The sequence below is a fragment of the Lutra lutra genome, chromosome X (genome assembly GCF_902655055.1).
Source record: "Lutra lutra chromosome X, mLutLut1.2, whole genome shotgun sequence".
NCBI lineage: Eukaryota > Metazoa > Chordata > Mammalia > Carnivora > Mustelidae > Lutra > Lutra lutra.
The window spans coordinates 8251702-8395880 of NC_062296.1; the positions used below are offsets into that span (position 1 = coordinate 8251702).

General features: G+C 38.8%; 1 protein-coding gene, 1 long non-coding RNA gene and 1 pseudogene across 4 annotated transcripts; 2 read left to right on the forward strand and 1 right to left on the reverse strand.

Moving 5' to 3' along the window:
- Window positions 1-8302: 8302 nt before the first annotated feature.
- On the reverse strand, window positions 8303-8880 carry LOC125091774 (transcription factor BTF3-like). Its single transcript, XM_047715744.1, has one exon. It carries the CDS (start codon window positions 8846-8848, stop codon window positions 8360-8362), a length of 489 nt encoding a protein of 162 aa, XP_047571700.1. The 5' UTR covers window positions 8849-8880; the 3' UTR covers window positions 8303-8359.
- A 15185-nt stretch (window positions 8881-24065) lies between these two features.
- On the forward strand, window positions 24066-25562 carry LOC125092210 (40S ribosomal protein S6-like; annotated as a pseudogene).
- A 22565-nt stretch (window positions 25563-48127) lies between these two features.
- Window positions 48128-98661, forward strand: LOC125092279 (uncharacterized). Of its 3 annotated transcripts, none has more exons than XR_007124856.1 (3): window positions 48128-48321; window positions 52350-52472; window positions 98579-98661. It is a non-coding gene; the product is annotated as an uncharacterized LOC125092279 (long non-coding RNA). The 3 variants fall into 3 exon arrangements; XR_007124857.1 differs by lacking the exon at window positions 98579-98661 and adding an exon at window positions 69364-69602; XR_007124858.1 differs by lacking the exon at window positions 98579-98661 and adding an exon at window positions 53849-55543.
- The last annotated feature ends 45518 nt before the right edge of the window (window positions 98662-144179 follow it).

Below are 144179 nucleotides of genomic sequence, written 5' to 3' on the forward strand. Positions count from 1 at the left end.
CAAATTAATTTTGGACTTCCTGGTAATCAAGTAGAAAAGGTAAATTGGCTGAGAATATTCCTAACCCACAATGCTTGATAGTGGCTCTCTGCTCTGCTAGTTCTTCTAAGTTATGGATATCGCCCAAGGTTTGGTCTTTATCTAGAGACTCTTCTCTCCCCTTGCTCGGTTCCATCACTCTCATGCTTCCAAATGCAACCACCTAGAGTACATTTCAAGTCTTACTGTCTCATGAGTTCTTTCTACTTCCAATTATTTTTTAAAATATTTTATTTACTTATTTGACAGAGAGAGAAAAGAGAGAGGAGAGAGAAAAGAGAGAAAACAGGGCAAACAGGGGAGGAAGAAGCAGGCTCCCTGCTGAGCAGAGAGCCTGACACAGGGCTTGATCCCAGGACCCCAGGATCATGACCTGAGCTGAAGACAGAGGCTTTAACCCATTGAGCCACCCAGGCATCCCAGAGAGAGAATCTTAAGCAGACTCCACATCCAGCATGGAGCCCCACACAGGGCTTGATCTTACAACCCTGAGATAATGACCTGAGCCAAAATCAAGAGGTGGGTGCTTAACTGACTGTGTCACCCAGGCACCCTGCCATATAGTTCTTATAAGAGTCAATTCTGGGTTCCCCATGGGCTAGAAATATTTATCTTGTTGCTGACACAGTAAGTCAATATTTGTTACTTACTTAAATTTCTGTAAATCTTTAGATCTCTTATCTCTTTCCAACCAGATCATTAGCTCCCTAAGGGATGCCTCATACGTCTATGCATTCTCAACAGCACACAGTATAGTAGATGTTTTGTAAATATTTGTTGATTTGATTTAGAGCTGTTTATACAATTACTTCCCTACTCAATGATACCTATATGAAACTGTGCACACATTAAGGGAACAAAAGAAATGAAAAAAAGTTATTCTATTGCTAAATAAAAAGTCACATTGCTTCCTAACCTTTGTATCAGGACAGACCTTACAAGTATGCTGTTTTAATATCCACAGCAGCATATGCTCCAACCAGCAACTAGAATTTATCAAGAAGACAGGAACTGCCACAACTCACCATTCCATAAGTAGAAAATGCCATCATTGCCATTGTAATAACACCAGGGAAGGTCAAATTACAGAGTTAAAGTGGGCCTCCCTTTCCAAGTTGAGGCTCTATGTGAACAATCATGGGCCAGAAGAACATTGAGGGCCATGAAGACTCCTATAATCTGAGTAATTATTTGCTTATGGTGAGATATTTCCTGGAGGAAATAATACTAGTAATGACGGCCATTTATTGCATTCATACTGTGTGCCAGGCACTGTACTAAATGCTTACATGAATTAGGTAATTTAATCCCCACTACCATGCTATAAGGTAGAGACCATTATTTTCCTGTTTTACAAATGAGGAAATTGAGACAAAGTAACTTGCACAATGTTACATAGCTAAGAAATGAGTAGAATGGGATTCCAATGGAGATAGACTGGCACCCAAGTTTATATGATTTTCTAACCTGAATTAGTCCTTCTGTGGCTACTTCCTTTATATTAATAGCATGACTCACTTAATAATCTAGATAGAGATTTATCTTAATCACAGACTTGCATACACAACCATACTGCTTCAGGAAAGGGGATTGGACAATATATTTTATTTCAAATTACCGGCCACCTTTAGAAAAAGGGTTTGGGAATTTCGATAAATTCAACTTGGTCTCAAGTTCCAAAAAAGGCTTTTATGTGTTGGTGCAAGCAAAAAAATACACTAGTTGTAACAATCCTCTAATGGATTTAGAAAATCTCAGGAACATGGACTGAATCCATTCTGTGTGTCTCAGTATGGATGGCTGATGATATCTGTGCTATTCTAGTGGCTTTTCAGTGAGTGCCTCTTTTTGTTCATCTGGTTACCAGTCCAACCTCTTTTCTCATGCTAAAGATAATTCACATGCCAATCATGAAATATCAGATTCCATCCCTTAGAAAGCTAATGGAGATATTTTTAAACACTTGCAAACTAGCAATTCTATCTTGTAGATAACATAAAGTCTATATACCAATGCACTCCCATGTCCTTTGGATTTAAACAGAATTTCAGAAAATGATTTCATACACTGCAGTAAATATATATAAAGATGTTCATTCAATGCCGTGGAGACTGGGTAAAATATAATTAATAGAATGAATGTATGATATAAAAATAACTCTGGGGATTGATATCAGATAACATTATGTCATAGTTTGATTCATAAGCTCCATGGATACTGGGGCTATGTCTGATTCATCTTTGTATTTCACATGGGACTTGATACTAAATAGTTGTTGAGTTAATATGGTTGCCCCTAGGAGGTTTTTTTTTTTTTTAAAAGATTTTATTTATTTATTTAACAGAGAGAGAGAGAGAGGTTGCAAGTAGGGATAGAGGCAGGCGGTGGGGGGGAAGCAGGCTCCCTGCCCTGCAGAGAGCCCGACGCGGGACTCGATCCCAGAACCCTGAGATCATGACCTGAGCCGAAGGCAGAGGCTTAACCCCCTGAGCCACCCAGGCACCTGCCCTAGGAGTTTTTCTATATCCTTTATGTGGATGTACAGCTTATAATCAGGCAAGAGGTATATCTTGGATGAATGTGGGCCATTCAAAATTTTCACTTCCTAAAACAGTTTCCTCCATGTATGTCTCTCCAATCTTTATCTGCATTTGATTAAATACTTCCTCAAAAGGTCACCCATTGAATTGCTAGGCAGTATTAATGTCTAAAACATTTTTCCTGGTACTGAAATAAATTTTGACTTATCAGGAGTCTATTCATACAAGTAATTTTAAAAATAATGAAATTATCGTCATGCTTAATTTTCCCTGTTTCACAGCTGTATCTGCTCCTGCATCCCAGGAGTCATAGGTGTCCTCTTGCTATAAAAAATTTACATTAATGGAACCTCTTCCATGTTGACCCAATTCATGGGATTGTGCTCCTCCCTCACCGTCCCTATCTAGCACTTCATTCCTCTACTGAAGCCAAGACATATCATAAAATTCATCCTATCTTTTTGGACCCAAAGCCTAAAAGTAACAATAATAATAATAATAAAAATATTTTTTGAGGGGCACCTGGGTGACTCAGTGGGTTAAAGCCTTTGCCTTTGGCTCATGATCTCAGGGTCCTGGGATCGAGCCCCGCATCGGGCTCTCTGCTCGGCAGGGAGCCTGCTTCTCCCTCTCTCTCTGCCTGCCTCTCTGCCTACTTGTGATCTCTCTCTCTGTGTCAAATCTTTAAAAAAAAAAAGCATTTTTTGAGTACTTTCAGGTGGCACATTCCATATTTTACAAAGACATCTTAAGAAATCTCTTTAAAATCTTTCTTCCTGGAAATCTCATCCTTAATTCATTTTTTCCCCTACAATGTCAATCTACCTTATTTCCATCTGATGTAGTTTTCATCTCTGACATTATAATTTTTCTTTATATTTCTTGTATTTACTTAACTTTTAGAACAGACAGAATACACTTATACCTTTTTTTGAAATTGAGGTATAATTAATGTAATATTATATTAGTTTTAGGTATGCATGTAATGATTCATTATTTGTATATATTGTGAAATGATCACCACAACAAGTTCAGTTAACATCCATCACCATACATAGTTACAGTTTTTTTCTCATGCTGAGAAATTTCAAGATCCACTCTCCTAGCTATTTTCAAATATGTAAGACAATATTATTAACTATAGCCACTATGTTGTACACTACATCTGCCTGACTTACTTATTTTATAACTGGAAATTTATACCTTTTTCATCTCTATTAATTTCTACCTTTCGTCTCTGACATTTTAGTTTTTCTTTATATTTCATGTATTTGCTTAGCTTCAACATATAGAACATATAGAATGCAGTTATAACTATTTTAATGTCCTCGTCTGCTATTTCTAACATCAGGGTCAGTTATATGTTGGTTTTGAATGATTGGTTGTTCTCCTTAGTCATGTTTTCCTGCCTCTTTTCATGTCTAGAAATCTGTAATCAGATGCCAGACATTGTGAACTTCACCTTTTGCATGCTGATTATTTTTGTGCCCCTGAACTATTTGTTTCTTGGAAACAGTTTGATCTATCAGGGTCTTCCTTTTATTATTTATAAGCAGGATCTGAGCAGCATTTAGTACAGGGCTAATTTTTCCTCACTCCAGAAGCAAGTCCTTTCTGAGCACTTACCAAATGCCCTGTGAATTAGGACTCTCCCAGGCTGGTGTGTGGAACCTAGTTATTCCTGATCCTGAGCAGTGAGCACTACTACTGTTAATCCTTTCAAGATGCCCTTGGGTAGGGCCTTCACATGCACCTGCTGATGAGTATTCTGCAGAATACTTGGCAGTTCCCTAGCTTTCCTCCTTCCATGTTGCTCTGGACTCTCTAGTACTCTGTCCTTTGGACTGTAGGTGTCTTGCTCTACTTGCAGTCTCAGTTTCAGCTCCTCAACCTAGAGGTTCTTCTAGATTCCCCCTGTGCTATGGCCTGGAAATTTTCTCAAGGCAATAAGTTGGGCAATCATAGGACTCACTCCATTTGTCTCCTGTCCTTCAGAGATCACTGTCTGTCATTGATTATCATCTTGAAAACCTTTGTTTCATACAATATTTTTGGCTTTTATTTCTCATTTCAAATGGCAAGGTAAAGCCACTCTCTGTTATTCCATCTTGGCCAGAGAAGTACCATCAGATTTTTAAAAACAGCTATAGTGTTATGTATATTTTTATTTCTTCCCTATCAGGTTTTGGTAAGTTGTATTCCCAAAGGAATGTTGTCCATTTTAAGTTATTTAATTTAGTGGCATGAAATTGTTTATAGTGTTTCCTTATTTTCATTTTAACATCTGTATGATCAATAATAACTTTCTCTCTTTCATTCCTAATATTGGTTTCTGTTTTCCCTCTTTTATTCTGGATCAGTCTGGCCAGGTGCTTATCAATTTTTAATCAGTCTTTTCAGAATTTTTAAATCAGCCTTTTCAAAGATCAAAGTTTTGCGTTTTTGACTTCCTTTATTTTTTTTTTGTCTATTTTCTATTTTATTGACTTTTCACTGTAATTTCCTTCCTTCAGCTTACTTTAGGATCAATTGTTCCTTTTCTAGCTCTTCACGGTGAAAACTCAGATCACTAAAGATGAAACTTTTCTTCCTCTTTAATATGTGCATTTATAGTCATATTTTTTCCTTTAATCATTGCTTTAGCTCCTTCCTAAATTCTGATGTGTTATGAATTTATTATTGTTCAATCCAAGTAGTTTATAATTTTCTTTGTGATATCTTCTTTGACCTATTGGTTATTCAGAAGTATGCTGTTGAATTTCCAAATGTTTAGGCATTTAAAAAATTTTAATTCCTGTGTAGTTAACATACAATGTTATATTAGTTTCAGGTGTACAATACAGTGATTCAGTACTTCCATACATCACCTGGTGCTCATCAGGGCAATCCGTAATTCCAATCAACTATTTCACCCATGCCCTCATTCACCTCTTCTCTGGTAGCCATCAGTTTGCTCTCTATAGTTAAGAGTCTGTTTTTGTTTTGTCTTTTTTCTTTGTTCATTTGTTTTGTTTCTTAAATTCCACATATGAGATCATATGGTATTTGTTTCTCTCTGATTGACCTATTTCACTTAACATTATATCCTTTAGATCCACCCACGTTGTTGCAAATACAAGATATCATTCTTTTTTATGGCTGAGTATTATTCCACTGTATACATATACCATCTCTTCTTTATCCATTCATCATTCAGTGGACATTTGGGCTCTTTCCATAACTTGGCTATTGCTCACGATGCTTCTATAAACATTGGGATAAATGGATCCCTTTTAATTGGTGTTTTTTTATGTTTGGGGTAAATATCCAGTAGTGTGATTCCTAGATCATAACGTAGTTCTATTTTTAACTCTTTGAAGAAACTCTATACTGTTTTCTACAGTGGCTGCACCCGTTTGCATTCCCACCAACAGGGCAAGAGGGTTTCTTTTTCTCCACATCCTCATCAACACTTGCTGTTTCTTGAGTTTTGATTTTAGCCATCCTGACTGGTGTGAGGTTATATCTCATTGTGGTTTTGATGTGTGCTTCCCTGAAGATGAGTGATGTTGAGTGTCTTTTCATATGTCTGTTGGACATCAGGATGTCTTCTCTGGGAAGTGTCTGTTATTGTCCTCTGCCATTTTTATTTGGATTATTTGTGGTTTTTTTTTGGTGTTGAGTTGTATAAGGTCCTTATGTATTTTGGATACTAACCCTTTATCAGATAGGTCATTTGTAAATATATTTGTCCATTCTGTAGGTTGCCTTTTAGTTTTGTTGGTTGTTTCTTTCACTGTGCAGAAACTTTTTATCATGTAGAAGTCTCAATACCTTATTTTTGCTTTTGTTTCCCTTGCCTCAAGAGACATATCTAGAAAGATATGTCAGAGAAATACTATCTGTGCTGCCTTGTATTTTTATGGTTTCAGGTCTCATGTTTAGATCCGTAATCCATTTTGAATTTATTTTTGTATATGGTGTGAGAAAGTGGTCCAGTTTCCTTTGCATGCTGCTGTCCAGTTTTCCCAACACCTTTTGTTGAAGAGACTTTTTCCCATTGCATATTCTTGCCTCCTTTGTTGAAGATTAATTGACCATATAATTGTGGGTTTATTTCTGGGCTTTCTATTCTCTTCCATTGATCTTTGTGTCTGTTTTTGTGTTAGGCATTTCTTAAATATCTTATTATTAATGATTTCTAATTCAATTCCACGGTGGCCAGAGAATATATTTTGGATGATATAAATACTTCTAAATATACTGTAATTTATTTTATAGTCCACAGTGTATATTGCAGTTTGGGGATATACTGTTCAATAGATATCAATTATGTCATATTGGCTGTTCAATTCTTCTATATGATGTTTTTTCCTTTTTGTCTATGTGTTTTAGTAGTTGCTAACAAAGGAGTTTTTAAATATCCAACTGTTTATGAGTTCATTTATTTTTCCCTTCATCATATCTTTTTTACATACTGTGCATTGGACTCCCATTATGCTAATCCTCAACTCACTCCCTCTGAGTCTGGCCCCACAGCAGTGTGTTTCTCCCATGAGTAGGCATTAATGAGACTAAGATTCTGGTTTTTCTTCACTGACACAGCATGTTCCATACTGTCTCCTACTCAAGATACAACTTAAGGAATTTAATGGATGCCAAAATAAAAAAATTTCCCTTTAGTACAAATAGTTTCATGTTACTATAAAAATGTCACAACTGAGAACCTCTTATTAGGGTGTGTGCAGTAGGTGGGGATGTGTTAAACCTATTTGGTTGTAGTTCTGACCAAGATGCTATGTTATTGACAGTTGTTTGCCTGGGCTGATGGTTTCCGGTTGTGGCCAAAGAACTGACTGAACTAAATGGCCCCATCTGCGTTATACTCATATCTGTCAACTCACAGACCTAGAATGTGTTAGAATTCCATTTTTAATTATATGTAAATCTTTTGGGGTCACAGATATTACTAGGAAGCTCTGCTCCCAGAAGATAACTTTGTATGTAGAGGTAAAAGGCTGACACTGTGACCGTATAGATTTAAAAAAAACCCCTTGGGGCGCCTGGGTGGCTCAGTGGGTTAAAGCCGCTGCCTTCGGCTCAGGTCATGATCTCAGGGTCCTGGGATCGAGTCCCGCATCGGGCTCTCTTTTCAGCAGGGAGCCTGCTTCCCTCTCACTCTCTCTGCCTGCCTCTCTGCCTACTTGTGATCTCAATCTCTCTCTGTCAAATAAATAAATAAAATCTTTAAAAAAAATAAAAATAAAAAAACCCCAAAACCAGAACACAGCCTCCATTTAGCATATGCAACCTTTCATAGTGCAGGTCCAAATGAGAAACTATCCCAAACAGGTAACTTTTCTCCAGAGAGTGTCTTAGTAGGGGGAGGCCTTAGCAAATGTCCATGTATATTGGATAGCATTTATAGATCACATTAGAAGGCTCATCTTAATAGTTGCCTTTTCATTTCCTTCCATAAAATTGAAGGGCAAGCATTTTTTTTGTCACATGGAAGAATAATGGCTTTTAACAATGGCTTTTTTTTTCCTAGGCAAAGAACTTTATTAATCTTGTTTCAAACTTTATTCCCAGGCTTCTTCAGCTTAATTAGCTGCAAAGAATGAATTGTGTATAAGCAAAAACTGAAAAGAGCTGCAGTGTCCAAGGGGTTTGGGCTTAAAAATATTAGAGATCTAGATTTTATCAGATCCATGAACAAAATTTTAAAAAGCAGTCATAATATAAAATAGCAGCTCCCAGTAACTTCCTCAAGTTTTATCTTCTCCAGAAGTTGACTCAATTCAGTTTGCTTCATTCTTGGAAGCTTCATCAAAATTCTCCACAAGATCTGGAACTTCATCATCATCATCCTCTCCGGTAGCAAGTGGTGCTTTTCCATCCACAGATTGTTTGGGCAGAGCTTCAGCCAGTCTTCTTAAACTAGTCAGACTGTCTGCACCAAGTTGGTTTAAGATACTGGGTAGCATTTCTGTCAGCTGCTTTGTCTCAGCATGGCCTGTAATGGTGAAAGTGTTCGCTGCCAGCGATGCCTGAACTTTGGGGTTGTTAAAGTGGATCACTGTTCCTTGGTTTGTGAACATATTCACTTCTTCAATACCAGAGATACTGTTTACCCCTAACTTCTTTAAGGAGAACTGAAGTTTTTTATCATCTGCTGTAGCTGTTCTATGAACCACCTTCTTCTTTCGGCGAGCAGTTCCTTTCCCACCAATGCGCACTTGTGCTTGCAGTTTGGCGAGTTTCTCCTGGTTCATGATAGTTTCTTTCATCTTGTTGGAGTGGAAATGGGACCGCGCGGGGGACTAGGGTTGGCGCTCAGGGGGTCTCGGGCGGAGCAGCTGAGATTAGGTGCACACACGCGGGGACGCAAGATGGCAGCTAGCCTAACAATGGCTTTTTGATTTGCACTAAGCCTAATCTTTTTCTGAGGAGTGCAATTATCAAGGACATCGTCACTGTTGTATTGTCCTTGAGTACTAAGTGGTGAATTTGAAGATGCTAGAAAGCTTTCTTTGCATGAAATCAAGTCTCTTGAAACGATAACAGGCAACTGTTAGTGAAATGGAGACTAAGGTCTTCTGCAAATGTTATATTCTTCCTTCATTACTACTTTATAATGGAATGCAAGAACACTGTTTTATAGTCTATGCTGAGAACAGCATGTATTGACCTCTCGTCAGAGGTCAAGACTAGACTCGACTTCAGTCTAGTGTTCTCAGTTTACTGTTGAGGTATAGTATAGCTATTGACAAGCAAAAGGAACTGCCAGAGATAGAGCATATATTATTAAAGCCGTTCATTTTCTCATCAACAGTTTATGTCTTGCTTTGGGTAATTAGTGAGGTCTTGGAAGGAATTAGTGTGGTATTTGGGAATGTGTGTGCCAAGAGAGTATACATATACTGAATTAGAAAAGAAATATACTCATTTATGAGGGGACTGAGCAATGTGAATGGTATGCACAGAGAAACTGAACTCTGAGAACATTCACATGGTTTTCCAATTATATGCATACAATTGTCCCATTTATTGCTTTTTGTCTATAAGACTGACCCAGGGTCATTATGTTTCTAATGTTATACCATTGCATATATCCAAAACTACTTCTTCATTCACCCACCATTACCCTGCATAAACTGAAGAAAAAGACTTTATTCCCACTCAGCAGCCTGGGGATATGTCAACCAGAGGATATAATTGACTAAATGGACTCAATCCATTTACATAGCCAAAATGTGTGCTGGAACAAGTAGAACTCAGGGACTAACCCAGATATGCTATTTCTAGATGATCTCAAGCATCTAGATATTCATATGATACTTAGGCATCCCAGTATTCTATCACTGGTATGTATTGTTCAAGGCTATGTTTCAACCTAATTCCATCTTCAAGCATACGTATTCACTTCAAGGTGGCTGATGATAACACACTGTCACATTTTATATGGATGTGTTGCACTCTATGGTTATGGTCTATTTCATCCCTCAGTATATTTAGGTTTCTGTCTTTTGGAAATGATTATTTCCATCGTATTTTGTGTAATCATGGTTCCAGGAGGGAATAACCTTCCCCTTAGGTGGCTCAAGTGAAACCACTTTATTTTTTTTAAAGATTTATTTATGAAAGAGAGAGAGAGAAAGAAAGGAAGAGAGAGAGAGAGAGAGAAACAATCCCAAGCAAACTCCATGCTGGGTGCAGACCCCTATGTAGGGCTAGATCCTATGACCAGGAGATCATTACCTGAGCTGAAATCAAGAGTCAAATGCCTCGCCAACTGTGCTACCTACCCAGGCACTGCAAGTGAAACCACTTTAATGAATAAACTTCCTAGAGGTGTGAGGCCAGGTTAAGAGGACTGACAATGGATGTTGAGGCCCCAGAGACTAGCAACAGAAGGAAGCCATTACCATCACTAGGGCTAGAAGAGAGGTAAGATGCTTCTATTTTTTTTTTTAATGTTCAGTTAGCCACCGTATATTACACCATTAGTTTTGGATGTAGTGTTCCATGATTCATTAGTTACATATAACACCCAGTACTCATCACAACACATGCCCTTCTTAATATCCATCACCCAGGGGCACCTGGGTGGCTCAGTGGGTTAAGCCTCTGCCTTCGGCTCAGTTCATGATCCCAGGGTGTTCGGATCGAGCCCCGCATCGGGCTCTCTGCTCCGCGGGGAACCTCCTTTCCCCTCTCTCTCTGCCTGCCTCTCTGCCTACTTGTGATCTTTGTCTGTCAAATAAATAAAATCTTTTAAAAAAATACCCATCACCCCGTTACCCCCTCTACCCACCCCCATCCCCTCTGAAACCCTCAGTTTGTTTCTCAGGGTCCACAGTCTCGCATGGTTGGTCTTCCTCTCTGATTTCTCCCCCTTTAGATTTCCCTCCCTTCCCCTAAGGTCTTCTTTGCTATTCCTTATGTTCCACATATGGGTGAAGCCATATGATAATTGTCTTTCTCTGCTTGACTTAGTTCACTTAACATAATCCCCTCCAGTTCCATCCATGTTCATGCAAATGGTGGGTGTTCATCCTTTCTGATGGCAGAGTAATACTCCATTGCATATATGGGCCACATCTTTATCCATTCATCTGTTGAAGGGCATTTTGGCTCCTTCCATATTTTGACTACTGTGGACGTTGCTGCTATGAACATTGGGGTGCATGTGTCTCTTCTTTTCACTACATCTCTCTCTTTAAGGTAAATACCTAGTAGTGCAATTTCTGGGACATAGGGTAGCTCTATCTTTAACTTTTTGAAGAACCTCCATGCTGTTTTCTGGAGTGGCTATGCCAGCTTCTGTTCCCACCAATGGTGTAAGAGGGTTCCCCTTTCTCCACATTGTTGCCAACATTTGTTGTTTCCTGTTTTCTTAATTTTTGCCATTCTAACTGGTGTAAGGTGGTATGTCATTGTGGTTTTGATTTGTATTTCCCTGATGGCTAGTGATGTTGAGCATTTTTTCATGTGTCTGATAGCCATTTGTTTGTCTTCTTTGGAGAAGTGTCTGTTCCTGTCTTCTGCCCATTTTCTGACTGGGTTATTTGTTTTTTGAGTGTTGAGTTTGAGAACTTATTTATAGATCTTGGATATTAGCCCTTTATCTGTAATGTCATTTGCAAGTATCTTCTCCTATTCCATGGGTTGCCTCTTTGTTTTGTTGACTGTTTCCTTTGCTGTACAGAAGCTTTTGATCTTGATGAAGTCCTAAAAGTTCGTTTTTATTTTTGTTTCCTTTGCCTTTGGAGACGAGTCTTGAAAGAAGTTGTTGTGGCCAATGTCAAAGAGGATACTGCCTATGTTTTCCTCTAGGATTTTGATAGATTCCTGTCTCACATTGAGCTCTCTCATCCATTTTGAGTTTATCTTTGTGTATGGTGTAAGAGAATGGTCCAGTTTCAGTCTTCTGTATGTAGCTGTTCAGTTTTCCCAGCACCACTTATTGAAGAGACTGTCTTTTTTCCATTGGATATTTTTTCCTGATTTGTCAAAGATTAGTTGACCATAGAATTGAGGGTCCATTTCTGGAGTCTCTATTTTGTTCCATTGGTCTATGTGTCTGTTTTTGTGCCAGTACCATGCTGTCTTGGTGATCACAGCTTTGCAATATAGCTTGAAATCAGGCAACATGATGACCCCAGCTTTGGTTTTCTTCTACAACATTCCCTTGGTGATTCAGGGTCCTTTCTTGTTCCATACAAATTTTAGGATTGTTTGTTCCAGCTCCCAACAAACAAGGACCCAGAGCCAGATGGCTTCCCAGAGGAATTCTACCAAACACTTGAAGAAGAAATCATACCTATTCTACTATAGCTGTTCAAAAAAATAGAAATGGATGGAAAACTTCTAAACGCGTCCTATGAGACTAGCATTACCCTAATCCCCAAACAGACAAAGACCCCATCAAAAAGGAGAATTGAAATGGAATATTACTCAGCCATCAGAAAGGATGAATACCCACCATTTGCATCAACATGGATGGAACTGGAGGGGATTATGCTAAATGATATAAGTCAAGCAGAGAAAGGCAATTATCCTATGGTTTCACTTATTTGTGGAACCTAAGGAATAGCATGGAGACATTAGGAGAAGGAAGGGAAAAACAAAGCGGGGGGAGGGGATCAGAGGGGGAGATGAACCAGGAGATACTTTGGACAACAAAGTGAGGGTTTTAGAGGGGAGGGGAGTCGGGACATGGGTGACCCTGGTGGTGGTTACTAAGGAGGGCACATATTGCATGGAGCACTGGGTGTTATATGCAAACAATGAATCATGGAACGCTATATCCAAAACTAATGATCTACTGTATGGTGACTAACATAATAAAAAAATATTTTAAAAAAGGAGAATTACAGACCAATATCACTGATGAACATGGATGCCAAAATATTCAACAAGATTCTAATCAATAGAACCCATTAAAAGGATTATTCACCACTAGGAAGTGGTATTTATTCTGGGGAAGTAAGGGTGGTTCAACATTTGCAAATCAATCAATGTGATAGAACATACCAATAAAAGAAAAGACAAAAGCCATATGACTCTCTCAATTGATGCAGAAAAAACATTTGACAAAATACAACATCCATTCCTATTGAAACTCTTCAGAGTATAGGGATCCTCAATATCATAAAAACCATCCATGAAAAACTCACAGCGGATATCATTCTCAATTTTCTCTTAAGGCCAGGAACACCACAGGGATGCCCACTCTCACCACTATTGTTCAACATAGTACTAGAAGTCCTAGCCTCAGCAACCAGACAACAAAAAGAAATAAAAGGCATCCAAATTGGCAAAGAAGTCAAATTCTCTCACTTCATAGATGACAAGATACTTTATGTGGAAAACCCAAAAGAGTCCACCCCCAAATTACTATAACTCATACAGCAATTCAGCAATGTGGGAGGATACAAAAATCAGCTGCTTTTCTATACACTAACAATATAACTGTAGAAAGAAAAATTAAGGAATAGATTCCATTTACAATAGCAACAAAAACCACAAGATACCTAGGAATAACCAAAGAGGTAAAGGATCTGTACTCTAGAAACTACAGAACACATGTGAAAAAAATTGAGGAAGACACAAAAAGATGGAAAAACATTCCATGCTTATGGATTGGAAGAATAAAGATTGTTAAAATGTCTATCCTTCACAGAGCAATCTATACTTTAAATGCCATCCTTATTAAAGTACCATTGGCTTTTTAAAGGTAAGGGTGCTTCTAGACAAAGTAACTTGCACAATGTCACACAGCAAAGAAATGACTAAGCTGGGATTTCATTGGAGGTAGATTGGCACTCAAGTTTACACGATTTACTAACCTGAACTAGTTCTTTTGCTACTTTCTTATTTTATATTAGTAGCATGATTCACTTAATAATCTAGGTAGAGATTTATTTTAATCACATACTTGCATATATAATCATACTGCTTCAGGAGATGGACAAAGTATTTTATTTTTAAAAAATTACTGATATTTCTAAAGGCTTGGTTGCTGAGAAGGACCTACGAAGGAGAGGTCACCTAGCAGGAGCTGTCATTGTAAAGAAATGCAACTACTGCCAGAGGAGTGGTGCGGAGGAAGATGTTGGGAAGAAATACTAACCTTACCTTTCTCTTCTCCTGCCCTTCAGTGTCCTGTTGGTGCCTCCGGTGGGCTAAAACCTGTCCAGCAGCCAGCCAGCAAGGGAGCAGGGCTCCATGTCCAATACACAGAACAGGCAGAAAAAGGTGTAACGCAGACCTGCAGAGGGTGAAGTGGAGGAATGGAGAACAAATCAGCATACATTTTGAGTTTACTGCCTTTGCAATTTTATCCTAACCAGTCTCCCTCCATCCACATGTGTGTCTCCATCCAATCAGAACACCATGGAGTCCAGAAAAATCAGTTCATAACAAAACAAATGAAGAAGCAAACACACAACAGCGGAAACGGACCTAAAAATACAGAGAACAGACTGATGGTAGCCAGGGATGGGGGGATGGGAGATGAGCAAAATGGGTGAAGGGGAGGGGAAGATACAGGCTTCCAGTTATAGAAGGAATAAGTCACAGGAAGAAAAGGGGCAGAGTAGGGAATATAGCCAACGGTATTGTAATAGCGTTTCATGGTGACCGATAGTAGATGGCTTGCTGTGAACACGCCATTATGCATAGACGTGTCCAATCACTATGTCGTATCCCTGAAACTCATGTAACATGATGTGTGTCAACTATACTTCAATTTAAAAAAGAAAAAAAGTGGCATCAATAAAGGTGACTGCATGGGGTAAAAAACATCTGCCTTCCTTTGCCCTCTGCTGCTCCCTCCCCTCTGCACTGAAGCTTTCTGTAGATTTGTTGCTTTTGGGACAGAGACTGCAGTCCTTACTAGGGCCTGCGGTGTTCTACTAGGTCTAGTCCCAGACTCTTCCTTCAGTCTTTCTTGCATTCAGCTCCCTCTAGCATGACTGATTTTCTTTGCTTCCTGCCTAATTCTGAATCTTTGAAATGTTGCTCCTTCCTCCTGGAATATTATTCCTGCTTTTCCCTGTCTCCTAGTCAATGTTTCTTCATCCCTCATATTTCATCCTAAAAGGCACTTCCACATGGAAGCCTTCACATAATTCCTAGATCCAGTTAGCTACCCAATTTTATACATTTTGCTTATCTCGTGTATATTTTCTTCATTGAATAGTCTCAGTTTAAAATTCTACTCTTATCCATTTGATGATTCGCTTGATTTCCATCTCTTCTACTACATAATAAGCACCATGAAGCAAGGAATCTATCTGGTTTTGTTCACCATTGGATCGCAGGCCCTAACTCAGCACTTGCGAGTGATAGGCTTTCAAGAAATAGTCATAGTGTTGAAAGACATATGGGTACACGTGAAACTAATATAACACTGTATATTAACTCTACCGGAATTAACAATCTTTTAAAGGACACACTGTGTGGGGGCACCTGGGTGATTCAGTCTGCTAAATGCCTGACTCTTTGATCTCAGCTCAGGTCTATGATCTCAGGGTCATGAGTTCAAGTCCCATGTTGGGCTCCAGGCTGGGTGTGGAGACTACTTAAAAAAAAAGGAAGAAAGAAAGAAAGAAAACCTACAAAAGACACACTGTGCACCTCAACCGCAGTTCCGGATGTTAATACCAGATAAGATGCATGCATTAGAATGTGTGGGTTCTTGATCCATTGTGAATTTATTACTCAGTTCTCTGTGCAGGAAAACACACAACAAGATAGTCACAGTTTATATTGGCTCTTCATGTGTCTTGCAATTAAAGCAATCTTTTTTATTTGTATTTTCAGGTTATGTCCTTGAAATGTCTGAGCTAAAAATCATTGCTGGCATTATTATGCATCATAGAAATTGTGTTTCTGTCTAAGAAATAAAAAATAAATGTCTCTGAAAACTATGTTTAAAAACCACCTTTTTACTATCTTGCATTTTTCTTCCCATAAAAGTCACATTATCCTGGTCATGAAAAAGAATGCAGTTGCCAGGAAAAAGGTGTGAGTGTGAATGCATAATATTTAAAATTATTCAAAGTAAATGTTCTTTCAGAGAGGAAAATTGTTATATCAGGAGGAATGCTGTCTGCTTCCTAAGAGACCATTCTAAACAAATAATTATAAACCACATTTTTGATGTGGCCTATGAAGTTCTGGATGGCAGAATATTTTTGTAATTGGCTTAGCTGTGTTCAGGGACACATGACTTCGGCCCTGTTGCCACATCCCTTATTAAGGCCGTTGTTACACAGGCAACAGGGAATATATGTGAGGGAAATACCTTATAATTTTGTTGAATTAATTTAGTCAGTGCCAGTTATTTTTAACATTCCAAGGAGCAAAGAGAAAGGCGTAACTCCTTCAGTGTGCCTATTGGAATGGGGAGTGAGGTGGCGCATGCAAATGAGAGAATGTGCAGGAAGTGCCTAGCTTGATGAGAATAAATACGATGTAATATCACACAGTAGACACTTTGTAAATATGAGTTCCCTTTCTCTCTATTTATTGAGGTACTCAAGTTGTCAGGGAAACACTGATTACAAAAGCTTCTGTATTTCTACAAATAACACCGTAGGCACACAGCCAGAGTGTAACCACAGGACCATGGCCAGAGGGAACTTATGGCCAAGTGTCTAAAGAAAACTCAGAGATTAGATAGTTTCCAAGTGAAGTTTAGGAGAAGGTACTTCTTGGACCTGGGAATGCCTGGCTTTAAAATTGTATCTTTCATTCATCACTGGTATCAAAGACTGAATTCCTAAATCGGCAGTAATGGCTCCTTAGGCAATGTCATTGCTTTTTGTTAAATATTTTAATTTATAGGGAAAAATGGAGATCATTTGTTAAATTATTAATTTTGTTGGAAAAAAAAGAACAGATCCTGAAATTGCTGACTTGAGATAACTAGAAAAGGCTATATAGATCTAAACCTTGGCTTTGAGATTGATGGGTTTATACTACTTTTGCCAAAGGGCAAAGTTTGCTTTAAAAATATGGGAAGAAATTAAGGAAATAATGTGTTGTGCTAACTGTTTATGTAACTTCTATTTGGATTGACAAAGGTTGTAATTTCAATTTAACTATCACCTGAATCACTGAATGGGACCCCCCCCCCATATAGCATTATCAACAAAGCCCATCCCCAAAAAGATAAAAACAGAAATAAAACCAAAGCAAGCTCACCTTTTCCAATCCCAAGGGGATGAACGCTTTGCCAGTGCAGGCTAAGTTGAGGACTGACAGTAAATATAAGCCTATAGTTAAAAAGCAAAGATGGGAATAAAAGCTATCAGCCAAGAAATACTTTGTTTTACCGCCACCAAATCTACCATGCTTTTCTATGTGTACCTATATATTTTGCCTCCTACTTCCCACTAAAATGGAAGGCACAACTCTGCAATGAATTAGTGCTACATGTTGAGTTTTGGCCATCAGCATGTGACCAATGGGATATGGACCAAGGCAGTTAGGAGTCTGTACATTCTCCACATGCCTTCTCTCTCCAACCTCAATGGCTGTAAGTGATAGATTTGTAGATGGCATTGTTACAACTTGCAAGGAGCATAGATCCTGACTCACTGACTGGAGAGTAGTCTGACCCTGTCATGTTACTATACATATTACTACGACATGAGTGACAAGCCTTTGTTGAGTAAGGCCAGTGAGTATTCATTACCACAGCATAGGATTTACCATTCTAGCCTGTTCTAATGAATATAGATGGCAATGGGTTTTGTCAGCTTTTCAATGATTTCATAAATTTTCAAGAACTACTATATGATGCATGCTTGGCTTTGCTCTTCTGTATGTCAGCTTTTCCTTAAGTTTAGCTCTGCATTTTTCTCTATATTGATCATATCCCTTAAAAAAAGGTAATGGCATGGTAGGGTTATGGACATTGGGGAAGGTATGTGCTATGGTGAGTGCTATGAAGTGTGTAAACCTGGCGATTCACAGACCTGTACCTCTGGGGCTAATAATACATTATATGTTTATAAAAAAAATTTAAAAAAAGGTAATGGCATTGAAAATAATTTAATTTGGTTTTAATCCAGCATTTTCCAAAGTGTTTTTCAAGAAGCACTACTTTTGGGAGATATTAATATGTATACCCGAACAGAATTTCCAAGCCTTTATAATTTTGGAAAATATTACATTCTATAGATCTATCTTGGAGACACTTGGCATATATTTTCATATTAAAGGCTCTGAGCAGAAGTGCAAGGTTACTTTTTCCCAGGTGTTTCTACATTTGTTGACTGTTAATTTCTTTCCTGCAAACATTTCTTAGAAGTAGTTCCATTTGTGGGATGCCTGGCTGGCTCAGTTAATAGACCATGTGACTCTTGATCTCAGGGTTGTTGAGTTCCAGCCCCAAACTGGGTGTAGAGATTACTTAAAAATAAAAAATCTCCCCTGGGGCTAATAATACATTATATGTTAATAAAAAATAAAAAGTAAAAAAAATAAATCTTTTTAAAAAAGATTTATTTATTTTACTCTAAAGAGGGGGCAAGGGGCAGAGGAAGAGAGAGAATCTTAAGCAGACTCCCTGCTGAGCGCAGAGCCCATTGTGGAGCTCAGTCTCACAACCCTGAGATCATGAGTCCTGAAACCAAGAGTTGGATGCTCAATGGACTGAGCCACCCAGGAGACCCTTGAAAATAAAAAGTCTCAAAAAAAAGTAGTTCCATTTGTTGAAAAGTAGTTATAGAGATAGCCTGAGGGAAAAAAGTCCTGTAATTTCACTTAGAAAGATAAATTTTCACCAAAAGAACATTGCATTGGTCAGAAGTCTACTAAAGAAACATAACCAATAGTTAAATGGGTGTATTAGTTTCCTAGGGTGGTTGTTAAGGTGACCAAAAAATGAATGACTTGAAAAAGCAAAAATAGTCTTTTCACACTTCTGGAAAGGCTAGAACTTTGAATCCAAGGTGTCAGCGAGGTCATGCTCCCTCTAAATGCTATAGGGAAGAATCTTTCCTTAGCTCTTCTGGCTTCTGGGGGTTGCTGACAATCCTTGATATTCCTTGGCTTTCTTCTCTTTGTCTTTTCTGTGTCTTCATACCTCCCTCTCCTCACAGGGGCACTGGTCATTGAATTTAAGGCCCATCCTAATTCAATATGACCTCATCTTCATTTAATTACACCAGTAAAGACCCTAGTTCTGAAAAACTTGACATTCAGAGTATAGGAGATTGGAAACGAGGACCTCAACATATCATTTTGAGGACACAACTCAAACTCCAATAGCAGGAAATATTTTTCATCTAAATATCTATCTATCAATCAAAAAATTGGCTTATGCAATTGTAGCATCTGGCTAGGCAAGTCAGAAATATGTAGGGCAGGCCGGCAGGCTGGAAACTCTTGGGCAGGAGCTGAAACTATCATCCGCAGGCAGAATTTCTTCTTCATGTAAACCCCAGTTTTACTCTGATAGCCTTTTAACTGATTGCATGAGACCCCCACACACTATCAAGGGTAATTCACTTTATTGCAAGTAAATTGACTGTAGATGTTAAACACATCTATAAAATGCCTTCACAGCAACATTGAGCTTAGTGTTTGATTAAATAACTAGGTACTACAGCTTAGCCAAGTCGACACAGAAAACTAACCATCAAACATAAAATTGTCAGATCAGGAAACTCCTGATGTTCTAGCACATTCTAAAGCTCTTAGGCACATAAAAGCTTCCTTTTCTTCTTAATTAACAAATTTTTCTTGGGTTACCTTGATCAGCCATGGATAATCATTATGAGTCCTGTCTCTGAATGAAAGGGAGAATTGACGTGATACAACTTAATTGTTCAGAACTAACTTAATTTTAAGAACTTAAACATAATGCCTATTTGGCTGTCTTGAAATCTTTACTTTGAAGTGATCTTAGAGAGTACCTAAGCTATTATTCTTACTTTCTCAATGGGCAAACTGGCCCAGTTTGGATAAGCACCTTCTCCTCTTTTTGCTGACAGGCTCAGACCCAACCTGAGGTAACAACCCAGTCCAGTTCTTTTTCCACTGTGGGTCTCAGATAAACCCAATGGCTTTCTTCTTCCAGTCATTCTACTGTAGGAACATGTGTGTGCTGAGAAATTCCCTGTGCCCCTCTCCCAGGACAGAGAGCTCAACTGCCAGGTGCCGTCCATGCTGCTGGAGAGGAAGATACATGGGCAGGAGGGCACGTCACCCAGCAGAATTCTTTTCTTGCCTCAGACCTTCCAGGACCCTCCTTAAATATGGGTCGTGTCTTTCATTGGCATTACATTTGGAACTCAATTTTTAGTCACTCCTGGTACACAAGGTTGGCTTGCCTCTGAATTTCGATGACACTGTATGTATTGATATCCTAGGTGACATGTCTGCATAAATACATGAAGATGGGAACAGCAAAGGTCATAACTTTTCCTATTACTGAAGATAAAATTTAATGAGCTAGATCACAGGCTGCTTTAAGAACGGCCGTTCCAGGTTAATGGGGCTCTGCCACTGAAGCCAATTACACTTGGTACAATTACATCCTATTCTAATAGCTGTAAGTCAGGGTTACACAAAGATTCTGTCTCTGGGTAATTACTAGCTAGGAAGCAGGTGAGGGGAAACTAAGCAAATTGTCACTGATCATACAAGAGACACACAGAAAGCACAGAGCTTGTAGCTATTCCGGGTGCGTGTGGGTCATCTGTTGCTAAGAAGGAGCTGGCTTCGCAGTCAGAAAGCCCTCTTCTTCTAGCACTGACCAAAAGGATATGTGATTTCAAAGACGCTTTTAGAAAAGTAGCTGAAAAGTGAATAGTAGGAGAGGGGGAGGAAGAACTCAGAAAGCCCTTCTCTATTGAAACTGTTTCCCTGAGGATTGGAAAAGATGTAGTGGGCTGATATTATTAATTTCTTCCAACCTAAATACAGGGGAGTGTTACCAAAACCCAGAATGATATTGTAAAATTTTAACAAACAGACCTCAAAGATTGACTTAATAAAAGACCTCCTTTAAATTCTCCGCTAGCCTCACCCTGGTGCCTATTTACAAGGCCTTTCTTGCGCATGGCTAAAAGGGGTCCATTGAAGAGTCTTCTGACAATTGAAGATCCATCAGAAATATAGATGAAAACACTTCGAAATTTCAAAGTTACAGAATTTTCCTATGATCTCACGGATCGCTTTGCACACTATTGATTTTTGAAAAGCCTTCGAGGAACCAACACACCTTCTCTGAGTGAAACACATGTGTTCAGGTTATCAGTGAATAAATATTTAAAGATCCAAGGGAGTGGGGGGTAATGTTTCCTTTCTGAAAGCACCGGTGACATTTATCGGAACTGTGGGAAAGTCATTACAGACAAGGGCAGCTGTATTTCTGCGTGCTGCCTTTTGAGTAGAATGATGTTTATAAGGGAATGAGTATTAAGTAAATGACACAAGCAAAGTCAATTTTTCAAAATGTTCTTTGTTTCCAAGAGGTTAAAGATTAAAAAAAGTAATTCCTAATATTGGTTGTTCAGACCACAATTGGAAAGACTTCCAGAATGACTCAAGATTTTTTAAAAAAATCCTTTCAAAGTAATGAGGTAATCTGTGGTAGAGTAGAAACAAAGAGAAGTGAGGGAGTAGGTGGTACAGTGTGGAGGCAGATCCTGTCCTCTTTCTGCTGCTTGCCCTGAGATTAAAGTTTGGTGATATTGCTCTTTTTGTCATTAGAAGAGAAGGAGGAGGTTTTTCAGTAATTGTATATTCATTCTGTCCCTTTTCTCTCTCTAAACAAAACTAATTTCTCTAGATTTTTTTTTACAATCTCCAAAATGTCATTTGTTTTTACTCCTTGTTTAAGATTGCTATCCTTTTCTTGGTTATCTTCCTCAGGGACTCTCCTTAAAGAATTAAATTGTGTAAGTATGCTTAATAACTTGGAAGAGACTTCAGTCATCCCTATCAAAACTGCCTCGTAGAATTGCCCTTTGGTGACAACCCCCACCCCCACCAAGAGCCCTAAATAAACCAAAGGACAGAATACTTTTCCATTTTTCTTCTAGTTCTTTCACTATTCAGTTGTATGTATCATCTCAGTAAGGGAGAAAACCCCACTGAAAGTATATTGCATTTGAGTTACCCCAGAAATGATGCAGCCATCCTTACTTCATAGATCCAATGCCGATCTATGTTGGATAATTGCAGTGTTCTGAATGTGCTGATTCTCTATGAAGGCAAACAGATATTCTTCTTTAATATTTAAATGACTGTGGCTATTTGGAGAACATAATGGTCAGCCCGGTCATTCACATAAGTGCTGGACAGTAGAGGAGAGAAAACAGGAGAAGACCTACTTAAAAAAAAAAAAAAAAAGAAACATATATACTAGTGGTTTGTCCTAATACTAACAGGTTCGCATTAGAGACAAGACCAAACAAAGTCACAAAGGAATGACCTTCTCACTGGCAGAATTAAACTTTCTTAAAGTGGACTTCAAGTATCACCCAGATCCATTCCTTACTCAAGAATGGTCCACAAAGCAGAAGGCAAAAGCACATCAGCTTTGGGGACATCTGGGTGGCTCGGTCAGTTAAGTGTCTGCCTTCGGCTCTGGTCATGATCCCAGGGTCCTGGGATCGAGCCCCATATTGGGCTCAGTGGGGAGTCTGCTTCTCCCTCTGCCTCTGCCCCACTCATGTGCTCTTGCTCTCTCTCTCTCAAATAAATAAAAATATTTAAGAAAAAAGAAAGGCAAAATTTCAAGCTTCACCTCAGACCTACTGAATCAGAATCTGCATTTTATCTAGTGATTTATAAGTACATTAAAGCTTAAAAAGCACTGCCCCAGACACAACAGACCATGAGGTTCTAGGGTCTACTTGCGTTATAATTTCTCTAAAAGAACATTTCAGACTTTCCAGATTCAATTCCAGATTCAGTTTCATGAACCTTCCAATAGGTCCGTTCTCTGTTTTGTCTCTGTATTCTGGGCAGTGAGAGCCATTAGTGGTAAATGACTACTAAGGACAGGATGGCCTTTAGTGGAACAAACACTAAGCTTGGCGTCAAAGAGAATTATGTTCAATTCCTGACTCACCACTAGCTGTGTGAACTTGAACAGGATGCTTTAGCTCTTTAGTTGTCATTTCTCTCACTTACAAAATTGGGTTAATACTACTGGTGTCACAGATTTGTTAAGAGAACGGACTGAGATGACGCAAGCAGAGTGCTTAAATAAATCTCTAAGTTTGATCTCTTGCCTGAGGACCATCTCTACATTTCCGCCCAGAGCCTCGATATGAACTTCCCTTCTTTGATTCATTCTGTAGTTTGTTGCCTCAAAAATATTAGGCAACTTCGCATTAGTTATATTCTTATATTTGAGGCTCACATTTCCTCAAAGCAACAACCTCTTAGGCCTCACCACAGACTCAACATGATAATTTAGGTGAAACAATTTTTCCCAAGCCTCACTGCAATTAGAGAACCCCAGAGTTGTTTCATGACCATCTGTCAAACTGTGACTTGGAAAGCGCTGAATCCCGTATCACAAACTAATTGATCCAAAGGACTCTTCTCATTTAGATTGCTGGACGACTGGTCCGTGTTTGCCCAGCACAAGCCTAGTTTACTCTTGTTTATCCAGGTGTGATCATTAATACCCTCAATTTCACTTTAAAAGAGGTCTCCTAGCTTGTGTGAGACATTACACAGTCAGCTATAAGCAGATGACTTTGGCTTTCCAAAGCTAAGCAGAAAGTGTGGAAGAAACGTTACACGGGTTCCCTTGCTTTGCCTGAGCAGTTCTTCAAAAAGTTGCTTCTGATAGAGAACCCTGTATATTGCATCGGGCTTCCCAATCCTATGCGTGGTCTGCTGACTCTCTGTTGGCATTCAGGACCCTTTTACGTTCTGCCCTGTAGCATCCCCTCGATTGCACAGGATGCAAACTTGGGATCTCCCAGCTGAGTTCCACAGAGTCTTAGATGCCATGCTAACATGCACTGGCATGAGCTTTGGGGCGCAAATGAGAAGCACAGGTACCTTTGCCACTTCTTCTGCAAGTGGCAAGCAGACTCTGGGATCAAATTTGTGATCGCGTTGCGATTTCAAACAGAGGGTGTTTTTTCATTGCACGCTCTGCATCTCCCAGCCACGTAAGCGGCTTTGAGGCTGAAGGTGATCTGTGAGGTTGGTAGTGACTTCCTGCAGATCCCTAACCCCGGGCAGCAGCATCTCTCTAAGCCACTGCTTGCCTGTCCCTGCCTTATTCCTGCCAGGGCTTTGTAGTTTGCTTGCTTATTGATGTTCTAACACATCTATTGAGCTATAATTGATCTAATTAACCCTCTCCCTCCTCTTTGTCCCCCAGCCCCGGGCAGCTAATGATCTGCTTTCTGTCACTATAGATTAGTTTACATTTTTAAGTTTTATATACAAATGGAATCTTACAGCATGTACTCTGTTTTGTGTGGCTTCTTTCACTCACCTTAATGTTTTTTTGAGATTCATCAATGTTGCTGCACATATCAGATTTCATTACTCTGTATTACTGAATGGCATTCCATTCTATGAAAACACCTTATTCACCCACACAACCCATCGATGGACATTTGCACTCATTTTGTTTCCAGTTTCAGTTATTACAAATAAATCTACTAGGAACCTCCCTACAATTCTTTGTAGAGACATGTTTTCATTGCCCTTGAATAAATAATTTAAGATCGCAGTGGCTGGCTCTTTTTCGTGGCACTTCAAAGGCAGCGGGCTGTTGGGACAAAGCTGAACACTCTTTGCCAGCTCCTAGCTGCCAGAAACTAAAGTGGATGATGAACATAAACTTTGTATCTTATTTGAGAAATGTACGGTTACAGAAGTTGCTATTGATGCTCCAGGAAAAATGGAAGGTTCCATGGTCTGAATGGTCTGAATCTGTGGTGGCAATGACAAGCAAGCCTCCTACAGGAATCGGGGTGTCTTGACCCATGGCCATGTCTGGCTGTTGCTGAGTAATGGGCATTCCTACTACAGACCAAGTAGGACTAGAGAAAGAAAGTCTGGGGTTGCTCTACAGATGTTAGTGTTTTCAATTTGGTCATTGTAAAAAAAAGGGGGGGGGGAGAAGGATATTCCTGGACTCATGGATACTACTGTGCCTCATCACCTGGGGCCCAAAAGAGCTAGCAGAATGTGCAAATTTTTCAATCTCTCTAAAGAAGATGATGTCCATGAGTATGTTGTGAGAAATGTCCTAAACAAAGAAGGTAAGAAACCTAGAACTAAAGCACTTAAGATTCAGCACCTTGTTACTCCACATGTCCTCCAACACAAACATCTGTGTACTGCTCTGAAGAAACAATACACTAAGAAAAATAAGGAAGAGGCTACAGACTATACTAAACTTTTGGCCAAGAGAATGAAGGAAGCCCAAGAAAAATACCAGCAACAAATTGCCAAGAGATGGAGGCAGTCCTCTCTGAGAGCTTCTATCTCTAAGTCTGAGTCTAGTCAAAAATGAGATTTTCTAGAGTAACAAATAAATAAGATCAGAAATTTTTTAAAAAAAGAGTGCAATGGCTGGATCACAGGGAGGTTTGTTCAACTTTTGTAGAAACTACCAGTTTTCCAAAGTGATTGCACTATTTTATAGTGATTGTACCATTGTCTATGATTTCTAGTTGCTTTGCGTCTTCACCAATGTCTGTAACTGTCTTTTTAATTGTATCTATTCTAATAGGAGAGAAGTAGGATGATCCACAATGCCATGAAGACTTAAAAATGGCCACATTAACCTGGAGGGGTCTTAGGTAAGAGATACAAAGTACTAGGTAATGGTGAAGGGTGAGAGAGAAGAGAATGAATCATGGAATAGTGGTGGCCATGGGGAATGACTTGGAGAAAATACCCTCTCCTTGCTTTGTGAGCCTCCAGAATTGAATGAGGAGTGATGAGGAAGGTTAATAGGTCAGTGTGAGAATGCTCTCTAGAGGGTTAAAGAAAACCCCTTTCGTCCAACCAGAGAACCTTAGCCTCCCCAGAATCACACCCACAGAGGTGTTAAGAGTGGTACTTGGTGATTTCAAAGCCATATCATGCCTTCCCCTGTATCTGCCATGCTATATTGATGTCCAAAGAGGTGCTCAGTGACGTCTAATGTGCCCAAACCACCACTGGCTGGGTAGTGCTTAGCTGATCAATCAAACTGAAGAGCGTGACTCCTCATTCCTGGGCACGGTACATATAGGCAGGTCAGAGGCTCTGGGTTAGGCTGGTTCTTGCCTTCATCATGGCTAAGGTAACCAGGGAAACACAGGGGTCTGGGATAGTTATAATACAACCAACCCCAAGCACCAAAGGGAGGAAGATGAGAAAGACCCTCTGTCAAGCGAGGTCCAGAGATGGTGTCAAATGTGAGATGGTGTCAAGGTGAGATGACTTCCTCTTTGTCTCCCAAGTCCTTTACCCTATCCCTGCCTGGCACAAAGCCCCTCATTGGTCTCCATCCTTTTTTATGAAGCCCCCCACCCGTTCCCATTTAGTCCTCGTGCTCTTTCTCCAAACTAATGCCCTGGCCTCAATCTCTTGCCATCCAGGCACCAAGAACAACCAGGAAGACCAAAATATCCTTCAAGGGAACCCAAGAAAAGCAGTCTGAGACATCTACCATTCATTCAAAAAAGCTGAAAAGAGCATAAAGCCAATATGCAACTGTCACCATATGCTGAATAGAAATGACATCAAAGTAGGAGAAGAAATCAAAATAAGAGACAAGATCAAAGCTCCCAGAACAAGAGACCCTGGAGAAGGCCACCACTTCACATAACTTGTGTAGCCAGTAACTGAGTAAAAAAGGCCAAAGACCTCAGAAATACCTGTTGAGGGGCACCAGGGTGGCTCAGTCGGTTAAGCTTCAGACTCTGGATTTCAGCTCAGGTCATGATCTCAGGGTCTTGAGATCAGGGCCCTGGGCAGGCTTTGTCCTCAGTGGGGAGTCTGCTTCTCTCACTCACACTCTCCCTCTGTCCCTCCCTCTTTTCTCTCTCTCTCTCTCTCTCTCTCTCTCAAATAAATCAATAAATCTTAAAAAAAAAAAAAAAAAGAAGGAAAGAAATATTTGTTGCATCTCCAGAGGCCTGCTTTCTGGGAAATGGCCAACCACATAGAAGCTGAATCTCATACCAACAGGGCAAACTGATGGCTATGATTAAAATAAAAATCAAGTTGCAAAAAGATGAAATCCTGTGTGTCTCTGTGAATTCTTCATTGGTGGGGAGGGAAGCCGGAGCCAAGGCAGGTGTGTGAGAAGGGAGGGAAGTGGTGTCCTGAATGGTTGGGGACCAGACCCTCAGGTCCACTGTTAGCCAGACATTAGGGATAAGGACTGAGCTTCAGAACTGAGCACTGAAGATAAATTCCCCTCCTGAAGAGAAATTGCCCCCCTCTCACAGGGGCAAGTAATATATGGATGTGCTGTTACTGCATTTGTTTGGGGTAGAGAACAACATTAGGGTCCAGATTGCCACAACCCAGACGGGAAGAGGGTTTGATGTGTGGACGGTGACTGTGACTATGATAGTTTCAAAAAAGAAAAAAGAAAAAGACAAAGCAAAGAAATCATGTCCTGGTCACCTACCAATACTGATTAGGCTCTTTTCTCACTAAGAAACTGGGGGTAGGGAGTGGGAGTAGTCCACACCCAGGGCAGGTGATAAAAAGGATCTTTGTCTGCAAAGTTTTAATACAAATATAAAACCCAATAAAAGCTGATCTTTTAATTATCACCACACCCCAGCATTTCTAAATTAATTACAGTGGTAAAACAGTCTTCCTCAATAGAGCCTTTTGCTAGTTCAAATTCTAAACATTTTTGTGATTTAGGTTTCAGAGGCATAAGTTTATTCTACAACTAAATAAAAAACTAAACTTGATCCAAAATGGCCAAAGGATTTTTGTATATATTTCTCCAAAGAAGTTATACAAATGGCCAATAGGTACATGAAAAGATGCTCAACATCATTAAACATTAGAGAAATGCAAATCAAAATCATGAGATATAACTTCCTAGGAGGGCTACTGTGGAAAAAAATTGAAACTAACAAGTGTTGATAAGGATGTGGAAAACAGTTTGGTGGTTCCTTAAAAAGTAAACATAGAATTACCATACGATCTAGCAATTCCTCTCCTAAGTACCTACCCCCCCCCATTGAAAAGAGGTATGCAAACAAATACTTGTATGCCAGTGTTCATAGCAACAGTATTCACAATAGCTGAAAGGTGAAAAGAGCACAAGTGTCCATCAGCAGATGACTGGCTAAATGTAACATATTATTCAGCCATAGAAGGAATGAAGTCCTGATCCATGCTACAACATGGATAAACCTTGAAAACGTTATGTCAAGTAAGAGAAGCCAGACGCAAAAGGACAAATACTGTATAATTCCCCTTAAAGAGGTAACTGGAGGAGGCAAATTCATAGATGCAGAAAGTAGAATAGAAATTACTGAGGGTTTCGGGGGAGGGTGGAGTGGGGAGTTCTTCGTACTCTGGGTACCAATGGTTACAGAGCTTCTGTTTGAAAAAGTTCTGGAAATGAATACCAGTGATAGCTGCATTGTGAATGAACTTAATGCTACTGAACTACACACTTAGAAATGGCTAAAAGGGGGAATTTTACTTTACATACATTTACTTTATGTACATTTCACTGCAATAAAAATGCAAAAATGTCTCTGTAATATTCAAAATAGCACATTTTTAGTATTTATCCTTTAAAAAAAATCATTGTCCTTTGCCGTAGAGTTCATATGGAGAAGGTCCTGTTGTACTGTTGGCCCCAACACAGGCTGGAAGTTACCACTGATCTATAGAAAGTTCCTAATGGTTTGGAACTGTTTTGCGATGAATTCCAAAGCACTCTCAGTCTATAATCCCAGAGGTCCTGTACATAATACACACATCCCTCATTTCAACGGAAGAGTCTAAGTACATGATGGTTTCACAAAGACTGTAAAGGTAAAGTCACGCTGGATTAATTTGCTTAATGAGCTGCTAGGAAGCCACAATACTTTTGGGTAATGTAAGCTTCGTTAGGTGGGATGAGAGTAATATTTAGTCTAGGGATAGTTTTGTCCCACCTCCGCTGCAAAGCCCTCTTTGTACGCTACCCTGTGTACTACTGAATACTCTGCACACTATCCTCCCTCCTGTTTGAGTCCCGGGGATTGTTCCTCCCAAACCTCTTGGGTAGCTCTTCCCTCGGTCTAGGGAAGTGTCCTCACACACATTTGTAATCGGTAGTAGGCTGAGTACCCCGGGGGTGGGGTGGGGTGGCATCTGTAGATCCTTGAATTCTCTCTCTCTCCTTCTCCCATTCTCCACCCCCTCATCTCATTCCCCTCTGGCGTTCTGCCCCCTGAACTCCAGCCACCCTGATCTACCCGGTTGCCCAGCTCTGTCCCTTCACCTTGGCGTAACCACCAGGCTCTCATCAGGTTTCTTGCTTCTGTACCACAACCTAGAAACTCACTCCAGGCCATAAGCTGGGTGCTCCTAAGCCTCACCTTGTTTGTATCCTGTGTCATGGATATCACCATCCCTAATTAGCTAATGTCCCATGTCTTGAAGCGGTTGGTCAATATACTTTGTTTTTTTTTTTAGTTGTTGCAAGCAGGAAGGTGAAGAAGTTCTTGCTACTTCATTTTTCTCAGAATTTTTTCTCCTATCCCTTGTAATGGTTTTGAAAAGAACTAATTTACTGTAACAAAACAAAACAAAACAAAACACTTTTCCTGTCTGAATAACTTCGAATTGTTCCTATTTACTACTGGGACATTGACTACAGGTATGCCTAGAGTTTGAAATAAATGATGTAATAACACAATTGGAAGCTAACATTTACTCAGTACTTACTGTTTAAGGGCAAATTACACATTTAGTAAAATGACTCAGTGAATATTAGCTGACTCTGAATATTACCAATTTTATTTAATATTTTTAGTACATGTATATGCAATTCAATTACATTTATTTGAAACTATGCTTTATTACTGTATAAGGAGTAGTGATGCTAAACCAGGAGCTAAACAAGTTCTAAATGCTAGCAAATTTAAACAACGGACATTTTGACATTCAGAGCCTAATAATTATGCATGATTTCAGTGACAATTTACATAGATTCAGTACTTACAAGACTTTGCTTGCCTTATATTTCTAACACTTTCTAAAAGTAGGGTATTTGGGGACTACAGAAACTGATCATAAAAGTAGAATTTTAATTTTAAACCTGCATTATAAATTATAAACATAATGAGCTTTTTGTAAAATATTTTTAAATTACAGAAGCTTTTTTTTTAAAGATTTTATTTATTTATTTGACACAGAGAGAGAGAGACAGAGATCACAAGTAGACAGAGAGGCAGGCAGAGAGAGAGGGGGAAGCAGACTCCCTGCTGAGCAGAGAGCCTGATGTGGGACTCGATCCCAGGACCCTGGGATCATGACCTGAGCTGAAGGCAGAGGCTTTAACCCACTGAGCCACCCAGGCGCCTCTAAAATACAGAAGCTTAAAGAAAAATGAAAATAACCAATAATCCCATCGCCTACTGATAAGAATTCTCATGGTCAACTTTATATCTAACCAGTATTTATCTAAATACAACTTGGAATCTTCAGCTGAATGTGTGTATATGTGTACATACTTAAGTTTTTCATAAGCTTATGTTGATATTGTATTTGTAATGTGCTTGTCAAAACCATAAGGTTTTATATTTTATATTTCTTGTACCATTTTATAAAGACTGTTTTTGAGAAAATATAGACTTGTTATTCATGTACTTGCTTTAATTTTCAAAAAGAAATCCTTTTACTATTTCACGCCATAATCATTTTGGTCTATCCTAAGATAATCTCTCTCTTTTGTTTAGAAGTTGCTTATAAGAAACCTCACTTTTAAAAAAAAAATGATGGTACAGCCAGTGGTGTGCTGGAATCCTGTCACACTACTTTGCTTGAATTCAGCTAATTTATAACACAGAAGTCTCTATCACACAGAAAAGGGGAAAATGGTACAAAAAAGGGCCTTTTTATTCCAGAGAACCAGTTATTAGATATACTAGTGTACCTCTGGGTATAGCCATGTCATAGAACACAAGGCTATTAAATGAAGATGGAAATAGATGAGGAAAAAGTCAAGTCACAGAAAATATATGTATTATGTTCCTATTTCTGTTAATAATAAATTTATATGCATATGCAAAGAAAGAGATCTTTAAGAACTATGGTTACCTCTGAGAAATGTGATTAGGAAATGATCTGATTTTTTTTTATTTAAATTTTTTTAAGATTTTATTTGTTTATTTGAGAGAGAAAGAGAGAGAGTGCGTGCAAGCGGGGGAAGGGGCAGAGGGAGAGGGAGGAGGGAGAAGCAGACTTCCTACTGAGCAGGGAGCTGATGCAGGGTGGGGGGTGGGTGCTGGATCCCAGGACCTTGGAATCATGGCTTGAGCAGAAGGCAGACGCTTAACCAACTGAGCCACCCAGGTGTCCTAGGATTTTTTAAAAAATTATATACGTTTGTATTTATTTAGACTTTTATAATAAATATTCTTACATATATTAAAATTAATGCATATTATTTCAGGAAAATAAACTTATTGTGCTGATACTATCTTGAAGGTATTGAGATAATAACAAACATGGGCGCCTGCATGCTAAGTTGGTTAACTGTCTGCATTTGGCTCAGGTCACGATCCCAGGGTTCTGGGATCGAGCTCCCTGTTGGGCTCCCTGCTTGGTGGGGAGTCTGCTTCTCCCCCTCCCTCCGTCCCTACCCCCTGCTCATGTTCTCTCTCTCTCACTCGCTTGCTCTCTTGCTCTGTCTCTTGCTCAAATAAAATCTTTAAAAAGATAATAACAAACATATTATAAACCACTTATTTACTGTTTACAATATGTCAGATGCGATTTGTGCTAGGGTAGTTTTAATTTATGATTACCCATCTAATCCCGCTACATTCTGTGTGACTTGGATTTTATTGTCCTTATTTTGCAGAAAGATCAATTGAGTTGCCTAGATGTTATTTGCCCACCATCAAACAGTCAACGTATGTGTGAATACTTGGTTTTAAAGCCAGTTGTTTTTTTTTTTTTTTACCCCCCTCTCTGCTGAGTGGAGAACTCCACTTGGTTGTTTTGGTACAAGTCATTTGCAAGTTCCATCCTGGAATGGATGGGGAATCTTAAGAATATTAGAAGAATGAGGGGAGCCTGGGTGGCTCAGTGGGTTAAAGCCTCTGCCTTCAGCTCGGGTCATGATCCCAGGGTCCTGGGATCGAGCCCCACGTCGGGCTCTCTGCTCAGCAGGGAGCCTGCTTCCTCCTCTCTCTCTCTGCCTGCCTCTCAGCCTACTTGTGATCTCTGTCTGTCAAATAAATAAATAAATAATCTTTTAAAAAAATATAAGAAGAATGACAATTGCATGAATCCAGAACTTATAGGCTATTAATTACAGAGAGCTGGAGCAGTATTCTGTGTAACGCAATTCCCCAGAGAAAGAAATTCTTTGAAGAGGTCACCCGGACAAAAAGGCTTCATCTTTTTGTGCCTCAGCTTTCCTGTGTGTAAACTAGGGCATCTCAAATACTTCCATAAATTGATGTGAAAATGAAATAACAGTGCACTTATTATTAGACTGGCAAAAACGAGAAAGTTGGATACTACCAAGCCCTGGTTGAGTTGTTGGGACATTGCACTGTTGATAGGAAGGCGTGTTAACAGCAATTATCGAGAATAATCCAACAGTAACTAACCACATGCATGCAAACTTTACAATCCCGTCATTCTGTGCGTGGGGATCTCTACCAGAGACATTTTCACACAGCTCCGTAAATTCTATGCAGTGTCTACATTATGGATGAAAACTATAACAGTGTGGTAAGAACCACACACATTGCTGAAATCTTTCCAGTTTCACATTCTAATTGCTTAACATAGCAAGATACTTCCTGCTCTCATTAAGCCTTAAAGATATTTATATGCTTTTAGACAGACATTTTATAAATTGTTTTAGAATGTGGAATATTTAATTTGATGTTAACTTTCATTTTGAAGAAAATTTTTTGAAAGAGTAAAGGACCTTTCAGTCAAATGAACTGAAAATTCTTTCAGAGTAACCACTTAATACCAGGGCCTCTGCTAAGCTTTGCAAATATGGAGATGCATAAGGTGGAGTCCCTGACCTCAAGAAGCCTGTATGACCTCAGAAAACATTTTAGAGAAAAACTAAAACATAAGAGTTTTTTCACCCATCAGCATCTAAAGAAAAGCTCAGTTCAGATTTTAAGTCAATGATATCGTATCTTTTATCTAGACTACAGCTCTCTAATTAAATCTTTCTGGCACTTTAACTCCAGGGAAACCCCGTTGATGATTCAAAGTCAGTCACCAAATGTGATTTAAAATCAATAAGAGTGAAAGACATCCTGGGTGTGCTGTCTTTCAAAGGAAGTGGGAGCACTTTCATGCCTTGTTTGTAGAAAATCGATTATCTCAAGCAGCTACCAGACTGATACGGACGGAGAGAGCTTATGTCTAGGGATAGGCCAATGTTATTATTCCTGATCTGCATACATTATAACCATTTGACACTATTGCACTTTAATGCTCTGTTGTAGGACGTGCTGAAATGCTTGCTGTTATAGTGGAAGGTAACAGATTTCTATGTCTCAAGAGCTGAGGTTAACCAAAAGCAAATGTTAGAGTGTCTTGTTTCCCAAAGGACTCTAATATATACTATGCATGTATATCTTGTCATATTCCACAAAGAACTGACAATATGTGAAGTTTAAAAAGGATCCAGGGATATGAAGTGTTAAAAAAGAAAAAAAAAAACATAAATAAGAAGCCACAAACAGAGAATATATCCAAATAGAACAACAATAACAAAAAAGATCAGTATCAAATGGGTGTTATTCCCCTTGAAAAGGACAGCATATTCCACATGTCATTTCCTATTGCAAAAGCTGTTATTTGCTCCTTTGCACTTACAAAATATAGTGCAAATTCTTTAGACTTACAGGAAAGATCCCCTATGAACAGGCTTCAAGTTATCTTTCAAGCCACATCCATGACAACCTTGATTCAAGTGACTTATGCTCCAGAAAAGATGACTAATGCAGTGATTTCCCTAAGACCCTCCTGTTTTCCTCTTTACCTGTATCCATGCTATCCTCTGTGAACCCAAACCTAATATTCTTCAAAGCCCAGACTAACAGCTACCTCCCAGAGTCCTTTTCTCAATTAACCCATTAAGTTTTCGTTTTTAAAAAATTCCCTCTACTCATTTATTTTACTATTTACTACATGCTGCCTATGTGATAGCTATTTGAATATGTAGCTTTTCAGAAAAACATGCGAGGGGTAAATTTATTAAATACCAACACTGTGATGTATGTTATTAGCAGTAGAGTTGTCTAGGAGTATAAGGGGGAGAGAATCACTCTATTCTGCAAACTACATTGAAGAATCTGTTTTGAAAATAGAATAAAAAACTGGCATGTGGGTAGGAATTGGAAGTTATTAATTAATTTAATTAATATTGAAATATAGTTGACATTGAAGATGTGGAAGCTATTTTATTCAGAGTTTTCTTTTACCAGAAGTCAAGGAGAACTCCATGTCCTTGTATTAACACCACTCCTTTGCAGAAACCAAGGGCAGAAGCCAACAAAGTGCTCATGGACTCACAATGAGAGTGCCATACTGCTGGCTCTGAGGCGTTTTGCAGCAGAGGTCAAGAGGGAGCTTATGTGCTAAGAGTGATAACACCTCTCCAGGACTCTGTCTATCCATCATCAGCGATCAAGTGGGTGCCCCAGAATTCCACCTGCTCCTGGCAAGGCCCCTTGCCTCAGTGCCTTTCCTACAGACTTGTCACCTCTTTCTGCCTTGTGATTATCATGGTTAAATCTCATCCTGCCTTCTCTTCAATTAAAGGTGTCGGGAAACTGGATATCCGTGTGCAAAAGAATAAAATTAGACCCTTATCTTATACCACACATGAAAATAAACTCAAAATTGATTAAAGATTTAAATAGAAGACATGAAACTATAAAACTCCTGGAAGAAAGCACAGGAGAAAAACTTCATAACATTGGTCTTGGCAAAGATTCTTTTGTATGTGACACCAAAAGCACAGGCATCAGAAGCAAAAATAGAAAAGTAGGACTACATCAAACTAAAAATCTTCTGCACAGCTAAAGAAACAAAAAAATGAAAGGAAACCTGTAGAATGGGAGAAAGTATTTGCAAGTCATATATCTCATGAGGGGTTAATATCCAAAATATATAAGTAATTCATATAACTCAATAATAAACAAAAAGCAAAAATTTAAAAATCCAATTTTAAAATGACCAAATGACCTGAGTAAACATTTTCCAAAGGAGACATACAAATGGCCAACAGGTACATGAAAAGATGCTTAATATGACTAGTCATCTGGAAAATGCAAATCAAAACCACAATGAGATACCACATCACACTTGTTAGAATGGCTAGTATCAAAAGGACAACAGTTAACAAATGCTGGTGAGAATATGGTGAAAAGGTAACCTTCGTGTGCTATTGGTGAGAATGTGAGTTAGTATAGCCATTGTGGGAAACAATATGGAGGTTCCTCAAAAATTAAAGTAGAACTATCATATGATCCAGCAATTCTATTTCTGGGTATATATCTGTAAATTCTGATCTTGAAGAGATATCTGAACTTCCATGTTTATTGCAACATTATTCACAATAGCCAAGATATGGAAATACCGTGGGTTTGTCAATAGATGAATGGATTAAGAAGATGTTTAATATATAAATATTTTATATATGTTACATATATTAATTTTATATGTTATATATGTTTTATATGTGATATATTTATATTTATGTTGTATACTTGTTATATATATGTTGCACTTATAATGGAATATCATTCAGCCATCAGAAAGACAGAAATCCTGCCATTTGCAACAACATGGGTGGAACTTGAGGGCATTATTCTAAGTAAAGTAAGTCAGAGAAAGACAAATACTATATGATATCATTTATATGTACAATCTAAAAATCCAGAACTCATGGAAACAGAGCGGAATGGTGGTTGCTATGGGTTAGAGGTGTGGGAAATGGGGAGTTGTTGGTCAAAGGGTATAAACTTCAGGTATGAGATTAACAAGTTCTCAAAATCTAATGTAGAGTATAGTGATAATAGTATTGCACTATATACTTGAAAGCTACTAAGAGACTAGAATTTACAACATGGGTGAACTTCAAGGGTGAACTTCATGGGTGAACTTCTTATGAAGGGTGAACTTCATAAGAACTTAGCACTTATGCTAAGTGGAATGAGACAGAGAAAGACAATACTGTAAGATCTTTCTTACTTGTAGAATCTAAACAAACAAATAAACCAAGCTCATCAATACAGAGAAGAGATTGGTCCTGTCAGAGACATGGCAGGGGGATAAGAAAAATAGATGAAGGGGGCCAAAAGGTATGTATAAATAAATAAATAAATAAATAAATAAATAATATTAGCAACATAAAAGAAATGGTAATTATGTAACATGATATAGGTGCTAGCTAAGACTTTAGTGGTAATAATTTTGCAATATATACATGTGTCAAGTTAATACTACCGATACCTTAAAGTTACAGAATGCTATATATAAATTCTATCTCAATAAAGCTAGAAAAAAATTTAAAAAGTGACCAAAAGATGTAGGAAAAGATTCTCAACATCACTAATTGTGAGGGAAATGCAAATCAAAACCACAATGAAGTGTCACCTCATACCTGCAAGGATGGCCATCTTAGATAGACAGTTACATAAATATATAAATATACATCATGAACAGAAAATAAAAGGTGTTGGCAAGGATGTGGGAACCCTTGTGTATGGTTGGTGGGAGTATAAGTTGGTGCAGCCACTATGGAAAACAGGAAAACAATATGGAGCTTACCCCCAAAGTTAAAAATAGAACTATCATATGATTTAGCAGTCCAGCTTCTAGGTATTTTTTGAAAATAATTGGAATCAGGATCTCAAAAAGACATTTGAATTCCCATCTTTCTTGTACCATAATTCACAATAGAACAGAGGTGGAAAAAATCTAAATGTCCATGGATGGATGACTGGGTGAAGAAAGTGTGATATATGCATACACTGGAATATGATTCCGTTTTTTAAAAAGAAGGAAGTCCTGTCATATGCTACTCTATGGATGAAACTTGAGGACATTATACTAAGTGAAATAACCCAGTCACAGAAGGGCAAATACTTCATATAAGTGGAATCATGTAGTAATTCAAGTAGTCAAACTTATTGAAGCAGAAAGTAAGAATGGTGGTCACCAGGGACAGAGGGTAGTGCGAAATGGAAAGTTGATGTTCAAGAGGTATAGTTTTGCCATGAGCACTGGGTCTTATGTGCAAACAATGAATCATGGAACACAACATCAAAAACTAATGAAGTACTGTATGTTGACTAATGTAAAATAATAAAAAAATTCCTAAAAACAAATAAATGGGTGAGGGGGGGAAGTATAGAGCTACAGCCATGCAAGATGAAAAAGTTCTTGAAATCTGTTGTACAACAACGGGCAATAGTAAACAAGATTATATATGACACTTAAAAATTTGTTAAGAGGTTAGGTTTCATGTTATATATTTTTACCACAATAAAAAATAGATTTCATCTTGGTTTTTATTTATGTTGATGCTAGTTATCATAAGAAGCCGAGTCCTGAGTCATTCATCCTTTCTCTCCTGGACTCTAAAAGCTATATTGCATCTTTTTTTCTGTTTCTCCTACCTTCTCTCAACTCCTGAAACTCATTTGCTGGATCCTTTGGAAATTATCACCACCAATATATACCCCATCATTTGGAAAAGATCTCATGTTTTCAACACATGGACCCCATTGTCTCTCATTTACAGACTCCTGACTCCCTGTCACTTCCTCCAACTCTACTCCTGCCCTAATTCTGGGCAGTTTCAGTATTAACACAGACAGTTCTACCAGTTGCCTGTCTTCTCTGTTCCTTTTCCTTTCCTCTAGTGAACTTGTTTTTCACTTCCTTATAATCATTCCCATGGCCACATCCTAGACTTTATCATTTCCAATAACCATAACTCCTCCAGGATCCCATTCCTTGGTCATAGCCTTCTAACTTTCCAACTCACTCTCTTTAGTACCACATCTAAAATATTTTTGACCCTCTAACATATCTAATACATTGAATTTACATCCTTTTGATTTCTGTCACCCACTTATACTGTCAGATTCCTCCTTATCCAGATTATATTATATAGTCAACTATCAGAATCATTAATTGCATGCATGCCTCTTTATAGCTGCACTGTTGTACTTATTTGGGTTAATCATAAGCATGAGAGGTTAATATTTCAAAAGTTTGGCCATTAGATCAGTAGTACATGAACTAAAGCATTGCAGATGTACCAGAGGGGGCACCCTTGAGTTACAGGAATGGAATTGACAAAACCTGCTGACAATGGGTGATTAGAGAGGGCAAGGAGCTAAGAATGGCTTCTATGTCTCTCTTGGGAGATGGAGTATAGCTAGTGGAGACATTAACTGGTTTAGGTTAATACAAGGAGAGACATATGTCTGAGAGAAGTTAATTAAGTTGCTTCCAGTCCTACTGGACATGTCTAGGTAGTAGTAGAAAAATATGGTCTCAGAGTTCAGAAGAAAATTCAGAATAGGAGTTATTGAAGAATGGTAAGAAGTTAAGTCCATGTGAGTGAAAGAAATCATTCAAGGGAAACCACATAAAACAAAACAGAATGTAAGAAAAAACTGCATCAAGAACAAAACAATACCTGCTTTGGGAATGTTTGGGTTATTTTTGTTTTTACTATTTTTTGGTGTCTATCACAGTGTGTAATCAACATACTATTATCTAATTCTCCCCCAAAGAAGGAAATTATAGTAAAATAGAGATATATTTATCTCTATAATAACAAGTTATATAATTCTTCTAAAATACATTTTGCATAGTTCCAAAATGATACATTATTAGAAAAAAAATGTTTTGTGATGAGCACCTGAACTGTTATGATAAGAAAATTTATAGCTTTATTTTATTCTCATATATTTTGGTCCTAAGGACATTTTCCCTATGATTTAAGATCCATTATAAACATTGAATTATTTGTGTTAGGATCTCTGTAAACAAAGCCCCTTCCCAAATATTGGGCCAAATGCCTGAACTATTCTGATTCTTATATAAAGCCCAGCATTGGAAGAGATTCCATGTCTCTACTGGAAGAAAGGGAGACTTATCAGAAATCAGCAAATGTTCATTAAATCCTAAAAGATTAAACACACAGGCTGGGGCTTGGTAGCTGTGCTTGGTCATTTTCCCGTTTGCTTTCAGAAACATTCTTCATTCAAATATAGCATCATCATTCCTGTAACAAGAACAATGCCATTTCCTGAAGTTATCCTGAAAGTCAAAGGCAAAATTGGGTTATAAACTTGGCCCAGCTTTTTCTTAGCCATGTGATGTTCACAAGTCACTGACCTCTCTAAGACTCAGTTTCCTTATATAAAATATTTTTAAATACTTAATATAATTATCAAGAGGATATTTATAAATAACATAAAAGACTGTTGAGTAACATGTAAGGTATTAACTCTCTCCGCGTAGTTCCATGAAAACAAAAGTTTTTCTTTCTTGTGCTTGCTGATGTAAGTACCCAGTAGAATACATGGCATAAAGGAGGTATTCAACAAATATTCCTTGGATGAATTGATTAACTTGACTTTATTTTATCTGGCTTTTAAAAATCCTTCAAATTGCATGCTAAATTAAAAGCAAAAAATAAGACATGTGGAAAAATATTTACATCAAGAAAAATGGACCAAAATACTTCATAGAGGCCATGAGATCACAATAAATCTAGTTGTTTGAATGGGAAACATCAAATCGGAACAAGTAGAAAATCTTGAAATACAAAGGAGGTGAAACTCCCCATGCCATAAATTCTAGTCATCTCGATTTTAAAATGAGCTTACAGTAAGAAACAAAAATAAAAACAAAATAATCTTTTACCAGGAGGTAGGTTTTTTGTTTTTTTTTAAGCAATTCTTTTTATGCGTTCTTGGGAGTGTTTTCCAAATTCTGTATTTTCTTCCATTGCTTTCATAAGCTAAGAAACTGCTTTTGCCATTATCAAGTATTTCTAACCTTTTAACTATACCACCTGTGATTACTATGCAGCAGATGGTTTTTAATTTTTTAATGTTGCAAATAGGCCTATTTTTAAATTATCTGTATATCAGACTGGAGATAATCAACACCATTTTATAAAGATCTTTTACTTTTCATAAATTTGTTTTCCCTTGCTTTTGGTTAAATGTTGACGTCCTGTCCTTATTAACAGGTTTATCTGGTTTAGTGGTTCAGATATGTTTCCCTGAGTTCATTTTAATTTTTCCTCTTCCATTGAAGTATACTACATTTTCTCAGTGTTACTTTGTTTTATAGACGAACTGGTGTATTTAGACCATTTATATTTAAATTGATTATTGTTACATTTGATTAATGCCTATGATGTTTGTAACTATTTTCATTAGTTGCACTTGTTTTTGTTGCTTCTCCCCTTTCCCATCTTGTTCTCCCTTCTCTGGTTTTACCTGAACAGTTTATATGATTCCATTCTCTCTCCTCTCTTACCATGCCAATTGTACTTTTAAAAAATTGTTTTAGTTTTTGCCCAAGAGTTTACAGTATAAATTTATGACTGATCCAAGTCAACTTTCAAATACCATTCTATCACATACGGATAGTGAATGTCACATAATAGAATGTTCTCAATTTCTCCCTCCTGGCCCTGATAACATTTGCTGCCTTTCATTTCACTTATCCATATGCTATAATTACCTAATATGTTGATGGATTATTACTTTGGACAGTCATAAAACAGATCAATTAAGAATAAGAAGAATAAAAATTTATTTACCTTCATATATTCTTAAGCTGCTTTAAAATACTTCTAGAAAATTCTATCTTATCAGTTTGAGTAGACATCTGGTATGGTTTTAACAGAGCTCTGGTTCTCATTGTCCATGTCTCTCTTGATTCCATACTCTTTCTAGTGCTTGATTCGTCCTCAGGTTGGCTTTCTTCATACTCATAAGGTAGTTCTGACTTGCAACTTGGGCTATATAATTTTTTTAAGGATTTTATTTATTTATTTGAGAGAGAGAGAGCACACGCGGGGAGGAAAGGGAGAAGCAGGCTCCTCGCAGAGCAGGGAGCCTGATATGGGTCTCCATCCCAGAACCCCGGGACCACGACCTAAGCCCAAGGCAGATGTCCAACCCACTGAGCCACCCAGGCACCTCAGTCTATATAATTTTTTGTTAATTGTCAAGAGAGAAGATGTCCTACTTCTCCTAATACAAAATGTGTCTTGAGTTTATTTCTGATTACTCTTAAACTCCATCACTCTGTTCAGGAAGTATTTCCATCACCTGATCCAGTTAAGTTGTGCCTATCCCTGTGGAATGTAGGGTGTAATTACTCAGTTGTCTTAGTTTAGTATTCCTCCATGGGAGCGCTACTACTGGCTACCTCTGAACTTTTCACTGACTGGCCTAGGCCTGAATTAGGGGCCAGCACCTGAATTAATCACCAACATCAGAAGGTAGAATTATCCTCTACAGTGTAGACCAATCAGAACCTACTCCTGGAGAAGGGGGTTAATCCATTCCAAACCATGTGAATGCTATATAGTTGGGAACAGGTCAAATTTATGCTACAGAAGCAACTACAACATTCAATGCCCAGACAAAATGCCAAAAGCTTTTTATAGGTAAAATGTTATAAATAAGGAAAAGGCAAATACAAAATGAGAAACAGCAACAGATGTAATCAAGACATTCACCAAAGAAGAAATACCAGTGATCAACATCAATAAAATATAAAAAAAATATTTTTCCTCACTAGTAATCAAATATACATATTTTAAGGTGAGATTACTTTTTCACACATCATATTTGCAAACATCAGTACTACTGTTCCTATAAAAGGTTGGCAAGCACGTGAGGAAAATGGCATTCTCTTCTATTTTCAGTCAGACTATGAATTGGCAATAAAAACACTTCTGAAAGGCAGTTGCCAATTGATATAAAAAGCCTTAGAAGGAACATACATTTTTTGCTTAACATTTTAACTTTTAGGCATTTAACCTAAAAACATTACCGCAGCAGCATTGTTTATAATAGTAACGATTGTAAAGACAACTAAAAATTCACAATTAAACATATTATTAAGGTTTTTTAATGTTCTAGATGCTTCTAGATGTTAGGGACGCTACAATGAACAAGAAATGCATGACACTTACCTTCACGAAACTTGCATCCTCTATGGGGTTGTAAATAATCTGAATGCTATGGCAATCATTAGAAAAAATGACAGATATATATTTTTTGAAATGGAAATAGTTTCCCAAAATATTTTATGGAAGAAAGGACTTCAATATAGCATGTAGAGTTTGATTCGACTTCTATGAAATAAAAATGTACATTCATTTATGTATATGGACCCATCTAATTGTAAAAAGTATCTACATTGTAAACATTTAGGGTAGAAAAATAAATACCAAAATATTAACAGTACATACTTCTGAGATGGCATTATCAGCACTTTCTAATTTTATTATTTACAGCTTTTGTTGCATTTCCAGATTATTTTGCACCGAGTACAGATTTATATTTAGAAAACATTAATAAAGCTATTTCCAAGCAGAGTAATACAGCCATTAAATTAACATATTCCTGGTGTCCCTTCAAGTTCTGACCTCCTTATATCTGCAGGGCCATCTTCCCCTCCAATTCCCCCATCCTACCTTAGATTGTAGTCATATTCTACACACGTACTCCCGAAGACCCAGAGTTTTCTTGGGACTCAGTGCCTTTGCGAATTCTCCCCGCCTCCTTTTGTCTGAAAAACACTTTCCCACCCTTTTACTTGTTTACCTGCTTCTGGCGGTTGAGGAGTCACCTCCGCTGTCTTTACTTAAAAGCACCCCTCCCCTATCTCCTTGCCTTCAGACTATGACAAATGCCTCTTCTCTTTACTACCACAGCACAGTACACTTGTGTACTGTGGACCAATTCATCATGTAAATGGAAAAATAAATTTAATATTACTTCCCTCCTTTTCCTGCCTGCTGTCTCTCACCAGCAGCTCATCTCGTTCTACTCTCCTCCTCACTCACCTGGATCCGTTAGCCCCAGCCTCACTGCTTTTTCAGAAGGGCACAGACAGTACCAATTTAGGGCTTTTGTCCCGGCTGTTCCTTCCACCTAGAATTTATTCCCCAAGATACCAGCCTATGCCTTTTGGCTTCTGTTGTGTCCCTTGCAACCACAACAGTGACTGAAACACATTAGGGTTTTAATTAATTTCTGTTAAATAGGAATAAACATTAAACCACAGAATTCCTGTTCATTTTTACTGTCAAGTAAAAACATCTAGATTTATGTTAGAAGGAGCTTTATTCGAAAAGACCACAGTAATAGAGAGAATGCTCTGGTCGCAAGTTCTGCAGGTGTCTCAAAAATTGAACGGAGAAAGGTGTTGTTTTTTTTTTTTACTTTGAATACAAAGTTGTTCCTGTGTGTTATTATTGCTACAGTTTCACTCACATATGCTGATTACGACATTCATCCACAGTAACTTTTATTTTAGACAAAACTGGGAGGAGGATAATTGTGAACTGTCATACACCAGTATTTTGTAGCAAATCACCAGAGCTTATGAATATATACATCTTACAATTTTTACAGTCGTAACTATCTCTTATAGCACAACTCTTCAGTGAGGCAAAAATGAATACATTCATTAATAGACCCAAAGATATAGCTTTAAAAGTATGCTTAGTAATTAACATTTCAACATTTATCTTATTTAAAAATGATCTATTTATTTAATAAATATTTATTAATTAATTTAGCATAAGTCTGAGGTTTTAATTTACCAGAAGATTTTGAAACTGTTTTCAAGTTGACATATTACAAAACATAATTAGTGTTAAAATAAAGTTTGTCAGGATAATGATTTAATTTGGTTAAACACAAATTTCCATTTTTTATAATCTTAAATATTTATGTAGCATTAGTCTATTCAATCAGTAAACCTGAATAAGTTTAGGAAGAATATTCCAAATAGAATTTTAAATGTCTGCTTAGATTTTTACCTAAACTTGATAACTCAGAAAACATACCTGATGTTATTAAACCAATAATATTAAACTAGTCTTGTTTGTCAAGATTTATTTGTGTGAACTTGAGTTTTAAAAATATCTGGGTTGGGATGCCTGGGTGGCTCAGTCAGTTAAGTGTCTGACTCTTGATTTCAGCTCAGGTCATGATCTCAGGGTCGTGGGATTGAGACCTGTGGAAGGCTCCAGGCTGGCTGTGGAGCCTGCCTAGGATTCTCTCTGTATCTCTCTCTGCCTCTCCCTCAACCCCCACCCCATATGTGTGCATGTATGCTTTCTCTCTCTCTCTCTCTCTCTCTCTCAAACAAACAAACAAGCAGATAAAAATAAAAATATTTGGGTTAGCACCTGGTATTGTATGGAAGTGTTGGATTACTATGTTGTACAGTTGAAACGAATATTCTGCATGTTAAATAACTGGAATTTAAATAAAAACTTTTAAAAATATTTGGGTTAGTTTTCATAAGAGTATTTTTTAAAATCCTAGATGTTAAAGTTCTTTAATTTTTGAGAATTTTAGGAATATTTAATTTAGAGATGTGCTTATTTATCTTTAAGCCAATTAAAATAGAGTCCTTTAATGCATTTTATAATCTAATATGTTAGTACTCTCTGGGTGTAGGAAAAGAACATACATAAATACATATACAGGCAGACACAAATAGAGAATTAATAGCTTTAATTTAAAATGTTTAACTCTTTGGTTAAGAAGAGTTGGCTCTTGCCCTTGGACACCTTTACATTTTTATAAAACTCAGGACTGCATTTCTGGTAGATCGGGCAAGTGGAAGTTATCTACTCATAATGAGAGCTGAAGCATTCCTGACAATATTAGTGGAGGAGGCCCTTAAAATTTTCTTTGCCCTGATATGTAATCTCACGGAGGCTGTGGATTAAAATCTTGGGCAAGGGACTGAGGAGATACCAAGTGACCATCTGGGTGTCTAAAGCTCATCCGACTTGATAAAACATCTAGCCTCTTTCCAGTTAGCTTTTTCAGCATTAGGTGTCTGCTGAACCCCTCAAGAGCTCCTAAGAGGGAGCGGGGGGCATAAAGCTTAAGTGACTATAAGATGTTGAAGGGCCCAAGGGGGAGGGAAAAAGTTTGGCAGAAGTGGATAGAGGGATAGAGGTAGGAGTGTTAATGAGGGACAGATCAAAGGATTCAAGGGAGCTGAAGGAAAATTTGAAGGTCATGACAAAGAGGAAAGGGGATGGGGAGAGGATGGCGGGGGTGGCAGGAAGGGATAAGGAATTGGTGAGCCAGTATGGAGAGATTACATGTTTCCCAAAGAGGCCACTGAAGTTCTAAATGGACTATAGGAAAATTTGCCATTTTTGAAGATATTGAACTGAATTAATGCCACAATGGTGGGGAAGATAGTCAGCAGGGAAAATAGAGGGAGAGTTACCCATGGCATTAGTCAATGAAATCAGAGATAAGACCTTAAAGAAGCCAAGAGTCCTGCTTGATTATTCCCCTGGTACAGTTCTGAAGGACCAAGAAAATTCCCTACCCCAGTTCCCAAAGAAAATGAAGGAGTCCTCACACAGAAGAGTAGGGAAGGTTTCTTCTCAAGAGTTAGGGAATGAGGGGTGCCTGGGTGGCTCAGTGGGCTAAGCCTCTGCCTTCGACTCAGGTCATGACCCCAGGGTCCTGGGATCGAGCCCCGCATCGGGCTCCCTGCGCATGAGGGAGCCTACTTCCTCCTTTCTCTCTGTGATCTCTATCTGTCAAATAAACAAGTTTTTAAAAAAAGAGGGAATGAGACCTCAAAATGCTGAAGAAAAAATTCTTTGCCCAAACAGTCAAAGTAACTCCTTATTGAGTATAGACGTGATGCCCAGAGCACTGGCTTGAGAACTGAATTTACCAAAGGATTCCCAAATTCATGAACGAGAGAGGAGTTCAAAGAATTTGCAAGATGCCATTAGATATTGGACAGGTAGACAGGGGGAAAGTGAAGTCCAATCTTGTGTTGAGTCATAGCACTATAAAACTGTCAAATAATAAAACAAATCCAGAGTTAGGTAAAGAAAGAATTTATTTGAAAAGACTGTTGCAAGAGAGAGAATGCTCTGACCACAAGATCCACAGGCACCTCAAAATAGAAGAGGAAAAATGGTTTTACTGTTTTTTGTTTTTGTTTTTAAATAGGGAAGGGTAAGCAGGGCTAGCAGGAACTTTGCCAGCCCTGTGGCTGGAACTGTGGGGGTGAGTGGCCTGCGTGATTTGGTGGGGATGGGAGTGAGGGGTTAACGGAAAATGTTTCTCTTGACAGCCCGGAATGAGCTGCATCTCAGTGCCTGCTTAAGCTTCAGAGTGAGACAAAATTTAGGGATCTGTGGGAGAAGGGAAGTTAATCATGTCTATGGAAACAAAACAAAGGAAAAAAAATCCAGTGGGTTACTTATGAGTAATTGTGTGAGTACTTGGTCTTTATCATTCTGAAATCTCCCTGAGTTTGCACTTTGCCTCTCTCAAGTTGGTATTGCTCAGTGTTCTCAAGAATGATTTAAAATATCATACTTTAGGGGAGCCTGTATGGCCCCTTTGGTTAAGTGACTGGCTCTTGGGTTCGAATCAGGTCGTGATCTCAAAGGTGGTGAGATTGAGCCTCACCTCGGCTTCTGTGCTCAGAACAGAGTCTGGTTGAGTTTCTCTCTCCCTCTGCCCTTCCCCCAACCACAACCCCCACTCTTTCTCACTCAAATAAATAAATAAAATCTTAAAAAATATAACATACTTAAGAAAGTCAAAGCCTCAGAGTAGCCAAGTTTCTGCTGTACCCATGTCTTCAGCTTCTCAGACTTCTGTGTTCCCTGGTCAAACTAAATGAGATCCCAGCCTTTTCATATGTCACAGATATATTCATCTAGAGCTATTTCTGCCACTCTCTTAGCACAATTATTATTAGTAGCTTTAATTAAGTAGATATTTCACAATTTTTTTCTGAGATAACCTCAACTCCCTTGCAGACCCTGTCACTGAGATTTCAGGTGAAATTATAACCACTTCCCAGCAAGAAGATGAAATTATGGTGTCCCAAACTTTGGGACCAGGAATCTAGCAGGAATTGGTGGGGCCAGGATCATAGTCCCCTTCAAAATGGTTCAAAAGAAAGGGAGAATTTATTGGAAGGGAATGGGGAGATACAGCAGAAGCCAAGGGCAGAATGTCCAGGGTTCAGATGGCCCCTTTTCCACACCTGCTGACCGTGACCACAGCAGCCACTATGTTCCCAGGAAATGGCTCTTGGTAAGTTACTTTTTTTCCATGTAGGTCTCATATGTGTAAAATGACTTGGATATATATCACGATATGGAATAAGACATATCTGGATAAAATGGTGTTGCTGGCTAGTTTAGAACACAATTTCTAACTATACAGGCGGGGGAGATTTTTTTTCCTGAGGGAACTAGAGGCTGGAGCCACCCTTGTCTACTTGCTTCAGGGCCCCTTGGCATGCCTCCTCCATCTCGGTAACCATGGTCCTGTCTGAAGTCTTTTCTCTTGGTCCCTGAGAATACTGTATTGAATGAGTTAATGTTTATTAGCTCCCAGACTCTTGGCCTTTGCCTGGCGCTAGGGAACTACATCACCCAGAAGGCTCTCCTCCATGAGCAGCGGCGTCGCTGGCCAATGAAGAAGCCGGAGAGGGACGACACCGTGCACTACGCGCCATGTCGGGGCGGGACTTCTGGCATTGTCCTCGCGGCGGTTATTTTATTCGTTCCTGGCGCCGGAGCACCGCGTCCCGCCCGAGGTGACCGAAGAGAAACTGCTGTCCTCACTGCACAGACCCGGGTCTGAGGTTCGGCAGTGTCGCTTCCCCGTATCACCCGCCGCGGGGGCCGGGCTGGGGACCACGGAGTTCGGGTCCCCGCCCGTGTCTCCCGGCCTCGGTCCGCCAGCAGGCTCTGATGGCGGCGGCTGCGCCGTTGGACCGGGCGCAGGTGGGTGCTGCCGTTCCCAGGTGGTCACCCGCCCGACGCCACCTCCCGATCCTAAAGCTCCGAATGAGGGCGCCTGCTGAGGTCACTGCAGCCCGGGCGGACAGTGGGGTGCCCCGAGTGACGTCCCCGTTTTTGACAGCCAGTGGGAGACGGCGTGGGGGGTGTTACAGGCAGAAGGACGAGCATGTGCCAAGGCTTGGGTGTGCGACTGGGTAGGGAGCGCTTGGGGAACTTCGAGGGAAGCCGAGCATCGTGCGGTGTCGCACGGACTAGAGCGTGAGGGGCGGGTCGCACCTGGAAAGGCACCCGAACAGCGGGACCTTTCTACCTGGGGCGCTACACGCCATGGAGAGTTGTGAATACAACCGGGACATGATCTGTTTTAGGATTTTAAGTTTCCCCACAGGTTGCTCAGGGGAGACTGGGGGGAGCGGGGAGACTAAGGAAGAGACTGCTGCAGTGCAGTCCAGCGGCATCAGGATGGGGTCCAGACCAGTGATGGCAGTAGAGGAGGGCAAAGTACCCTGAGGACAGATAGAGCGTTTAGGGATAGAGCCTTCTTCCTGCTGCATCAGAGGCTGTGAAGGAAAGTAGGGAGTGAAGGCCCACCCCAAGTTTTTTGTTCTTTTTTTCCCCTGAACATCTGGGAGAATGGAGAAGAAGGTGGGTGGAGGGTGCAGGTTGCCGGGGAGGGGGGTGGGGGTCAGAGGTTCCATTTTGGACTTAGTGATTCTGAGATGTTCCAGAAGAGTGTTGGGGAGGGGGTGGAGAAAGAAAGAGAAAGAGATGGACAGAGGGACAAGCAATTCTGAAGTTCCAGGAGGAGTCTACACTGGGGAAGTCCAAGGGAGTTTTAGATCTGGACCAGGATATAGCCCAGGGAGTGCATTTAGGAGAGGGAAGCTTAAGGTTATTTGAAAGTGAGATGGAAGTGCTGGAGGGTAGGCACAGGGTTGGACATCCCCGAGGCTGCCTCCAAAGAGGAGGGAGCCTTTAGTCCCATTGGGTTCGGGCCGTTATCTGAGGGAGAGGAGGCCAGAGTTAAGGAGTAGTGGGTGAAGAGCTGGACAGGGTTAGAGACAGAGCTGTGGGGTGGTGTATGTTCAGTGCCACGTGTGCTCAGCAGGACCTTGTGTTTAATCCCTGGGAGCAAGGGAAGAGTTAGCTAGGCCAGACTAGGGCACGGGTTCATCAGCTTCTCCAGCTCTTTTAGCCCCTCAGCAGGAGGATTGGTGCATTCTTCTTTTTTTTTTTTTTTTAAAGATTTTATTTATTTATTTGACAGACAGAGATTACAAGCAGGCAGAGAGACAGTCAGAGAGAGGAGGAAGCAGGCTCCCCGCTGAGCAGAGAGCCCGATGTGGGGCTCGATCCCAGGACCCTGGGATCATGACCTGAGCTGAAGGCAGAGGCTTTAACCCACTGAGCCACCCAGGCGCCCTTGGTGCATTATTCTAATGGACATTTCTTGAGCAGGTTCTCCTTCAGGGGACCGTGCCATACACACAGGCTGCATTGTCTGCTTAGACCCCTCCCCCCAAGAATTTATTTACTTATTTAGTAAATGACTGCTTCTTTAAATAGTTCTCTAAATAGAAACACACAGTAGAAGTTTAAATTTACAGATTTAACTAGTTAAATTCACATTAATTCCTACTAATTGTTTGAAAAGTAACTATACCTCTAAACATTTGATTAAAATAAATTATTAACTATCACATCCTCTTAAACGCTTAAAAGCAAGAAAACCACCCACATTTTCAAAGGCTCATTGCCTCGTTGCACCAAGGTGTTAATCCTGTAGACAGTAAAAGCTGATATGCCACTAACATGTACTAAAGTGTTTGATATCAACAGAAGCCCTAGGGGATAGGTACCACTGTGCCTGTTTGACAGGTCAGGACATTGAGGCACAGGGAGTTTGAGTCCTTCTGTAAGTTTGTGCAGTTGGTATGAGGCAGTGCTGTAGTTTGAACCCAGTTTTAGTTTATGGTTTGGATGTAAACATACACCAGGCCCATTCATTCCTCTAGCAGACACCCTGTTTACTCTCATCACAGCCCTGATGGCTGTCAGGTCTTGCCTTCTTTTTTCCTTTGCTGTCACATGACTCGATCCAAACCCTCACTTCATTGCAAGCTTGACCCAGTGTCCCCTCCTTCAAGATGACTTCCTTGGTTGCCCCATGGAAAGTTGCCCCTAGTTTCTTGTTTCCTTACTCTTATTTTCTTGTCTTTAGGACTTTCTTGATCTTTTGTTTAGTTCCTTGTGGATGATCTGTCTCCAACCCTGGAATGTAAGCTTCTCCTTGTGCTCTACCCCAGGCCTAGAGCAGTGCTGGTTTGTAACAGGTGCTCAGTAAATGAGTGCACGATGCCACCCTTCACGGACTCCCTACCATGCCTTGGAAAGTTCCATGCTTGGAGACCATCTCCGATTTTGTCCCCTTCTGTGCTTCCCTTGCTCACTGCCATCCAGCCAGGCCAACCTGAATATGCCAAACTCTTTCCCACTTCCTCCCAGCTTTGACCTTTGGAGTTGCCTCTGATGGGGACACTGTTGCTAGATCTTTCCTTGGCTGCCCTTTCACATCCTTCCAGGCTCTGCTCAAATATCACCTCTTTAATGAGGCTTTTCCTGGCAGTTCTAGCTAAAATAGCCCCTGTCCCAGTCTGCTCTCATTTTGGCATTTTTGTGCAGGGGATATGGCACAGTTACAAAAGCAAAGATGCACGTTAGGTTGAGCTTTTCCAGGTTGTGCTGATGGAGTAAATAGGAAAAATAGTAGTAACAAAACAACCGTGAAGTGTTGGCCTTCATCAAGCCCTTGATATGTACTGAGGGACAATTATTATGTACCACCTCATTTAACTCTTACCTCCTTAGAATTTGCTTCTGTTCTTATCCTTACTTCACAGAAGGGAAACTTGAGGCTCAGAGAAGTCAATTTACCAGCCCAAGGTCACCCAGCTCTTAAGTAGCTGAAACTCCAACTCAGCATGCCAACCCCCACAGCCTCCACTCCTAACCATGACAGTACCCATCGCGGGCTGGGGAGGCCTGGAGATGACACCTGAAATCAACTTTGCAGAATGGGTTTAGGCTTCCTAATGAGGGAGGCATAAGGAGCATTTCTGGCAGAGGGAAGCACATGGGCAAAGGTAGGGATATGGATTGGTCGAGAAGACATGAGAGGGTTGGTGTGGTTGCTGAGGGCCCCTTCCAGCTGCTGAGACACATCCCGTTGGGCAAGCCTGTGCTATTGTAATTGTTTGCTGCACGTTCATCTCACTCTCATTGTAGTGATGGAGGGGTACGGGGGTTATACACAGAGACCCTGAGCCAGAGGGACCTGGGTTCAGATCTCCACTTTTTAGATGTGACTCTGCTTGACTTGCTAGATCTCCCTGAGCCTCAGCACACTGGCTGTGACACGGAGATGATGACAGTGTTGACCTGGGCTGTGGGAAGATGAACACAAGTAGTAAAAACATAGCAGGCACAGGTGTGGGCCAGGCATTCCAGTGTCTGCCTTATGAACATTTTCTCTTGCATTCTGACAACAGCCTGCTGACGCGGGGAAGGTTAGTACTACTGAGGCAGAACTCACTGCTCAGAGGAACGAAGTGACTTCCCCAAGGTCACACAGCAGGCAAGCACTCAGCACAGAGCCAGGTGCACAGCGAGGACCAATGAGACTCAGCAGCTACTGCTGTTACCATCATTGGCGTGATGATTGCTGTTATTATTTCCTCCTTTGACATCCTCTAGTGCATACTCTCTGCTCCTCTCAGGCCACTGAGGCGTGTTACTGTCTTGTGTCATTCTCCCCTGGCTGCCCCCATAGCAGACTTCTTACTCTGACAAAACTGCATTCTGGGCCAAGGCAGCATCCACCACAACCCTTGAGCCCAGCACAGAGCGAGGCCCTCAGGAGGTGCCTAGTGATTCAGACCTTGGGTACCCCCTGGATCTTTTCCGGTGATGGAGTGACGGTCTCTAATCCCTGCCTCTCTTTGACTTCCTAGGGATCAGCGACCTTTGAGGATGTGGCCATGACCTTCCCTTGGAGGTCCTAGCTCAAAACATTGAGCCAAAGGCCACTGTACCAGGAGGTGATGTTGCAGACCTGGATGCCCTTCTCTCACTGGGTAGGTTTTCACTTAAGCTGTCTCCTGGGGGGAACCTGCAGCCTCCTTCATTCTGCCCTCGCACTTCAGGCCTGATAGGCCAAACAGTATGGGGACCTTCCCTCTCTCTTCCCCACAGCTCCTGCTGTGTTTGTGTCTCACATCCTGCCTGGTCTCTCTGTGTGTCTAGCAGGGATTGGTGGGACCAGGATCACAGTCCCCTTAAAAATGGTTCAAAAGAAGGGGAGAATTTATTGGAAGGCAATGGGGAGATACAGCAGAAGCCAAGGGCAGAATGTTCAGCTGGGGCCCATGAGAGACTAAAATCAAGAACCGAAAGGAACCTTGATACGCCTTGGCCTCTGTGTCTCTTGTCATGGCTTCTGTGTCTTCTCTATGCAGCTGATTAGCTCTTTCTGGTGCAGATCACTCTCTGAGGACCCTAGATTCCTTGCCTCTACTTTTCTCTGCGAGTTCTACATCCTTGTTCTCAGTTTCTCTCTGTAGTTGGGCTTTCCTGCATGGACATCCTGGAGGCGGGAAAGGGCCACCTGAGCCTCTATTACCCTCAGCTTCTCACCCCAATGCCCTTCATAGGCTGGCCTCAATCTGAGATCCTCATCCCAGACTTCCATAAGAAGGAAGCTGGCTGGCCCAGGGGTCAAGGGGTCCTCAGAGCCCCCACAGCAGGGGCCCTTGGTGATAAGCTATTTTCCAAGAAGAAAGGTGAGTTGACGTTCAGAGGCATTTACCATCACTGTTACCTGGTACCCTTTAGAGGAAAACACAGTCTCAGTTAAAGGTTGAAAGCTCTGTCGTTCCCAGAGGCCTACCTTGAGGGCTGTTCCTCGTTTCCTAGGGTATGGACCAAGATTCTCCAGGTACACAAGATGACTATAGAGAGTGCACAGACCACTCATTAAATGACACTGGCATCTGGAAAAAACGGTTCCTTTTCCCTCCGTCTCTTGTGGGTCAGTGTCAAGAGAAGCAGCTACCATTGTGCGAGTGCAGCCCACGTGTCACACTTGCCCCACTCATTTTATTATCCTAGACTCTCGGGCTTTGGCAAGCAAGGAAAAGTTGGCCAGTATAGTGAGTCTCAATTTAGAGATGGCCCTTGACTTTGAGATGATATCCACTCATTCCCAATTTGCACTTCAAAGAGCAGTTTTCACTCTAGTCCCTCTGTCCCCTGCCTGAGTCTGTCTTCCTGGATTTCCCTTTAAAGATGTCAGAGATCCAAGGATCAGAAAAGAAAGAAATTGCAAACAGAGGTTTCAGAAATGTCAAAACACAGCAGGCACAGGGACACTATTTTCATCTTCATTTCCCCCTGAAGTGGTAATTTTGCTGCTTCTCTGTCTGTCTCCTAATAGCTGGCTTTTATATACAAGATCCCCTTTAGGTGACTGAGCAAAACCTGACACAACAGAGCCTACCACCCAGGAGCCTTGCTCCACGGACAACTGACTCCGGGAGCCTCAGGGGGCATCCAGAGTGGGCTGAGGCAGGGATCAGCAAGGAAGGGCCTTCAGAAATGCAGGAAAGGTGCTTGAGTGCATGGCCAGTCCTCCAGGAGACTCTCCCTGGAGGAAGAGCCTCGAATGCCACAGTCTGCGGACAGGTGATAGCACGCGCTCAAGAGATTTATGGCAAAAGTTCTCTCCGGGAGTTTCGGCCTCCGAACAGGGTTCATCCCCACCAAGGGATGACCCCAGGCTTCATCCAGGGAAGAATTCTTAAAAGTGCAAGGACTTCAGGGAAGGGGATAAGAGGAATTCCATCCTCACGATTGGGAGACTGACTCCAGAAAGACGACCTGACAGCACAACGAGCCCCACAGAGTTTCTCAACAGAGTGCACCGCATTTGACCCTGTCCATAGTAGGGAGAAGCCCAACGAGGGGAGTGAATGTGGAGAGGCCTTCACCTGCCACTCTGCTTTCGTCCAGCGTAAAAGAATGCACGCCAGAGAAGAACCCTTTGGGTAGAGGGAATGCAGAAAAGCCTTTTGTCTCAGCTTTTCCTTAGCTTCTTACCCGAGGAGGACACTGAGAAGCCTCTGAAAGCATTGAGTGGGGCTCAGCCTCTCTCCACGAGTCACACCCCGTGTGGCACGAGCACATTCACACTGGGGAGAAGCCCTATGGCTGCCAGGACAGCTCTCCCAGCCGGCACGACACTGTCCACACTGGGCAAAGCAGCAAGTGTGGAAAGGCCTTCGAGGCACATGGCACCTCACGCAGCACCCGTGAGTCCACTACACCTGCAGATGAACCCTGGGAGCACGAAGAATGTAGCAAGGCCTTCACCCAACGCTTCAGTTTCCTCCTGCGCAACAACTCCAGGACTGAAAACCCTCTGAGGGCAGAGAAGGCAGGAGCGCCACGGGGACCCGCACTGCTGAGAAGCCCGAGGAGCACATGGTATTAGGAAGTGTTTGGCCTCGGCTTAGCCCTCACCGAGCCCCAGAGGGTTCGTGCTCGGGACAGTGAAGGGAAGAGACGCGGGAGGGCCTCGTGCTGGTGAGCCCTCCCTGCCTGACATGACGTGACTCACACTAGGGGAAGGATTTTGGAATGTAACTACCACGGAAAGTCTTTGGGCCTGTGAATCCTCTTGCTTGGCATCGGAAGATGCATGCTGAAGGGCAGTCCCCTTAAACTGTCATTGCCGTGAGACAACTTCTTGTGACAGATCATTGCTTACTTTTAAAGAGTTTTATTAGGAAAGCACCCAGCCTGGAGCCTTTCTCCCTATCTATGAATTCGTCCAGGAGAGAAACTTAGTGGTTGTTGTGAGCTGGGAAAAACCTTCATAGTTTGATCTCTAGGTTGCCCCGGAAAGCTCTCTTTAGAATATTAAACAACAAAGGAGAAAGAGATGTTGATTGACAATAAAGAAGAAGAAATGCATACGTGACTTCTCCCTGACATGGCCGCCGTGCCTTGGATGATTTATCGTTGCTTATTTTTTTGACAGGGCATGCTAGGCAAACAGTGGCCACCGGTGTGTGTGTGTGTGTGTGTGTGTGTCTGTGTGTCTGTCTGTCTGTCTGTCTCTCTGTCTCTCTCTCTCTTAATCCCTGGAACCTGTGACTAGGTTTACCTTACATGGCAAAGGAGGACCAAGGTTGCCGATGGAATTAAGGCTGACCGTCAGCCAGGGAGGTTGTCCTGGATGATGTAGGTAGGCCTGATATAATCATAAGGGGGCCTTAAAAATGGAGCCAGAAGAGCAAATGTCAGAATGACGTCACGTGGGAAAGACTCAACAGGCCACTGCTGGCTGGGAATATGGAGGAAGGAGAACATGAGCCAAGAAATGCAGCTTCCAGAAGCCAGAAATGGCAAGAAAACAAGTTGGTCCTTACAAGCCTTCGGAAAGGAACCTCGTCCTGCTGACAGCTTCAACCCTGTGACACCCGTGTTGGGCTTCTGACCCACGGAACTGTATCATAATAAATTTGGGTTGTTTTCAGCCACTAAAGGTGTGGTAATTTGTTAGAGCAACAATAGGAAACTAGCATTGAGGGTGGGGTCGGGGTGGTTGGGAGGCGAAAAGGGCCGGTTTCCCTCTATCTTTTAGAAATGTGTACTGCCATCCAGTGTCTGGTGTGGTACCTGAAGGCAGCTCTACAAACATTTCCTGAAAGCCTTCTTTCTTCCAAAACGTTGTCTCTACCCTTGAGGAGCATAACTCTTTTTAAGAAATATGAAGTCCTGACTTTTGAAATATTTGAAACTTGTACAAAACCGGAACACTAAGTACGGTGTTTTATGAAGAGAGCTTATTGTAGTTAGGGAGGTAAGGATCCCTGGCACAAATCAGCACATTATACTACAGCACTAAACGCAGTTGACGGCTTTAATTAAAAAAAAATCAACTGTCACTTTCTTTATGTGATTTGGGATGCCCGTCACTCACTCTCTTTTGCTCCTGGTCCACTTGTTTGATCATCTCTTGTGTGGCGTGGGGGTGATTGTGTCGCTGTGTGGGCTTCCCTGTTGATTCCCAAGTCTTTCTGCTGACAGGTGTCACTCAGCTTCCTTAATCCCCTGTAGGGGGGCTTCTCTGTGCCCAACTCAGCAGTTATTTAGGGGTGAAATTAGAACTAAAACAAAATACTACAGCCAAGTTGAACTCGTGATCAACTCAACAAAAACACTGAGAAGAAATCTCATTATTTGATCCGGTAAAGAACTATGAGTGACTATAAAGTGACTAGACATTTTTTAATGGTTTTTTAAAGTCTCTATTTTAATTCCAGTTGGGGAACATACCATATTGTATTCGTTTCAGGCATACGATATAGAAATTCATCACTTCCATGCATCACCCGGTGCTTATCAGGACAAATGCCCTCCTTACTTCCCATCACCTGTTTCATCCATGCCCCCCACCTGCTTTCCTTCTGGTAGCCATGAATTTCTCTGTAGTTAAATGTCTGTTTCTTGGTTTGCCCACCCCCCCTTTTTCCTTCGCTCGTTTTTTTGTTTTGATTTTTTTAATTTTTTTTAAAGATTTTATTTATTTGACAGGCAGAGATCACAAGTAGGCAGAGAGGCAGAGAGAGAGAGAGAGGAGGAAGCAGGCTCCCCACAGAGCAGAGAGCCCGATGTGGGGCTCGATCCCAGGACCCCGGGACCATGACCTGAGCCAAAGGCAGAGGCTTTAACCCACTGAGCCACCCAGGTGCCCCTTGTTTTTTTGTTTGTTTTTTAAAATCTATGTATGAGTGAAGTCCTATGGTATTTACCTTTCTCTGACTGACTGACTTCACTTAGCATTATATGTTCTAGCTCCATCCATGTCACTGCAAATGGCAAGTTTTCATTCTTTTTTATGGCTGAATAATATTCCATTATGTGTATGTGTGTATATATATGTAATATATAATTTATATATAATATATAAAATGTATCTTCATTCATTCATCAACCGAGGGACACTTTCCCTCTGCCCTTCCTGCTCATGTTCTCTCTCTCTCAAATAAATAAATCTTAAAAAAAAAAGATTGCTTTGGCTATTCAGGGTCTTTTGTGGTTCCATACAAATTTTAGGATTATTCTAGTTCTGTGAAAAATGTTGTTCATATTTTGATAGGGATTGCACTGAATGTATAGATTGCTTTGGGTAATGTAGACATTTTAACAGCATTTTTTCTTCCAATCCATGAGCATGGAATGTCATTCCATTTCTTTGTGTTGAAGCGACAAGCATGTTTAAAAATGGACCAGAATGAATACGCGCAGCTATGTGTTGGCTTCACAGTTATCATCATGGGTTTTCTCTGATGCTGCTCTCACTGGTTAGGGTGTTTTGGAATTCCTTTTTGTGATTAACTTGAGCTGGTTCAAGGATCACACAGTAGCTTGATTAAGTGACCAGAGCAGACACATGCTGTTCCTGTGTACTTTACCCACCTATCATTTTGTCTGTACGTGTATAATTTTGTAAAAACTCGGTGCCAAGTTTTCTCTTCATGGACGATCAGTGCTTCTTTGGGCCTCTGGCCCTGCCCATCTTGCCCAGGAGTGCCTCTGTGCTGTGGCTGTGGCTGTGCTTGTAGCAGACCGCCTTGGGCTGGGGGAGAGTTGGAGGCTGTCTCTCTCCTGAAACACTTCATTCTAGCAGAGTATCCCTTCTAAGGAGGAGCTGGTCCAGAGCTTCCTTCCTTCTAGCCTATTCTAAAAGAAGAAGAAAAAAAAAAAAACCATCATGCCAGAGTCTGGACTTCCTACCCCTTCGGAGGGACTGCAGGAGGAACAGTTGCTATGCTGTGCTGGAAGCTTCTGGTGGGAAGGCTGCCCTTCAAGACACTTCACACAGTGAAACCCACAGACATGTCCTCTGAGAGCATGGATGTACCTGAAGCATTTATCGGGCAGTTGCTCTAGGACAGTTGCCGGGTTTGAGTCATCTGAATGCAACCAGCGGGGGCCTGCACGGTCATAAGCTTAGGTCTGAGTGGGATCAGGGAACAGGAAGGCATAGACGGAAGGAAACTATCAGACTTGTCTGCTTCTTCCTGAGACCCCATCAGTAGCTTTTTCATTTCTTCCGGCAGTGCTTTACTGAGCCCAGACTCTGGCCTCAAGATTGTTCAGAGCCACATCCTCAGAGCAGCTGCCCCTGGCGGGGGGCTAGGACATACCTGAGTCCGGGCTTACTTCAGTAGGGTAGTGGCCCCTGGACTCAAATTGCTTTCTGAGCCCTATGTGTCCAGTTCTTTGTGCTTCTGCAGGGAGCGTCCCTGGTTCTGCTACCTCATCTGTTAGGTTCTCGTTTATTGAAAACTATTTAATAGAAGTGTTTGCATTTTGTATTGGTGCATGTGGGTGTGTTTGTGTCCCCAAGTAAAGTCACTGCTTATATAGGAAGCTGTTTCCTGTGAAGATTAGAGATGGTTGTTCACTCTGGTTCCCAGGCCAGCTCCCTTTATGGTTCTCCTTGACACCATGACTAATATTCAGTGGGGAGATTTTACTGTTCATTAGTTATTGGCCTTACTGTGCCAACTGAGAGATGTATCAGCCACTTTACAAACCTTTTCTAGTCTCTGTTTCCATTTTTCCAAGTCAACATTCATCCCTGGAACAACACAACTGTATTTTATTTAATCTTTTTTCACTTTTTTCTACCAGGTGTTTCCTAAGGCCCCAGGGGCTGCTGGCCAAGGTCATGTCTGCCTTGTTACTCTGCACTCAACTATGACAAGTCTTAGGTTGGAAATTTTCCTTTCTAATGTCATCCTTAAACCTTTTCTCTCCTGTTCCTATTTGCTCTCCCATGAACACTAGAAACTACATCTCCTGACATTTTCAGACTCCTTTTAATTCCCACCTCCATTTGATGCCCAGAATCCTTGTAGCTCACATAACCCTTGTAGCCTATGCCACAAGCTACCACTTCCGCAGTAATTATTGACATCTTGCTCAAATTTCCTTCTTCAGTGGAGGCCTGGACTCTTGGCTCATGGCCCCTCCCTTCTCCCCTATTCCTGTTACCACCTGCCATGTCTTAACCATCGTTGGTGGGTGACCCAACCAAAACTCTATAACCTCATTTCCTCACCCTCTTTACTTCTAATGATCTTTTTTCCCATTCCCATTCTGCTGTAGCCAAGACGTCTGTGGTTCTATTCTGGATGTTGCCATTATGACATGTTGTCAGTATGAACCTCCAAAGCATGCCTCCTCCTCTCATTACTTCCACTTAGTTGTTCATGCTTTTAGCTTTGTGCCTCTATACTTTCAGATATTTTATAATCTAAACTTCTAAAAATTGTAAAAAGTTTTATTTAAGTAATCGCTACACTCAATGTGGGGCTCAAACTCACAACCCCAAGATCAAGATTTGCATGCTTTTATAACTGGGTCAGCTAGGTACCCTTATAAATCTAAACTCCTAAGCCATTATATCCTTATTCTCAGTGACTTCCTTTCCTCTATAGAAATCGTAGATTGCGTGTTTTGTTATTATTGCAAATCCCTTAAAAACATGATTGAATCATGCATTGTCCAAAATAGAAGACGCATGTTGCTACTGAGCAATTGAAATGAGGCCGTTATGACTGAAGAAGTTTTTATCTTTTTGACAAATAAAAATTAATATATATATATATATATATTTAAGGCATACAAAGTGATGCTTTGATATATGTACACATTGTAAAATGACTTTCACAATCAAATTAACAAACACATCCATCACAAAACATAGTTGCCTTTTTCTTGGTGTGGTGAGAACACTTAGTATCTACTCTTTTAGCAAGTTTCAAGTATATAATATAATATAAATTAAATATAATTACCCTCTTACATATCATATATCCAGAAATTATTCATTGTATAGCTAAAAGTTTGTTTTATTTGACCAATATCTCACCATTTCTCCCAACCCCAGTCTCTGATAAATACTGTTCTACTCTCTGATTCTATGATCCTGACTTTTCAAATTCTGACATATAATGAGAACATACAGTATTTGTCTTTCTCTGGCTCATTTATTTCACTTATCATGATGTTCTCCAGGTTCACCCATGTTATTGCAAATGGCATGATTTCCTTCAATTTCTTTTTATGGCTGAGAACCATTCTTTGTGTGCCTGTGTGTGTATCACATTGTCTTTATCCATCTGTTGACAGACAAGTTGTTTCCCTATCTTGGCTATTGTGAATAATGCTGCAGTGAACATGGGAGTGCAGACATCTCCTTGAGATCCTGTACCAATGTTCATTTCCACCAATAGTGGTACAAGGGTTTCCCTTTTCTCCACATCTTCACCAACACTTGTTCTCACTTGTCTTTTTCATACTAGCCATTATAATATGTATGAAGAGATTTCTCATTGTGGTTTTGATTTCCATTTCCATGATGATTAATGATGTTGAGCACCTTTTCGTGTATTTGTGGCTATTTGTATGTCTTTGATAAAATGTCTATTCAGGTCTTTTGTCCATTTTTTAATTGGGTTATTTGTTTTTTGATTTGTTTTTTGCTAAGTTGTATGACTTTCTTACGTATTTTGGATATTAAACTGTTTTTGGAGATACGGTTTGCAAATATAATTTCCTATTCTGTATGCTGCCTTTTCGTTTGGTTGAAAGTTTCCTTCGCTGTTCAGAAGCTTTTTAGTTTGTTGTAGTCCCACTTGTTTATTTTTTGCTTTCACCATCTGCACTTTGGTGTCAAATCCTCCCCTTGCCCCCCAAAATTGCCAGGAACAATGTCAAGGAGCTTTTTCTCTGTCCCCCCTCCCACTGCCATGGGAGTTTTAAGTTTTAAGTCTTTAATGCATTTTAGTTTCTGTGGATGGTGTAAGAGAAGGGTCCAATATCATTCTTTTTCATGTGATTATCCAGTTTTCCCAACACTTTTTCTTGAAGAGACTCTTGTTTCTCCATTGTGTATTCTCCATTGTCATAGAGTGGCTGACCACATATGTGTGGGTTTATTTTCAGTCTCTCTCTTATGCTCTATTGGTCTATGTTTTTATGCCAGTACTATACTGTTTTGATTATTATAGTTTTTTAATATGGTTTGAAATCAGAAAGTGTGAGGCCCCACCTATGTCTTCCTTCTCAAGATTGCTTGGCCTACTCGAGTCTTTTGTGGTTCCATATGAATTTTAGGATTATGTTTCCTATTTCTATAAAAAATGCCATTGGAATTTTGATAGAGATTACACTGGGTCTGTAGATCACTTAGGGCAGTATGGACATTTTAATAATGTTAATTCCTCCAATCCATGAACACAGATATCTTTCCATTTACTTGTATCTTCTTCACTTTCTTTCATCAACATCTTATAGTTTTCAGTGTATAGACCTTTTACCTCAGTTAAATTTATTCTTATGGATTTTATTCTTTTTCATGCTATTGTAAATGGGATTGCATTCTTTCTTTTTCATAGAGTTCGCTGTTGGTGTATAGAAACACAACGGATTGTTATACATTGATTTTGTGTCTTGCACATTTACTGAATTCATTTATTCTAAGAGTTTCTTTGTAGAGTCTTTGGGGGTTTACTACATATAAGATCATGTCGTCTTCAACCAGAGACAGTTTAACTTGTTCGTTTTCGGTCTGGATCCCTTTTATTTCTTTTACTTAGACGATATTTAGATTATACTTTATGATAGATATGAATCCTTGGTAATGGCTTCAAGCTCTAAGCAACTAGTTTCTTTTTCTTACTTTTATTTTTTTAAATAATTTTTTAAAGATTTTATTTATTTGACAGAGAGTGAGATCACAAGTACACAGAAAGGCAGGCAGAGAGAGAGGGGGAAGCAGGCTCCCCACTGAGCAGAGAGCCTGATGCGGGGCTTGATCCCAGGACCCTGAGACTGTGACCAGAGCCAAAGGCAAACCCACTGAGCCCCCCAGGTGCCCTAGGAACTAGTTTCTTCACAGGCAAAATAAAGTGAATGAAAGATTAAAAAACATAGTGTAGTATAGGCCTTGGGATGAACACCTAGGAACCTGGGCTCTGATGAACTACCAATCTGTTGCTCAGCAAGAAATTTTATGGTTTTGTCCTTCTCTAGTTACTTGATAAATGAGTAAAGTGTATTACATATATTTGGTATACTTTCAAACTCAGTTTTACTTTCTATTTTTTTGAAAATATCCAAGTGCTTCTTTATTAAAATGGCTCACTAATAAATACTATTGACCTAATAGGTTATGATCTAAAGCAAGATTAAAAGAACCGACATACCTAAGGCAAATTTCATATTTTACTCGCTAATCCTTCATATCAACCACTACTTAATATAATCAATGTAATCTTTTGTAAATAGAATGTTTATTCTAACTCTACCCTTTTCCTTAAAATAGTTCAAACTTTTGCAAGAATGGTTTTAGTCCTGACATATTTGGCTAATTTTCTGTGAAAAGGTTTTGTAGTTTAAAAATAGATGTCAAGAGGTCCTAAGAACTGGTCCTGATGAGAGATGCTACACTTGGGAAATTGTTATTTCATTCACCTTGACTCTGACTAAATAGGAGGAGGGCAGAGAGAGAGAGTGAGAGAGAGATTGTGTGTGTGTATATGTGTGTATGTTTTGTTAGTTGCTGGTACCTAGTGAATGGGCAGGTGTGGCTTGTGTTCAATCATCAGAATACTTGGTAAGAACTGGGAGTTTATATAGAGCCTTTGTGAGATCAGGATGGGGTAAGACACTTCTGCCAGTGGAATCTTCCTTATGTATAAGAAGTATCATTGCCTTCTGCACATCTCAGTCCCCTCAGAGATGTTTCTTGGCCTCTTTCTCTCAATTATAGGACTGTTCTCAGCTGTTGACTGTGCAGGAGGAATCTTCCCTCTATTGATAAAGACCTCAGTTCCTCAAATAATCGTAACAAAATGCTGAATTTCTTTCCCAAAGTTCAAAATTAGTTAGATGAATGCTAAGCATATCTGATTCTTTATTTCAATTTGTCAAGAGAGGAAAAAAAATACTCATTAGCACTATGCCTCTACACTCTACCCTGTGATCATCCTTTCACATTCAGGAGGACATTCCCCAGCTTCCTGATTGCATCTCTTAACCTTAACTCTTTGTCAATTGAAGGTACAGCTTTGATAATTCAAACATGCATTGACTAGTCCCTTAGCAACCACTGAACTCACTGGGTTAAGTACTAAACTATAATGTGGCAGATAATGTCTCCTGAAAAGAAAAGCTTTGAATTATACAATCTAAACTTATTGGAAGCTAAATCAAAATATGCCACATTTAATTAGTGTAAGAAGGTTTTTCAAACAGATGGAATGTAGTGTCACTACAGCTTCCAGTAAGCTTAAAGTGGAAAATTCCTCCTTCTTTTCTTCACCTAAACTAAACCATATTTGTCGTTCGATGTCTCTCTGCTCTGCTTGAAGTCGCCTTGCTCTTTCAGCTCCGCTAGGGAAGTGCACACAACAGGCACTCCACCACTTAAGAATTTATTATTAAGGCAAGCAGAATCAGAAAGTCAACAGTGCTCTGAAATTCAGGGAAAAGGCACAATTACTCCAGCATTTTGAGGATTTCCCCTTACATTTGTGAGACTGGGGATTTATTCATATGGAAATCCAGTAAAGAGAGCTATATAATTGGCATTCTATGCCCAGGAAGGCTTTGGTTGTCTTTTCTGTCCTGGAGCACTAATCCCAAAAAGGTGGCTGCTACACTTTAATGTGCAAAGGTGCGTGTTTTCAGTTAAAATACAGATTCTTGGGGTGCCTGGTGGCTCAGTTGGTTAAGCCGATGCCTTCGACTCAGGTCATGATCCCAGGGTCCTGGGATCGAGCCCTGCATCGGGCTCTCTGCTCAGCAGGGAGCCTGCTTCTCCCCTTCTCTCTCTCTGCCTGCCTCTCTGCCTACTTGTTTTCTCTGTCAAATAATTAAACAAAATCTTAAAAAAAATACAGATTCCTCAGAGTCATATCCATTTTAGTTGGTCTGGCCTAGGGTGGCAGGAATAGGCCTTTTTGAACAAGCATCCCAGGTGACTTGGTACAAGTCGTACTTAGATTACAACGTAAGGAAAACTGACCTAGATGACTTCCTAGAGTTTGGAGAAATGAGCTGATGCCAATAGGCCCCATCCTGCTATAAACACAGAAATGCGGGATAAGATTTAATAGAAATTGGGGCACCTGGGTGGCTCAGTTTGTTGGGCCTCTGCTTCCGGCTTGGGTCGTGATCCCAGGGTCTTGGGATCACCTGGTGTTGGGCTCCCTGCTCAGCGGGGAGTCCCTTCTACCTCTGACCCTCCCCATTCTCATACTCTCTCTCTCTCTCTCTCAAATAAATAAATAAATCTTAAAAAAAATTTTTAGGAAGAAGATTTTGTCAGCAATTTATACACACAAGATTAAGGCACCAAAAATGTTTCTATATAACCACCACAGCCAATTAAACAAGGTAATAATGATTTAACAATTCCCAGTAGCAACCAAAACTATGGGCGGATGATGCTTCATTTTATGTCTTATTTTCCCTGGGCCACAAGGTGCCCAGACGTTTGACCAAACAGAATTCTGGGTATGTCTCTGAGGGTGTTCCTTGATTAGATGAACATTGAATTGGTAGACTGAGTAGAGCAATTTGCCCTCCATAATGTTGTTGGGCCTCATCTAATCAATTGAAGACTGATAGAACAAAAAAGGCCAAGTAAAAGGAAAGTCTTCCTGCCTGATTATTCAGCTAGGACACTGGTCTTTACTGGTCTTTAGACTCAGACTGAAACCAGCTCTTCTTGGGTCTCCAGCCTGCTGACTTTTTTTTTTTTTTTAAAGATTTTATTCATTTCATTTGACAGACAGAGATCACAAGTAGGCAGAGAGGCAGGCAGAGAGAGAGAGGAAGAAGCAGGCTCCCTGCCGAGCAGAGAGCCCGATGCGGGGCTCGATCCCAGGACCCTGGGATCATGACCTGAGCCGAAAGCAGAGGCTTTAACCCACTGAGCCACCCAGGCGCCCCATGACTTTTTGAATGGAATTTACAACATTGGCTCTCCTGGTTCTCAGGCCTTTGGACTCAGACTGGAAACTACGCATCAGCTCACCCGTGTCTCTGGCTTACTGACTGCAGATCTTGGGACTCCTTAGCTTCCATAATTGTCTCAGACAATTGTTTATAATGAATGGCTCTCTCTCTTTCTCCTGATGAATATATACACACATATACACACATCCTACTGGGTCTGTTTCTCTGGAGAACACTTGACTAATACAGTGTGTCCAGGCATTACTAAAATCACGTAGAAGACCTGCTCATGTATAGGAAGAAATTATATTGCTAGCTCTTCAAGGCTGAACCAACTGTACCTGCAGGCTCAAGCGCATAATCATCTTCTGTTTGAATCCTGAATAAAGCCGGAAGTATATCTATACCCTCTATTTTGCTCTCTCCAGCCCCCATATATGAGGGCGGTGGTTCTCAAAGTACAGCACATGGACCAGTAGCATAAGGATCAGCATCATATGAGAACTTACTAGAAATACTTGACCTCAGATATATTAAATTATAAACACAAAATTAGATGTCCAGAATCTGTTTTTTAATATATTAAAATGCAGATGCTGATTCAATAGGTCTGGGGTAGGCCTGACAATCTGCATTTCTGGTAAGCTCCTTTGTGATGCTGCTGCTCCAGGCCTTCAGTAAAATAGGTCTGGGATTTATAATTAAATCATCCTCCCATATCCAAGGTTCCAGTTAAGCTGGTTAGATTCTTGTATGGCTTCCTCAGTGTTGACAACCAGACTTATCTTAGGGCATCACTCTTCAGAAACATTCCTAATCCCTTCTCCCCCTTTTATCCCCAAAGTCACATTTCTTCCTCCCTATAATCAAAATACTTCTCTTCTTAAAAAAATGTATTTATTTAGAGAGAGAGAATGCATGAGCTGGGGGAGGAGCAGAGGGAGAGAGAGAGAATCCCAAGCAGGCTCCACACCTAGTGCAGAGACCGATGCCATAACCCAGAGACCCCTACCTGAGCCAAAATAAGTCAAATGCCACTGCCAACTGAGCCACCCAGGCACCCCTCAAAATACTTCCTTGCACAAGTGTGTGTGCACGTGTGCACATGTATATCCTCACTCACACACCCAGGCACCCCAGGGGGCTGGAAGTGGTGATTGTACATCACTACCTCAGACTTTTGACCAAAGTACCTATCCTGTGTGCCATGCCCACAGGATACTGTAAGTCTACTCTGAATTTAAGTCTGGCACATAATATCCCATTTTTATCATTTATTCAAAATAGTCCTTCATCCTAGGCCAGGTGAGTGTTTTATAAACTTGGCAAGTTAACTCAATTCCCAGGAGTCTGTGGATCATAATTTGAGAAAAAGTGCAAGAGAATATAAAAGACGTTCCTTTAGGTTACAGGTCATTTAGTGTGCCCTTTAAACATAAATGGAAATGCAGGGGCTCTGGTACATGGGCAGAACTCTTTCAAAGGTAATAATCAAATAATTCGTAATATGCTTTTATTAACATTTTTAAACTATTAACATGGAAATAAAGTACTTAATCCTCATAGAGATCTCAGTATAAAAAAACAAAACACTGGCCTAGAGCAGTCCCTGTAGTCCCAGTATGGTGAGTCAGTACATCCAGAGGATGGCTATTCTAATGTCTGTGTCATGAGATACACTGCAGTATGATGGTTAAGATTGTAGACTGTTATTTTTCACAGAACTACAACAAAAAAATTCTAAAATTTATATAGAACCACAAAAGACCCCAAATAGCCAAAGCCATTCTGAAATAGAAAAGCAAAGCTGGAGGTATCACAATTCCAGACTTAAAGCTATGTTACAAAGCTGTAGTAATCAAAACAGTATGGTACTGGCACAAAAACAGACACATAGACTAATGGAACAGATGGAAAATCCAGAAGTAAACCAACAATTATGTGGTCAATTAATCTTCAACAAAACAGGAAAGAATATGCAATGGGGAAAAGATGGTCTCTTCAAAAACTGGTGTTGGTGGGGCGCCTGGGTGGCTCAGTGGGTTAAAGCCGCTGCCTTCGGCTCAGGTCATGATCCCAGGGTCCTGGGATCGAGCCCCGCATCGGGGTCTCTGCTCGGCGGGGAGCCTGCTTCCCTTCCTCTCTCTCTCTGCCTGCCTCTCTGCCTACTTGTGATCTCTGTCTGTCAAATAAATAAATAAAATCTTTAAAAAAAAACTGGTGTTGGGAAAACTGGACAGCTACATGCAAAAGAATGAAACTGGACCACTTTCTTTTACCATATACAAAAATAAACTCAAAATGGATTAAAGACCTAAATGTGAACTCTGAAGCCATAAAAATCCTAAAAGAGAGCACAAGCAGTAATTTCTGTGACACTGGCTATAGCAACTTTTTTCTAGATCTGTCTCCTGAGGCAAGGGAAACAGAAGCCAAAATAAACTATTGGGACTATATCAAAACAAAAAGCTTTTGCACAGTTGAGGGAAACAACAAAATTAAAAGGCAACCTATGGAATGGGAGAAGATATTTGCACATGGCATATCCAGTAGGGTTAGTATCCAAAACATATAAAGAACTTATAAAACTCAACACGTGGAAAACAAATAATCCAATTAAAAAATGGGCAGAACACATGAACAGATGTTTCTCCAAAGAAGACATCCTGATGGCCAACAGATGCATGAAAAGATACTCAACATCACTCATCATTAGGGAGATACAAATCAAAACCACAATGAGCTATCACCTCACATCTGTCAGAATGGCTAAAATCAACAGCACAAGAAACAACAGGTGTTGGCGAAGATGTGGAGAAAAAGGAACACTAGTGCATTGTTGGTGGGAATGCAGACTGGTATGGCTATTGTGGAAAATAGCATGGCATTTCCTCAAAAAGTTAAAAATAGAACTAGCCCTACAACCTAGTAATTGCACTACTAGGTATTGACCCAAAGAATACGAAAACACTAATTCAAAGGGATGCAAGCACCCTTATGCTTATGGCGGTATTATTTACAATAGCCAAGATATGGAAGCAGCCCAAGTGTTCCATCAATTGATGAATGGATAAAGAAGATGTGATTATATCTATATTGATATCAATATAGATATATCACAGCCATAAAAAAGAATGAAATCTTGCCATTTGCAACAACATGGATGGACCTAAAGAGTATAATGCTAAGAGAAGTCAGTCATTCAGAGAAAGACATATACCATATGATTTCACTCATATGTGGAACTTAAGAAACAAAACAGTTGAACAAAGGTAAAAAGAGAGGGGCAAACCAAGAAACAGACTCCTAACTATATATAGAGAACACACTGATGGTTACCAGAGGAGGGGGGTTAGGGGGATGGGTGAAATAGGTAATGGAGATTAAGGATGGCACTTGTCATGATGAGCACTGGGTGATTTATGGAAGTGTTGAATCACTATATTGCACACCTGAAACTACTATAACATTGCATGTTAATTATACTGGAATTTAAAATAAAATTAAATTTAAAAACCTATAGGCTGTTGAGCCAAACTACCTGCATTTGCTTCCTGTTATTTTTTTTTAAAAAGTAAGCTCTATGCCCAGCTCTGGGCATAGTAATCATAGTAATGTGTGGACTGATGAAGCCAGGCATACCTCCGATTTTTAAATTCTGTCTCTTTCGTTTACTGACCTTGGGCCTGACCTTGGGCAAGTTATTTAATTGGATGTGGTGATCACTGAGTAAACATCATTTTATGCATACATGTGTATATGTACACACACATATATAGATAAGGTCATTATGTGAGAGTGAAGAGGTTTAGAGGCTTTCTAGACTGTTCTGCGAGAAGGTAGATTTCTGTATTGGGGATTAGTAATAATGTCAGTATGATGAGGAAGTTGATTTGGCTTATGCTCTTTCCCCCCCGCTATCAGGGATGAAATTTTGTACCATGTAACAGCAGCTGAATGCACAGCAGTGAACCCAGCAAGCTGCAGAGGGGTCCATTACTGTGTATTATGGGCCAAATTTTGTCCCCTCCTCCCAAAAAATATATGTTAGAGTCTTAACCCCCAGTAGCTTACAATGTGAAACTTACTTGCAGAGTTTTTATAGCGGTAATAAAATAAGGTCATTAGGGTGGACCCTAATCCAATATGACTGATATCCTTATAAAAAGAGGAAATTTGGACACACACACACACACAGAGGGAAGATGATAGAAACAGACACAGGGAGAATGCAGCCATCTGCAAGCCAAAGAGAGAGGCCTGGAATTAGATCCCACAGAGTCCTCAGAAACAACCAACGCTGTGACACCTTGCTTTGGACTTCTAGCCTTCAGAACTTAGAGATAATAAAATCCTGTTGTTTAAGCCTCCATGTTTGTAGCACTCTGTTATGGCAGCCCTACGAAATTAACACACTATACACGATGTCCATTCCCTGCCGGCTCTTCCTAATGGCTTGGACAACCTGCTCCGCTTAGAAGTGCTTATCAGCCTGTTCTCTCGGATCTGTGTGTATTTTACCTTTGTCCACATAACTCAGCAGTTCTAACCATTCCACTGCCTTCCATCAAGTTACCTTTAACCCTTCTGGGTGAACTTAAAGTATATATCTAATATAATGTCCTTTTATTGTCGGTAATTTACCCTATCTTTAAAAATTTCTCAGGATTTTGTTAGTTTTTATTTGTGCTCTGTGTGTACACTTTTATATTCTATGCATTAATTCACCAACTGTGAGCTTTTCCAGGAACACATATATTGCATCATGTTAGTTTTCCTATTGCTGTCTGAGAAATTAGCACAAACATGGTGTTTCGGGTTCTGTGGACCAGGATTGGGTCCTCTCTTTCAGAGTCTCACAAAGCAGCACAAACAATGTTTGCTGAAGCTGAGAAATCTGGAGTCTTGCCTGGGGAATCTTCAGAATTCACTTTCTTGAAATTATACTATTAAGAGCCCTGGATATTTACTATTAGCTAGAGGCTGTCTCTAGATCCTAGAGGCCAACTCTAGTTCTTTCCCACAAGGGCTTCTTTAACATGGCTGCTTACTTCGTGTCCACAAGGAGTCTCATTGAAGTCTTTTAAAATGGAGTCTTGGGCGCCTGGGTGGCTCAGTGGGTTAAGCCGCTGCCTTCGGCTCAGGTCATGATCTCAGGGTCCTGGAATCAAGTCCCACATCGGGCTCTCTGTTCAGCGGGGAGCCTGCTTTCCTCTCTCTCTCTCTCTCTCTGCCTGCCTCTCTGCCTACTTGTGATCTCTGTCTGTCAAATAAATAAAATAAAAATCTTAAAAAAAAATGGAGTCTTACGTAATGTAACAGTAACAGTTGTGACATCCCATCACCTTTGCCATAATCTGTTGGTTAGAAGCAAGTCACAGGTTCTGCCCACCTTCAAGGGATTATACAAATGCACGAATACCAGGAGGTGGGAGTCCTCAGAAGTATGGCAGGATTACATTTACCGTCAAAGACTCTTTATGCAAGTACCTGCATAGTGGGCCGCTTAGACCTCAGGGATCACTTGTATCCAGACCAGCCAACCTTGGTGAACTGATGTCCAGGCAGGTCTCAACTCTGTTTGAGGCATGTATTCTAGTATTCAAAATTTCATACCCAATATCTAACAGAAAAACTGCACGAATCCTATAAAACCAATGCTCCTTCCCATTTTCCTAGGCTTAATTTCTCTTCTCTTTTCCTAATGGAAGTTGGAGTTCCTAATTTCAGAAACAGGGATGGAAAAAGGGAGGTCTGACACCTGCTTCTTTATGCAGTGTTTCTGTTTTTGTTTTGTTTTGAACCTCCCCTGCCCTGAATATTTTCCTGGCCCCAATAGTTTGACACTCCAAATATGGACTAGCCAGATTGCTCATTGTCTTAAACTGTGTACATTGATTTTTTTTCATGTCCTAAGGTGTTTACAATGAAGGACACCCACATGATGCTTGTAAAAGCAGCATCTTGAAAGACGTGTCTAGGAAAACGGAAATTGATTTCTTCATAACATTTTATACAATATGACATTCTAAAAGTACCCATTTTCAGAAAAGTCCTGCTGTTCCTCACAAAAGGAAAAACTGTGGCCTATACAAATAAAACATTCAGCCTCTCGTTTAGTCATCCTTTTTAATCATCTAGTCTCGAATAGCTTTCCCATATGTCAAATTATTTTTAATGTTCAATGTATTAGTAAAATGGCTCAGTACTAACCACTTGGGTATTTTCAAATAGGAGAAGTATGGTTGAATCTCCCAAATTGCATTTACAATGAAAGATGCTTCATGCCAGTGACTCAGATCTTGACAAACGAGGCACGGCATTCATTAGTTTAATGTTTTTCCCCTATTGTGATAGAAATACATAATGACACAGCCTAAGTAATGTGAAATTATTCAGCAATGTAAGAAAAATTTCAATAAGCACTGCCTACCAGTTACAGTTCTTAAGCTCATCTTCAGATTTCTTCAGTAGAAAATTACTTAGGAGATTCTGGAAAACTCACTACCTTTTCTATTACAATCTTAGGTAAAATCATTATCCCTTATTTGTCTTTCTCAGTTTTTCTCAAAATAGTAAAATTAATAAAGTGAATTCTTAGCTTCCATGAGCCTTTAGGATAAAGGATACAAAGAGTCATGAAGAGGCTAGGATGGCTTATTGTGGTAAGCATTTCACAATGTATACAGATATCAAATCATCACATTATATGCCTTAAATATGTTTTTTATCATTTACGCCTCACTAAATCTGGGAAAAAAGAGGCTAAGATGATAATGTTACTAGATATTAGTGTGTATAATCTTGTAGCAGGTATTTTAGAATCAGGGAATGTGTCTTAAAAGAAAAAAGGCAATGTCAGGAGGTCACCTGTCCAATCATCTTGGCATTAGGGGGGACTACATCTAAACCCTCTGAAATTGCATGGTGTTATATAAAGACGTTTGCTCTAGTTCAGGCTGTGCTTTATAGTTTCTAGATCTCAGTCTCTTCATTTTAAAACTTAAGTAATTGGACTTCTCTAGTCACTCAATTATAACAAAGTACATTTTAAATAAATTTACCTTACCTGGATATATCCATCAGGGAGTTGTTTTAGTTTATTTTATATCATTCATATATTTTCCCACCTAAATACTATTTTCTCCTTAACCATGAAGCCAAACAGTTGATTACTATTGCATAGAGTTATACACCTACTTCCCTGCTATATAGGTGTTATTTGATCCATCAAATTGTGTTTTTCAGCTCTGACTTAAAGCGAGGATTCTCTGTGCTACAATATAGTAAGCACAGAAATTGTCATCAGGTAACCAGGGTTCAACCCCTAGCTCCACACATTTGTAGGTGTATGACATTGGGTGCATCCTTCACCTTCTATGAGACTCTATTCATCTGTAAAGTGGACAATCATTATAATCATTCCCACGCACACACTCACAATTGCCTTGTTCCTCTCTCAACTTATTATACTTCTTCGGCAAATCTACCTCTGGTTGAACAGAACTCTCAGGCTATTCCATGTGTGTATGGTGGACCTGAACATGGCTAGAAACAGAACAAATTTGTTAGCTAATCTCACTTGAAATTCCTAATCTCAAACCTCAAGTGGGCCTTCAATGCCATCTAAAGCCATACATTTTTCCCCATTCAGTTTTACTTTCCCACTCTTTTACATGACTATATTTTACCTTCTTTTACCTAATGCCCTTCAGCTGTCTTACCTTAACTCTTAGATGATAAGTGTTCAGGTAGGAGTGGCCATGTGACTGAGATTGAGCTTTTGGAATGGGAGTGGAAATCATGTGCTTGATTTCTGGATCATCTCAAAGAAAACAAACTTCCATGGCTATTTTTTTCTACTCATGAACTAGAACACAGACATAGCAGCAACCTTGCTTTGTCCATGCAGTTGAAGACAACTTTAGGGACTGTCAGAGCAAAAAGAACATATGAATATTGTTCCCTGAGTGACTACTTTGAGCAGAGTATCTCCTCCAGTTCAGAACAACTGAACTGTTACATGAGAAAAAATAAACTTTGGCTTTATGTAAGCCAGTATATGTTGTTATTTCTTTGTTATATAGCCTCAACTATAAGAATATATATTTAATGATTGAGGTTTAAATTACATACAATCAATTGTATAGATCTTAAGCGTTCAATGCTTGTTAAAGTTTATAGTCACATATAATCCCACCCCCCCCGAAAATATATATAGAATATTTCTTTCATCCCAGAAATTTCCCTTGTCTTTTTTTCCCATCAATCCCCATAGGCAACCATTTTCTAATTTCTGTCAGTCTAAATTAGATTTGTCTCAAGGGCTTGATACAAATGGAAAAACACACTATGTACTGTTTGGTGTCTGGCTTCGCTAAGCATGTTTCTGAGATTCATCCATGTTACATGGAATGGTTTATTCTTACTTATCGTGGTTGTAATTTTAAATATTAATATACCACAATTTGTTTATATATTTCCCAACTGATTGACATTTGAGTTGTTCTCTATTTTTGACAGATATGAATAATGACACTATGATCATTCTTACAGAAGTCTGTCTTCATCCTGAACAGTTTCTTATACTGTGTCCAGTCTGTTATTAATTCCATGGGATAAGTTCTCCACTTCTGATTTTGTATTTTCCAATCCTAGCATTTTCATTTTGAAGGGTTTTTTTTTAATACTTTCCATCGCTTTCATAAAATTCTTCATCTGTTGTTGTATGTTGTTCACCATTTCAAATAAATCTTCTATGCATTTATTATAGACATTGTAAAGCTCCTACTTGATAACTTCAACCTATAACCATCTCTGCATATGCTCCCTTTGACTATTTCCTCTCTTGATCATGGGTTTTAACTTATTTCTTTTAACATTTCTCATAATTTATTGTGTTCTGGATATTGCATATAAAAGGACACAGTAGAAAAGTGCCTGGGTAGCTCAGTTGGTTTAGCATCTTACTCTTGATCTCAGCTCTGGTCTTGATCTCAAGGCCATAAGTTCAAGCCCTATGTTGGGGTCCACAGTGGGCATAGAGTGTGGAGCCTATGGCAAAAAAAAAAAAGAATGCAGTATACTCTAAAGTAGATAATATTTTTCCCAGGAAGAGATTATATCTCTTCTTCTGTTGAGTCACTAAATGTATTAGAGGTAGGGAATTAAGTCTTTCTAATCTACAGTTGACATGAGTGTAAGCTTTTTCTTCAATTTCAATTAGATTTATGTCACCATGAATTTCAAATATTTCAAAGGTAGGGTCAGAAACTCCCTTCAAAGAATATGAAAGTATCAGCAAGCACTAGGGAACACTTTATGGTTAATACTGCAGTCACCAGCTTTCCAATCCATGGTGGAAAATCACTCTGCCTTACAGAGTGGCTTGGCGGACAATGACTGGGTTTCCTTAGAATTCTCTTTGTTCTTCAATCTTGTCTTGGGATTTCAGGCCCTTGGGTGATCTCTTCTGAGTTGCCTTGCCTTAAGCTTTTGGAAGGCCACTGCACTGACCTTGATGAAAAGCCAGCTCTCCTGTCATATCTTTAGACTTTGGCTTTTCACTGAATGCTCAGTGTGTGTCTTAGTGGGGGGTCTATCTTTCTCAGCTCTCCTGCCTCCACGCAGTCTTTCCTGGACTACTCCTGTGATCTTGTTGAAGACCCATAAAAAAGAGTTGGCAGGCAGATATAGACTTGCTTGGAGGTGGGAGCTCTTAAGAAGTCTAAAAAAAAAAAAGGAAGTCTATTCTGGGGGCCCTGGGTGGGTCAGTCTGTTAAGCATCCAACTCTTGATTCAGTTCAGGTCATGATCTCAGGGTCATGAGATCGAACCCTGTGTCAGGCCCTATGCTGAGTGTGGAGCCAGCTTAAGAGCCTCTCTCCCTTTCTCTCTGCACCCCACCCCCTGACTCATGCACACACACTCTCTCTCTCAAAATGAATAAATGAATGAATGAATGAATGAATGAATAAAATAAATTCTATTCTATAACTCCAGGTCGCCTGTAACCATTAAGTGTTTATTAAAAGTTTTGCTCTTTTCTCCTAACCCCCATATATAAGGTATTTTTTCTACCTCTTCCCACTTTGTCATGGATGGAAGCAGCAACAGTTATCATATCGCCTAGAAAGGGTTTGAAGTCTATGTATTTTGTTCTCTGAGACATTTCCAGCTCTTTCATGGGTTTTTAAAACTTATGACTTTGCATATTATCTAGGTTTTTCTAATTGATAGGGTAAGAAGGACAATATCTTTTGACTTCCTATAACCTAACTGGAATTGAACTAATAAAATTTTTATTCATTATCAAACAGATTAGAACACAGAACACGTTAAAGTTATTTTTTGAAAAGATTTATTTATTTTAGAAAAAGAGAGCATTCAGGGGGAGGGGCGGAGAGAGAGAGAGAATCCTGAAGCAGACCCCCTGTTAAGCGTGGAAGCCAATGTGGGGCTCAGTCCCATGACTCCACGATCATGACCTGAGCCTAAACCAAGAGTCAGATGCTTAACCAACTGTACCACCCAGGCACCCCAGAGCACATTGAAGTTCTGAGTATCTTAGCCAATACTATAAAATAAAAAATGAGTGATAAATATGAAAGGAAGGTATGAAGTTATCATCATTATAGGTAATATTTTCATCTGCATAGAAAATAGATGTGAATATACTAACAAACAATTAGAACTAGTGGGAGAGATCAATAAAATGACATTCAAGGTAGCAGCAAGAAAAACACAAAAATTAGGAGCTTTCCTGTATACCTGCAACATTATCTCTTCCACAAAAACCTTACCTAACCATTCTATACAACATTAGAGCTAAGTGTTTCTTTCTGCACCGATAAAATTTCTTATACATTTAAACAACAAAATAACCTGTTTTGAGTACTTTGCATATATCTCTGTCCCCAAATAGACTTTGAAAGCTTGAGGAAAAGGATAGTCTTATTAATATCTGCATCATGAGCATTTAGCACAAATTCAGCAAGTAGAAGGAGTCCAATAAGTAATGAACATTTGAATGAGTGAAAGACATTGAACTAAAAGATGCCTAAGGTCTCTTCCCAGTATAAGGATAATACTTCTATAAATTATCTTTTTAAGGGTCTAAAAATATGAAATATTCACCCCCCAAATAATACTGCACATACTTAAACCTTTTGGTATGCTGTGGTTTTGCAATTACAATACTTAATCATTAAGTTAGTCAATGTTTCAGAGAAAGAGGGAACAAATGAGTAATGTGATCAAGCTTTTGCACATTGAGTGACCCTAAGAACTGACACTTCATTTGGTTGTTTGCTATTTCTTTAATGAACTGGAGCAGTTTTCTTAATTAGCCGGGGCCCATCTGTTTCAAGAACAAATGACATTTAGTATAACAAAGGCTGAAACAACAAGACAGCTTAATTTTAGAGTGCAAACGGCAATACCAAGTGACATAATTACTAGTTTGTGTTTTCCAGATATGGTTTAGTAGGTCTTCTAGAATAGAGGTCAGTCTGGCCATCTTGTCCTCTAAATAATTGATAATGCACTGATTGTTATTTCTTTACAGAGGAGCAATACTATCTGTTAAAGGACAAAATTACGTATTTATGAAATAGCTAGTTTCTTCTTTGGGTTTATAATTTGACATATACAATAAGGCTATTATTTTTGAGGCAAATATATTGCTTGTAAATTGTTTTCAAGATTAGAGGTTTTCATAGGAGGAAGAGCTATATTTTTATTTCTGTAAAATTTTCATTACATTTACTATCTAGTGAAAATTTTATGGTCATTTACACGCTTATAATTCTTTTATGCACTTACCAAATTCAAAGGTGATGCTCTTCTTTGGTTAGACCTAATTCTGATCCCTTCAAAATAAGCAATGAGATAGAAATTTCAGGAACCAAACCTTCTGTGTCTCTCACCCATCTCTCCACTCTTTGTAGGAAGCATAGAACTATATAGACAATAGGAAAATAGAAAAATCTCACAAGGAAAGGGCCCCAACCATCTGAATAATAGTATAACATCTAATGCTGTTTAATATCATTTAAGGTAGAAGATAAAGGAGAAGAAAAATATTTAATGAGTTTAAATGTCTTGATTCCTGTAATTTCTAACTCATTGCTTATTTTGAAGGGACCCATAAAATGATTTCTCCTCAGGCAGAAATGATTGGCTACAGTAACAGCCAATCATAATTCAATTGTCTGGTTTGCCTCTTTTCTACTAACACTAGTAAAATAGCAAACAAAAGAATGAGCAAATTGTGTTTCTTACAGAAACTATAAGAGTATTTCATGTGATATGATTCAGTTATTAATTCAACTAAAATTTATTCAAAATCTACCGTGAACCAAGCATTGTGCTATACAATGGAAATATAGCAGTGAAAGAAATAGAAAAAATCCCTGCCCTCAGGCGCCTTACATTCTAGTGAGGGGAGAGAAACAATAAATAAAATAAATAAGTAATGATATAATGAGATTTCACATAATACTAAGTTTCTGAATTAACAAAGTAGGATAAGGGAAGAGAAAATGACAGCAACAGGGCTTCCCTTATCAGATGCTACTTAGTGGAGGAAATGAGTGGTTTATCTGTATGGAGATAGCGGGTCTCAAGCAGAACAACCAGCTAAAGTAAAAATGATATTGAATCAGGATTAATGTGTTTGAGTAACAACAATTCAGGACATGTAGTTGGAATTCTGTGAATGAATTGGAAAGTGGTGGAGTATGAGGTTGAAGAGGTAAGACAGATCAGGCAGCCGGAAGGTCCAGTAAGATGACAACTAAAAAATGACAACTGGATTTGGCAACTCAGAATTCATTGGCAACCTTGACAAATGTGTTTATAGTGTAGTGTTACAGTATAGTGTTGATGACGAGAGTGATTATTCTATTTAAGAGAGAATGAGAGATGAAGAAGTGAAGACAATGAGTATAGCCCTCTCTTCCAATAAGGTTTATTGTAAAAAGAAGCAAAAACATAACATTAATTCATCATTTTTTTGGTAAAAGAAACAGCAAAATGTGATGGATAGGTACTATGCAATACTATGGAGTAGTGAGAAGCAATGGACTAGGTAAACATATCAATATGGATATCTTTAAATATTGTATAGTTGAGGGGCACCTCAACTATAGGTGGCTCAGTTGTTTAAGAGTCTGCCTTTGGCTCAGGTCATGATCCCAGGTCCTCAGATCAAGCCGTGCATCGGGCTCCCTGCTCAGTGGGGAGTCTCTTTCTCCCTCTGCCTCTTCCCCTGCCCCCTTCTATCTCTCATGAATAAATAAATAAATAAAATCATTAAAAAATTGTATAGTTGAGTGACAGAATGAAGATGATAGAATTTATACACAATACGATTTACATGAATTTAAAATCTTTTTTGGAAACAGGTATGGGAGGGACAGAGGAAGAGAGAAAGAAAGAATCTCAAGCAGACTCCACACTCAGCACTGAGCCTGACATAGGGCTCAATCTCACAACCCTGAGATCATGATCTGAGCCAAAATCAAGTTGGACACTCAACCATCTGAGCCACCCAGGCACCCCTACATGAATTAAAATATTGATAGAGAAAAGATGTTACAAGGGTGCCTATCTGGCTCAGTAAGTGGAGCATGTGACTCTTGATCTTGGGATTGTGAGTTTGAGCCCCATGTTGGGTGTAGAGATTACCTAAACATAAAATCTTTAGAAAAAGAAAAAAGAAAAGAAGTTACATATTTCAGAAGCAAACATATGTTAAAGGACCTTTAGCAACCACAGTACCAAGGTAATGAGTAAGAGCTGCTGCTCTAGCTGAGGTGAGTGAAGATTACTGCTGCAGTGGTAGTAATCATTATAGTAGCAGTAGTAAATTTACAAAAACAAATATATCCACAATTTAATAAAGTTTTCAGAGATTACAGACAAAAGATGCAGACAATGATTTCTGAGAATTACTAGAAATAAATAAATGAGAAAGTCCAGATTGTCAGGATCAGGTCAATAAGTGTAGAGAGGACAAAAAGATGATATTACTGGGAGCAACTGTGAAAGTAAAATGATCTAAAGAGGCTAATTGAGAGACAAGTTTGGGGTGGGTTTACAAAGGGATAATGATCAACTTCCCAAGGCTCCAACTTTTGATGTCTTTGATCTGTAATGGGCTCATTAATACATTTTTTTTTCAATTGCCCAGGAACATGTTGAGTGAAAGACTCAAATATTGGCAAGCCAGCCCAGCCAGAGCTCAGTAGCAGGCCAAGGAAGTGTATCAGTTTGAGACATTCATCCCAGCTTGACAAATAAGCTATTAGATTAAAGTTGTTGAGGCACAGGGGTCCTGGTATAATGAAGTCAGTGCTGAATTAGAATGACTTTTGAGGATAAAAAAGAACTAACATGGCTAAGAGAGATAATGGCATAGGGTACATTAGCCAAGTTATTTCACTATGAAGCGAGGAAAATTTGAGACACTGGAGGATACTGTTACTATGAAATGAGGGTTACAGGAATCCTAAAGCAGAAGCTGGCAAAAAGCACACGAAGTGATACGCACTTTGTATCCGTCAGAGCCAGAAAAGAGCTGACTGCTTATTTTAAGAGAAATGGCCTTGCAAGACAGAGGGAAGTAAGAAAGCCATTTTGAAAAATAAGTTTTGATCAAATAGATTATATTTTACCCCAGACATTGAGATTAGGTCAACTAACCCTAATCCCGCTGGGTCTTTTCATCACCAAATTGTATCAAACCAGACTTCCCTTCTCCTATACCTGTGTACAATGGGCTTTTTAAATGGAAATACAAACCATCCCTGTTAAAAATTTCTCTAGTTTGTTAGACACCATTATTTGGCCTCTTTGAAATATCAGAGTATAATATTTGACAGCGACCTCAGACAGATATGTATCTGTCTCAATGACTCTGCTTCCTGTACATACATTTTCAGTAGAACTGTGGCTCATGGTTATTGCTTCCATTTTCATAACTTCATATATGGCTTCTGGGTGATATTATCAGATTCTCTGTCTGAAACCACCATGGATTATTGATGCTTCTGTAAGAACCATCTCAATCCCAGAATTCTCTCCTGAGTTCCAGAATGGTATTTCCAATAGCTCACTAACCAACTCTTCTTGACTTTCCCACAAGTACAGCAAACTGCAAATTTCAAACTGAACTCATAACATGTAGAGTGAGAATGAAGGCAGATGGTAACAGTGCTTTGCCAGCACAGACTGTAGTACTTGGGTCAAGGAGAGCTACTAACAGAAGCCAGAGTTGTAGAGTAGCCATGGCTGAGTGTAGGCTCAGGCCAATGTGTCTGAGCCTGCCTCACATACTTATCTGAAGACACTCAAGGTCCCAGGGTAGATCCCCAGGGTTCAGTGACTAGAGATCATGGCAGGACCACAACCATCAGCATTAGGGAGTAAATTACAATGAAATCGACAGAAGAATATGCAGTATATCTCAGAGGAAGCCAGTGTAGACTCCTGATTATTGTAGACCAGATGGCCTAGCCCCCTCTGATTTCAAGACAAAAATACCTTCCATCCTCCTAGGGAGAAGGGAAGGGGCAAGGGAAAGGGGAAATTCCTGAACTGATTATGCAAAAGAAACTAAGGTATAAGCTGGAAGTGACAAAGTTTATTTTGAATCACCTTAATAGTTTTACTACCACTGAATCCCAATGGAACCTTCAGTTACAAACAATATTACTTTTTGTACATCAGAGGACACGTCTGTGAAATGTAATTACATTAATTCAAACACATTCAGTAAGGAAAATAGAATTTAATGTTTGTATATTTTGCGATCACAATCTTAGAAAATTTCTTTAATAAAGATGTAAAGACTATCCAACAAGAAGAGTAAGTATGTGCTAGCTTTATAATAGGAAATCTGGACACATTCAAAAATAAATAAAGGCAGTATCCACCATTGATTGAGCTGGGACATGCTGTACTAGTAATGGTTAAGAGCATTTACTTTAGAATTGGGCAGATGTAATTTCTGTGCTTGGCTACACAACTCATTTGCCTTCTGATGTGGGCAAGATATTTAACCTCTCTAAGTCTTAGTTTTTTAAATTTGAAATTGAGGATAATTATGTCACTAAAGTAAGAAAGTTGTATATGTTAAATGAGATATTCCCCATAAAAGCACTTAAGGTCTGACAGATAATTCAATAAATATTAGATACTGAAAAAATTTCTCCTTCCATAATGTTCTCTGTCTTAGACAATCTTCTATCATCCATCTAGTGGCCCAAGTCAGAAATTTGGCAGTGATCCTAGATTTTTCTCCCTTTTGTTCCCAACTACAACTATGACATTTATGCCATATGTCTTAAATCTGACCCTTCGTCTCCATCCCTACAGCCATTATTACCTTAGTTCAGACCCTTATCTGAACTGTCAGATATCACATCTGTCCTAAAATATTACAAGAGTCACCTAATTAGTCTCCTGAAAGTCTTTTTTAGATTTCATATTCCCTATCAGAGGATCTGATAGTAGACCCTTTTCCGGAAATATCTGAATATCCTTTCCCTAAAACTCAGACTATGTGTCTCACCACCAATATGTGCCATTGTTTCAATTTTATAGATGATAAAAGAGGTTTACAGGAGACTAACATACCCAAGGTCATACAGTTATTAAGTGGCAATGGAAGTATCATTAAGATGCTCTAGAAAATAAGAAAATTAAAGCAAAAGTAATTAGAGGAAATGTAATTTTGGAAAACAAATTTCTAAAGAGTTAAAAAAAATGACAGCAGCCATCTGTTTTTGTGAGTTATGGGGTTTCAGTATAAAACTACCACTCATTTCAATAATCATGCTTTTAAATTATAGAGAAGAGCTAAGACAGGTGTCATAAGGCTGGCAGTAATATTAATCCAGATACACATGATACAAGTTCCTTTAATATAAGTAAAAGCTACAACAAATGAACTGACCTAAAATGGCTACGTACAGAAAGAGATGGAGCAGCATTTTTCCAGTTGGAGGTGCAGCTCTTCTGGCCCCACACAAGGCCACACAATTGTCAGTGATATTGTGTGATCAGGATTAGGATTCCGTCAAGTCTTCCAAGAAGACAAGCCTAAGCACCCTCCCCATCATCTTTCTGTTGTTGTTTGAGAGAGGTCTTATTCCCCTGTGGCAACTTCTAATTGTTCTGAGAGGCATGAAGAAATTCTGATTTCCATGCCAGCCTGCTGGCTTGATGCAACCATGTGTAAATCAATTGCATTAGGGCATTAATGCGCCTTGTCCATGAATGTTCATGTCCACTCACTTGCCTTGTAAGTAAGAGAGCTAGTACAAGACATAGGGGCCTGGATGAAATCAGAAGCCAGTTACAGGCACTACCTCATTGGACGTAGGCTTCAGACCTGCCTGAAGTTTCAGCTTCGTGTTCATAAAGAAAAGAGAACAGAAGAATAAGAACATAAAAGATGAAATATGAATTAGTTCGATCTATGGAACTAATGTGTGGCAATTTTATTCTCTATGAAACAAAAATAAACGTTGTCAAGTAGAATTTTAAGCATGCTTAATTTAATTCAACACTTAACAAACACCTGCATTTAAAGAAAGACTACACACCATGGAAGATTAGAGATAAGAAGAGCAGATTTGCTGCTACTAAGAACTGAGAGGCTAATACAGGGACAAGGGATAGGGAGAGTATTTTGGTAACTGATGAAAGGAATCTATGGGCCAGTTAGGCTAGAGTGCTTCATTAGTGGGAAATGACACTATGGGATGTTTTGTGCTAGATAACTTTAGTAAAATTAAATTGACCTTTTGCATTGCCTACCTACACACATGAGAACGTTAAATAAGATACATGAGGTTGTCGTTGGCATTTTAAAAAAATTCAATAACTTGGAAATAATAGATAATTCTATGATGACTTCTTTCAAGTCAGCATCGTAAAGAACACATTTTATGAAGGAGAAACTCTGGGTATTTGTTTAAAGTCTCTTAACCACATATTACACACCATATCCAAGGGTAAAAGCTCCAGAATTGTTCTATTTTGCTGAAGTTTTAAATTTTTTAAAAAAGATTTTATTTATTTATTTGACAGAAAGAGATCACAAGCAGAGAGGCAGACAGAGAGGAGGAAGCAGGCTCCCCACTGAGCAGAGAATCCGATGCGGGGCTCGATCCCAGGACCCGGAGATCATGATCTGAGCCGAAGGCAGAGGCTTTAACCCACTGAGCCACCCAGGTGCCCCAAATTTTTTTAAATTTTTAAAAAAGATTTTATTTATTTATTTGACAGAGAGAGAAAGAGAGAGAGAGAGAGATCACAAGTAGGCAGAGAGGCAGGCAGAGGGAGAGGGGGAAGCAGGCTCCCCGCTGAGCAGAGAGCCCGATGTGGGGCTTGATCCCAGGACCCTGAGATCATGACCCGTGCCAAAGGCAGAAGCTTAACCCACTGAGCCACCCAGGCACCCGATTTTAAAATTTTTTTAAAGATATTATTTATTTATCTGAGAGAGAGTGAGCAGGAGAGGGGGAGGGTCAGAGGCAGAAGCAGACCCCCTCCTGAGCAGGGAGCCCTATGCCGGACTCAATTCTGGGATTCCAGGATCATCACCCGAGCTGAAGGCAGTCACTCAAACAACTGAGCCACCCAGGCGCCCTATTTTGCTGACGTTTTAAAATCACTTTTTGTTTCTTTAATATCACTCTTAACAGGACTCTGTCAGGTAAAAAGCAGGGGCAATTTCTTGTTTTATACTCATAAGCTACAGCTCAGCCATCAGTCTATCAACACAAGGATGTGAGAAGAGCCACTGGGAAGATACAGAGTACACACGAGAAAACCATGGGCTCCCTGGATGAGACAGGGAAATATAGAAAGAAATTACTGAATTGTTTTTGCTCCAGAGGCAATTTGCTGGGTAACTTAGATTCAAATAAGAAAAAAATGAGTGAAAATGTAACTCCGGGGTTGTTATTAGCACAGGTGAATTCTCCTTGTTTTGGTAACTCTGAAAGGTGCTTCCTCAAATAAAGAAGACATATCACACCATAAAGATCAGAAAACTGTCCTTGACACCAGTTTCAAGGTTAAGCCTGTGTTTACGTCCACATCCTGGGCAGGACGCTTTGACATTTATGACCTCTGACGCCATCTCCATATGCTGAGGGGCAGAGCCGGTTTGGTTACCTGTCAAGTCTTTGGTTTTCTTAACTGTCACTGAGTTTATTGTTCACTTTCTGGTCCAAATGACAAAGTAATTTGATTCACAGTCATAGCAGTGAAAATCCCAATTGGTTTATGTTTCTAACTATGCCAGAGGTAGGAATTGCACATAATATATATCAAAATCTAGAAAATATCAGGAAAGCAGGAAATAGATCAGATGTGAATTACTGAGCATCATATGGTTATGCCTAGAAAAATGCTGGTTATTTTCTCAATTGGTTCCAACATCTATCTTTCAATTTCCATTTTAGAATCTTAATGATACATATTTTAGAGTGTTGTATGCTTTTATAATTAGAGAGATCATATCTGATAAATAATCTTTAGTGAAGGCATTATATCTACTAATTTAGGTTTGAAGGAAATAAGGTAGATGGATTTATATGACTGAGTAAAAGAGAGTACAGACTTCAAGTTCCAGCAATATGACGGACTAGATATTCTGAAAACCCTTCAGCTAAACAGAAATCCACCCCAAAACCCACCAAGAGATGCTGGATAAAATAAGACATCATTTTAAATTAATATCTGAACTCACAATAAAATTAAGGAATTCCTCAGGGAACAAAATGAAGAGAGAGAACAGAAATTCATAGCAATTAGTTGTTTGGGGGTAATTTTCTTCTCTTCATTAGGAAAAAGCTTGTATGTAAAAGGTCATATGACAACAGGAAAACTGGATCTCAGAAAATAGGGATTTATATTTGAAATGCTTTTTTAAAATTTATTAACCCATGAGTTAGTTGGTAGTATATATTTTATTGTCCAAATATGGTAAGTGTATTTTTTAATTAAATTCTAATGTAACTGAAGTAAAATCTGAGATCATAGTTTGTATGACACCCGGTCTTTGAAGTTTATTGAGGCTTTCTGTATGGCATGGCTTGGTACAAGTTTAATGTTCCATGTGTGCAGCGAAAATGTGGATTTTCTAACAGCTGGAAGACTATCATCTATTATCCATTGACTACCTATATATATACATATAGATATCCTAATTTCCACTATGCAGTATCCCAATATCCATTATACAGTATCTGAATACTCATTAGGTGAAGCTTGTTAGTCATATTCATCTCTTATATACCCTTTTCCCTGATTCAGCTATGAATTGAGAGCTGTGTTGGAATTTTCAAAAGGAAAATGGTTTCCTTCAACTTTTGGGAGTTCTACAAATTCTACTTCATGAATTTTAAGGCTGTTTTAGTAGGTGCCTACACATTTAACCATGTTTGATCTTGAATGTAGACGTTTATAATGTGGTGACCTTTACCATCCCTAAGTAATGGTTTTGTGCATGTGTGTTAATGCCTATTTTCTCTGATATTAATATAGCTACATATTAATATAGCTAAGCAAGCTATAACTTTCTTAGAATTTATAGTTGTTTCACAGGTCTTTTTCCATCACTTTACGTTGAATTTTTCCCTATATTTAGATGTAGTTCTAGTAAACTGCATATATTTGTATTTTCCCACAATTAGTCCATCTGTTTTCAGTAGCCAGTTTAATCTATTTGCATTTATTCTAATTACAAATATATTTAGACCTATTTCTATCATACTAATTTATTACTTCTGTTTGTCCCATAATTTTTGTTTTATCTTTATCCTTTGTTACTTTTAAAAAAAAATGCTATCTGCCTTACCTCTTTAATAAGACAAATACTTTATTAGGATCACACATTTGTTGGTCTTCCTTACTCCCAAATTCTATCATGTAAATATTATCTACAAGGTTTAATTACAAGTAACTACAAATATATGTTCTCTTTTTCTTTAGTCTTAGATTTTTAAATGATATCAATATATTTTACCAAGATATTTGATAACCTTAATTTTGTTCATCTCTTCCTCTTTATTGTCTCTTATTTAAGCACGTCATACAAACTTTATGGTGTGAGGCCTCATGTGGCATAATCTGGTGGCCTTCTATATTTAAGGATATTTTTATGAGTATATATTTGAAAGGCAGTTATGTCCTTCTGTACTTCAAAAATTCTATTCCATTGTTTTCGTAGTTCCAGTTTTTTTAATTGTTATGTTATTCACTGTAAAATACATCATTAGTTTTTGATGCAGTGTTCCAAGATTCATTGTTTATGCAACACATCCAGTGCTCCATGCAATACATGCCCTCCTTAATACCCACCACCAGGCTCACCTGTCCCCCCACCCCCTTCCCCTCCAAAACCCTCAGTTTGTTTCTCAGAGTCCACAGTCTCTCATGGTTTGTCTTCCCCTTCGATTCCCCCCCATTCACTTCTCCTCTCCATCTCCCAATGTCCTCTGTGTTATTCCTTATGCTCCACAAGTAAGTGAAACCCTATGATAATTGACTCTCTCTGCTTCCAGTTTTACTGTTGAAAAAAATCTTTCAATTTGATTTTTGTGCTTCACCTACTACTAGATTTATCCTTTATTTTTCTATTTTCTACTTTCTGTTAATATTTTCCCCTCTAGGTATGTCTAGGTGTATTTTTTTCCCCTATTCTTCCATGTTGGCCCCCTAGGGGGACTTTCACTCTGAGATCTTTCTTTTAGTTTTTGGGCAAATTTATCTCTGTTATTGCTTCAAATTTTTCTGCTATGTTTTTTTTTCTGATATCCTGACTATGTCCATCTTCCATATTTCTTAGCTTTTCTTTTATAGTTCTTACTTCCTTTTTTTTCTTCCTTCTATGAGATGTCTTCAATCTGCTCTATAAATTTCCTAATTTCTTCTTCAGTTTTATCTATCTGGTCTTTATCTCATGTATTGCATAGTTAATTTCAATTATTATATACATTATATCACCTAAATAATTATTAAAGTAAATAATAAATTTATTTATAATTATTAGTAAATATAATTTAATGTTTATAAATTTATAATAAAGTGTACAAAAATAAAAATAAATATAATAATAATTATTAATAATGATAAATTACTTAAAGGGATTTTTTTCATCTTCTTATGTTCTTCTTTTGTATTGCTTATATCTTCCATTATCCATTTTAGTAGGTTTATTAGGCTATATACTATTGCCTCCCTTTTGCCTTCATGGAATCTGTACCTAGAATGCTAGATTTTTTTTTTTAATTTATGCTTCTTAAATACACTGTTATCTTTGCCTGTTTGCTCCTTTCCCCTTGGAGTATTGGCTCTGCTGTTAAGTAATGTCATGTCCCTTTGAAACACTCCTTGGAACCCAGCTGCCAAGCTGGGAGGAAGCCCAAGCAACATTTTGGGAATGCCCACGTGGGAGAAAAAAGGCCCCTGGCCAACATCTCCAGCTGTGTTCCTAGACATCGGCCAACTATATGAATGAATCCACTTTGGACATTCCAGCTGCTATAGTGCCCCAGCTGCCATCACCACATTAAGCAGAAGGACCAGCTAGCCAGCTCATAAAATGGTGAGAAATAGGAAGTTGTTGTTTTAAGCTATTAAATTTGGGGATGTTTTGTTACACAGCAACAGATAACCAAAACACAAGTCTTTTCCATGTGTCTTTTCACAATGTGGTAGCTGGGTTCCCAGAAGGAATGTTCCAAGAGGACAAACCTAATTGCTAGTGCTTATCAAGGTCCAACTTAAATCATAATTGCTAATGTTCCATTGTCACATGCACAAGCCCAGAGTTAATATAGTAGGGATATTATGGAAGGGAATGAATAAAGGGAATTGTAGTTCATTGATAGCCGCCAAAGTAACAGTCTACCTTGATACATTTCAGAAAATACAGACCTCATTCTCTGGCCATTAATAAGAAAAAGATAAATTTTAAAAATCCAAAGATTTGGAATTTTAAAAGGCCATATCTACAAAAACTCATGAAACAAAGAACACATAAAAATGGAAATCAAGAAACATTTAGAACTGAGTGGTAGTGAAAATAATCATATCAGAACTCATGGGATTCTACTGTCATACTTAAAATGAAATATGTAGCATTTAATCCTATATTTAAAAGAATGAAGGACTAAAAGTTAATGATCTATGCCTTTAACTTGAGAAGTAAGAAAAAGAATGGAAGAAATTGCTCTTTAAACAATGCAAACAACTTAAAATTGCCTTGAGTTATATTTTCTGAAGGAACTTTCACATACATAATCTCATTTTATTCATGTATCTTTTATTTACAGCCTGTTTGCCATGAAAACCCAGTGGGTAGTCAGAGCAGGTATTATTAAAGCCAATTTTAGAGATCATAGTATTGAGGTTCAGAGAACTTAGTGACTTATCGAATAACACATGGCTTGTAAGTCATAGAGTAGTGATTCAAAACAAGATTTAAGAACCTGAGTCTAGGGGCGCCTGGGTGGCTCAGTGGGTTAAAGCCTCTGCCTTCAGCTAGGGTCATGATCCCATGGTCCTGGGATCGAGCCCCACATCCGGCTCTCTGCTCAGCGGAAAGCCTGCTTCCCCCTCTCTCTGCCTGCTTCTCTGCCTACTTGTGATCCCTCTTTCTGTCAAATAAATAAAATCTTTAAAAAAAAACCTGAGTCTAGAGTTCATTTCAATATATTATAATGTTAACTTATATTAGGGGAGAATATATCAAATAGATAAATATTATGACCACTATTGAGCAGTTTTGGGTGAATCGCAGTATAAGATGCACCATATGTAACCAATGTGGCTTAAGCTTAAGAGAGAGTTCTAGGAAACTGCCATTGTATCAGAGTGTGTAACCTATTCTTGTGTTCTTCAGTAAGAAACTACAAGAATAATTCAGTGCTAAAACTAAAGGTGCTATCAAGCCATGAAAGACCTGGAAGAACCTTAAAGGGAAAAAGTCAATCTGTAAAGCCTCCATACTCTATGGTTCCAACTATATGACGTTCTGGAAAAGGCAATACTACAGGGATGATAAAAAGATCAGTGTTTGCCAGGGATTGGGGTAGAGGGAAGGGATGAATAGGTGGAGAACACAGGATTTTTAGGGCAGTTAAAATACTCTGTATGACACTATAATTATGGATAAATATCATTATACCTTTATCCAGATCCATAGAATGTACAACACTGTAAGTGAACCCTAAATTTAACTATGGGTTTAAAGAGTATGGGGAAGACACAACGGTCATTATTCACTGAATATTTGTGATATGTCAAGGTAGGCTCATCAGTTGTAACAAATGTCCCACTCCAGTGGGGGATGTTGTTAATGGGAGAAGCTATGTCTTTTCTGGGCAGGGGTATATGGGAAATTTCTGTAACTTCCCCTCAGTTTTACAGTAAATCTAAAACTACTCTAAAAATTAAGTCTTAAAAATAAACTATAAGAAAAACTATAAGAGCGAGGCACGCTGGATATCTTACATTTGTCCCTTTAAGTACTACCCTTCACCCTGCCCTACCCAGCTCTATGCCATGGTAGGCTGACCTATATGGATTCATTGCACCAGTGATTTCCCTTGACCTTTGGTGTCTGGTTGTGATCTGACACAACATGGACAGAAGGAGAGAAATGAAGGCAGGGCTCTTATATCCATGTTTCTCACTCTTTTGGGTCACCATGGTTGAGTCCATCTGTGGAAGCCCATAGCTCCTGCCCAGCAGCCTTCTTCATACATCTATCTACTAGGGTTTCATTAATTGGTCCCTCCCATTGTACTGTTAGGTATAAGGGTCATAAGAGCTACCTGTTGGTGTTAGTCCTTAGATACCACATTCTCTGTCATTGGTTTTCATAAACCCTGAACACACCTGTATGAATAGTCCCTTTACCAATTTATTTTCATATTACTCACTTTGAGCATGCGATAAATTTCTTCCCAGGGCACTGGAAAGATAAAAAATGTTAAATAAAAGTGCTGCAACCAATGGTTGTTCACATGAAAATCTAGAATTAAAGATAGGAAACCTTTATCAAGGAGGTCCTTTCTGACTTTAGCCAGTGTTATTGAGACTGCTGAAATTTCTATAATCATGAATTTTGCTGGACTGAAACAGCAGTTTTCTGCTGAAGCCTATTTCTAAAATTAATATAGGTATGCTGGTTAGGTAATCATGCACTATAGTGGTTTGAATAGGGTTATCTGGGAGGAGCTGGTGGAATTGAGAGAACCCAGAAACTTAAGGACTCTCCAAAACACCTCTTGAACTACCTTTACTAAATAAAAATAATTGATAAGTGGTGTTGGAAGCCAACATTACATTCTAAGGAAGATTAGAGAGGTCTCTCAACTCAACATACCAGGCTAATGGTTTTCTTATCCAAACTTTGAGACCAGACCATTAAGCAGGGATCAAGAGAAAAAAAGCTTTGCATACAGGAGAAAAGAGAAACCCTGGGGGGTCAGCACATCTTTGGTTTTTCTATTTGCTCATCAGGGATTCAAACAGCATGACCCAATGGTGCTATTTGCATTAGTTGCTATTAAGAATTCTCCAGAATGAATTTTGGGGCAGTCAACCTACGTTTTACTCGATAAATAATTCTAGAAAAAAACAAACAAACCTGGTGGTGACTTATGGTTGCTCAGCCTCTAGATCAATCCTAGATCCCCAAGGCCAGCACCAGAAGTGATGGCTATCTGTTAGCAGAAAGTCCCACCGTGGTCCAGCCATGGGGAAACCTTTACTAATTTGTCAGTGGAATTGAGGGACATGTTAAATCTGAACAGGCAGATGCAGAGATGGTTGGACTGGCCATATAAGGAACTTACTTCTTGTCCAGGAGATGCTCATGAGAGTCACGGATTCAATCACTGAACATTCCATTCCTGTCCATAATACAATCACTCTTTGTACCAGTGAATAATGAATGTGGTATCTTCCCCACAGTCTTTTTAAAAAGCTTTCCATAAATATTTTCTGATGACTATGACAAAAGCACTTGCATATGATTTACTACTGAATATATGCATAGGATTCTGGTTTTATTTTGAAGTTTTATTACAAAAATTTCAGACATACAAAACATGAAAGGTATAATATTATGAATACTTGCATTCCCATGACCATAGTAAAAGACAAAGTATTAAAAGAAAACCCAAAACAACTCTAACTCATAATAACAAATAGAATGGTGGTTACCAGGGGGACCTGAATGGCTGTCATTTTAGTCTCTTGCTCTTGGTTTCAGCTCAGGTCTTGGTCTCCAGGTCCTGGGATTGGCCCATGTCAGGCTTTGCACTCAGTACAGAGTCTGCTTGTCCCTCTCCCTCCCCTTCCTCTCCTCCCCCTGCTCCACTCTCTGTCTCTCAAATAGATAAATAAAATCTTAAAAAAAAAAAAAGAATGGTGGTTACCAGAGACTGGGGATGGTGGCTGGAGAAAAGGGAAGATACTGATTGAATGGTATAAACTTTTAGCAATAAGATGAATAAATTCTAGGAAACTAATTCACAATATGTAACTATAGGTAATAGTAACTGTAGTTAATAATAGATACTTGAAATTTGCTGAGATCTCACGTGTTCTCACCATATATGCACGCACACACACACACACACACACACAAATGGTAACTGTAAGAGGAGATGGATCTGTTCATTAGTTTGATTCTGGTAATTATGTTAGTGTATACATATACCAGAATATCATGCTATGTACCTTAAATACATACAATTTTTACTTGTTCAAAATAAAAATAAAAAAGAATAAAGCATTACAAATGCGAGTCTACTGACCTTTCTTCAGATTATACTCTTTCACCTTCTCCGTGCTGACCACTATCCTGAATTTGGTATTTGTCACTCACACACATGTCTTAATTAGTTCACTAATATGTAAGATTCCTAAATAATACATATTTAATATATCATGTAAAATATAACCTTATGCAACTTGTTTTTCACTATGCAATATGCTTTTAAGATGTATACACATTTACTTCTCTAATCCATTTACTTCTCCTGATGGAAATATTCCATTGTATGAATATATTATAGCTCATATATTATTATAATTACTTGTTTTCTCATTAGACTCTAAGATTAATGAGAATGTGGTGTGTCTTATTTATATCCATCACTAAAGCCTGGATTCCTAGCACAAGTCCCAGTAAATATTAGGCATTCAATAAACACTTGTTAACAAAAAGATCGCTTTCATAAATGTTGACTCTGCTCTTTTAGCTCATCTTCCCTACAGGCACAGTTCTGTGTAGCTACGTGATTGAATGTAAGCCAAAATGAGTTGTGCACCTTAAAAAAGAAAACCCCCCATCCATTCCTTTCTGCTCTTCTGTGTGGATGTGGATGACACCTAGGAAAACCTTGAAAGCCAGAAATTCAATATAGCAGAACCTCTATTAGCCAGAGACTCCAAATGACTATGTGGAGGAGGACAGCCCTATGAGCGGTTCATCAGTGCTGTACTTTAATGGAAGAGATACGTACACTTCCGTTGTTGTTTGGGCCATTACAGGTGTGCACAGTTGTTATAGTTGTCAGCCTATCCGACCCAATAAATATTTCTGTATGAATTTACCTCTGAGCTCTGATTGAGCTGGATCTTAAAGTTTCCTATATATAACATTTTCATTGTTATTTCCTGAGATTCCAACATTTGAGTTGTGATTTGTTCTGTGAATCAGGTTATTTCATAAAGGATTTAATCTTTTTTATTGCATTGAATTTTCTGGGGGGGATAAATATTTGCTTTCTTAGTTTGGTAATCAAGAAGTATTATTGTTCAGTTATAATGATCAGAAAATGTTCCCTGCCCTGCTTCTAACTATTTAGAAGATATTAATTTTTATTTATGGTTAGTGTTGCAAATGTTTTATGTGTACACAAATAGGGCATAGGGTTTAAGTTTTTAGTCCTTTATCCTTATCGTGGGAGAACGCATTTTCCAAAGATGGCAATAGAATGACTCTCATCCCCCATGCTCTCCTGCTATGACACTTGCCACTCTCCCTTCAAAAGAGCCTGCTTCTCGAAGTAAGTCAGAGAAAGACAAATACCATATTATTGCACTCATAGGTTGAAGAAATAAAATAAATGAGCAAAGGGGAAAAAAAGAGAGAGGAAGAGGCAAACCAAGAAACAGACTCTTACCTCTAGAGAACACACTGCTGGTTACCAGAGGGGAAGTGGGTGGGGGGTGGCGGAAGCAGGGGAGGGGATTAAGGAGAGCGCGTGTTGTGGTGGGCATGGAAGTGCTGAATCACTACACCGAAACTAGTATTATACTGCATGTCCACTAACTGAAATTTAAATAAAAAAAGAGCCTGCCTCTTCAACCCCTTGAAACTGGGCAAGCCCTGTGACCATTTTGACCAATAAAATATTACAGAAGTGGCAGTGTGCCAGTTCCAGGCACAGCACAGACCTGGCAGCTTCTACCTCCTGGCTCTTGGAAGCCAGACACCAGTAAGAAGCATGACTAACTTGAGAACAGCTTGCTGTGAGGAAGCCCTAAAGCATGTGGAGAGACTGACGGCTCGCAGTTTTTTCAACCACCCCAGCCCATGAGCCAGACATGCCAGTAACGAAGACTTCAGTCGATTCTATCCATGGCATTTGATGGAAACCTAGTGAGAACCACTCACCTGTGCTCAGTCAGCACTAAGAACTGTGAGAAATCATAAATTATTTTTCCAACTCGAGGTAATGAGGTGTTTTGTCATGCAGCAAAAGCGAAAAGCTCTTATTTGTTTATGTGACATTTCAAGGGCAAAGAGATATCCTTCTACTTACTACATGCCCTGTTTTAAGTAGTCACTCTGCAGAAGTGGGATGGATCCTCTCACCCAGAAGGTGGTCCAAACAACATGACACCCACACCAAATGGGTTTGAAATGATTTACCACTCACATAATAAGGTTTCCCAGAGAGATATGCGTGGCTCCCAAGGAGGTCTAAGTGGCTTGATGGGACTGGGGAAGGAGACCGGCTGTGGGTTTTCATCTTGGTTAGGGGTTGGGGCTTGGCCTGGAGTGGGGGTTCTCCCTTGTGTGGGCCAGGGCTTGTATGATTTGAACTTCCCACCAGTACCAAGGACAGTGGCACCCAGACTTTCTCAACACCTTGCTCAGATGTAAGGCCAGAGGAGGAGGAGGAGGAGGACTACTGGGGCCTGAAAACTCTCAGCAGATAAACAACAATGGAGTCAGACCCTGTAACGATACCTGTGGTAGGACACTGTAGACTTTGGTGCTATGTGATTGGACACATAAAACTCATAACCTAAAATCTACATTGCTAATTACTCATTTCTCATCATGAAGTATTCTTTGTTGTATTATTTAATACTTTTGTCTCTGAATTCAACATGTCTGATACCAATAACATAACCTATTGTTTTTAGAATTTTTGTTTTTATTCAGTTAAAATTTATGTAGAGTGAAATGCACAGTTTGTAAATGTCAATGTGGTGAATTTTAATTGACATATCTGTCCACCACCACATAGAGCATTTCCCTCACACCAGAATATTTCCTTTTACCCCTTTCAGTCAATTCCCATTCCTAATGTCAGTCACTATTCTCATTTTTCTCCCCATACTTTTCGCTGTTTTTGATCATCACAGAAATGGAATCTTATATTATGTACCCTTCTGTGTCTGTATTCTTTCACACAGCAGGTTTTTTAAACACTGTATTAAGAAGCATTTTAAACATATTACAAAGTTACAAGGGTTTGAATGTGAAAATCCGCATACCCACAAAGCAGAGTCTACTGCTAAACTTTTACCATACTTGCTTTCTCACATATCTGTCTGTTCATCAACACATAGTAGATTTTGGTGCATACTAAAGTCAGTTTACACATGTTAATATGATGTTTTCTAAATACTTCAACATGCATATCTTTATAGTTGAACATGTTCATATAGTTCCTTTTTTCTTTTAGTGGTAAATTTCACATATAATAAAATGTACAGATATTAGGAATATTCTTTGTTGAAATTTGACAAATGCATACATCTGTGTTGTCTAAACTTTCAAGGTATATAATATTGCCATCATTCCAGAAAGCTTCCTCATGCCTCTTTTTAGTCAAACCTCACCTTTACTTTAGATTTCAAGGTCCTACTTTAGTTATATCCAACACAATTTTGATAGACTTTATTTTAGAATAGTTTTAGATTTACAGAACCATACAACAAATTTTGATAGGTTATATTTTATTACCACTCATTTCATTTTCTAGTGTTTCTTTTTTTTTTAAGAATTTTATTTATTTATTTGAGAGAGAGAGCAGAGCAGAGGGAGGGGCAGAGAGAAACAGACTCCCCGCTGAGCAGAGAGCCTGATATGGGGCTTGATCCCAGGACCCTGAGACCATGACCTGAGCCAAAGGCAGACGCTCAACCAGCTGAGCCACCCAGGTGCCCCTGTAGTGTTACTTTTGATCACGAAAGTCTTTGTTTGTTATGCTTCATGGATGCAGATTGTTTTTCTTCTACTTTGGTATTTTTTAGTATGAAGGTTCACATAATTTGTAGGCCTTAGAATAAATTCAGTGGCCTGTAGCTGGCTAGCATTTAAAAAATTACACAATAGGTACCAAACAGAATGCGAGCATATAAGAAAGTTAGCTGTTGTTTTGTTACATTTTTGTTTCAATTTGTGTGTGTGCGCGCACATGTGTATGCATGCATACCTGTGTGCACACGTGTGTGCCCAGCAGATTCATGTGCATACATGCATATGTACATACACTGGGTCTTGATACATGAAGTATCTTTTCCTACAAAGTTGCCGTGACAAAGACAGTAAAGCACCACTCTAGAAAATTAGGTCTCATGGAGGGGAATAATATGATTACATTTGCATTTTAGAAATACAACTCTGGTAGCAGTTTGTCGAATGGATTACAGGTGGGCAAATGTACATGTGAGGAGAACAGTTAGAAACTTATTACAATAGTCCGGACAACAGGTGGTTAGAGCCCAACTTAAACATTAGCTAGGTTTAGAAAGAAAAGGAGAGATGTACCCGATAAAGAGACTTCATAATTGATTGAAATTGGAGTTGAATGAGAAGGCTAGGATGACTCACATATTTCTTGGATGGCTGCATAATGCCATTAATCAGATTAGAACATAACAAAGAAAGAGCACACTTCCAAGGGAAAACATATTAGGTTCTTGATGTATTTAGTGCAAGACTTCTGTCTTAGTCTGTTTGGGCTGCTATAACAAAAATAGCCTAGACTGGGTGACTTAAAAACAACAGAAGTTTAGGGGCACCTGGGTGGCTCAGTGGTTGAGCCTCTGCCTTCGGCTCAGGTCATGATCTCAGGGTCCTGGGATTGAGTCCCGCATCGGGCTTTCCCGTCTGCAGGGAGCCTGCTTCCTCCTCTCTCTCTCTCTCTGCTTGCCTCTCTGCCTGCTTGTGATCTCTCTCGGTCAAATAAATAAAATCTTTAAAAAAAAAAAAAGTTTATTAAAAAAAAAAAAAAACAAAAAACAACAGAGGTTTATGTCTCACAGTTCTGGAGGCTGAAAATTTCAAGATCAAAGTGCCAGCAGATTTGGTGTCTGGTAGCCAGCTTCGTGGTTCATAGATGGCCTTCTTCTTGCTTTGTCCTCACAGGGTAGAGAGAATGAGGGAGCTCCCTGGGATTTCTTTCATGAGGACTAATGCCCTTATGATGGCTTCATTCCAATGACCTCATCACTTCCCAAAGCCCCCCCCCCATACCATCACATTGGGAATTTTGTTTCAATATGAATTTGGGGGGACACAAGCATTCAATTTATGGCAGTTTGTAAAAGACATCCACTTAAGGATATTTACACTTTTGCCTATATAATGCTCAGAGAGATATCTAGGCCAGAAATACAGATTTGCAAGTTATCAAAGTATAAGTTGTTAAAACTTACTAGTAGTTGAGATTAGTCAAAGAGTGAATATTATAAGAACAGAGACCTTAGAATAGAACTCCTTGGAATACCAATATTTTGGGTATAGGAAATAGAAGAGACATGAAAATGAGGGACTTAGATTGAACTATGATAAAAGCAAAGAAGGAGTAGTTTCTGGAAGCTAAGAATACTTCACATACAAAAAGAGTTGTTGAAGTGCCAAATGCTGCAAAGAAATCAAATAAAAAGAATTGAATTTAGCGACTAGGAGTTGGTGACTTTGGCAAAAGCCATCTCATTCAGTGTTGACAATATCATGACATTGAATGTTCTGGTGTTCTAAGGAATGCTTAACCAGTTCTCTGAAAAAAAGTGTGGTATACATATATTCTTAATGAATTTCAATGATATTAAAGATTGTACAGCATGCAATTTATAATTACTAATATAACATACAACACTCTATATTGTAAATTGTCAATGTTCTTTAGTTAAGTTATCCTCACAGAATACGTTTGTATTCCGGCCACAACCGATGAATGAATGAAGGAATGTAGTTCTGACATCATGTTGGGTGATATTTTCATTTATGCTAAGAAGATGAGAGTGAAACATTAAAGGTCAACGATAAAACTTCACTCATTCTGCCTAGAACATGAGTGAATTTTTGCTAAATCAGATGACAGTTTTCTAACATTGGAAGAATATGTCATTTTTTTCTGCTATTAACAGCATAATGGTTACAGGTCTAGAACACTTCTACGTTTAATTCGCATTATTAACACTTTTTCTATCACTTTATTAAATCTAGAAAAGTACCAGAACAATAATCCAAGCTCTGGTTTGTAGCATTTACTGATTTCCAGGGTCTAAATACTCCTACTATGACTGATTTTAAACTACCAACATGCCACTGGAAAGGGAGCTAGAAAGAGATACACAGGAGTACACCACTGTGTATTGTTCCCACTAAACAGATACAACAGGCATAAAACCTCAAGAATTCAGATAATAAAGTGTAAGAAAATAATTAGGAAGTTATGAGTATTTATTACCTTATGAAATATACTTTATTTGCCTGGAGGTTTATATAATTTATTTTTTCATAATGACTTGAAACATCCTGAAAATTTAACGATTGTCCCTTGCACTCCAGCAAGCCACTGATTGGAAGAAAAGGAGGATGGTCCCAGACACGGACCTGGTGACTGTGGTCTACCATTGGCTCCAGCAAGTGTGATTTTTTTTTTTTTTTTTGGGAGAGGTAGTTTTTTTTTTTTTTTTAATTTATTTGACAGACAGATTACAAGTAGGCAGAGAGGCAGGCAGAGAGAGACAGGAGGAGGAGGCAGACTCCCTGCTGAGCAGAGAGCCCGATGCGGGACTCGATCCCAGGACCCTGAGATCATGACCTGAGCCGAAGGCAGAGGCTTTAACCACTGAGCCACCCAGGCGCCCCAGCAAGTGTGATTTTGATGAAGTAACTTTACTAGGTGGAGTCTCAATTTCCTCATCTTCAAATTAAGGATCTTAACATCTATTTTACATGTTATTAGAATCCTTAGAGATAATGAATCTAATTCACACATGTTAGACCCTCAGTATATGGAAATCTTTATCATTCTTTTCATTACTGCTAAACACTGGTGATCAGAGTGCCATGGGAATTTGTTGTTGTTACAGTATTTTTTAACTTTTCCATCTGATCTCCCTTGACCTGGGAGAGCCCGGTTGATTTTCAGAATATCTTTTCTTTTTAACTGAGGTGCCCATTAAAGCTTCTAATACTGTAAGAGTCTTTTAAAAATTAATATAATTCCCATGCTGCCTGACTAGTTAGGCATTTCCTTCTTTAAATTCCTAGCAGAATAGTAAATGGGGGAGTCTGATGAAATTTCAGGAAGATCTTAGAAGTGCCATCTTATTAGGTAATGACTGATGTGAAGTAATATACCCAGCAATTATTCACATAGGCCTGGGGCATGGGGAAAGGGAGGAGATTCAACTATTCTAAGTCTCTAAACAAAAGCGAGTCTGTTCTCTAAAATAATCATCTTTCCCCTTTTCAGTTCTTTTTATTCTTTCCCACAGACGTGATACCCTTGACATCATCCAGAAATGGTTATATATACTGAGCACTGGAATGTCAGATGAATACTGCTTTTGAGTCTTGTATTTCATTTAATCTATTTATAAGTACTATTTTGCAAAGGAAAAATCTATTACCTCCTGAGGTCATATTAATAACTACTTATCTGTGTGTTTGCATGACATTATGACTAATAGTTTAAGATTACTTCATTCCCCTTAGTATTTGTGGTATCGAAATCAAGCTAGATAGCAATTTAGATTACTTCACAAATAAAAGAAACATTTGTTTCTCAAGCCCTCGTTTTTAATTTAATATCACAAAATGGCTATATTTTACCTTTTAGAAATATTTTTATTGAAATAATTTCATAAAGAAACAAAAAATATTTAAAGTGTCCAATTTGCTACATATCATTTCTATTTTCAACACAATTTAGTGTGGTTAATAGGAATAAAAGATGAATACAGATGTTTTATATTGGAAATCATTTTATATCATTAAAAAGGCCTTGGACCTATAAAAATAATCATGAGTTTCCAAATAAGATGATTATAATGGTATTTTAGCTAGGTTTAAAAGCAACACTCATGTAAGAAAATTAATGTGAATGAAAATACTGGTAAAATGTGATCACGCTAAGAAAATGATTGCCAGTGGAAGAACTTATAAATTCTTGGCATCATTATTCAAAAAAAATTTTTTTTTACTCTCTCTTTCCAGTCCCATGGGAAGGACTGTACTTCACGACCCCCTTATGGTTCTGTGAAGTCATGTACATGGCTAGTTTGCACTACTGAGTTGTGAGCAAAAGTAACATGGCACAGTTGGGTCAGGGCATTTAAACACCAATATGAGCCCACCTAGAGCCCCTCTCCCCCTTATCTCCCCATCCCTCATTCTATCCCGCTCTCCCTCTCCCCCTGTCCCTCTTGCCTTTTCCATCGGGGAAGTAGCCTCTAAAGCCTTGGTCTTTTTCAGTGATTGAAGTGGCTTTGTTATTCATGTTGGGTCCCACATACCGCACTTGATAGGTTATGCTAATGAGGTGACTTCCATTGAGCCCCTAGATAAATTTTACTGAGGAAATAATTTATGATGGGGTTGGCCATGTCAGGAAGACCAATCATGTGATTAAGGTGTTGATGACAGCCAACCTCTAGGGAGGGGAAGTTGAATTCATCCTCTTAACTAGTGGTTCAATCAATCATGCCTACATAATGAAACCTCAATAAAAAACCCCAGGAAGTGTTGACACCAAAGCCTGGGTGAGCTTTCTGGGTTAACAATAGTCTGTGCTAGGAGGGTGACCCATCCTAACTCCATCAGGAGAAGGCTGCTGAACCCTGTCATTTGGGACACTCCCAGACCTTGCACTATGTCTCTTCTTTTAGCTGGTTCTGATTTGTTTCTATGTCTTCCAAAGTCATAGGAGCAAAGCTTCTTTTTCATTGACTTTTATTCTTTGTGTCAATTTCTAACTCTACACCCCAAAATTATTTTTGTCAGCCTTCTTCCAACATCTACTGTTTCAGTAGAATCAGAACCTCTTTGGCTACTTTTTCTCTGTCTCCTCTGTTGTTTCATCAACATCCTACACCCAAATGTAGCAATCTTCCAAATGTGTATTGTAGGTTTTCTCTGCTTCTGTTCTTGTGCTCTATTCTGGGACTTTATTGTCTCTGTGGTTATTTTCCTTGCGTTTTTTGGTAACTCTCCTTTTCTATTAGGGTCCAAATTTCCATTTCTGACTGCCTAGTCTATATCCCATAGTCTAGAGCAGTATACAAACTTGACCTCAGCTTTCTCCTGGTCCTCCTCCTCTTTCTGCATCTGCTATTGCAGTGATTGGCCATTATGACAATTCTGTCATGTCTCACTGGAACACTCAAAAGCTTCTTACACCATGCTAACTCTGTTTATGTTTCCTTCTTAAAATTTTTTCAAACACCCAACTGCTAATATGGTAACTGGTACTCAAGACTTTCAAGAATTCCATCTCAAACCACCCTTCCAACCTTATATTCTATTTCTATCCTTCACACACTCAATGTTCCAGCCCAACAGTTTTAATTGTTATTCTCCATTAACCTCCTCCATATTCCCCCTCTCTGCTTTTGCTAATATAGGAACAAATAACAAAGGTTCTTCTCAATCCAACTCTGTATATTCACAGTCTTACCACTCTTCCAGGCCCCACTTGAATCCTAAGCACGTATTTTGGATTCATGCTGACTACAGCCACAGATGTAGGTTGAGGTGTTCTTGCTGCGGCCCTGGCCCAAGGACGACCCCTAGTGGTTACACCTGCCCAGAGCACTTCTGGTGAGGGTAATAGCTTCAAATCAGCGAAACAAAAAATGAAATCAGAGGATAATTTTCTCACTTGTGTGGTAAGAAATTATATATGCAAATATACAGTCAAGTAAGGTAACATATTGACTGAGACCGTACATTATGGTTTTCTAAGGGATACAAATAAACTGTGAATTACTTGGTGTATAAAGACTCCTATAGCCACGAGAAATATTTTCCTAGATAGAGCAGCCCCTAAAAACACTAAAAAACTTGTTTTGGACTGTACTAATTTATATTGGCTTCCTTAACTAAATAAGCTTTCTCTTTTATCATCTCTCTTAGCCCTGTGCATCTCCTGCATCAGAGTTACAGAATTGTAGTTAAATTAAAAAAAAATCGTCAATTGTTTTACTGTCAGACTCACTCCTCTAACCTATGAGCTCCCTCAAGTTTGGGCTTTGTCTGACCTGTTGACTTAGTGTAGTGCCTGCTACATAGTAGCAACTCACATATTTATGGAATGACTGACTTCTCCCCATATAAGTAGGAACTCATGTATTTGCTAAAGGAACAGACTTCCCTGCAAAGATTTTGCTCACATTTATCAATGTTAGAAAGAAAATTCACGTTTGTGTTCTATGTTCTCTGATGTGGTACTACCGTACTATGCAATTCCACTCCTCTCGCCTGGGCCTCAGTTTCCCCCACCTGGGCCATCTGAGAAGGCGTCCAGCTAATTGTGACTCCTATTGTAGAAGTAAATATGATTTACAGAAAACCTCGCATCTTCTAGTCTCTCACTTTTCTTCAATTAATATAGCTCAGATATTCATGAGTTAGGCTGGCAACTTCCGAACAAATTCCATCACTTAGATGTAAGCTCACTGTCCACAACATGCCTTTTTTTTTTTAAGATTTTTTTATTTCTTCATGTAACAGAGAGAGAGATCACAAGTAGGCAGGGAGGCAAGCAGAGAGAGAGAAGGGAGGAAGCAGGCTCCCTGCTGTGCAGAGAACCCAATGTGGGGCTCGATCCCAGGACCCTGAGATCATGACCTGAGCCGAAGGCAGAGGCTTAACCCACTGAGCCACCCAGGCGCCCCACAACATGCCTTTCTAATGATGAAGACACTAGCTGCAATAGGAAATGCTAAGTCATTCCTCTGAAATATGACTATGTTTTGAGGCATGCAGAATGTAATTAAATCAATCTAAATTTGAGAATGAAGAAGTACTTTCTCATAATTTTCCATTAGCTTATTTTGTCTTGTTTTAATTCACATGAAAAATTAGGAGAGAAATCTTCAATGACTCCCCATTATCTGTGAAAGAAAGCACGGGGGCATCTTATTCTGGTATTAAGATTGACCACAGTTGTTGCAGTGGTTAGAATAATTACCCTGAATGGATCAAACTGGCACACACAAGCATTGGCCCCAAGATGATTATCACATATAGCTATTACTTACTGAGAGTTAAGATTAGGCATTTTAACTTATTCTGAATTCTTATAGTGATCCTCAGGTAGGTATTATACCCTTTTCACAGATTAGGAAACAGGCTCATAAATGAACAACAATATAAAAGAGATCACAGCAGTTTCTGAGCTACAATTCAGCCCCAGCTGTGTCTGACTCCAAAGCCTGTATTTTTTTCATTAAGGTATGCTGCTCCAAAATTACACTGTTTAATAAAAAATCAGACTCTAGGGTGTCTGGGTGGCTCAGTCAGTTAAGCGGTTGCCTTTGATCAGGTCATGATCCCAGGGTTTTGGGATGGAGTCCCGCATCCGGCTCTCTGCTCAGCAGGGAGTCTGTTTCCTCCCTCTGCCCCTCCGCTCAGGTACTCTCTCTCTCATGCTTTCTCGCACGCCCTCTCTCTCTCCCCCTCTCAAATAAAAAAATCTCTTTAAAAAATCAGAGTCTATACGCCATGAAGACTGAGGCAGATTCCAAGTCTATTGTGTGTCTTAGGTCACATGCACACACTGGCTCTGCCACAACCATCCCTCCAAGAATCTTCAAGTGTATTTCAAGGCTCTGTTTACTGTCACCATAGTTTCTTTTTCTTAGTTGGCTGCTATTAATTTTGCCTATCCTAAAAAAGGGGTAGGGACACATTTCAAACTCCCATTTCTCCTCTAACCACTTCCTGCCATCCTGTATACAGGGGCTTAGAAACACAGGATATCCTAGGTGATTATGCCTCACTTAGGGATTCAGCCTCAGCCATGTAACCCCAGTCCCTGGGGAGCTGGGATAAACCCACTGAACCCATCTATTTTCCAGACCTCACCCTAGTCTTTTGTATCAGGATATTGCTGTTCTAGGTTCATTTATGCTGAAAGCCCAACCTTCTGTCTCCACAGTCCGGTTTATCACAGTGCATCCTATGAGAGCAGAGAGAATTCTTCAGTGCTGGGAAAAGCGAGGGAAAAGGGCTTGAACTCTGCTTGAGCACAAGTCTTAGAACTGGAATCTGGACAGTATGCAAAATTTTTATGTGAATCCTAGCATATACGTATTCAAAAACACTCAAGGGGGAAGGATTTGCTGCTTTCATCAGATTCTCAATGTGATCTTTGAACCCTCCCCCCAAACTGAGAACCACTGCCCTAAAGTTAGGTGTAGCCAGCACTTCCCTGACTTCCAGTATTCTCTTATCACCTCAGTGAGTTTGGCAGGCCAGCTGGTGGTCAAACAAGTATATGGCTATCAATCTGGGTGGGGTGGTATGAATGGAGTCCTAATAGGAAATACGCACTTTAGAACAGCTCATAAGGTTGAAAAAACATGTAGAAATGTGTGAATAAGTCCTAGGAAGTAACAAGGTGTTGGGTTATGTATCATGGACACCCAGTAATCTCTGCAGAGCACCAGATGAAGAAGTAAGAAATCTTGGTCTTGGTTGGATAATCACAAATAGTAAATTGACTGTCTTCTGGGAAAGAAATATCCCCAGGAGAATTAACCCCTCTTTCTGAAGACCAAACTCTCTTCTCTGAAGCACTATAATCTCATCCAAATATCTAGACCCCCTCCTTCAGTGTGTGCTGGAGGTTCTTCCGAACATTGTAAAATACAATGTGGTGTTTGTAGAACACTACACACTAAAGACAAGAACATAGACTTTTCATCCTGTAATTTTCTTTTGTCTTGGCAGTAATATTATAAAAACATATTTATGTGATAAATGGAATGCAATGGGTGAGTGAGGAAATGCGATTCCCTGTAATTGTATGAATGTACCAGGAGGATACAGTTAATACAGTTAATCCTAGTCTACTCCTTAATAATACTGTGCATGCTCAAATTCCTATCACAAAGCTCTTAGCACTCTTATGTCTTATTGTGCTATTACTAGTTTCCACTTCACTTCATACCATAATACATTTCATTTAAATCCTAGTCTATCAAATTCATCTTCACATTTATAATGCCACTTACTGCCTCATCTCTCTAGCTCAGAGGTTGCTTTTGTGCAGCATACTATAGTGCTGTATTCTCATAGAAGACATTCAGAATGTGGAATGCTCAACCGAAATTCACTAGCTTGCTTACACACACACACACACACACACACACACACACACAATTTATTTAAAAAAAAAAACAGTGGGTTTGCAAATATCCATGGTAAATTCAATCATGATTATTTTGTTGACTTCTCTGTTATTATAAGAAAGACAATGAGATTTCACTGAAGGACCACACCAATGAGATGAAGGCAAAGAAACAGATGGGTGAAGGTCATGGAACATTTGTAATAATTTTCATTTGTGATTGTAAAGAATATTCTCTCATGGTAGATAATTTAGAAAAATGTACATAAATATATATACCTGGGACACCTGGGTGGCTCAGTGGGTTAAAGCCTCTGCCTTCAGCTCAGGTCATGATCCCAGGGTCCTGGGATGGAGCCCCGCATCGGGCTCTCTGCTCTGCGGGGAGCCTGCTGCCCCCCCACCCCTGCCCCCTGCCCACCTGCCTCTCTGCCTACTTGTGCTCTCTGTCAAATAAATAAATAAAATCTAAAAAAATTAAAAAATTAAAAAAATAAATAAATATACCTCTACATATATATACCCGCAGCTCACATAGGTATATCTATATAAAGAAAAGGAAATGACCCATCTTTTTTTTTTTTTTAACATTTTGGTGCATTTCATTCTAGTTATCTTTCCCACATATTACATGCATACACACATGAATTCATGAATCATGGCCCTATTATTATTAGTTGTGTGATAATAATCAAATCATTCAATTTCAGTAAGTCTCAGATTCCTCATTTTTAAAATGGGGAAAATAACTTTCCCTGCCTCAGAGGGGAGTTGTAAGATTTAAGTAATTAAGTGTAAAGCCCCTGGCACAGTTCCTGGCACAGAGTAAGTGCTCAATAAATATGAGTCGTGATTGCTCTTATTGTTACTATAATTGCCCTTTACATACAATAGGCTTTCTAAGTGTATCTTTTGTCGAGAACTCAAAAATACTCTACTCAAGGATGTATTGTGATTTATCTATCCCCTCTTTTGAGTTATTTAGATGGTTTATAAATCTTTATATCTGACACTGTGATGAATATCTTTTTACAAACACTTTTTTGCTGCATTTCCAATTACTTATAACAGATTCATAGAGGTGGAATTCTTGTATCTTACAGTGACAAATATTGGTTACTGTATTGGGTTTACTTTATTTTCCTCATATCTGATTTGTTCCTATTTTTCTGGAAAGTTTTCTTTTATGAAGAAACCCTTCTTGGGATTGATCATCTTGTTATCTTAGTATGTCATTTAATATACACAGGATGTATATCATACCAGGATGAGAAATAATGTCATGTAAGAGAGCTTACATTATTCTCCCTAGCACTCCCTATTAATTATTATTGAATATATTATTACTTCCCTACTCTTTTTTCTTAACAAATATTAATAATTTATTTCAGAGAGAGAGAGAGGAAGAGCAAAAGAGAGTGTGTAAGCCAGAGGAGGGGCATAGGGAGAGGGAGAGAGAATCGCAAGCAGGCTTCCCTGCTGAGCGTGGAGCCTGAGATTTCATGACCCTAAGATCATGACCTGAGCTGAAACCAAGAGCTGGACACTTAACCAACTGAGCCACCCAGGTTCCCCTCTTCCATTCCTTTCTTAAGTCCATAATTCTCCATAGATATTAAAGGCATGAGTGATATTAAATGCGTTTGTACCCATAGCTTAGTCTAAAAGATGCTTACTCCTGGAATAAATAACTACTATTTTAACAGACGGGAACCCTAATTGTTGGTCATGGTTTCCTGATCTTTAACCAAAATTGTAAAAAATGGTATTTTTTTTTTAAAAAGAAAATGTCTATATTAAACTTCTGGTCAATATGTCTCAGTGAGTTCATTTTCACCTTCACACATATTTTCCAATCTAACAAATTAAAACAAAAAAATAGCCATGTCCATTCTAAAAAATAGGATACATATCTCTGAAGATCAGACATACAATAGAATCACAAAGCCATAAGCTTCCAGTGTTCTAAAACCAAAGACAGCATTGGAGGCTTGATAGAAGTTTGGAAGGATAAGGGAAAGTAAGTATTCCACTTTGTAGAAAGTAATACCACAGAAAGAGAACAACAAACAAAACCCAAAATAAAATTCAAATAAGCCTCAATAGTTTTAGTAATGATATGTATTGAATAGGTGAGGAGAAAGTCCAAATTTATATGATCTTTTTCACAGGACAGAAAAAGAGGGGGAGGAGAAAGGAGAGATGGAAAATTTATCAATGATAGCAATAATGACAACAGAAGAGTAATAAAATATATCCTAAAAGAATCAGGATATGTTATTTAAAAATTGTTATTTTCAGGAGCACTTGGGTAGCTGGGTTGATTGAGCATCTCACTTTTGCTTTTCTTGAGAAAATGATCATTTCTTGAGTCTGCTTGGGATTCTTTCCCTGTTTCTCTGCCCCTCCTCCCCATTCCACACTTGCACTCTCTCTAAAATAAATCTTTAAAATGTTTTTATTTTCATAGAGAGATAAGCCATTAAATAGAATTGGGAACCCCCCAAAAGACACAAAAATACATGAAAATGATATATAAAAGGGAGGTCAGGAAGTCAGTGGAGAAAAAATGAGCTATTCAATAAATGGTTCTGGGCAACTGGTTAACCATCTAAAATTAGATTTTCTCATCTATTACAGAAATTAATTATATATGGATTAGGGATATAAATGATGAAAAACATGTTTTCAGGGGCGCCTGGGTGGCTCAGTGGGTTAAAGCCTCTGCCTTCAGCTCAGGTCATGATCCCAGGGTCCTGGGATTGAGCCCCGCATCGCATCGGGCTCTCTGCTCAGCAGGGAGCCTGCTTCCTCCTCTCTCTCTGCCTGCCTTTCTGCCTACTTGTGATCTCTGTCTGTCAAATAAATCTTAAAAAAAAATGTTTTCAAAATTATTAAATAATCAAGACAATGAAATGATCTTGAGGTAAAGAATGGGTTCTTTTTTTTAATTTCATGTTTTTTTTTAAATTTATTTGACAGAGAAAGATCACAAGTAGGCAGAGAGGCAGGCAGAGAGAGAGAGGAGGAAGCGGGCTCCCTGCTGAGCAGAGAGCCCGATGCGGGGCTCGATCCCAGGACCCTGAGATCATGACCTGAGCCGAAGGCAGAGGCTTAACCCACTGAGCCACCCAGGCGCCCCAAGAATGGGTTCTTAAAGAAGATAAAGAAGATACAAAAGATACAAAGAAACATGAATATATGATAATAGTAATAAATTCATCTTCAATAAATTAACATTTTTATATGACAAAAAGCATAAAAATAGAGGCAAAGAACAACATCAGCATCATGGTGAAATGAAGTGTTCCTAGTTTTTATCCTCTCCCCCAACAAAAATAATTTGGCATCCATCCACAGACAAAAGTGGCTTTGTGGGAACTATGGGATCCAGCAACATATACCAAGGGATTCTGGAGGAGTTTCACCCACTTGTGCATCAAATAATAGGCATAAAGACTTTGGTCCTGGCTGTTGCCCCTGCAGTGGTGAACCAGCTCCTGTATCTCTCAGCCAGTCTGGAAAATCCTGTCTTAGACACCTGCAAAAGGAGAACCCCTGTGGAAGTTTAGGTTTACAGAGGAAAAGTTGCAGCACACCACTGGAACAAAAAGTAGGAGTTTGGAAATATTGAAGAGGGTGAAAGGAACAGCTTGACTTTACTCCATCCCCCTCCTCCAAGGCAGTACAGCTTAGGGCATAGAGAGACATACTTAGGATTTCTCTCCCAGGGAAAAGTGAGAGTGTGAATACCCAGCACCCTCAGCTATAAGGGATGCTTAACAAAGAGTTTGATTACTCTCTCATCCCATCCAGAATACAGAATTGAGAGCTGCATAAGTAGAGAACAGGAAGAGGCTGGGACTCTCAAAGACATTAAAGAGATGCAGATCCTGGGGTGCCTGGGTGGCTCAATCCTTTAAGTGTCCAACTCTTGGTTCTGGCTCTGGTCATGATCTCAGGGTCATGAGCTCAAACCCCACATGGAGCTCTCATCAGGCTCAGTGCTCAGCAGGGAGTCTGCTTGAGATACTCTCTCTCTCCTCCCTCTGCCTCTTCACCACTCACACACACTCTCTCTAAAATAAATAAATAAATCTTTACAAAAATAAAAGAGAGATACAGATCCTACTAACTACATCACAGACTCCATCAAGAAGACTGCCCAAGAGATTAAGGAGTGAATTTGTTGTAACGAGCACTGGGTGATGTATGGAATTGTTGAATCATTGTGCTATATACCTATAACTAATGTAACACTGTATGTTAACCTACTGGACTTAAAAACTTTTAAAAAAGAAGCCTGCCTAGGAGTTGCTGGGAATACCTCACCCAAAGACCCCTCCAGTAGGCTCATGAGAACCCCCAGTGTGAAGAATGCCTCACCCACAAACACCCTTACCCTGTTAGCTAGCTCCCTGTACACATTTCCAACTGCAGCAGTGACAGAGTGTTTTGGCAAATGACTAGTGTGCTTGCATAGAAAGCTGGCCCAAATCTGCAGGCCAACGAGAAACCATAAGCTTCAGCTTCAGGACCACTTTTATGAAAACAAAAGTGAAGCTGTCAGCATCCAGCTTGGTGCACTGCAAGATCTAGAGAAAGCATATGAACTTAAGATTTCTACTTCAAGAGGTAGCAAGAAGCAGGGAGCAGGTCTGAGAAGAAGAAAGCCTGAGAAAGCCTCCAAATCACTAGCAAGGCTGACAGTATTCTTTCCTACAGGCAGTAAAAGCTAGAAGAGGTGATTGTGACTTCAAACGTAGAGATAGCAACACAAAACTTCAAGGAGTAGGAGAAATCAAGGAATCTTACACCACCAAAGGATCATAATAATCTTCCAGTAGCCAATCCCAAAGACATGAAGATCTGTGATTTACCTGATAAAGAAGTCAAAATAGCTGTTTTAAGGAAATTCAGTGAGCTATAAGAAAACACCGAAAGACAGTTCAAAGAAATAAAGAGAACAATTTGTGAACAAAATGAGAACTTTAACAAAGGAACAGAAATCATAAAAAAGAACCTAACAGAAATTCTACAATAGAGAGCAACAACAGCAGAACTGATTTAAAGAAAAAAGAATCTGAAACAGAAGTAAGGAACTTTGAAATTACCCAGCAGATTTCAAAATCCCTGTTCATTCTCCTTACCGCACTACCTCTCCTGAAGCCAGAGTCTATCTTCATGTAATGCTCTGATCTCATAATTTCCTCAGCAACCTGGGGTTCTGAGAGTCCCAGCCCCCACACCCAGGGTTGAACACTTTCAGGTATTGTTCTGGTGATTTTTGCCACTGCTGATGATTCTTTTTTTTTATTTTTAAAGATTTTATTCTTAAGCAATCACTGCACCCAGTGTGGGGCTGGAACTCAAAACCCAAGATCAAGAGTCACAGGCTCTTTTGACTGAGCCAGCCAGATGTCCTGCTGATGATTCTTGATGAATTCCTTTCGTTATAGTGTCTGGTAGTCATGTTCACACCATTTGCCAGTTGTCTCTTAAGTGAAAGTCATTGTTAAAAAAAAGAAAGGCAGGGGAAGTTCACCTCTTATTAAAACTGGTTAGCTTTAAAAAAAAAAAAAGAAAGAAAAGAAATCCAGCAGCGTAGGGCAAAGAAAAAAGAATGGAAAAAAGTAAAAACAAACAAACAAACAAACAAACAAACACAAAATAAAACAACCTACTTCATGTATGGAATACCATCATAATAACCAATTTGTGTGTTATTCAAGTTTAAAAAGGAGAGAAGGAGGAGAATGAGTGAGAAAGCTTATTTAAGGAAATAATGGCTGAGCACACCCAAATATGCAGAGAGATTTGGATATCCAAGTTAATGAATCTCATAGGTCACCAAACAAATTCAACATAAAAAGATCCTCTCTAAGATACATTATAATAAAATTATTGAAAATAAAAAAAGAGAGATTTTAAGAAGCTTAAAACTTACAAGGGAACCCCTGAGATTGAGAATAGATTTCTCAGCAGACACCTTGCAGACCAGGAAAGAATTGGTTGATATAGTAGAGCTGAAAGAAAAAAATTGCCAAGCAAGAATACTCTATCTGGCTAAGTCATCTTTCAGAAAAGAAGGAGAAATAAGGACTTTCCCAGACAAACAAAAGCTGAGGCAATCTATCACAACTGGATCTGCTTCACAAGAAATATCGAAAGGAGTTATTCAAATTGAAATGAAAGGATGTTAGTAACATGAAAACACATGGAAATATACGACACACTGTTAAAGGTAAGTATATAATCAAATTCAGAATACTCTAATACTGCAATATGGTGGTATATTAACCACTTAACTCTAGTATAAAGATTAAAGGACAGCAGTATTAAATTTAACTATATCTACAGTTATTTATTAATGAATATACAATTTAAAAAGAGATAAATTGTGAAATCAAAAACAAAAAAAGGAGAGAGTAAAAGGGCATAGTTTTGTATCGATTGAAATTAAGTTGTTATCAGCATAAAATAGATTACTATATATATATTTCTGGTAAGCCTTATAGTACCTACAAAGCAAAAACCTATGGTAGATTCACAGAAGACAAAAGAAAGGAATCTAGACATACCACTAGGGAAAATCATCAACTCAAAAAGGAAGGTAGCAAGAGATGAAGAAATGAATAAAGAAACTATAAAACATACATAAAAAATTAATATAATGGCATTAGAAAGTCTTTACCTTTACCAAAGGAAAATGCATTAAATTCTTCTAACCAATAGATAGTGTGGCTGGATGAAAAAAGAAAGAAAACTCAACTATATGCTTCCTATGAGGATCTCAATTCAGCTTGAGGGACACAAATAAGCTCCAAATGAAGGGATGGGAAAAGATATTCCATGTAAGTAGAAACCAAAAGACAGCAGACAAACACACTTTAAGGCTAAAACAGAAACAAGAAACAAAGAGTATTATATAATGATAAAGGAATCAATTCATCAAGGAGATGTAATAATCATAAATGTATTTGCATAGAAATTGGAGCACCTGAATATATTATCCAAATACTAACAGGTCTGAAGGGAGACAGAGACAACAATACAATAATAGGAATGGATAAGTCATTCAGACAACACTACAGTAAGACCAATGGATAGGTCATCCAAACAGAAAGTCAACAAGGAAACTTTGGACTTGAACTATACTTTGGACCTGTACTATAACTTGGACTATAGGAACCTAACAGACTTATACAGCGCATTCCATCTAACAGCTTCAGAGTACATTCTTCTTGAGCACACATGGAACATTCTCCAAAATATATCATATCAGAGGTCACAAAACAAGTCTTAGCAAATTTCAGAAGATTAAAATTATATCAACTATCATCATAGACCACAATGGTATGAAACTAGAAATAAGTAACATGAGAAAAGCAAGAAAATTCACAAGTATGTGAAAGTTAAACAATATAATCCTGAACAATTATTGGGTCAAAGAAGAAATCAAAAGACAAAAGATAATCTTGATACAAGTTAAACTGGAAATGCAATGTACTAAAACCTGTGGGATGAAGCAAAAGCAATTCTAAGGGAATATTTAGAGTGATGAATGCCTATATTAAAAACAAAAAACAAAAAAACAAAACAAAACACCCCCCCAAACCAAAACCAAAACCAAAGAAAGATCTCAAATAAACAACCTAACTCCAAACCTCAATGAACTAAGAAAGCTGAGAACAAACTAAGCCCACAGTGAACATAAAGAAAGAAATAACAAAGATCAGAACATAAATAAATAAAATAGGTAGAAAAATAATTAAAAAAATCAATAAGAGCTAGCTTTTTAAAAAGATAAAAATTTGACAAATCAATAGCTAGACTAAGAAAACCAAGACTAAAATAAATAAAATCAGAGAAGACAAAATACATCCTTTCAAGAAAAAAACTCTCAGCACATTGTGTATAGAGGGAACAAACCTCAACATATTAAAGGACATGTATGACAAACACAGAGCTGATATCATACTAAATGGTGAAAGACTGAAAACTTTCCCTCTAAGATCAGGAACAAGAAAAGGGTTCCAACTCTGACTACTCATATTCAACATGGTACTGGGAGACCTAGCTAGAGCAATTGGGCAAGAAAAAGGAATAAAAGGCATCTGAATTAGAAAGGAAGAATTGAAATTGTCTCTGTTTGCAGATGTTATGATCCTATAGAGAAGAAATCCTAATGAACCCACCAAAAAAGTAATCAACAAATTTAGTAAAGTTGTAGGATGAAAACCAACATATAAAATATGGTTGTTTCTATACACTAACAACAAAACATCTAAAATAGAAATAAAGAAATAATCCCATTTGTAATAACACCAGAAAAAAATAAAATACTTAGGAATGAATTTAACCAAGAAAATGAAAGATCTATACACAGAAAATGACAAGACTTTGACAAAAGAAACTGAAGAAGCCACTAATGGAAAGATATTCCAAGTTCATAGACTGGAAGAATTAATTTGTTAAGGTGTCCATACTATGAAAAGTCATCTATAAAAAGGCTCACACAATCTGATTTAAAAATGAGCAAAGAATATGAATATACATTTTTCCAAAGGAGGCATGTAAATGACCAAAGGTTCATGAAGAGGTGCTTGATGTTACTAATCATCAGGGAAATGTTAGGATGGCAATCATCAAAAAGAAATGATAACAGGTGCTGGCTGGTAAGGATGTGAGAAAAGGGAACACTTGTGCATTGTTGGTGGGAATATAAATTGGTATAGCCACTATAGAAAACACTATGGAAATTCTTCAAAATTTTTTTTAAAAATCCACACTATAATCCAGAAATCCTACTTTCAGTTATATATTCAAAGGAAACAAAATCAGGACCTCAAAGAGATAGCTGCATCCCATGTTTACTGTAGCATTACTTACAATAGCCAGGATATGGAAACAACCTATGTGTCCATATATGGATGAACGGATAAAGAATATGTGATATATGTATTCAATGGAATATTATTCAGCTACAAGAAAGAGAAAATCCTACCTTTCATGACAACACAGATGGTTCTCGAGGATATTATACAAAGTGGAGTAACTCAAACAGAGAAAGATGAATACTGAATGATCTCACTTAAATGTGGAATCTAGAAAGCTTAACTCTTACGAGAGTTCCCAGAATAGGAGCATCCTCAGCTCAGCTCAGCTCAAGCATACACCTAGATAACGCCCACATCAGTGTAAATAAATGAGAAAATGAGATGAAGACTTGCAATACAGATTTTCCACAGCTAAATGTAGAGAAGAGGCCACAACAAAAAAGGTAAGGAGGGTAAAGACACAGTCGGAAACCAAACTAATCTGCAAGACTGTCCACAGGAGGAAGGCACACCACAGGCATGGAGGAAGGCACACCACAGGCATGAAGAAAGGAAAGGAGAAGACCCCACACCCGGCACCCCAGGCATGGGGGACTCACACCGGGAAGACAAATCCTCATAATATTTGGCTTTGAAAACCATAGAGGTCTCCCATCACGAGTTCTTACAATCACTGGGGCTTATTACCCAGAACTTTAAAAATCAGTGCTTAGCTCAGAGAGAGCTGGAGGGCTATAGGAAACTGAGTTCCTACACTTGAAACTGAGTTCCCACAGCATAACACAGCCCCACAGAAATACAGCACAGAGGCAAAAGTATGCACTTTGAAAAATGCCTGGGGTATACAGGAGGATTTATTTATTAAACTTAGAATGAGTACTGAAGGGGCAGGGATCCTTAGGAGACTTCTCTAAGAACAAAAGAGCTAGTAGGCACCATTTTCCTCCCCACCTTCCAGCCTAGATACACAGACACCTGCAGGAACAAACGCAGCTTGAACACTCTCCATTGAACTTGCTAACAACACTTACTGCCCCCCAAAATCTTCTGTGGGCCTGCCCGCCTCAAACAGCCTTCAGCAGTTCTGCAAAGCTGCTATAGATCTCTTCCAAAACAGACCTGCACAAACATTGCTAACATCACATGCCCCACTCTCACATTCTCCTGCGGACCTGCCCCATCCAACACACCCTTAGCAGAGGTCCCTTCAAAGCAGTGCCATAAACATAGGAGTGTATAAGCAGCCCCAACAGGAGCCAGCACCACTACAAAGTAGACTCCTGACCTGGGGAGGGGGAAGATGATCACACACACCGTGAGACTGCAGCCCCAGCAGTGGGCAGGGGGCAGACATCTGGTCTGAATGCAGGCCCTGTCCACCAATGAAAGCCTCCCAGAGGACACTAGGAGAGTACCGTATAGTTTCAGTTCTATTACAGCTATGGTAAATGCCTGGTCTGACCCAACTCCAGCCCAAGGTGGCCCTAGAATGGCTCATTAACTACATAGGGACCAAACCTTGCCCATGACAGGCAAAGAGAGCCACTGTAGTCAACCAGACTGAAGGCAAACATAGCTCAGCCACAACAGTAGGGCACACACAACACACATACACAACATCCCTGAAGAGTCAGGTTCTGCTGAACAGGGGATGTTGGACTACAGGGCATTACAGGACCTCTTCTTCACAAGGCCACCACTTTCAAGAGCAGGAGATGTAGCTAACCTTCCTAATACAAAGCAATATACACAGAGAGTTACACAAAAAGAGGAGACAGAGGAATATATTACAAATGAAAGAACAAGACAAAATCACAGCAAGATTTGCTGTGATCGAGCAAAATCCAGCAAAATGGATATAAGTAATATGCTTGATAGAAAATTTAAAACAATGGTCATAAATATACTCACTGGACTTGCAAAAGGAGTGGAGGATCTCAGTGACATCTTCAAAAAAGAGATAGAAAACATTAAAAAACCATAAAAAGTACCAATCAGAGGCGAAGAACTCAATAACTGAAATAAAAATTACATTAGAGGGAGTAAGCAGTAGACTAGAGGGAACAGAATAAACCAGTGACCTGGAGGACAGAATAATGGAAGCAATCAAGCTGAACAGAAGAGAGAAAAATAGTAATAAAAAATGAGAATAGATTAAGGGAAATCAGTGACACCATCAAGCATAATAACATTTATAGTACAGGGACCCCAGAAGCAGAAGAGAGAGAAAAGGTGGAAGAAAATTTATTTAAAGAAATAATAGCTGAGGTGCCTGGGTGGCTCAGTGGGTTAAAGCCTCTGCTTTTGGCTCAGGTCATGATGCTGGGGTCCTGGGATTGAGCCCCGCATTGGGCTCTCTGCTAGGCGGGGAGCCTGCCTCCCCCTCTCTCTGCTTGCCTCTCTGCCTACTTGTGATCTCTGTCTGTCAAATAAATAAATAAAATCTTTAAAAAAAAAAAGAAATAATAGCTGAAAACTTCCCAAATCTGGAGAAGGAAACAGATAACCAGAGCTAAGAGGTACAGAGAGACCCCAACAAAATCAAACCAAGGATGTCCACACCAAGATACATCATAATTAAAATTGCAAAAAATAGAGTTAATGAGAGAATTTTAAAAGCATCAAGAGAAAACAGTTACATACAAGGGAAACCCCATAAGGCATTCAGCTGATTTTTCAGCAGAACCTTTGCAGCCCAGAAGGAAGTAACATTATACATTCAAAGTGCTGAAAGAAAAAACCAGGAATCAAGAACACTTGACCCAGGAAGACTATCGTTCAGAATAAGAGAGCGAAAGAATTTCCTAGACAAACAAAAGTTAAAGGTATTTATCACCACTAAACCAGCCTTACCAAACATGTTAAAGTAGAGTCTTGGAGTGGAAAGAGAAGACCACAAGCAGGAGTAAGAAAAGTAGGAAGCACAAAGCATTAAAATTAAGTATATCTATAAAAATCAGTCAAGGGATTCACGAAATAAAATGATTTAAATTATGGTACTATATACCTAAAATGTGTGTTTAGGGGGAGAGGATTAAAAATCTTAGATTGGGTTCAAACTTAAGCAACTATCAACTTAATGTAGACTGTTACATGCACAATATGATATCTATAAGCTTCATAGTAACAAGTTAAAAGACTAGTAATAGATTTGCAAAAAATAAGGAAAAGGAATCCAAGCATATCAGTAAAGAGTGCCAGCAAACCATAAGAGAAGAGAGCAAGAGGAGAAACAGAGAAGAGCTTCAAAAACAACCATAAAATAAGTAACAAAATGGTAACAAGTACATAGCTATCAATAATCACTTTGAATGTAAATGCACTAAATGCACCAACCAAAAGACAGAAGGTGACAGAATGGATAAAAAACCAAGACCCATCTATATGCTGAGACTCATTTCAGACCCAAAAACACATGCAGGTTGAAAGTGAAGAGATGGAAAAAAAATAGAAAGTGGCAAATCAATCAATGTAAAAAAGAAGATAGAAGAAGAAGAAGAAGAAGAAGAAGAAGAAGAAGAAGAAGAAGAAGAAGAAGAAGAATCTTGCATAAGAAACATATGATCCTCTCAATAGATGCAGAAAAAGCATTTGACAAAGTACAACATCCATTCATGATAACAGTCCTCAACAAAGTAGGTTTAGGGGGAACATAACTCAACATAATAAAGCCCATATATAAATAACCCATATTTAATATAATCTTCAATGGGGAAAAACTGTGGGCCTTTCCCCTAAGGTCAGGAACCACTCAGGTTGTCCACTCTCACCCCTTCTATTAAACATAGTACTGGAAGTCCAAACCACAGCAATCAGAAAACAAAAAGAAATAAAATGCATCCCAACTGGTAAGGAAGAAGTAAAACTTTCACTATTTGCAGGTGACATGATACTATATATGGAAAACCTAAAAGACTCCACCAAAAAAAACCTGCTAGACTGATAAATGAATTCAGTAAAGTTGCAGGATACAAAATCAATGTATAGAAACCTGTTGAATTTTTATACACCAATAAAGAAAGAGAAATTATGAAAACAATCCCATTTATAATTGCACCAAAATTAGTAAGATACCTAGGAATAAACCTAACCAAAGAGGTGAAAGATCTGTAGCTGAAAACTATAAAACACTGATGAAGGAAATTGGAACTGACACAGACAAATGGAAAGATATTCCATGCTCATGGATTAGGAGAACAAATATTGTTAAAATGACTATATTACCCAAAGAAACCTATACATTTAATGCACCCCTTATCAAAATGCCAACAACATTTTTCACAGGCCTAGAACAAACACCCTAAAATTTGTATGTAACCAAAAAAGACTCTGAAAAGCCCAAAGCATCCTGAAAAGCAAAGCAAAGTTGGAGGCATCACAATTCCAGACTTCAAGTTATATTACAAAGCTGTAGTAATCAAAACAGTATGGTACTGGCACAAAAGTATAGACAACAGATCAATAGAACAGAATAGAGGGACACCTGGGTGGCTCAGTGGGTTAAGCCACTGCCTTCGGCTCGGGTCATGATCTCAGGATCCTGGGATCGAGCCCCATATCGGGCTCTCTGCTCAGCGGGGAGCTTGCATCCCCCTCTCTCTCTGCCTGCCTCTCTGCCTACTTGTGATCTCTCTCTCTCTCTCTCCCCCCGTCAAATAAATAAATAAATAAATCTTTAAAAAAAAATAGAACAGAATAGAAAATCCAGAAGTAAATCTACAATTATATGGTCAATTAATCTTCAACAAAGCAGGAAAGAATATGCAATGGGAAAAAGTCCCTTCAACAAGCAGTGTTGGGAAAACTGGACAGCTACATGCAAAAGAATGAAACTGGACCACTTTCTTCCACCACACACAAAAATAAATTAAAGATGGATGAAAAATGTAAATGTGAGACAGGAAATCATCAAAATTCTAGGGGAGAACACTGACAGTAACTTCTTTAACATTGCCTATAGCAATTTCTTTCTGGATGTGTCTCCTGAGACAAGGGAAACAAAAGTGAAAGTAGACTTGGGACTACATCAAAATAAAAAGCTTCTGCATAGTGAAGAAAACAATCAACAAGTCTAAAAGGTAACCAACAGAATGGGGAAAATATTTGCAAATGATATATCTGATAAAGGGTTAGTATCCAAAATATATAAAGAAATTACAAAACTCAACACCCCCAAAACAAATGATACAATTAAAAAATGGACAGAAGACATGAACAGTCATTTCTCCAAAGAAGACATCCCAATGGCCAACAAATGCATGAAAAGATGCTCATTATCACACATCATCAGGGAAATGCAAATCAAAACTACAAGGAGATATCACCTCATACCTGTCAGAATGGCCAAAATCAACAACAGAAGAAAGAGATGTTGGTGAAGATGTGGAGAAAAAGGAACCCTCTTGCACTGTTGGTGGGAATGCAAATTGGCACAGCCACTGTGGAAAACAGTATGGAGGTTCCTCTAAAAGATTAAAAATAGAGCTACCCTGTGATCCAGAAATTGCACTATTGGGTATTTACTCAAAAAGCACAAGAACACTAATTCAAAGGGGATACATGCACCCCTATGTTTATAGCAGCATTATTTACAATAGCCAAGATATGGAAGCAGCCCAAGTATGTGTGTGTGTACACACACGCACACACACACACACACACAGAGGAATATTTTCAGCCATAAAAAAAGAATGAAATGTTGCCATTTGCAACAGAACGGATGGAGCTAGAGAATGTAATGCCAAGTGAAAAAGTCAGAGAAAGACAAATACCATATGATTTCACTCATATGTGGAATTTAAGAAACAAAACAAATGAGCAAAGGGGAGAAAAAGAGATTGACACACCTAAACAGGGTCTTAAGTATAGAGAACAAACTGATGGGGGAATGGGTGAAATAGATAAAAGGGATTAAGGAGTGCACTTATCCTGAAGAGCACAGGGTGTTCTATGGAAGTGCTGGATCACTGTATTGTACACTTAAAACTAACAGAACACTGTAAATTAACTAATTGGAATTAAAATTAAAACTTTAGGGTGCCTGGGTGGCTCAGTGGGTTAAGCCGCTGCCTTCGGCTCAGGTCATGATCTCAGGGTTCTGGGATCGAGCCCCGCATCGGGCTCTCTGCTCGGCAGGGAGCCTGCTTCCTCCTCTCTCTCTGCCTGCCTCTCTGCCTGCTTGTGATCTCTGTCATAAATAAATAAAATCTTTAAAAAAAATAAAAAAAATAAAATTAAAACTTTAAAAAATGCAAGATGGTGCTGTAGAGATAGGAAAGCATTTGGATGTCCTAGGCATCAAGCAAGTGTTAATATTCTCATGCTCTATCGCATCATATCATATTTTATCATGTTGTGTTATTCTATATTATGTTATATTATAATATGTTATTTAGTTGTATGTCAGAATGCGATATGACAACATTTGACAGATTTGGCTACCTTAAAATTTAAAACTTCTATTATATCAAAAGTTGGGAGAAATACTAACATTGCATAAAATAGGAAAAGGGTAATATTTCTAGTATACAAAGAAAATTCAATCAAGAGTAAAAAAAGACCAAAAACAGTAGAAAAAAATTTTAATATGTGAATGATTAATTCACAAAGAAAGATAAAGCTAGTACTTAATAAACCTAAGTATTCTATCTTATGAAAAGGGATCTTTGTCACTTTGTTTTTGTCATGTCACTCAATAAATATTTTTTGCATGAATGAACAAATAAATGAAAAGATGCTTGGTGTCACTAGCAGTCAGGACCATGCAAATTAAATAACAATGAAATACAATTATCCTCAGTGGTACTGCACAGGTGAAGAGATCAATGAAATCCAATATAATAGGATGAGGATAATGGGTGCTCTGATACACGGCTCATGGGAATCTGAACTCACTGATGTTGTGTCAAAAACCAAAGGAGAGGGGCGCCTGGGTGGCTCAGTGGGTTAAAGCCTCTGCCTTCAGCTCAGGTCATGATCCCAGGGTCCTGGGATCGAGCCCCACATCGGGCTCTCTGCTCAGCGGGGAGCCTGCTTCCCTCTCTCTCTCTGCCTGCCTCTCTGCCTACTTGTGATCTCTGTCTGTCAAATAAATACATAAAATCTTTAAAAAAAAAACAAAGGAGAAAGGAAAATTTATTCAAGAAAGGAAACTGAAAACATTAATTGGCAACTTGGGATATAGTAAAATCATACTCCTATCAATATAAATTCTTTTTTTAAGATTTTATTTATTTATTTGACAGAGATCACAAGTAGGCAGAGAGGCAGGCAGAGAGGAGGGGGGGAAGCAGGCTCCCTGCCAAGCAGAGAGCCCGATGCGGAACTCGATCCCAGGACCCTGAGATCATGACCCGAGCCAAAGGCAGCGGCCCAAACCACTGAGCCACCCAGGCGCCCTCAATATAAATTCTTACACGGAGTTTAATATTAGTAATTACAAAATAAAAGAATACAGAAACAAATGGTTTTCAAATCTATGAAGTGAGAAACAAAAAATCACTAAAACATTAAATCCCTATATTTAACTAATTAAAAAGTAAAGGCAAACAACAGAATACCACATGTAATGTAACTGATATGAATGCATAATAATATTCCATCTCCACTAGGCTATGAATCAATAAAAGGAAAAATATCTCATTAACAAAGGAATGGGGAAAATCTTATCATTACTAATAAAAAATACATATGAAAGTAACAATTTTATTTTTCAAAATACTTATGATTACTGCTGATGATAGTGAAAGCTGGTAACAGAACATGGGTTATAGTGTTAACTTTTACAGACCTTTGGAAAATAATATGATGCTACATTATAACTTGAAATACCCATATCTATTTATTGGGGAATTCACAGAGCATCCAGAAAGAAGTTGCAATTCATGGGGAGGAATATGACTAGCGGACAGCCTTCTGTCGCAGCACCTTCATGATCTGCTGCAATGTTTGATCCAAGGCCATGTTCTTCCCTCACAGTTGACAGCATAGGGTAGGGGTACCAGGCTTGGCCATTTTTGCCTAACATAGGACACTTCTATGAACGATCACCACAATTCCTCTTTTGGGTCAGGAAAGACTCTCAGAGTCGCACCACAGTCTGAGAATTTTCCCAAACCCTCTAACCTTTCACAGGTGTTTGATTTATATTGTGATCTGAGGCTCTCCTTGCCTACTACTATATTCCTCTACTGTGTATATTTCACAGGTATTTCCCTCAATAAATCTCTTGCATTTCTGTCTCTTGACATCTGATTCTCACAAGATCTAAACTAAACAAAACCATTGATTTTACTTTGGGGAATTTATACCAAGGAAGCATCCTCAGATATGGAACAAAGCTTTATACATAAATATCCTCATATAGCATTATAAATATCAAAAAATATGAGGAAAACCCAATAATTTCAACAACTGGAAAATGGTTAAGGAAAAAATTCAGAACATTTTGTAGCTGTTAAATTCATACATATGGACTATTTGTAACAATATGGAGAGGGTTTGGTGAAATGGATAGAAAATACAATTGCATGTATACTATTACCACAATTACAGAAGTAATTAAACCAAAAAGGAACTGAAACAAAATCACATTGAAAAGTGACCCAACATCCAGTGCCTGGGAGGCCCAGTTGGTTAAGTGTCTGCCTTCAGCTCAGGTCATGATCCCAGCATCCTGGGATCAAGCCCTGCACTGGGCTCCCTGCTCAGGAGAGAGTCTGCTTCTCCCTCTCCCTCTGCCTGCTGCTCCCCATGCTTGTGCGCTCTCTCTCTCTCTCTCTCTCTCTCTCTCTCTCTCTCAATCTGTCAAATAAATAAATAAAATCTTTAAAAAGGGGGGGGGGGAGAAAATTGACCCAACATATGTTATGACATTCCAAATGTGAATAGTTAATAATAAAAAGTTATAGCATTTTAGGTATTTATTGATAAACTATATTTTAAAGATAGCAATATTATCTTTTCAAGAGCTAACAATTAGTGACTCTAGAGTTTGAATTTAGTGACAACTAATGTGATATAGTGCCTGTGAATAAATATAGCATATAGATGTCAAGAATCTATCCCTGAGGGGCGCCTGGGTGGCTCAGTGGGTTAGGGCCTCTGCCTTTAGCTCAGGTCATGATCCCAGGGTCCTGGGATCGAGGCCCGCATCGGGCTCTCTCCTGCTTCCTCCTCTCTCTCTGCCTGCCTCTCTGCCTAGTTGTGATTTCTCTCTGTCAAATAAATAAAATATTTAAAAAAAAAAAGAATCTATCCCTGAGACCAACTAATGGTTATTGAAAAGGAAATAGGAAATTCTTTTGAAAATGAAAGCACTGGAAGTTATATGCAACTGACAAATCATTGAACACTATATCTGAAACAATAATGTACTATATATTGGGTAACTGAATTTAAATAAAAAATGAAAGGCAAATTTTTATCACATAATATGGGAGGCATGCATTGATTAAGACCAGTAGATAAACTTATCACAGGGCTTAACAGTTGTAATACATATCTCCTGTCCACTGAGCCTCCATATTGATGTAGCTTTTTGATTATGTGTTTCCAATGCTTCTATTTGAGGAGTCCTGGGACATTTTATATGTCTCCTTTCCAACTACTCTCTTTCTTCATTGCACTTTCCTCATCTTTGGTATCATCTTAAAACTTTACTTTCGCCTTCTAGTATATTTTATCTGTTCTAATGTCATACTATCATCATTTCTTCAACAATATCTCAGAGTAATCCGCAACATTGGCCATTGGAATTTTAAACCTTTTAGTAACTAAACAAATGTTCAAAAAGGATAAAGTTACCTGATTAAAGAATAAATCCAGGAATTCATGCCATTCTTATGAAGGTGTTTATACTCCAGAATCCATTCAAAGTAACTGAAATATTTTTAAAAGTTATGTTTTTTTAGATGTTTATACATTCTCGAAATAATTCCTGATGCCCTTTTAAAACTCAACCCATAGAACAAAGGATTCACATATATGACATGACATGATATAACATAACAAAACATATGCTACAATGACCTGTAGGAGTTGTTAAACTATGGATTTCTGGACACTGTCCCCAGAGTTAATGATCTGGGGTGAGGGGAGCAGAGAATTTGCACTTTTAATAAATTCCCATGTGTTGCTGATGTTGCTACCCTGGGAACCACACTTGAAGACCAGTGCTCTAGAATATTATTTTCCAACCCTATTGCTTCACTGAAATTCAGGTGCTAAGGTCAAGCAGCCCATCCCCATATAGCCAAATCTAATGAGCACCTCTATTAACATCTAACTTTCTCAGCTTGACTTCTTGAAATAGTCACCTCTTTGATTTTCACATACTACCCTTAATAAATGAAATAGATAAATAAATAGATAAATTCTTATTCTTCCCCACTGGCCATTTTCCTCCTCATTTTCTTTCAAAGATACTCCATCTCTAAATGGAAATGTTTGGAGTTTCTCAAGTTTTTGTTCTAGGGCATCCTTTCTTCTCTACGCCCTATTCCTGTGTGGGGTCATCTAGACAGATATATTTAAATGAAATGGTTATGGTGATGATCATGAATTAATATCTCTACCCTTTGCTCTGAGTTTAAGACTCATTTTCCTCAACTACCTACTTGTTTCCATTTGGAGATTTCATAAACATCACAAGCCTAACTTGTCTGTTACAGAACACTTTTCTCTCCTAGACCTGTTTCCCGTAATATTCCCTATGTCAATAAATGAGATCTAAATTGATTAAATTCTCAAGCTAGAAACTAAGTCATCTTTGAGTCCTCCTTTTTCTTCTCTCTCCCTTCCTTATCACTTTTTATTCTACATCCAGTCAATAAGAATCGTTGCTTCAAACTCCAAAATAGATCTCGAATCTTTTCTCCCCATCATTGCTGCAATCACCTTGTTCCAACTTCAATACCTGTTGACTCTATTATTGTAGCAATCTCCTGACAAAAACTTATATCATCTCCCACTAAACATTTTCTTCACTATAATTGGATCACATCAACCCCCTTGCTTAAAGTTCACAGTGGCCTCTAGTTATAATTAGAATAAATGCCAATTTCTTTCCATGCCCAGTGAAATTCTTTTTTTTTTTTTTTTAGCCCAGTGAAATTCTTGATATGCTGTCCTCTGTCTACTTCTTCAGTTTCATTTGATACCACTCTCCCCTGTATTTCCTAAGTTCCAGCCAGGTCAATACTCTTTCAGTTTCTTTGCAAAGCATAGTAAGTACTTTTCCACATTAGAGTCTTTGCAATTTTTCCCCTTTTGCTTGGGGTGCTTTCCCCCAACTTTGTATGGTTTTATTTCAAATATTCTCTATTCAGAGAGGTCTTTCCTGACTATTCTGCCTAAAGGAGGATCACCTCTGTTATTCACCTTATCAAGACCATCGTTATTGCCCCCAGAGCACAATATATACTCCATGTATGTTTCTACTTGCTTGATTACTGTCAATTTCTCTTTTAGAATTTCTATGAGAGAAGAGACTTTGTCTATTTCATTCCTTATCATATCCCTACAGTCTAGTTCAGTGCCTGGAAATTAGTAGGCATTCAACAGTTATTAAGTTTGTAAATAATTTTTAAGTAAGTAATAAAACACTTATAAATGTATCTTATAAAATTACTACCTAGCCATCCCAATGTGTACTTATTTGTAGATTCATAAACATAGTTTTCACATGATCACTAGATACCTCAGTATTCATTTATTAGAGTAGTGAAGTGAAATCCTCTCCAAGATGATGAAATTTTAAGAGTTCATATCTGAAATACACACACACACACACACACACACACACACACACACACACTACACATACAAAAATGGGCACACACACAGAAGTTGACCTTGCATATTGAGAGTATGGGTCCATTTTCCCATCATTTTCTGTATGCTTTAAATAGTCATATACAATAATGGCTAACATGTTTCTGTGTACCAGATATTTTGTAAAGTGTTTCTTATGCATTACCTTATTTAACCATCCCCTAAACTCATGAGGTTGGCAAAATTATTTTTTCTATTTTAAAGATTTATTATTTATTTGAGAAAGAGAGAGAGAGCATGAGGAGCAGAGGTAGAGAGAATCTTAAGCAGACTCTGTGCTGAGCGTGGAGACCAGCGTGGGGCTGGATCTCATGGCGCTGAGATCGTGACCTGAGCTGAAACCAAGAATCTGATGTTCAATCAACTGCACAATCCAGGCACCCCTATTTTTGTTACATCATACATCAATGAAACTAAGGCACAGAGAGGTAATTAATATTCCAAAGGTCATACAATGACCATCATATGCCAGAGATGAGGCTGACCTGACTTCAAAACCTATGCTCCCAAATTCTACATTATACTTTCTTTCTAAAAAACACACGTTAAAAAAAACAAAAAACAAAAAACTACTGCAACAACTAATAAACCCGTTCCAATGCATACATTTTATACATTGGTAGAATCTCATTTACATTTCTGGGTATTGATCAGAGAATATAGCTTTGACTGGACTTCTCAACAGGGATAAAATCATTTACATTTTATAAACAATGTAAAAAAGGGCTGTTTATTTGTATCCAATGAATGTCTCTATGATAAATGAGAGGAAACTTGAAGCACAGATGGATCTGGCAGAAAGAGTCTAAAGTAGGACACAAAAAAGTAAGAGGTTCCTTTTATGTATTCTATTTTAACATTCATGTGCATTTTAAAAATTATTTTAAGTTTTTAACTCCAGTGAGTTAACATACAGTGTTATATTAGTTTCAGGTATACATTATGGTGATTCAACAATTCCATATATCACCTGGTATTCATCATGGTCATGTGCATTTTTTATTCCACAAAAATCTGCACCTTTTGAAATCTAAATATAATTTAAGTTACCCATGAAATTGCTTTAAAACACCTCCCTCCTGAAATATTCAAGCAAACTGACTCAAAGAATGACATCATGGTATCCTACTGATTTGCAGTACACAATGTATTTACAATGTACATGGCACAAATTCTAAAAAAAAGAAAAAAGAAAAAAGTGGTTGAAAAGATTCCTAAACAGGGTGTGGTGCATAAACAATGAATCTTGGAACACTGAATGAGTGAATGAATGAATAAATAAATAAATAAATAAATAATTCCTAAACTTTCCATTCTTCTATGCTAAGTAAAATGATTATCTGCTTTTAGGGAAGCCTACTCAGGGAAGGGGCCGAAGTGGTAACAGCAAACCCTCAGGCTCAATGATGAACAACCTTATAAAACTTTTGTTAATTTTATAATAAAGAAAATGTTTGCCTTGTGGAAAAATGCCATGGTCTTTTTTTCTGTGTTTAACCTTTGTTGTTGAAGCTGTCACTTTTCCTGTTGGGGAGTATGATTAAATTTTCATTTTGATAATAATTACATCTCCAGATCATTTGTTTCATTTATCCCAGACAACTATCTCTCCTTTTTCTCTCTATAATTTCTTAGCTCTCTTCGATGTTTATCCTAAGATATCTGTTGATTTTTAAAATTGACTATCTCCCCTTTGATATTCCTTGGAAGTGCCTAGATTATAATAATGAGACAAAACAAACACTTTAGAGCTATTTTAAAAACCTGAATGCCTACCATGTATTTCTATAAATTGCTGGTGAACTCTGGGACCACAGAGGGATTAAACTCAACTAGTGCCTAGATCATTTTCATTTGGGAAATCCTCACTTCAATTTCAAGCTAGTTTTGCTTGTAATAGTTTTCTATATGAATGAAAAGGAAGTGTTTCTACTCTAAGAAGTTCACTGCATTTGGAATCATTACATACTACAAACTTCAGAAATGAGAAGGATTTTTTATTCTGACCTTTCTGGGCATGTGTATAGATTGGTTTTATGAGTTGTTCTTAAAGAGCTCACAATCTGGAACCTATTTGCCTATGTGCCTAATTTTAAACTAGACTCATAGAAAAACAAAAATTTCCATTAAGTTTGAAGACATTCAAGTTATACTGCATTGTTTTTCCAGGTTTACTATTCCTGAAATGGTGACCATGTAGAATGATTTAAGATAATGGATGAAGGTTTGTTAATTAGCCATTCTGTTTTTTCCTCTCTGCGTGGTATAGAAAAGAAGAGCAAAGACACTGGACCTTGGGGCGCCTAGGTGGCTCAGTGGGTTAAAGCCTCTGCCTTCGGCTCTGGTCATGATCCCAGGGTCCTGGGATCGAGCCCTGCATCAGGCTCTCTGCTCTGCGGGGAGCCTGCTTCCTCCTCTCTCTCTGCCTACTTGTGATCTCTGTCTGCAAATAAATAAATAAAATCTTAAAAAAAAAGATACTGGACCTTGACAAATTTCTTGGCATCTGACAATAAAAACTCTATCACCATGTCAACAGACAGTATAAACTTGTCTGCCCCACTGAACCCCTAGCACTAAGAAGCTAGTTTGATTCTGATAATACCAGACATCTCCTCTTGTTTGTAATGTTCATTTTACTATTAACAAGGATATTCAATGAGGCCATTCTTCTATGTGCTAATGCATTTAATACAGAGCTCTGCATTTTAACAATTTCTACCTTAGGAAGATCAATTGAATGATATAGGTAATAGTCTACAATAAGATAAGATAATATGTGAATTATACTCAATAGCCTCTCTATTAAGTATTTTGATTTCTCTAAAACCATAAAGTTATTAAAGTTGTTTTTATAATAAGAATCTAAGTTTTTCTGATCACCAATTCCCTTTGCTAAAGCACAAGAAGACATTGAATTAAAGCACCGATACTCCATGGTTTTCCATTTACCATAGTTTTGTCAGTAAGGATAGCCCAGTAAGAGGTCCCTCTAGGCTTCCACTTATACTTCCATTCCTTTAACACCCCCCCCATCCCCAGCCATATTACTTACATGTTGAAAAAGCTGTGTTTGGTTACTGGTGACTATTTCGAATTGATGAGTTGAGGTTATACACTTTTTCTTCTTTGGTGTTAGTTCGAAGAACATATCACTAGATGTATAAATGAAGAGTGCTATAGGTAAGAAGTAAGGATAGAAGCATTGTCAGGGAGGTTATCTGGTTAGATTTACTTCTTTATTTTTTAATATAATGTATATGGTAAAATAAAATGATAAGTCACTTCAACTTTCTATTTAAAATTTTCCTGTCTTGTTTATATGTACAGAAAAATGCCAAAAATTGCTTGGACTAAATGTTTCTATTATTCTACATACCACTCAGTGTTCTAAGTGCTAGGGAGACAGGTGTAAATAAAACACATAAGAATCTTTATATTTGTGAATCTTCTTTTTTTAAGATTTTATTTATTTATTTGACAGAGAGAGATCACATGCAGGCAGAGAGGCAGGTAGAGAGAGAGGAGGAAGCAGGCTCCCTGCTGAGCAGAGAGCCCAATGCGGGGCTCGATCCCAGGACTCTGAGATCATGACCTGAGCCGAAGGCAGCGGCTTAACCCACTGAGCCACCCAGGCACCCCGATATATTTGTTAATCTTATATTGTAGTAGAAGATATAGAAAATGAAGGATATAAATAAATAAAACATATAGTATACTAAATAATGATAAATAATCAGAGGGAAAAATCAAAAAAGGAATATTAAAGAGTGAGCACATTTTAATTAGGTTGGCCTGGCCAGGGATATCTTTACTGAAAAGGTGAAATGTGTGTAAAGACCTAAAAGAAGTGAGGGATTAAGCCATGCACATATTTAAGGGAAGATCATTTCAAGCAAGAGAAATAGTAAGTGCAAACATTGGTGCAGGATTATGCATTTTCCAGGAACAACCAACGAGTAGGGCAGTATGTCTATAGCAAAGTGAATGAGGGCTATAGTAGGAGTTCAAGTCAGTGAGAAAATGGGGGAAGAATCTGGGTCTTGAGGGACAATGTATGGATTTGTACTATACTCTGAATGAAATCAGAAGTCATTATAAGGATTAGAGCAGGGTAATAATATGATCTGACCTATATTCTCACAGAATTACTCAAGTGTTATATTGATAATAGACTGAAGAGGTTAGGGAAGAAATTTGTGAAATCAATTAGGAGACCATGGCAAAGATCCTGGTGAAAGATGATGGCTGTCTGAAACCAAGCTATAGGAGTGGGAGTGTGGGAAGTGGTAGGATTCTGGATATATTTTCACAAGTATTGCTGATGACATGGTATATGAGAGGAAGAGAGGAGTTAAGAATGACCCCATATATGTATCCTGAGGTACTGAAAGAATGGATTTTCCATTTGTTGAGATATGAAAGACTGTGGGAATGGTAGGTTCAAGGGAAAGAAATCAAGATTTGGGTACTGAGATATGTTAAGTTCAAGCTGCCTATGAGACACCTGAGTAAAGATGCTGAATAGGTATTTGAGTATGAGTTTGGAGTTTCTGAGAATGGTTTGGATTAGAAAAATGAATTTTATGATTGTAAACATAAAGACAGTATTTAGATGCATAAGACTGGAAGAGATCAACAAACTAATGAGTGAGTAATGAAGATAGAGGACTGAGTGCTAAGGTACTGTTTCATTAAAGGTCTGAAGAGAAGTGGAAGATCCAACATAGGAGATTATGAAAGAGCATCATTTATCATTATCTAGCACCCAGTTATATAAGAGGAAGACCAAGTGTGTGGCATATTGGAACCCAAGTGAAGATAGTGTATCAAAAAGGAGGGAGTGATAAACTGAGTCAAACACTGGTGATGGGCCAAGTAAGGTGAAGACTGAGACATGATCAGTGCTTTTAGAAATGTTAAGATCGTTACGGTTGTTGATGAGAGTCCTTTCGGTGAAGTGTTTCTAAGGGAGAACAGGGAATGGGAATGTTGGAAACAGTGAATATAGACTCTGGTTGGATATGAAGCCATTGGAGGATACTAATCACAGAAGTGACAGAATTTGGCTCATTTTTTTGCTCTTATTTTAATATGAAGATAACTATGGTTGCTGTGTATAAAATGGACTAAAGAGAGGCAAAGAGGAAATAGGAAGACAAGTTTAGAGGCTTACTAAGAATTCAGGTAAGAGAAGATGGTGGTTCCAACCAGGATGGTAGCAGTGGAAGTGGTGAGACGTGGTTGGATTTTGGATGTATTTTGAAAGTAGAAACCCCACAGTTTGCTGATGGATTGGGTGAAGAGTATGAGAGAAATAGAGGAGTTGATGGGATTTATGGAGTTACTGTTAGCTGTGAGAAGATTTAGGCAGAGAGTTGTGGGGAAGGGTCAATTTAAGTGTAAACACAATGAGCTGAGGTATGGATGTGAGAAAGTACAAAGACTGTACAGGGAATTATAAGTACTAGTGGTAGTATAGGGTAGTAACAAAGAATGATTTTTCAGAGTGACAAGACAAAACTGGATTCAAATCCAAAGCAAGAAAAGGGCAGAGACTGTAAGGACCTGCGCAAGAGTGTGCCTGTTAGTGTACCACAGAGTGGCTAGTGTCTTAGTGGAAAAGCCTGGAAGCCTGTGTTAATGGAGCAAAGTGAGCAAGAGGAAAAGGAGTAGGAGATGCAATCAAAGAGGTAATGAGCAGTCTTTCTAAGAAAACACAAGGTTCAAGTTGACTGGAAAGCTGCAGTATAAGAAAAGTCTAGGGAAGGGTATGGTGATATTCTGAAATCTATACATAATTAATAGCTACCAGAAATCTTTAGAGGAACCACAAAACTCAGTTTGTTGTTTTAGGATGATCATTCTGACATCACTGGAAAGGATAAGGTAGGGGTGAGAATAAATTCCAAGGGTCCATACCTAGATTTGACAAGTATTGATATATATGACAGTATTTTCCTATACTCATTTAATCTTTGCACTATATCTTCAAGTTATTTGCTCTATTTCCCTTTTATGTAACAGATGGTAAAACTATATTTTGGTAAAAAAAAATCACTAAATCTTATGCTCTATTTTTTCAGTAAAAGTCTTTCTTAACTGCTTCAGAACCAAATTCATCACGTATTCCTTACCCTGACTGCCATAATTCCAGATTCCAGCCATTCTATGAACATTCCATGCACAGTTATGACTCTATGCTTTCACGTACGCTATTGCTATTTTAAAATGTACCTGAGATTTGTTTTAGGTATAATAAGACACAGACATGGAAATGACTGTCATGAAGGGAGAGTTTACTCATAGTTCCCTAGAAACAGGAGGTATGGTATATATACCATGTAGTACCATATGGGAAAGCATCAGGGCCAATCAGGAATTAGAAAGAGTAGGGAAAACATACACAAGAACTTTTATTGTTGTTTCTGTGGAAAAGGCAAGACAAAGCAGGGTAAGAAAGCTTAGAATTGTCTAGTTTGAATAATTTTAGTGGGCTCTGGGGTATAGTGTTGTCCCTGTTTTTCTGGTACCTGGCGCTGGAGTGAGTAGGACAAATGGACAGTGACCTAGAGTTCAAGAACTAGATAAAGGGTGTGGTTGGGGAGTCTAGGCTTGGGACTGTTTGGTTTGCGGATAAAGTGTGAGCTCTTTGCTAGCTGTAGGAATTAGCTAATGCAAAAAGGGCAGTCCCTCCCCAGTTGGTCAGCATGGCCCCAGATACCACAGTTTCAAGCATACAGAAAAGAAGGAAATACAGTTAATCGTATTTCCTCGGCCACTCTTTCTTTACTGTGAATGAATCACCTAATGATTCAAGGTTCAATTCAAATGTGTCTGCTTCTACCAAGTCCTTCCCAATCCTTACAGTCAAAATTAATCATTCTCCTTTCTTCACTGCCAAAGTCTTTTGTTTAGAGTTCTTTTTAAGTGCATACAACAGTTCTGATCTACTAATAAAGGTGTGTATGGGTACTATTCCCCACTTTAAAAAATTGAAAAAGTATTTTAGGTAACAAATATTTATAGTAAGGACCTAAATGACATAATGTGACATTATGAAGTCCACAAAGAGTATTAAAGTAGCCTCAGAATGAGGAGAATTGGGCGCCTGTGTGGCTCAGTGGGTTAAGCCTGCCTTCAGCTCAGGTCATGATCTCAGGGTCCTAGGATCGAGCCCTGCATTGGGCTCTCTGCTCAGCAGGGAGCCTGCTTCCCTCTCTCTCTCTCTGCCTGCCTCTCTGTCTACTTGTGATCTCTGTCTGTCAAATAAATAATTAAATAAAGTATTTTTTAAAAAGAATGAGGAAGAATTACTGGCAGTTTCTTATCAATAAAACAAGATACTGAGATTATACATAAAGAATTGAGTTTCTTTATATCTGTAAGTAGTAAATGGGAAAATATAAGCAAATAATGATAGAGTCAAGAAAATGTCTAATTGAAAGTACAGGGACACCTGGGTGGCTCAGTTGGTTAAGCATCTGCCTTTGGCTCAGGTCATGATCCCAGGACCCCAGGACTGAGCCCCACATCAGAATCCCTGCTCAGTGGGGAGCCTGCTTCTCTCTCTCCCTCTGCTGCTCCCCCTGCTTGTGCTCTCTCCCTCTCTCTGTCAAATAAATAAATAAAATCTTTTTTAGAAAAAGAAAGAAAGTACAATGCCTACTTAGAAATAAAAATTTAACTAAATAAATTTTTCCAGTACTTATGACCTCCAACTACTGGCTTGACTGTTTTGTTTGTGTGCTTGTTAATTACTGAACTGAGTGATTTTGGCATTATAGGCATAATCTTACCTGTGGACCACACTACACTTGAGATGTCATCAACTGTTGAAGCAATGAATTGAACATCCTAGTAAATTCAATTTAAAGAATTCTATGAACAGACACTTCTCCAATGAAGACATACAAATGGCTATCAGACACATGAAAAAATGTTCATCATCACCAGCCATCAGGGAGATTCAAATTCAAACCACATTGAGATACCACCTTACCCCAGTTAGAATGGCCAAAATTAGCAAGACAGGAAACAACATGTGCTGGAGAGGATGTGGAGAAAGGGGAACCCTCTTACACTGTTGGTGGGAATGCAAGTTGGTGCAGCCACTTTGGAGAACAGTGTGGAGATTCCTTAAGAAATTAAAAATAGAGCTTCCCTATGACCCTGCCATTGCACTACTGGGTATTTACCCCAAAGATACTGATGGAGTGAAAAGAAGGGCCATCTGTACCCCAACGTTCATAGCAGCAATGGCCACGGTCGCCAAACTGTGGAAAGAACCAAGACGCCCTTCAACGGACGAATGGATAAGGAAGATGTGGTCCATATACACTATGGAGTATGATGCCTCCATCAGAAAGGAGGAATACCCAACTTTTGTAGCAACATGGACGGGACTGGAAGAGATTATGCTGAGTGAAATAAGTCAAGCAGAGAGAGTCAATTATCATATGGCTTCACTTATTTGTGGAGCATAACAAATAGCATGGAGGACATGGGGAGTTAGGAGAAGGCAGTTGGGGGAAATTGGAAGGGGAGGTGAACAATGAGAGACTATGGACTCTGAAAAACAATCTGAAGGGTTTGAAGAGGTGGGGGCGTGGGAGGTTGGGGGAACCAGGTGGTGGGTATTAGAGAGGGCACAGATTGCATGGAGCACTGGGTGTGGTGCAAAAACAATGAATACTGTTATGCTGAAAATAAATTTTTAAAATTAAAAAAAAAAAAAGAATTCTAAAAGTGTGCATCTGGGTGGCTCAGTCAGTTAAGTGTCCAAATCTTGGTTTCAGCTCAGGTCTCAGGGCCCTAGATTCAAGCTCTGTGTCAGGCTCACACTCAACAGGGAGTCAATTTGAGGATTTTCTCTCTCTTTCCCTCTGTCCCTTCCCCACCTCTCTCAAAATAAATACATAAATCTTTTTTAAAAAAGAACTCTAATAGTATTTACTAGCTGTGATTCTGGTCAAGGATTACAGCTATTTGTATACTCCTGAATAAAGAACATTCCTTCATCATGTGGGAAACCTGTCCTTTTTGATAACAAGGCTTCAGAAGTGATGTACACGGAATAAAGCTCACTAGTGTGGCACATGAGGAAGATATCGCCCTACCCAATATTTGACCAATGTTTTCTGATGAACCAATATATAAGACTAAAATAAAATAGTAAGTCCCACATACATCAATCTAGTCAGTTTTAAGGACAGAAACTTTCTATGAATAAATATTTATTGGATGATGAGTCAAACTCTGTATCTTTTATATATGGTCTAAAATTAATACAAGCAGTTTATATGTATAATGCAGTTTTTAACTTTAATAATCATTTTCACTACCTATTATCTTCCTTTTCAGTTGGCACACATAACAGTTTAAGATTTATGCCAATTAGCCATGGTCCATATGGATGTCCTAATGCGCTGTGTTTGTGAGTAAGTAGGGATCATGCATGAACACTGCAAGACATTTAATGCTAAATATGATCGCCATTATAGCAATGGTTTCTTCTTGGTCAGAAGATAGGTAGGTAGATTCTTTATCCTTTCCTAATTCAAGGTGGTACAAAGGAGGCTATTGCCAAGGGACAGACTTAGCATGAGAACATGTGCTAGAGAAACAAGAATCTATATGATATGATTGGGGTTTTTTTTCATGGATTAAAAACACAAGTGATTCTTGGCCTGAAGGTGAGTCACAGATGGACAGGGCTCAGATGGCACATGAGGATACAGAAGTGAGTAAGATTCCCTAGTGAGAACTGAAAGTGCATCTTGGCAAAAGATGAATTTGTCCCCTATATAGTGGGGTCATTACACACAACCCTTGCTCATCCTTCCATCTGCTTTCTATGTCAAATAGCATTAATCCAGTTTTTAGTGGTCTGATTCTCAATCAGTTCAAACACAGCAAATATCCCAGACATACACTGAAATGTACATGTATATGGTTCCACTTGTATGTAATTGAGAGTATGTAAGGGGTAATGCTCACATCAATGAAAAGAATAAATATGTATAAAAAGAAATCTTATTCTTTAGAACTTTTCCCAATATCCTTATTATTTTATCTTGAACACAGAACTCTTATCATTGAAAAAGAATCACCTGCATGAAAAGGAGAAATTAAGAAGTGATTCAGTGTTTTAAAAAACATGACTGATGAATCACTGCTTAGGGGAACAATAGTTGACTTCCCTCTAAGGGAAAAACCACCCAGAATGTAACAGTGACCATACCTTCTATCCTCTAGATTGAGAGTTGATATATAGCCATACTTAACCAAGTAATAATATCAAGGTCATGTTATCATTATTATTCCTAGATCATTAAAAAATGGAAGGTGATTAACCCAAAGGGATGTACTTTATTGAGTTGTTTTCAGTTTCTGCTTATCTTTATGCTTCACTGTTGGATCAATTTAGAATGAGGCACAATTCTACTGAAAGTCTACTTAGACACAGATTTGTCCCAAAGAAATAAGCAGCTGCTCTAAAGTTAGCTTTATATGCTGATCAAACCGAAGGGGAAAATCAGGTCAAGATTTTATATGTTTTATTAGTCAATTTGAAATTTTGGAGACAACCTAATAATTGCAAACTATTATTACAGTATCAATTAATTGACTATAGAATGTTGTTCTCTGATAGCATCTCAGCGACCTAAGTAAATTGTCTCCCTCTCCTCACAAACCGTATCAGTTGCACTCAGACGCTAATATGCTGGGGAAAATCGGTTGACAGAATGCATTATTTCACAATATGTGAATATACATGGGCTTCCAGGCATGAGCATTTGTTGAGTTCCTATTATATGGAAAGCCAGTGTGAGTTGCTATGGGCTGATACACAAAGGAGAAAATGTACTTCCACTTCTTGACATGTTCAGTCTCATTGAGTTTCATAAGAGCTCATATTTATGGGAAAAATAGACTTTGCAATTAATATCAAACAAAATATTATGATAACCAGGAAAGAAATGGTCCTCAATGAGAAGGAAAATGGCAAGACATAAAGTAAGGAATGATCAAGAATGACTCAGCTTTTAGTGAAAGACTTTGGTACCTGTACAGGAACTAAATCCTAAGTGGAGTATACTATAGGTCCATCAATACTTTTGAGCAAATGGAAAGGAACAGCAGAAAGCTATGCTGGCAGTCCTTCAAATGAAAATATGCTCACTGATGACATGGTCCACCTCATATCTAATGTGAACAGATTGTGGAAGGTCAGAGGAAAATAAAAATGATGCACAGAGATAGAACCAGCTAGAGACCTTAATTAAAGCAATTCTACTTGGCTTTCTGTTAAAAAGAAAAAAAAAAGAGAAGCTGCCTAAGAGAAAAAAAATGTTTCTATAATATGGATTCCTTTAAAAAATAATGACTTTACCAAGAACGTAATCTAACATTAGCCTAATGGCATAGAATTTTGTCATACGAAAGTACAACCATAATAGCAGTTTTACTGAGAAACATGATGATTTTTTGCTAACCTAATACAAATAATCACAAGCATAATGTCCTTCTAGAGTTGGTATTGTGTTAAATAAATGCACTTGGTCAGTCATTTTCCCTTGTTAGCGTCATACTTTTGAACATAGACAATTGAGAATGGATGTAACTATAAACTATTCACATAGACTAGCTCTATAGAACTATTTTTAAGCATTCATATTTCAATCAATAGTGCAAAAGGGAACTATGGTTGAAATCGTTTCTATTCTGACTATATTTGCATATTTGTGTCAGTTGCTTGATTCAAACCAATTAGACTACAGTTATCTATGAAAACCATATGGTGCACAAATAAAGCATACAAGACCGGTTAAACATCAAAAGTGTATCATTTGCATAGTTAGAAAGCAACACAGACAAGGAATATATTTATTATTCAAGGACTATACTACCTAATAGAAAGTACAATCTTTATATTTTAAATCTATATGTACTGAAGCAAATGATTACTCTTCAAATATTTGTCAGTGTTGTACTAACCTGGGGCAAAGAGCATAGAAAATGAGTGATGTGAGGAACACGATTCAAACAACTGTTTAAATAAGCTTGTGCAAATGGTATTCTTCCTAAGTAAATCAATGACAGAATGACCTTCTAACATTCTATTGGAATTTCTAATTTAAACTCTTCTAGTAGGACTATTCTTATCAATATGTAAGGATATAATCATCACTAATTTATTTAATTATTCTCATGACATTTTACTTCTTAAAAAAGTTTGACCTAAAATAAACATATAGAACATCTTATAACTTTTATTACTTTGGTGGACTGTTTTCTTTTTAAACATGCACATACACACAACTACTACATTTAGGTCATCTTGGGCAGATGGAGACTCTGGTAGAATAATAGTCCCCAAAGATGTCTATGTCCTAATCCTCAAAACTTGTGACTATGTTAATTTACATGGTAAAAGAGCCTACAGATGTGATTAGGGTTCAGGATCTCAAAGAGGTGAAATTAACCTGGATTATGTGGGTGGGCCCAGTGTAATCACTGGGGTCCTTTAATAAAGAGACTGGAGTCTCTGGAGTCCAGAGTAGGAGATAAGGATGATGGAAACAGAGGGATGGTCTGTGTATGGGGTGGAGGGAGAGATGGAGGGAGAAAGAAGAAGGAAGAGTTGAGAGAGAGAGACAGGGGAAAGGGAGAGATTTAAGGATGTTATCCTGATGTCTTTGAATATAGAAAAAAGGGGTCATGAGTCAAGGAATGTGGGCAGCCTCTAGTAGCTGGAAAAGGCAAGGAAATGGATTCTTCCCTCAAGCCCCCAGAAAGAAGACAGCCCTGCTGACTCATTTTAAATTTCTGACTTCCTTAACTGTAGGATAATAAATTTGTCTTATTTTAGGTTAATAAGTTTGCATCAATAGAAACTAATACAGAATCTCTTCCCATGATGGTTCTAAATTACCACTTAAGACTTTTCTTGCCTCTTTAAATTGTACCCCTTTCAACAGACATATCATCAAGGGAGTGACGTGGTAACTCACACAACACTTTAACCTTGAGGTATCTGGTACATCTATATGTCCTCTGGTCCTACTGAGATAGTCATGCCTATTATTCAAATAACTCTTTTTAATTTGCAATGTGTGCCACAGTATACTGGACACACAGATATCATGCAAGACACGATTGTGTTCAAATATTTCAGAATTTTGTTTTGCTTATGCCATAGTATGAGACAGATTATTTTATATGCATCTGGTTCAAGTAATGTTCATTAAAATATGTGTATATAACCAGACTTGTAAATTTGAATGTGATTTAGCTTTGAGTGGAGTTATATTTGGAGTTAAATTAATCTTTTAAAATATGGTTCTTCAATAACCAATGATAAATGTTCAAACAGTATTCTCCATCTCCCACAGTCTGGAGCACATAGCAGAACTCATTAAATATTGGTTATAAATAATCAATGAAGTAATCTTGGAAACACAAATGGAAGAATTTTAAAAATCAAGGCATAGCCTCTTCAGAATCATTTGGTGATCAAACTGCTTGTAAAATTTAAATAATACGTAAAAATCCAACAGCCATCATTTTTATCTTTAATTATACTATATTAATTTATAAAAAGTTCTTTTATTGTTCCTAAATTCATATAAAGCTTAATCTTTCAATGTACTATTTGTATAAATGATGCTCACTAACATTCTTGATGAATTTAGCTTTGGGGGTTGAGTTCTGTCTTTGTAAGATTGATTAGTGTGGACCTTCTTCCAATATTATTATGGGATGTCTAGTGCCTCACAAAGAATTAAGTCAGTGAGCTCTCTTATCACTAAAAGGGGTGAAGCAAAGGCTGGATATCAACCTGTCAACCATTTTGAAAAAGGATTTCTGAATTAGAAAGGAGACCGAATTAGAAATGGCCTTGTAGGTCCCTTCTATACTTGAAAAGTCTATGATTTTACTTTCTAACTTAAGGATGACCATCCATGTATATCATAGCATAGTCAGCTTAGATTGCTGTGCTTGTTGTCCCTAATCACCATGGCTGAGCTATTTCTAACCTTATCATCATATTCATGTAGGCCTGGCCTTGCAGGAGAAATAGTGTCATCATGAGTATATTCAGCTCAGAAGGGATTCCCTTCAATTTGCTCTCTAACTTCTGCAAAACAGTTTCAGAATCATAAAATTAATCAAGTGCTAACAACAGAATATTTTCCTGGGTAGAATGAGGAAAATGTGAGTTCTCTGTCTTACAGTGGGAACTCAAATTCAGCATTACAAAACACTATGGTGTATGTAAACTGGGCTGTCATTCCCCTCTGGCCTCTATTCTAGCTCACAAGTACATTCCTTAAAGAACATGTCATTTCATAAAAAATACATCATTCTATAATCACTGAATCAGAGAAAGTTAATGAACATTATCTTGGATCAAAACAATATAGCATTTCTCTTTTGTGGTGGAAGTTCTCAGTAGAAAAACTATTCACAAAGGAGGGTGTAGTCTGAATTCAAAGGAAATATATTATTGTACAAAGTATCCTCATTTGTGGCCAAGTCCAGAGGGCAGTTTAGGAAGAAGCTATAACCAAAGGTTTTCCTGTTTCTGAACTCAAAACAGTTTCAGATGTCTTTGAGTTTTACAATTTTAATGTAATTTATTTTTCCTCAGTATAGAACTGTCAAAAATGTCTGAATTAATCGATATACCAAAACCCTAAGTATTTCTCAGTTAATTACACTGATACAGCAAAAACTTGGGTTTTGTTAATATCGTGTCAATTTCCCCCAAAGCTGTCCAGGTTTTTGCCTCATGAAAGGTTGTATTTCTCACTGGAAAACAAAAACATTTAAAACAATAAAATAACTGAAACCTCTTTAGGGTTATTTGAACAGCGAGACAGTATTAACTAAAATCCCTTCTAACTCCAACTCTGGGGAAGCTATCATTTAAATATTTGGTTTGCTCTAATATATTATTTATATTATATCATATCATATTAATTATTGTTATAATTATCAGGGTGCCCAAGTGCCCTGTCATTTTATATTGTTAGTGCAGCTTTATTTTACCTTTCATTGCTGATACCAACTTACATATATAAACCAGATATTAATATTAAATGCACTTAGCTTTGTAATGGGGATTTTTCCTATGCAAATTCAAATTGATATAGCCAGTCTGGGATAAAGAAGGAACGAGAGTCTATTAGGTTCTTAAGAGTCTCATGCTCTACCGACTGAGCTAGCCGGGCTCCCCTTGTCTATTAGGTTCTTAAACCATTAGCCATTTCTACTAGGCTAAAGAAGGTTTGAGAACCCCCATCCTGCCAGTAATGTATTATTGGCAGAGGTGGAAGTTAGCAGGTTTGGCCAGGTCTGATTGAGAAAGTCAGGGTTGAGGAAAAAATTAGTGACTTCACAATCTAACAATACTTCCATTTCAATAATTTCTTTATTATCCATATTCTCATGTAATCAGGTACACTGGTGAGTAGCATAATTAGCATTTGAACAGAAGACTTTCCAATTTAAAATCTGCAGTACTCAAAACAGCACACCACCCATCTAGGGCCAGTTCTAGTTTTTAGTTATCTTTGAATTTGCATAGATTAAGAGTCATCTTTTTGTGTGTAAGTTTTGACAAACACATAGAGCCATGTCAGCACCACCAAAAACATAGCTACAGCTCTACAGCTCCCCTCAAATCCCCTCAACATGCCTCTTTGGAGAGAAACCTTTCACCCATCCTAATCATGCAGAAAGAAAGAGAGAAACAGAAAAAGGAAGGAAATAGCAAAGGAAGGAAGAAAGGAGGGAAGGAAGGAAGGTTTCTACTCCATTCCCCAGTTCTTGGGCTAATCTTTTCCTTGGTCCTCTGGCCACAAAGAGATTTCTTTTGGAGTTTTCAATCCGTGGATTTCTACGACTTGGGCCAAAGCAAGGAGATCAAAAAGGAAAACAGCAAACTACCAAAAAAAACAAAACAAAGAAAAAAAAACCAGGAAACAGCCCATGGTGCTTGTCCTTGTCATTTGGACTTCCCTCTCCAGACAGCCTGTTATTTCAACTTTTCTCAAAGTCCTCAGGTAGTGGCTTTTTATATTCAGTCCCTACTTTTTTAGTAGTAATCAGTGGGAAGAAGGGGCTGTAATGGGCTTCCTCCAAGTTGACCAGCCTGAGAAGTTCAGTTTGAATTTAAGAAGGGAATATGGATTCTTTGGTGGCATAGTTCAACCGTAAGGGACAAAATAAGTTCTTACTACTATTTTGCTTAGAATAGCGCACAGAGATGCTCTGTTAGTGATACTTAAGGTAACAAGGATATAAACCTGAGCAGGTTAACCTTTATCCTGCAGCTGAATTTTAACAAGGATTATAAAGCTAAGATTAGTTTTGACGTATCTTGCCAGTAACGAATGAGAGATATCTTGGATTTGTCACTTTTTCTGAGGCAGGAAGTTCGATGAATAAAAAACCAGGCTTCTAACATTTGCAAGGAGATAGGATATCCTCCGGATGCCGAAGACCCCTGTTGTTTGACACTGAACTCCACAGTTTTGGTCTACTCAATTATTTCTGCAGATTAATTTGTTATCTGTATAGCCATACCTTTTAAGTATCATAATAAAAAGAAAACTGAACTTCAGAGGCTATGATTGCCCTCTAGTGGGGGCCACCCAAACTGCAGACCACAAAGACTGGTCTCCAGGAGGCTCTGAGAAAGAACCTGCCAAAACCAACTACAATGTTAACATCAACAACTCTATTTGTGTTCAGCCTAATGACGCAGAATTTTGCTGAATGTTTCATTTTTCGGTGGTCCATTCTTTATGCTACAAATATAATAGTGACTTTCTTCAGCGTTCCTCCTTCCAAATAGCGAGCACAGTATATTTACAATAAGAAAATAGTGGCCGAGAGAGGCAGCCGGAGGCAGAGGGGCAGTGGGGACAGGCAGGGCTGGGCTGGGTGGGGGACTGGCCATTAGCTGTGCACCGCTGGGGTGCAGGCCTGCAGCTTCTGTTTGCTTCGGAGCAGGGGCCTCTGGAGCCAGCGTGGTGGCTGTGGAGAAAATTGAGCCAGGGATTTGGTGAAGAGTCAGTTCCCAAAAGCCTACAAGCACCTGGGGCCCCCCAGGGCTTTTACAGGGTAAGTGGCTCTGTCCTCAGGGTGGGCAGAGTCACTAAACTTGTTCTACCTAGTTCTTTCCAGTTTGTTTTTGGTTCCCCAGGCATCATCTTAGGTGGAGAGCTTTACTCTGAGCCTAGCTGGTGCCAAGAGACGTCCTAAGGACATGGCTACCTGGGTCCACTCCAGTGACAGGCTCCCGATAAAGAGCAGGTCTCTGGAGGCTAAGTTGCATGGGGCCTCGTCACCCCCATCAGGAAGCCTCTCATGCCACTGTGCCCTGGGGCCTCCCACAGCCTGGGCAACTTAGCTGGCAAAGAAAGGTAGTGTGAGATGTGATGCCAGTTTCCCACAGAAAGCATACGGGGTCTGTTTTTCATTTCCATGGATGTCTTCTGCAGCTTCACCTGAGCAACCACTGTTCCTATGAAGAAGCCACTTGTGTTCTGAGAAGAGCCAACTCCTGTCTCCTCCCCTGCCTGGCCAAGGCAGGGCCAAAGATAGGAGAGATGGAGCCAAATCAGCCTTCTGTTGGTTCGTGTGGTCGAATGCATGGCTTTTTGCATAGCCCAGTATGGGGGTATAGCTTTGGGATGACTGCTTACAAAGCTCTGTTTGGTTAGTATTGGCATTGATTTTCAATATAGCCGTACAAGCGTATACAAACCCATGGGGCTAGAGCTGTATCTTAGCATAGCGATGGATGCACATACACATACACCTGTGTGCTGAAGGTCCTAACTGGCTTTGGGAGTATCAACTGGTCACTTCTCCCTCCAGGCTAACTCTTTCTGTTCATTAACCAAGTTGTCCAGTTTGTCCTTTATGTTAAGTAAGACTACAGAGTAAAGGCAGGGAGGGGGCCAGACTCTGATCTTCACACTGTCATGAAAAAGCTTTTGTTTTTATGGCGATGGAAAGTGTTCAAGTGATGGAAATTGTTCAAGTGAACAGAATGATTAGCTTGCTGGTGTACCCTTATGGACAAGGGATGGCTTTGACCTGACAGCGTGTGGGTGAT

Excerpts from the sequence above, each read along its gene's own strand:
- LOC125091774 (XM_047715744.1), bottom strand. The coding sequence starts at position 8,848 with ATGAAAGAAACTATCATGAACCAGGAGAAACTCGCCAAACTGCAAGCA.